The 139,936-nt window shown below is 45.6% G+C and overlaps 5 protein-coding genes, 3 long non-coding RNA genes and 1 pseudogene across 27 annotated transcripts; 5 read left to right on the forward strand and 4 right to left on the reverse strand.

The window, feature by feature from the left end:
* The first annotated feature begins 283 nt into the window (after nt 1-283).
* On the forward strand, nt 284-18,027 carry C17H17orf50 (chromosome 17 C17orf50 homolog). Of its 6 annotated transcripts, XM_009190139.4 has the most exons (5): nt 303-389; nt 3,399-3,720; nt 3,821-3,984; nt 14,746-14,802; nt 17,917-18,027. In XM_009190139.4, the coding sequence occupies exons 1-4, from the start codon at nt 377-379 to the stop codon at nt 14,781-14,783; spliced, it is 537 nt and encodes a 178-aa protein (XP_009188403.1). In that variant the 5' UTR covers nt 303-376; the 3' UTR covers nt 14,784-14,802; nt 17,917-18,027. The 6 variants fall into 6 exon arrangements, with proteins under 6 accessions (XP_003912682.1, XP_009188403.1, XP_009188401.1 ...); XM_009190137.4 differs by lacking the exons at nt 14,746-14,802; nt 17,917-18,027 and adding an exon at nt 4,349-4,473; XM_031657478.1 differs by lacking the exons at nt 14,746-14,802; nt 17,917-18,027 and adding an exon at nt 4,117-4,470.
* On the reverse strand, nt 5,257-47,857 carry MMP28 (matrix metallopeptidase 28). 4 transcript variants are annotated; one of them, XM_031657477.1, is made up of 9 exons: nt 47,624-47,857; nt 47,196-47,285; nt 18,225-18,304; nt 17,869-18,056; nt 12,138-12,362; nt 9,428-9,673; nt 7,606-7,755; nt 7,125-7,292; nt 5,261-6,288 (listed from the first exon to the last, which is right to left on the reverse strand). In XM_031657477.1, the coding sequence occupies exons 1-9, from the start codon at nt 47,624-47,626 to the stop codon at nt 5,894-5,896; spliced, it is 1,545 nt and encodes a 514-aa protein (XP_031513337.1). In that variant the 5' UTR covers nt 47,627-47,857; the 3' UTR covers nt 5,261-5,893. The 4 variants fall into 4 exon arrangements, with proteins under 4 accessions (XP_009188399.2, XP_003912678.2, XP_031513337.1 ...); XM_009190135.3 differs by lacking the exons at nt 47,196-47,285; nt 47,624-47,857 and adding an exon at nt 35,020-35,455 and having other exon boundaries at nt 5,257-6,154; XM_003912629.4 differs by lacking the exons at nt 47,196-47,285; nt 47,624-47,857 and adding an exon at nt 35,020-35,455 and having other exon boundaries at nt 5,258-6,288.
* On the forward strand, nt 31,615-32,500 carry LOC116271041. Its single transcript, XR_004179393.1, has 2 exons — nt 31,615-31,737; nt 32,258-32,500. It is a non-coding gene; the product is annotated as an uncharacterized LOC116271041 (long non-coding RNA).
* A 121-nt stretch (nt 47,858-47,978) lies between the features above and the next one.
* TAF15 (TATA-box binding protein associated factor 15) lies at nt 47,979-86,169 on the forward strand. Of its 3 annotated transcripts, none has more exons than XM_009190140.3 (16): nt 47,979-48,095; nt 56,103-56,142; nt 58,118-58,169; nt 58,258-58,342; nt 58,426-58,531; nt 61,016-61,209; nt 62,337-62,457; nt 72,464-72,498; nt 73,119-73,151; nt 74,701-74,810; nt 77,024-77,153; nt 80,939-81,031; nt 82,602-82,683; nt 82,804-82,892; nt 83,001-83,562; nt 85,833-86,161. In XM_009190140.3, the coding sequence occupies exons 1-16, from the start codon at nt 48,089-48,091 to the stop codon at nt 85,870-85,872; spliced, it is 1,779 nt and encodes a 592-aa protein (XP_009188404.1). In that variant the 5' UTR covers nt 47,979-48,088; the 3' UTR covers nt 85,873-86,161. The 3 variants fall into 3 exon arrangements, with proteins under 3 accessions (XP_009188404.1, XP_003912685.1, XP_009188405.1); XM_003912636.4 differs by having other exon boundaries at nt 47,989-48,095; nt 58,258-58,333; XM_009190141.4 differs by lacking the exon at nt 47,979-48,095 and adding an exon at nt 48,407-48,581 and having other exon boundaries at nt 85,833-86,169.
* Nucleotides 86,170-94,458: 8,289 nt separating this feature from the next.
* Nucleotides 94,459-110,318, reverse strand: HEATR9 (HEAT repeat containing 9). 8 transcript variants are annotated; one of them, XM_017950512.2, is made up of 15 exons: nt 110,091-110,318; nt 107,874-107,923; nt 106,364-106,545; nt 105,912-106,044; nt 105,651-105,707; nt 105,403-105,459; nt 104,658-104,715; nt 104,151-104,281; nt 97,957-98,139; nt 97,503-97,595; nt 97,270-97,389; nt 96,244-96,317; nt 95,692-95,743; nt 95,173-95,259; nt 94,459-94,835 (listed from the first exon to the last, which is right to left on the reverse strand). In XM_017950512.2, the coding sequence occupies exons 1-15, from the start codon at nt 110,176-110,178 to the stop codon at nt 94,572-94,574; spliced, it is 1,629 nt and encodes a 542-aa protein (XP_017806001.1). In that variant the 5' UTR covers nt 110,179-110,318; the 3' UTR covers nt 94,459-94,571. The 8 variants fall into 8 exon arrangements, with proteins under 8 accessions (XP_017806001.1, XP_003912683.1, XP_017806003.1 ...); XM_003912634.4 differs by having other exon boundaries at nt 94,459-94,919; XM_017950514.2 differs by having other exon boundaries at nt 94,459-94,919; nt 95,169-95,259.
* Nucleotides 95,131-96,753, forward strand: LOC108582630. The gene is made up of 2 exons (XR_001896326.2): nt 95,131-95,757; nt 96,212-96,753. It is a non-coding gene; the product is annotated as an uncharacterized LOC108582630 (long non-coding RNA).
* Nucleotides 102,135-103,931, reverse strand: LOC108582627 (annotated as a pseudogene).
* On the forward strand, nt 110,025-126,779 carry LOC116271042. Of its 2 annotated transcripts, none has more exons than XR_004179395.1 (3): nt 110,025-110,537; nt 126,410-126,488; nt 126,730-126,779. It is a non-coding gene; the product is annotated as an uncharacterized LOC116271042 (long non-coding RNA). The 2 variants fall into 2 exon arrangements; XR_004179394.1 differs by lacking the exon at nt 110,025-110,537 and adding an exon at nt 121,915-122,374.
* CCL5 (C-C motif chemokine ligand 5) lies at nt 113,578-122,789 on the reverse strand. 2 transcript variants are annotated; one of them, XM_031657480.1, is made up of 3 exons: nt 122,532-122,743; nt 120,830-120,941; nt 113,578-114,368 (listed from the first exon to the last, which is right to left on the reverse strand). In XM_031657480.1, the coding sequence occupies exons 1-3, from the start codon at nt 122,605-122,607 to the stop codon at nt 114,281-114,283; spliced, it is 276 nt and encodes a 91-aa protein (XP_031513340.1). In that variant the 5' UTR covers nt 122,608-122,743; the 3' UTR covers nt 113,578-114,280. The 2 variants fall into 2 exon arrangements, with proteins under 2 accessions (XP_031513340.1, XP_031513341.1); XM_031657481.1 differs by lacking the exon at nt 120,830-120,941 and having other exon boundaries at nt 114,262-114,368; nt 122,532-122,789.
* Nucleotides 126,780-139,936: the final 13,157 nt, after the last annotated feature.

Consider the following 139,936-nt stretch of genomic DNA (forward strand, 5'->3'; position numbering starts at 1 on the left):
TACTGTACTACTACTCTGACTTACAGATGAAGAGAGTGAAAGTCAGAGAGATACCATGCTGAACATCAGATAACTTTTGTATTTATGTGGTAGAGCTGGGATTTGAATCCAGTTTATTAGGGGCCAAAGCCGTCCTCTCTTCCCCTTTAATGCCTTCCTAAGAGGGAAGGTAGGAGACACCTGGGTTGTTAGTGCTTTGGGAGGCTCTGGAAAAGGATATTATTCCTGGGCAGAGCCTTATGGGCAGGTGAGGTTCTAGCCCCACCCCTTGTGATCCAATAGAGGCCCTAGACATGAGACAAAGTTCTCTGGGTTCTGGGCATCCTCTCACATCCCAGTCCCTGATCAGGGAAAGCAGGGCACAGCCTTGGGAAGAATGGATAAGCATGGTGAGTGGGGCTGGAGGCAGGGTGGGGCTGGTGGACAGGTCCTCTTGACCCTAGCTTGGACAGTCAAGACCATCACCATGAAGTCCAACCTCTTCTCAGTTACCCATCCATGTAGCTGCAAGCCCTCTCCTTTCCCCTTCCTGAATACTCTTTTTTTTTTTTTTTTGGAGACAGAGTCTTGCTCTGTCACCCAGACTGGAGTGCAGTGGCGAGATCTTGGCTCACTGCAGCCTCTGCCTTCCGGGTTCAAGCGATTCTCGTGCCTCGGGCTCCCGAGTAGCTGAGACCACAGGAACATGCCACAGCACCCAGCTAATTTTTGTATTTTGTATTTTTAGTAGTTGGCCAGGCTAGTAGCGAACTCCTGACCTCAAGTGATCCACCCACCTTGGCCTCCCAAAATCCTGGGATTACAGGCGTGAACCACCGTGCCTGGCCTGTTTTTGTTTGTTTGTTTGTTTGTTTTAGAAACAGTCCTGCTGTGTCACCCAGGCTGGAGTACAGTGGCGTTATCATCATAGCTCACCACAGTCTCAACCTCCCAGGCTCAAGTGATCCTCCCGCCTTGGCCTCCCAAAGTGCTGGGATTACAGGTGTGAGCCACTACATCTGGCTCCAGAATAGTCTTCACATCTGCTTCATCATCTCCACATGCTCTTGTTCAGGCCTTTGTCTTTTCTGGCCTGGACCACTGTAATGACTCCTAGGTGGGGTCTCCCTCTGTCTTGTCAGAGGGAACATCCTAAAAGACAGCTTGGAACATGTCCTTCTACAAGAATGTTCAGTGGCTCCTCACTGCTGAGAGGCAAAGTCCAAATTCCATAGCGCAGCACTCAATGTCCAACCCTTTCTTTTCAACCCCTTTTCCTCCTCCCCTTCCTCCTGAAACATCTCTGGAACCCTTTTCTAGCTGTGTGCTAGGCCTGGCCTTTTACAACCAGAAGGCTAAAACACCAATTATGAGCATTTCCTCTGCCCTTTAAATAGGATGGACTGGGATTGATAGAAACGTTTCTTTTTCTTTTCTTCTTTTTTTTTCTTTTTTGAGACGGAGTTTCAACAAGAGTTGCTCAGGCTGGAATGCAATGGCGTGATCTCGGCTCACCACAACCTCCACGCCCGCCCCAGGTTCAAGTGATTCTCCTGTCTCAGCCTCCTGAGTAGCTGGGATTACAGGCATGCACTGCCACGCCTGGCTAATTTTGTATTTTTAGTAGAGACAGGGTTTCTCCATGTTGGTCAGGCTGGTCTCAAACTCCCGACCTCAGGTGATCCACCTGCCTCAGCCTCCCAAAGTGCTGGAATTACAGGCATGAGCCACTGTGCCCAGCCTAGAAAAGTTTCTTCACTTTTCCATAGCAAACTCCACGAGTTGTGTCTTCCTTGCCCTCCTCCCCCCTTTCCTTTACATCCTGTGACAGACACAGGATGCAAGAAGCCTGGTGAATGTTTGCTGAATGGGCGGGGGACACCTTCTAGGGGAGGCCAGCTTAGCTTCCATGTCAGTCCAAGAACGTCCTGCTGGGGCTACTGCTTGTGGTATCTGTGCCCTGAACAAAGGCACCAGCAAGAGGGGACAATGGTGGCTGAAGTCTGAGGCACGTTTTCCTAATCGGCTCACCCTAAGGACAGCCTTTTCCCAATTGGTCTGCCCATAGAGGGTCCTTTTTCCATCTCCCTGACTATAAGGCGCCTTTTCTAATCATACAGAGGTGCTGTAAGCCCACCTGCCTGCCCGCCCCACCAGCGGAGATGCTGGGCTTCCTTAAGGCAAGACCCACTTGGAGGAAGGAAATCTCATTCAGAAAATAAAATATTCTACAAATAACCACCTGTTAAAATGGGATCAACGACCGGGCGCGGTGGCTCACGCCTGTAATCCCAACACTTTGGGAGGCCGAGGCGGGCAGATCTTGAGGTCAGGAGATCGAGACCATCCTGGCTAACACGGTGAGACCCCGTCTCTTCTAAAAATACAAAAAGTTAGCCAGGCATGGTGGTGGGCTCCTGTAGTCCCAGCTACTCAGGAGGCTGAGGCAGGAGAATGGCATGAACCCGGGAGGTGGAGCTTGTAGTGAACCCAGATGGCACCACCACACTCCAGCCTGGGCGATAGAGCGAGACTCCGTCTCAAAAAAAAAAAAACAAAAAACAAAAAAGGGATCAGTAAGCCAGGGGAGGTGGCTTGTGGCTGTGATCCCACACTTTAGGCGACCTAGGCAGGAGAGCTGCTTGAAGCCAGGAGTTCGAGACCAGACTGGGCAACATAGTGAGACCCTGTCTCAAAAAAAAAAATTTTTTTTTAATTGTAGAGAAGGGGTCTCACTCTTACCTAGGCTGGAGTGCAGTGGTGCGATCATGGCTCACCATAGTCTCAACTTCCCTAACTCAGCTTAGTCTCACCTCAGCCTCCCAAGTAGCTGGGACCACAGGTGTACACCACCATGCCGTTTTTTGTTTGTTTGTTTTGTTTTGTTTTTTGTAGCGAAATAAAAAGAGTCTCACCTTGTTGCCCACACTGGTCGCAAACTCTTGAGCTCAAGCCATCCGCCTGCCTCGATCTCCCAAAGTGCTGAGATTACAGGCGTGAGCCACCATGCCTGGACTTACAAAATTTTTTTGAAAAAGTATCCAGGGCCGGGCACGGTGGCTCACACCTGTAATCTCAGCACTTTGGGAGGCTGAGGAGGGCAAATCACCTGAGGTCAGGAGTTTGAGACCAGTCCGGCCAACATGGTGAAATGCCGTTTCTACTAAAAATACAAAAATTAGCCAGGCGCAGTGGGGCGTGCCTGTAGTCCCAGCTACTTGGGAGGCTGAGGCAGGATAATCGCTTGAGCCAGTGAGGCGGCGGTTGCAGTGAGCAGAGATCACGCCACTGCACTCCAGCCTGAGCAACAGAGAGAGACCCTGTCTCAAAAAAATAAAATTAAACATTAAATAAAATGAAAAATTATTCTGGACCCTTTCTCGGGGACAGCAGGACTGCCCTGACCTTATGGCTCGCAGGTGTGAAGACTCCCTTGTGGAAGAAGGAACCGGAAGAGCCCCGGGCCGAGGAGGCGGAAGAGGAAGGGAAGGAGGGGTCGGAGGACGAGGACGAGGACGAGGACAACCAGAGGCCGCCGGAGGAGAGCGCAGCGGAGGGCGAGGAGCCGCCGCGGGAGGCGGAGGAAGGCGAGGGCCGCGAGCGGCGCTCAGTGTCCTACTGCCCGCTGCGCCAGGAGTCCAGCACCCAGCAGGTGGCGCTGCTGCGGCGCGCGGACAGCGGCTTCTGGGGCTGGCTCGGCCCCTTGGCGCTGCTGGGCGGCCTGACGGCTCCCACCGACAGGTGAATGTGCGCTCCTCGGCGGGGGCACGAGGGACGCGGTGCCTGGGCCCCAGGGAGGAGGGGCGGCCCTAGGCACTGAGCGCCGGGTCCCCGCCGGCAGGAAGCGGAGCCTCCCGGAGGAGCCGTGCGTGTTGGAGATCCGGCGACGACCGCCGCGCCGCGGGGGCTGTGTGGGCTGCGAAATCCTTTTCTGCAAGAAATGCAGGAGTCTGCACAGCCACCCGGCCTATGTGGCGCACTGCGTTCTGGATCACCCGGATCTGGGTAAGGCGGGGGCCGCTGGGAGCTCCTGAGCGCCCCCACTCCCAGCCTTTGTGCCCTCCATCCTTTCCTAGTCCCAGACTCCATACCGACCTTCTCTCTTCGAACGCGGACTCCTCTCTGACACATTCCCAGAACCGCCCCTTCTCACCTGTTGTCCAGAGCGCCCCCATCCGGCAAGAAGGCCCACTGTTGGTGCTTGGTTCCCACCTGTCACCTAGCGCCCCCAGTGCAAAGCCCAGCATAACCTAGAGCCCACTGTCAACAGCGCCCACCGAGGGCTCCCCGCCCCACGCAGCACCAGCGCCACCGCACACCTGACTCTGTCGGCTCACACAGCCTCACCTTCACCTCTTGGGTATTTCAGATCTGCTCTGGCCCGGTGGGCAGGGGCATCGCCTAGAGAAAATAACCTCCGGGTTTCCTCATCCCTCTTGACAAACCTGCCTCTTTCCCTGAAACCATTCAGTAAAACCTCTGATCAAAGTGTCAGTGCTTTGAGGTGGGGCACGGTGGCTCCGGGTGGGGATGATCCTCCTGGGGTTCAAGCCAGAGGTAAAAGTGTGGGCAGGGAGCCGCTTCCCTCTCTACCCCAGAACAGTACAAACATTTGTATCCAAAGGTAAATGCCCTTCTGCTCGCCGCAGAGAAGAAAATGAACGGGCAGGGCCAACAATGGCCCTGGGGAGCTGAGGGCTGAACCCTTGCCAGACCATTCTCCCCTCCCCTAGACGCCCTGGCTTGCTGAGGTCAATGCTGTGCATATGAGGCACTAGCAGGTGTGGAAGGGTGGGGGAAGCCTGGAAAACCAGATGCTAAAATAAATGCTGGCATGGGTGGAGGCTGAAGACAGGGAGGCTGGGGAGCTGGTTCCTTCTCCAGGAATCCCAGCTATTCTTGGCCAGACAGCAGGAGCTTTGGGAATGCCGCGTGTGTGGCCTGGAGAATGTGGCCATTGTGAGAGCACAAGGCCACCCCCAGCCTGCAGGGCTGCCTGTTGTGGAGGCTGCATCCCCAGTGCCTGCAGCGTTGCAGACCCCCAGGAAGGCCCCTTGACCTCTCCCTGCTGCACAACATTCTCCATCTGGCCTGGGGGGCAAGGACATTTTGCTTTTTGAGGAGAGGCAGGCACCCTCTCTCCATCACAGCTCCACACACACACACACACACAGCTGGCTGGTCCTGGCTTGGATGGAAGAGCATGGCCTTGGCCTCCCCTGCACCCATGCCCACCTGCTCTCAAAGCAAAGGATGGAAGAACTGCTCCAAAGAAGGCTGCTTCCTGCCTCTCGGCCCACCAGCTGAAGGCTCCTCTTTATTCTAGCCCCGGACAAAAAGCCAGGGACTGGCAGGCCTGCATCAGTCTCCCTCCCACTCTGCGTCCTGACCCCACAAAGGGCCTCTGAGGTTGGAGACACCTATGCCCTCATCCCCATCCATGCTTCCTGGGGGTGCGGCCTCTGACTAAATATGACACCGTTTTCTAAGAACTGAGCCAGGAGGTCCTGAGGAGAAGGGCAGTCTTGCAAAATGGTCTCTAATCTCTCTGCTGAGTTTTTCATCCCGCTGTTTGGATCCCAGTGCTGTCACCTCTTGAAAGGAACTGTACCTTTAGCAGAAGAAACAAAGGCCTGGGGAGGACAGAAGTCCTTGAAGGAAAGGGCCAAGGGATCTGGGACCCTTTTTTGCTTTTCCTAAGATTGATCCAACCCCCACCTCCATGTGGTGGGAACAGACAAAGACAATGCTGCATTCTTCAAGGAACAAAGGCAGACAGACTTCCAGATGGGGGCTTTGCTGCCTGGTCTTCTGCAGAGGGACTCAGAGGCTTCTAAGACGGGTTCTGCCCCAGGGGTGGGGAACACGATTTTGCCCTGAGAGCACCACCAGTTTCTGAGATGAGGAGGTGCCTTCAGAACAGGGTACTCCCTGAGTTGGCGTGCCAGCAGCCCATCCAGGGCAGCTCGGTGCCCCAGCGGCCTGAGGTGGTCGCCCGCAGTTTGGCCTGGTCGAGGCGCCAGTAGCGGTCATCTCGGAAGAAGATGATGGAGCCGTCGGGCCTCGGCAGGGCGCCGCTGACCTCCTCAGGGATGCCGCCCCAGTCCCGCAGACTTCGGGGGTAGTAGGGCTCCACTTGCAGTCCCCCTTGGGCCAGCACGTAGTAGCGGGCACCCTTGAAGAGGATCAGGCGGCGTAGAGGAGGAAAGAAGAGGGCGGCGTCGGGGTGGTGGGGCAGGCCCCCTGCACGGCACAGCTGTGGGAGACCCCACACTGGCTTGGGGCCCCGGAACCTCCAGCATCGACCCCCTGTGGGAAATTGGGAGAGCCAGGGTGAGCTCTCTACCCTACCTCTATCCCCCATACCTCTGCTCTCCTTTAAGCTGGAGCCCACGATGGTTGGTATTCATACCAATCGAATGGATTGCACTACTAATTAGTTATAAATAGCAGGGCGGTAGTAGCGACCACTGTTATTGTCTAGACTTCCAGCAGGTGTCAGCAGAGGGCGGATAGCCTCGAAAGGAAAGCCCAGCGCTTTCTCCACTGCCTATGAGGGCAAGGATTTTTGTTTCGTTCACTCCTGTATCCCTAACATATCCAACCGTGTCTAGTGCATATAAGGCACTCAATATTGGTTGAATGAATGAAAAATGAATGAATTCTATTTACCTAAGTATTACCATGTATCTAGTAAGATATTGTACACTCTTCAAGCAATATTCTCTTTTCATACTCCTTCCTCAAAAAATCTGAGGTATTGTTTTCCCCATTCGAGAAATGCACACTCCAAAAGTTAAGCGACATGTCCAACCCCACATGGCTAAGATTCCAAGAAAGATCCACTCTTTCGGTGGAATTGCAGAATTCTAGAGCCGTCCTCTGCTTCCCTCTAGACTCCTCTCTGAAACTGTCCCTGGGACCTTGACACTTGCTGCTCCCTAATCCATCCCTGAAAGGTATCTTCTGATAGAGTCTCCCCTGGGGTCACAGGTTCAAATTGGAATAGAGACTCCACGATGGACTCGTGTGAGAGTCTTCCCCTCTTTTGTCCTTTTGACCTTGGGCAGGACACCTCCCCTCTCTAGGGCTCGACACCTCCCCTCTCTAGGGCTCAGTTTTCCCAGCTGCCCCAGAGCCAGTACCTTTGAAGAAGTAGAAATCTCCATCCTCCAATGACACTGCAGCAGCCTCAATGTTGGGGGGCAGCCCGACCCACCTTTCCTGTAGTGGACGGGGCTCTGAGACGTTGCCATCAGGTGCCACCTCCCAGAAGTGGCTCCCTTTAAAAATATATAGTCGCTGTTGCCTGTCTGCCCAGAGACAAGAGAGAGTTGAGGTGTGACCATCAGCTTCCTGCTGGCTTTCCAGGGAAGATGCTGTCCTGGAAGCCAGTTTCCCAAATGGACAAGGGTAGGGTATGGTGTGTACAGTTGACGCAGAGGGGAAAGTGGGCAGGAAGAAGCAGTGTTTTGCTTGGTGTGGGGTTGCTACTTGCAGCATGCTTGTGGCTTGGGATTTCTGGCTTTTACAATCCATCCCCCCACCTTGTACTCCAGCTCTGGAGACCCTAAGAGATGTGGAAGGAGAGAATAAAGAAGCAAAGCCCCAGTGGGACCTTCTTACCTACAGTGATGGCATCGAAGGAAGAGTGGCAGTATTTAGGGCCCTGGGTTTCAGGGCGCCTTCCTTGGGGGCTGTGGGAGTCCCAGGCCTCAAAGTCAGTGAACAGCTTTCCTGGGAGCTGGACAGCCACCGAGCCCCCTAGGGGCTTCCCTTTGTGAGTAAGGAAATGAGAGAGAGAGAACACACATAGAGTGGAGGGTATGCTGTGCACTCAAGACCTTCCCTTGGTTACTTTCATGATTATTTAATATGAGGGGCAAGGAAGGAGAATGGGAGTGGGGGTTAACAGTTGTTGCTGGGCCAGGAGTGGTGTTTCACACCTGTAATCCCAGTACTTTGGGAGGCCGAGGCAGGCAGTTCACTTGAGGTTAGGAGTTTGAGACCAGCCTGGCCAATGGTGAAACCCTGTCTCTACTAAAAATATAAAAATTAACCGGGCATGGTGGCCCACACCTGTAGTCCCAGCTACTTGGGAGGCCGAGGCAGGAGAATCGCTTGAATCCGGGAGGTGGAGGTTGCAGTGAGCCAAGATCATGCCACTGCACTCTAGCCTGGGTAACAGAGTGAGACTCCATCTCAAAAAGAAAAAAAAAAGAGTTGTTTCTGGTTGTCGGTGCTAACCATCAAACTAAACTCAGGAATCTTCTCCTACCCAACATCCTGGGACAGAGGAACCTCCTGAGATAAAATTGGAGTGGGGTATCAAGCAAGGGTTTGGAACTAAAAGGGGCAGGGAGTCCTCTTCCCTGATTCCTGGGCAACACAAGTGTCATGAGGGCAGAGTCCAGAGACCCAGGCTGTGATAATTACATCACTATCCTTCACTTATGAGAGGAGTGAAGCAGAGTCCAACCAGCTTCTTATTTGGTGCCATCACCTGAATCCCAGTCTGCAATTTCCTAGCTGCATGACCCTGAGCAAGTTACCTAACCTCTCTGAGCCCCATTATTTTGATCTGTGGACAAAAAGAAGCATACTTCATGAGTGTGTTGCATGTCAAGTGCCTTGCCCACAGTAGGTACTCATGAAATAGTAGCTGTTCGTATTACGGGGCATAAGTTTCTCACGCTACAAAGCATGCACATACCCAGTAGCATAACAGCCCTGTGAGGTAAGCAGGGCCTCAATTGTTATCCCTTTTCACAGAAGGTGAAACTGAGGGCTCACAGAGGGAAAATGCCCAAGAGCATCTGCTAATCAGGGATGGAAGGTGACTTGAACCCAGGCCTCCTGGCTTTGCCCATGGCACTCTGAGAGAGACAGCCCTGCGCTGAGATAGGTCCCAGGGCAGGAGCACTGGCCCACCCTGGGAAAGAAGACCTGGTCTGAGCCCATCACCAGGCAGAGGTGGGCAGGTTTTGGGGGTAGGGGGCATCAGCGTCATGGTGAGAGAAAGGCTCGGGGAGAGCTAGTGGCTGGGGCAGGAATGAAGGCTTTGGGGTCTGGGATGGGGGAAGAGGTGGGCCCGAGGATTGGGTATGGGTGAGGGGGCCGGGACATGATGTGAGCGGGAGCTCCGGAGGCTGGAGGTTGCGCAGAAATCCAGTAAGTGGAACGCAAGGGGCTGGGGCTGGGGGGACTGTGCACAGGAATTGGTTGGGACTGATGGAGAGATGAGGGCCATGGACTCGGGGGAGCAAGAGTCCGAGGTTTTTCAGATTTGAGGGGGGCACGGGGCTTTAGAATTGGGACGAGTCGGCGACAGGGAGGCCAGATCTATGCGCTTAGGATGGGAAATCATATTTGAGGAGCTGGTGTTCAAGGACAGAAGGCCCGGGGGACAAGGGTGGGACCAAGAGCGGGGCATGTCTGGAGGCCTTACCATACAGGCTCTGCACGGCTAGCACGTCGTCCCAGCTGAGCAGCGCGTCGCGGCCCAGCCTCTTGTAGTAGGGCGCCATGAGCGCGCGCGGTGCGGGCGAGTGGGTGAGGCCGAGCGTGTGACCGATCTCGTGCGCCAGCACCACGAACAGGTTGCGCCCACGGCGGCGGCTCAGGGACCACCGCTCGTCTTGGTCGAAGTGCGCTTCGCCGCGGCGGGGCAGGAAGGCATGTGCCAGGGCGCCCCCTGCAGGCGGGGCAGAACGTCAGGGGGTGCCACGGGCCCACGATGCCCCCAAGTACTCGCGGCCCAGCGCAAATGCCACTGGGGTGTGTGTGGCTGTTTTCTGCTGTATAGTTTCCCTCCTAAAGTCTGACAGAACCTGATGTGTGCAGAGGTGAACAGATGACTAGGCTGTGGAGGCCTAAGAGGCACTGTGGTGCAGATACGGCATGGGCCCACCAATTTGGGTGCCATACCTACTTTTACAATCTACTAGCTGTGTGACCTTCAGCATTTAGTTTAACCTCTCTCTGTCTTAACTTCCTGATCTGCAAATGGGAATGATGATGGTGAGCTTCTTCCTCACAGAGTTGTTCTGAATAATAAGTGTGTATGTGCGTGTGTGTGTGTACATGTGTATTACAAATCATGCAGCAGGGTGCGGTAGCTCACGCCTGTAATCCCAGCACTTTGGGAGGCTGATGTGGGAGTAACACTTGAATCCAGGAGTTCGAGACCAGCCTGGGGAACAAAGCAAGACCTCCTCTCTGCTAAAAACCAAGAGCATTAGCTAGGCGTGGTGGTGTGCACCTGTAGCCCCAGCTCCTTGGGAGGCTGAGGTGGGGAGGCTCTCTTGAGTCCCAGGAGGTCAAGGCTGCAGTGAGCTGTGATTGTGCCACTGCACTCCAGCCTGGGTGACAGAGTGAGACCCTGTCTCGAAACAAAAACAAAAACAAACAAAAAACAAAAAAACATGAAACAACAACAACAAAAAAGTGATCCTTGGAACAGTGCCTAGCACATAATAAGGGCTACATAAGAATTACTTTCAAAAATATCTAGAAGTAGGTAGAGTATAGTTACCCCTAAAAGGAGGCGTGATGGGACCTTCTGTTTCTTGATTTGGGTGCTGGGAGTGTTCAGTGTATGAAAGTTCATCAGGCTAAACTTGAGATAATTCACTTCTATATTATGTATATTTTCTTTAATAAAAGGTATATATTTTTATTATTTATATATATAATTATAATTAAATATAATATTTATAATTATAATTAATTATATATATATATATTCTTGCCCTCCTCTGCCGGGGCACCTCTGGGGGGCCTCTCTCTACTTATAATAGGAATGAGCAGAGGGAGTGGGGCCGGATCAGTGATTTTCAAGCTTTTAGTGTGCCCCAGATGGAGCTTATTACATGTGCAGGTGCCAGGGTACCACCCCTAACGATTCACCTTCCACAGGGGCAGGTGACCCTGACACAGGAGTCAGAAAACTGCGCTAGGATAGTTTGCATAGAAGCTTGTTGAGGGTTCCTCCAGCTTTGCCTTCTTGGACCCCAGGCCAACTGGGACTGACAAAAATAGGGGGGCTGGACTAAAAGGAGAGCCTCCTGGGGGCATGGAAGGTCAGCCGTGTGTAGGAGGAATACATGCTTATTTTGAATACGCCTCCAGCTGTTTCAAGCACTGTTCACTCTATTCAGCTCTCACTGGGAGACAGATGGGCAGCTTTGGGAGAGGAGAAGACCACTATTCAAAAAGACAAGGTATCTGTCCCAAATCAGAGAGTTGCTTGGGGATCCCAAAGTCCTCACTCCCAGTGCAGTGCTGTCTTAACTAGGTATGGATAGAACCATCTCAGGTAGATCACATGGATGAAGTCAGTTACAAATAAGTGCATGTGTGCACTACATGTGGATTCTTGCAAAGCCTAGATTTCTCTTGGTCCTAATCCAGGTCCCAGCAGCAGGGCCTGGATGTGGCCTTTGCTGTAGGTGGGCTTGACTGAAAGCAGGAGGGTGCGAGGGAGATGGGGGCTCAAGTTCCCAGGCCATACAAGGGCTTAAGTCCCCAGCCTGAAGGGGTCTGATCAGGTTTCCTTTCTTCGTTAGGAGAGGAAATATGCAAATAGCCTATATTCAGGTTCTGAAGGCCAGCGTTGGGCAGAAGGGGAAGAGAGTGGTTTAAATTGCAGCCAGAACCTTCAGGTTGGGGACAAACAGAACTATCTGTGGTGTAGGTATATAAAGCACTTCCCTGTCGGGGTTGTCAGGAGTAGAGTGCCTCTTGCCCTGTGGCAGCAGCTGTGGTAGTTGGGGGTGGGGGAGCAGTGGTGGGCAGTGGATGTGTTTTAGGGCTCTGGCGTGAACATCCACTCTGGAGAACAAGAGAAGCACAGGACTGTCTAGAGGCAGAGGATGGATGATGGGTTTGGAGATTCTCCCAGAATGCATAATACTCTTTAGAATTTGCAAAGCATTTTTCTTGCAGAGCTTTATCTGACTGTCCGTTCAGACATGTGACACATAGTAGAGCAGGGACCACTGTTCCCATTCTAGGATGAGGAGACTGAGGGTTTTTTGCAGGGAGATGTGGCTCTGCCAAGGCCACAGGGAGGGTGAATACTTCATTGCCACCCCCAAACTGCCTCTCCAAGTTGGGTTCCCCTCCTGCTGTGTGGGAGGGAGGCTTTGTGTCAGCACCTGGGCCATCAAAGGCGTTCCCCAGCCCATCGTTGTGGTCCCCTTGGAAGAAGGTGAGCCGGATGTCAGCGGGGCCTGTGGCTGGGGCCTCCCAGAACTCCAGCGCTGAGACGTTGCTCCACAACTGGAAGGCGGCACGCACGGCGCCCCGAACTGCCGGCTCCGGCAGGCGCTCAGGCCAGTTCACCAGGCGGTAGGAGAGGTGCTGCTTGTACCATTTGTTACCTGCCACCCAGAAAGCCCACGTCAGTCACACCTGCTGCAGAGCCTGAGTCTGGTCCCCACAGACCCAGTATGATGGCGAGGTGTAGGCCCTCTCCCAGCAGCCCCTGGTCTGATGGGGAAGACATAGTTTTTGCCCTGGGCAGCTCAGGCTTTGACTAGGGCAATACTACCTGGCCGAGGGCAGCCCTCAGACTGAGAGGACTCCCCTTACCCTGGACAGTCCCCAATACAGTGGCTTGGACTGTGGAGGTCCCAGTGTGTTGGAGGGGATGCAGCCTCTGCCCAGGAGAAGCCCCCAGTCTGAAGGAGTCTGTCTGAACCCTTGGTCTAGGGTCTTGTTCTTCCCCACAGCCTGGACTGAGTCTGAAAACAGTTCTGTGTCTGTTGCTACCAGCAAATCCCAGCCCCCGCCTTCAGTGTCAGAGCGGAGGAGAGTGGGGCCACAGAGGCCACAGCTGTGACTCCCCCAGCTCCCCACCATCTCTCTTCAGGCCTCACACCCTCCTGCCACCTCTAGACACTTCACTCTGCCCTTTCCAGGGCCTGGGGTCTATGGCCAGCCAACAACCACAAGACTCATTCATTTGAGGTTCTTTCCTGCCCCTCTCCTCTTCACTTCCTCAGGGACTCTGGAGAGCTCTGAGGTGAAAACAAATAAGAACAAAGGGTGTGTTTTGTCACTGACTGAGAGAAAGTTTTCCATCTCTGCTTAGTTAAGGGTTTTTCTCCCTTTGCTCCAAATTACAACTCCTCCCTGAGGGCTGAGACTCTGGCCCCTTGCCCCAGCCCCCGTCAACTGAGTCTGGGCCCATCTGCAGCTCAGCATGAACCCGGCAGCAGCATGGCTGGAAGGGCCAGATCCCGAGTTTCTTGTGGGCTATTTCTGAGCCCTGCAAATCCCAGGGGCTGGGATTGTAACCTCAAGTGGAAGACTCATGGCTTGGAGGCAGGACTCTTGGGCCAAGGGTGTGATAACTGAGACTGAGACCCCAGGACAAGGGGCCTGCCCAGGGTCCCAGAATGAGTGAGTAGCTGAGGCAGGCCCTGACACCTAATCCAGGGCTCTTCTATTATCCCACATAGACAGGCAGGCACATTTGCCAGGACTCCAGGCTTATAAATCTGCCCAAACATCATTCCTTCTGGTCAAAGCACGAGCTGAGATTCTCCAGATGTAAGGGAGGGTCTTGGAGAGCAGAGGAGCTGGATTCCCTTCTCCTCACCAACGCAAGTGGGGGAGGGGCACATCCCTTCTCCCACCCCTGAGTCAAGCTCCATTCAAGGCAATGCCGCCTCCCTGGGCCTGTTTGGCCTGGCAACCACCCAACCTCTGCCTCCCAGCCAGTGACCAACCCTTAACAAGGGGAGAGGGAATGGCTCTAAGGAAGCGAGGGAGACAAGGAAGGCAGAGGGAAGGCCTGGGGTCCAGAGGTGCAGCTGAGGGTTTGTGATGTGCCAGTCACACTTCTGCTGGGCACACTGTGAGTCTTCACTGGGCACCAGACTGTCTGGCGCTGGGCTCTTTCACACCCTGCTGTGGGGACAGACTCCCAGGCTCTTTCTTTCCCCTCACAAACCTTTAATCCACTAGCATAGTGTGAGATGGCTCCTTCCGCCTCTTTGCAGCTAGCGGGGCCCCTCACTTCCCAGGCAGAAGAGGGGGTGGTGGGCAGTTTTCTCATTCTAGGCCGCCAGTGAAGGTGACAGGTCTCAGAATAAAATCCTGTAGGAAACTCTGAGTGTGTGCATGTGTGTGTTTGGGGGAAGGATAGAGAGGATGAATAGGAATGGAACTTGAAAGAAAATGACTGTTTTCCTGAGAGAGGAGCAGGGTAGGGGGTGACACTAGTGTGTCTGCCAGGAAGAAAGGACCTGGCCAGGGGCCAGCAGCCTGAGCCCTTGCCCCTGTCTCCCTCCAGATTTGCTCCCATGGAGAAAGCTAACCGCTTCAGGCCCTGTCCCAAACTCCTGGCCAGGGAGGGCTGGTTTTCGTGGTGACCCCCAGGCCGTAGTAGCACCTGGCATTGTACCCCCTGACACCCTTGCTCCACAGTTCAAAAAGAAAGAGGGAAGGAAACAGTATGGGAAGGGGGAGGAGAGCTAAAAGCTTTGCCTGGACAGAACCCTGGAGTTCTGACTCCCAGCAGGGAATTGACACTGTAGAAAGAACATGGGTTAGAATCCCAGTATCTCTACTTGCAAACTTACATAACAAATTATGGAATCTCTCCAAGCCTCAGTTTCCTTATGTGCAAAATGGGGTTGATAAGACTTTCCCCATAGTAAGATGTGAGGCTTAAATGATATAGCAATGTGGAACTGCTGGGCATGTAGTGCATACTCAATAAATATACATTCCCCTCTTCTTTCCTTTTCTACCCAGATACACCCTGGTGCCCCCAGCCTCTGCCAGCTCAGTGAAGGAACAGAAGGCCTGCAGGTAGGTAGGAAGAGCAGGTACCTGCAATGAGGTTGTCAGATGAGTTTCTTTTTTCTTTGTTTTGAGACAGAGTCTCACTCTGTCACCTAGGCTAGAGTGCAGTGGCACAATTTTGGCTCACTGAAACATCTACCTCTCAGATTCAAGGAATTATCCTGCCTCAGCCTCAAGTATCTAGGATTACAGGTATGTGCCACCACACCAGGTTAATTACTTTTTGTATTTTTAGTAGAGACAGGGTTTTACCATGTTGGCCAGGCTGGTCTCAAACTCCTGACCTCAGGTGATCCACCCGCCTCGGCCTCCCAAAGCGCTGGGATCAAAGATGTGCACCACTGTGTCCAGCTGCCAGATAAATTTCTTTTTTTAACTTTAAAAAACTATTTGTTGTTCATCTGAAATTCAAATGTAACTGGGCATCTTATATTTTATTTGGCAACTGAGTAATACTATCCTCTATCAAAAAGAGATGCTCTGACTGGGCACGGTGGCTTGCGCCTGTAATCCCAGCACTTTGGGAGGCCGAGGTGGGCAATCACCTAAGGTCAGGAGCTTGAGACCAGCCTGGCCAACATGGTGAAACCCCGTCCTTACTAAAAATACACACACACACACAAAATTAGTCTGTCATGGTGGCGTGTGCCTGTAATCCTAGCTATTCAGGAGGCTGAGGCAGAAGAATTGCCTGAACCCCGTAGGTGGAGGTTGCAGTCACCCGAGACTGCGCCACTGCACTTCAGCCTGGGCAAAAGAGCGAGGCTCCATCTCAAAAAAAAAAGAGAGAGAGAGAGAGATATGCTCGAAATTGTATAGTGATGAACTCTATTAGATCTAATACCTTCCTTTGGGGCATGAGAAGGTGAGATACAGCCAGAAGGAAGCAGCCCCAGAGCTCAGGTCAAAGTATAGCTGTTGGACTGTTTCTGGGGCTGCCCCACTTTCCACTGCATTCTCACAACAAGCCCCTTCCACCTGGTAATCAGGGACCATCTCTCCTTTGCAACCTGTAAGGGCCTATGTCTCGGATGAAGGAACGGAACCTCAGTGAGCAAAGTGACCTGGCCCAGGCCACACAGCTGAGACTTGAACCCAGGGCCTCTGGCTCCAGGGATGCTGCTCTCTATTCTACCAGTGCCTCTTGAACTCACAGCTCTCTGCTCTTCTACTTCACTCTTCCTCTCTGTTGCCCAGAAACATGGTGGGACACAGAACATGTTGACACCAAGGGCATCTTGACTCTGGAGCCGGACCCCATTGCTGACTCCTTGCTTTACCAGGAAGGCAAGCAGTCAGTACTGAGGACCTAGAGTGGCTGGGCATATAGGTGAAGCAGAATTGGGTTGGCAAACACCTGGAAACAGCTGCCCTCCAACAGTGAAGGGGAACTGCCCACAATTTCCTTACAGGTTAGTTAAGAAATGAGAACAAACTATGTGCCTTCTGTCCTGTTCCTAATGAATACTATCAGTGAAAGTAGTCAATTAAACACATTAAAAGTGGCAATGGCCCAAAGTGTTCACAGTAAAATTGATGATAGATGAAAATCTGGTTAAAAACCCCCATCTTGTTAGAAATCTTGAAAGCTGCAAAAATTGAGCAGAGAAAATTAGACTTAGTAAAAACAATCAGGTTGTTAATATTAGGCATGGTAGGCCAGGCGCGGTGGCTAACGCCTGTAATCCCAGCCTTTTGGGAGGCCGAGGTGGGTTTGAGACCAGCCTGGCCAACATGGCAAAACCCTGTCTCTACTAAAAATCCAGAAATGAGCCAGGCATGGTGGCATGCGCCTGTAGTCCCAGATACTTGTGAGGCTGAGGCAGGAGAATCGCTTGAACCCAGGAGGCGGAGGTTGCAGTGAGCTGAGATTGCGCCACTGACTCCAGCCTGGGCGACAGAACAAGACTGTCTCAAAAAAAATTATGCATAGTAAAACTCGCTATTTGTGAAAAACTGACAAAAGAATCAAATCTTCATAAATCTTAGATCTGTACCATTTAACCCCTGGAATATTAAATTTGGCTAAAAGAAGGAGGAGGAGAAAAGGAAGAAACAAAATAAAGCTACAAAAGGAAAATCATGACAGCAGAAACTGTAATGTGCAAACTGTGCTATGATGAAATGTTCAAAAGAGGCAAATCCACTGAGACAGAAGTGGATTAACGGTTGCCAGAGGCTAGGGGAAGGGGAGAAGGGGGAATGACTGCTAATGGGCATGGAGGTTCTTTTCCGGGTGATGAAATGTTCTGGAATTAGATTGTGGTAATGGTTGCACAATTCCACAAATATCCTAACCACTGAATTGTACACTTTAAATGGGTAAATTGTATGGGATGTGAACTATAGCTCAACAAAGTGGTTAAAAATATGCTATGGACAAAGTAAATCTTATGAATCACAACTTTGTTTAGTAACTGTTTGAAAAAGAATGAATTCTAATCCCAGCACTGTGGGAGGCCGAGACGGGCGGATCACGAGGTCAGGAGATCGAGACCATCCTGGCTAACACGGTGAAACCCCGTCTCTACTAAAAAATACAAAAAACTAGCCGGGCGTGGTGGCGGGCGCCTGTAGTCCCAGCTACTCAGGAGGCTGAGGCAGGAGAATGGCGTAATCCCAGGAGGCAGAGCTTGCAGTGAGCTGAGATCATGCCACTGCACTCCAGCCTGGGCGACAGAGTGAGACTCCGTCTCAAAAAAAAAAAAAAAAAAAAAAGAAAAAGAATGAATTCTGATGAAAATAACTTCAGTAAATATAAATGAAAAATGTTAGCAACAATTTAACTGCCCTGCATTGAAAACTGATCAAGGAATTACGTGGGTTTTGTGGGGTTTGATCTGGAAAAATACTTGTACAATGAAAATTCATCAATGTAGGTGTCATTCCGACTTAAATGTCTGTATTCACAATCATGGTCCTCAAGCCAAGAGGTCCTATTTACCCACTCCTCCCGTGCCCTAGGGAAGAGAGGTTACCAATAAAGTCCAGTCCCAGGCTCAGCTGTTTTCCTAGCCATTGGCTTCAAGACTTTGGGAAATCTTAGCCTAGCCAGATTTTAACAGTGCTCACCTTGCTTTGCAAAGCGTTTCTTACGCCTCATTTTGGTCCGGTGTCTAGCAAACAGGTCACTGATCCTCTCAGTCCAGACCGCATAACTGTTGGTATCTGCAACCCCGCAGCGGGGACGAGTCATCTGGCGCAGGGTGGCGCGGTCCAGCACACCGCTGACAGGTAGCTGGGACACCCACTGAAACGCTCTGTCAGGAGGAAAGGACCACAAGGGGAAGGTGAGTGGTAAGGGTGAGGGCAGGGAGGTCTGCCTCCCTGGGGTGTGGCCAGCCAGGCTTCCAGAAGGAGGGAGGAAATGGCCAGAGCTTGGCATCCTAGCACCCCTACCCCAAGTCCTCCACATCCCTCCACCCTACCTGATGGCATCGCTGAATTGAGTGGAGGTGGGAGCTTTGGGGACCTGTTCATTGAGGTATCCATACTTCTCTAGGAATGCCTGCGGGAGAGAGGAATATCTGCTGTTTCCATAGCATACTTTTCCTTTCCTTGGTCCCCAAGGGCCCATGGCGTATACATCCTGCCCAGTCTCACCTCTTGTCTTTTGCCCAAGAGGGTCTATAAGCTATAGCAGAATCAGTCCTGGGATTAAAGTCAAAAGGACTTGGACTCAATTCCAGGCCACCACTAACTAGCTGATGATCTCAGGCAAGTCACTCAATATTTCTGAACCTTTGCTTCCTTATGCCTAAAACTGGGCCACTAGTACCTGCCCTGCAGTACCTACTGGGCCAGTGGTACCTACCCATATCTTATGGCATCGGTAGGAATCTAGCAGGACATGCTAGACAGTAGAGTAACAGGCTCTGGAATCAGGCCCACCTAGGTTTGAATTCCAACTAGTAAGATACTTCTCTAAACCACAGGTTTCTCAACTGTAAAGTGAGCGCAATACTAGTACTTACCTTACAGGGTTTTTTTGTGTGTGAGGACTAATCACAAGAGTGCTTATAAAGCACTTAGCACAGTGCCTGTCACATAGAAGGGACTCCATACAGAGTAGCTATTATAATATGTGTTATGTGCATATACACTATTCATATGCATCCTGAAACAACTACATTCTCTAGAATATCTTCTGGTATTGATTAGGAGCTAATCAGGTGCTAGCTCTGCCATGGCTGGGTTGTGAATTGTCTAATTCTGGCTTTAAAAAAAAACAGTTATCTTCCCCACCAATGTAGATATATTTATTTTGTTTTTGTTTTGTCTGAGATGGAGTTTTGCTCTTGTTGCCCAGGATGGAGTGCAGTGGTGCCATCTCGGCTCACTGCAACCTCCACCTCCCGGGTTTAAGCGATTCTTCTGCCTCAGCCTCCCAAGTAGCTGGGATTACAGGCATGCGCCACCATGCTTGGCTAATTTTTTGTATTTGGTAGAGATGGGGTTTCACCATGTTGGTCAGGCTGGTCTTGAACTCCTGACCTCAGATGGTCCACCCACCTCAGCCTCCCAAAGTGCTGAGATTCCAGGCATGCGCCACCGCACCCGGCCCAAATGTAGCTCTATTAAAGGTCCTAGAACAAGAAATGCACTTACCACTAACCTTATAATTGATATAAAAACTTGACTCTCTAAAAGATGTATTTTTTGAATTAGAAAGCTTCTTTTAGTCATTCATTTGTTAATTAATGCAGTGTACTAGGTACCCTGCTAGGTACAATAAAAAATAAGACATCCCTAAGCCAGGCGCAGTGGCTCATGCCTGTAATCCCAGCACTTTGGGAGGCCGAGGTGGGCACATCACCTGAAGTCAGGAGTTCAAGACCAGTCTGGCCAACATGGCGAAACCCCATCTCTACTAAAAATACAAAAATTAGCTGGGCGTGGTGGCGGGCACCTGTTGTCCCAGCTACTCTGGATGCTGAGGCATGAGAATCACTTGAACCTGGGAGGCAGAGGTTGTGGTGAATCAAGATCACACCACTGCACTCCAGCCTGGGCGACAGAGCGAGACTCTGTCTAAAAAAAAAAAAAAAAAAAAGGAAATAAATAAAGGACATAAATTGGTACTATGAAGAAAAGAAACCAAGTGATGTGACTGAGAATAATTTAGAGAAACTTCACATCGGAAGGTCAGGAAGGGGTCGAGTCTCTAAGGAGCTGATACATAATCTGAATCCTAAAGAATGAGAAGCTTGCCATGCAATGAGGTGGGAAAGGGTGTTCCAGACAGAGGAAAAGGCAAATTCAAAAGCCCGAGGCTAAGAATGACGGTGTCATGTTTAAGGAACAGAAGGAAGGCTGGAGCACAGTAAGTGTGAAGAAACAGAGTGTGAGATGAAGTCAGAGAGAGAGGCAGGGCTGTCAGCCAGGACAAGAAGTGTAGGTTTGTTTTAGTCCTGCTGATGGATTAATTGGTGGGGAATGAAAGAGAGAAATCCAGGATGCTCCTAAGTTTTTGGCTTGGAAGGTGATGCCATTTAATGTATGAGGAAGTCTGCAGGAGGTACAGATCGGGGTGCCTGGGGATAAGATTACCCTGGAGATTTCAAAGTGGCACTGGCTGTGTGATCCTAGAGCTCAAAGCAGCAGCCTGAATATTTCAGCATGTGGGTGACATAAAGCCATGGACCAGGACGAGCTCCTCTGGGGAAATTGGTATAATCAAGAACATCTCAGCGTCCAGGTGCCTTTGACTCTGCCTGCCCTAACATACCTGGAAGCTGTTGTCTCGGTAATCAAGTGATTTGAAGCCAGTGGAGGGAAAAGTGTGACTATTATTCTCACCTGTCACCAGTTCTACCCTTTGGGCAGACGATGCACTTGGCTCTCCGCTTGCCCTTCTCACTGATAAAGTTACATAAATGTCACCTTGGATGAAAAAAGAATGTTACCTCAGCTGCATAATTCCACACAGAGAATTCTTGTACCTACATAGTCTCAATTTTTACCCCTCCTTGTTGTGCTACCTATACAGAAACAATTTTCTGTCTTCTTCTCTTACCCCCACTTTTCTTTGCTGTATTTCTTTTTTCTTTTCTTTTTTATGTTTTGTGTTTTAGAGATGGGGGTCTCACTATATCACCCTGGCTGGAGTGCAGTGGCTGTTCCCCAGCATGATCATCGCACACCACAGCCTCAAAGTCCTGGACTCAAGTGATCCTCCTATAGCCTCTTGAATAGCTGGGACTACAGGTGCTGCATGCCACCATGCCTACCATGCCGTCTTTCTCTCTCTTTTTTTTTTTTCTTTTTTTTTTGAGACGGAGTCTCACTGTGTCGCCCAGGCTGGAGTACAGTAGCTGCGATCTCGGCTCACTGCAAGCTCCGCCTCCTGGGTTCACGCCGTTTTCCCGCCTCAGCCTCCCGAGTAGCTGGGATTACAGGCACCCACCACCACGCCCGGCTAATTTTGTTTTTGTATTTTTAGTAGAGATGGGGTTTCACCGTGTTAGCCAGGATGGTCTCGATCTCCTGACCTCGCAATCCGCCCGCCTCATCCTCCCAAAGTGCTGGGATTACAGGCGTGAGCCACTACGTCCGGCCACTATGCCGTGTTTCTTAACTTAAAATAATTCCAGTCATAGCTGCTGTCTTAAGGAAAATGCACAAGTTGGCAATGAAGCTAGATACTAAGACCAGCAAACCCTTAAATCTTTGCAAGTATCCAACCTCCCCTTGTGGATTTAACTCACATTCATTTTCAGCAACCTCCACATCCTCTTCTCAATAAAGTAACTTTTCATAGACTCCTCTTTCTAGATAACTTTCCCAGTCCATTTCATTGTTTTTCTACATTAATTCATTAGTATTTCAGAACTATTGTTTCCTTTTTTCCCTTTGCAAATGTACACTATTTTTGGATGCATAATGGATAAAAAGTGTTCTAGTGGCTTAATTTGGGAAGTTATTTCCTGCTCAAAATCGTGTGGCATCACGGTATAGCCACCAGGTTTGGGAATGAAAATCTGTTCCCAACCTTGACTCTGCCAGATAACTGGGGACAAATTATTATTATTTTTATTTATTTTTATTTTTTGAGACGGAGTCTTGCTCTGTTGCCCAGGCTGCAGTGCAGTGGCGTGATCTCGTCTCACTGCAAGCTCCGCCTCCCGGGTTCACGCCCTTCTCCTGCCTCAGCATCCCGAGTAGCTGGAACTACAGGCACCCACCACCACGCCCGGCTAATTTTTTGTATTTTTAGTCGAGACGGGGTTTCACCATGTTAGCCAGGATGGTCTGGATCTCCTCACCTCGCAATCCGCCTGCCTCGGCCTCCCAAAGTGCTGGGATTACAGGCATGAGCCACCATGTCTGGCCAGATGGGGACAAATTATTTAATCTCTTTGAGCTCCTCTTTCTTTATCCACAAAGTGAGAATAAGTTCAATTTATTCTTGATCTTATTCAGGGTTCTCAGAAGGACTAAATAAAAGAATGCACATTTAGCATAGTGCCTGGTACATAGTAAATGCTCAATAAACAATTGATCTGGTTGATTTACCTTAGAGGGAACATTAACTACAGACTTTTGGAATGCAATCCATCTGTAAAAAGGGAACTGCTTTGAACATGGCAGTTACACCTCTGTTCTCAATTCAGGTGCTTCTATCTCGGACTTGCCTGACCACATCTGGATGCCTGGTTCTCTTCCTTGTCTCCTCCCTTTCCCTCGGGGAGGATGGACAGAGGACTTTCTAAAGGTAGCCAGGGAATTAATGTCTCCTTAGAGGCAGTTGTGCTAGGTGAGTGACTTGGGAGAGACCAGGTCACAGGTCGGCATGGCTGGCACTCCCTTGTGCCTCTCTCCACAAACACACCCAGCCCTTATCAGGGAGTTGGCTCTGGTTCTGGAACTCTGAAGCCTTGGCCAGAGTGGGAGGGAGGGGAAATTAACTGGCGGCGTCTCCTGTTTCCTGGCTGGGCTGCTGTGCCTAGTACTCTGGCAGGCAAGGTGGGGTGGAGGGCAGGATGGGGGTTGGGAGTGAGGGCCTTTTTCAGGGGTCGCTCAGAGGGGAAGTCCTGGGCCTTTCTTCCTAACTCGCCTCTGGGACCCTGTAGGGTTGCAAGGCAGAGTTAAAAGTCTCAGTAAACAGAATGAGCATATGCCTGGGACACCAGCCAAGCAGAGCCACTGAAAGAATGAGAAAAAGAAATTTTAAGCATTTGACATTTTATATTTCTATAAAAGCACTGAAGTGGCTGTGCGCAGTGGCTCATGCCTATAATCCCAGCACTTTGGGAGGCCGAGGCAGGTGGATCACCTGAAGTCAGGAGTTCGAGGCCAGCCTGGCCAACATGGTGAAACCCCATCTCTACTAAAAATACAAAAAATTAGCTAGGAGTGGTGGCCAGTGCCTGTAATCCCAGCTACTTGAGAGGCTGAGGCAGGAGAATCGCTTGATCCCAGGAGGTGGAGGTTGCAGTGAGCTGAGATCACTCCATTGCACTCCAGCCTGGGGGGCGACAAGAACAAGACTCCATCTCCACAAAAAAAAAAAAAAAAAAAAAGGCACTGAAGTATTATAACAGGGATTATCAGGATTTATGGGCTCTCTTATATTTTTATGCTTAACATGCGTATATTCCAAAAAATTTCAAACACATGCAGGAAGGGGCTCCTGCTCCTTACTGATGTCAGGGCTGAGTGCTCTAACATTCTGTGGGGTGGAGGCAGATCCACATCCCCGGGTGAGGAGGTAGTGGGGCTGAAACTCCCTCTGCTCCTGGAAGTGTCCCTAACCCTTTTCTGTGAAGCTTTTTTCATGCCTCAGTTTTCCCCTGCAAAGGCGAGAGAAATGGTCTACTCTGCATGGGAGAAGGAGCAGGGCTGTGGGGTCAGGGTGGAAGAGTGGAAGCATGACAAAGGGATCCCAGGAGAAGACACAAAACTGGGAGGTGGAGCTCCAGTTCTCATCCCAGCTTGACCACAAACCCTCTTGGGGGTCATTTTCCTTCTAGGCTTCCATTGTCCTGGGGACTTGTTCAGTGGTTCTCTTAAGGACTCTCTGAGTTCCATCTGGGATCATCCCTGCCCCACTTCATGGAGGCAGGGTCTAGACTGCTCCTCCTGGCCTTGAAGTTCAAGGACCAGGTTTTCTCTCTTCTCTATTTTCCACCCGTCCCCTCTCTTAGGGAGCCCAAGCCTTGAGCTGAATGGAGAGGAAGCTGGAAGGCTGTGCCCCTTAGGTGACTCACCCTACTCTGGCCTAAAAGCTTGTGCCAACATGCCTTACCCCCTTGGTTAGGGCTGGGACCACTTTCCTGGGGAGTCACCTCTGAAAGTCCCTGGGAGTGGCTGTGGAGTCTGGGTAAAATGGAACTAGTTCTCCCGGGACCCAGCCAGCTTGGTGGAATCACACAGTGCTAGGGATTTTATGCCTGCATCAGTCCTGACTTGTTCTGGGAGGGTGCATACAGCCAAGCCTATTTAGTGCCTGAGGGAAGGGAAATTTTGGCCATTTCTGCGCAGGGCAGGACCAGTGATGAGGTGTAGCAAGATGAACCCAAGACCTGAGTCAGGAAGTCTGCATCATTGAACTGGCAGGGCAAGGGCTCTGGACTGAGAGTCTTGAGTTTTATTCCTGGTACTATGGCTAACTGTGTGTTCTTAGGCAAGTCCTGTGCCTCTCTGGGCTTCAGTTTCCTCCTCTAAAATTAGGAGTTTGGATTATTCTTATCATTTTTGAGATGGAGTCTCGCTCTGTCACCCAGGCTGGAGTGCAGTGGCGAGATCTCAGCTCACTGCAAGCTTCGCCTCCTGGGTTCATGCCATTCTCCTGCCTCAGCCTCCCAAGTAGCTGGGACTACAGGTACCTGCCACCACGCCCGGCTAATTTTTTGTATTTTTAGTAGAGACAGGGTTTCACCGTGTTAGCCAAGATGGTCTCGATCGCTTGACCTCGTGATCTGCCTGCCTCGGTCTTCCAAAGTGCTGGGATTACAGGCATGAGTCACCGCGCCCGGCCAGGAGGTTGGATTATTAGAGCTCTAATATATATTCCAGCTCTATTCATTATTCTAGCCCTGCTTCTGCAACTGACTAACTGTGTAAGCTAAGACAAAGTTACTTAATCTCTCTGTGCCCCAATGTATAAAATGGGAGAAAGAACACTGTTTACCTTTCTCACAGGAGCATCGTCAACATCTAAGAAGATGGTTTGGGAAAGCTTTATGACAGTTGCCCTATTAACAATGTTAATTTTACCTCTATGGTCATGGAGCTTTATTGCTGGAAGGGACATTTGGTAGGTGAGCGTGTAGTACTCACCTTCTTTTTTTTTTTTTTTTTTGAGATGGAGTTTTGCTCTTGTTGCCCAAGCTGGAGTGCAATGGCGCAATCTCAGCTCACTGCAACCTCTGCCTCCTGGGTTCAAGGGATTCTCCTGCCTCAGCCTCTCGAGTAGCTGGAATTACAGGCGTGGGATTACAGGCATGTGCCACCATGCCGGGGTAATTTTTTGTATTTTTGTTGTTGTTGTTGTTTGTTTGTTTGTTTGAGACGGAGTCTTGCTCTGTTGCCCAGGCTGGAGTGCAGTGGCCGGATCTCAGCTCACTGCAAGCTCCGCCTCCCGGCTTCACGCCATTCTCCTGCCTCAGCCTCCGGAGTAGCTGGGACTACAGGCGCCCGCCACCTCGCCCGGCTAGTTTTTTGTATTTTTCAGTAGAGACGGGGTTTCACCGTGTTAGCCAGGATGGTCTCGATCTCCTGACCTCGTGATCCGCCCGTCTCGGCCTCCCAAAGTGCTGGGATTACAGGCTTGAGCCACCGCGCCCGGCCTATTTTTTGTATTTTTAGTAGAAATGGGGTTTCACCGTGTTAGCCAGGCTGGTCTCGAACTCCTGACCTCAGGTGATCTGCCCACCTCGGCGTTCCAAAGTGCTGAGATTACAGGCGTGAGCCACCATGCCCAGCCAGGACTCACCTTCTTAGACATCCTCCATATCATAGAATTTCAGCAGCAGAAATGAAATTAAGAATTTAAAAATTGCCAAATGCATGCAGAAACTGTCACTTTACCTATGATATACTCCATCTCATGTTACATTTTATTATTATTTTAGTTCTCATAGTGACTATTTGAGATTGTGCTTATCATTTAAGTGTATCTTTGGCATTATTAGCCAAGTCAAGATGCAGAGAATGGCAAGGGGTAGTGGCTCACGTCTGTAATCCTAGCGCTTTAGAAGGCTGGGGCGGGAAGATTTCTTGAGGCCAGGATTTCGAGACCAGCCTGGCAACATGGTGAGATCCTGTCTCTACAAAAAAAAAAAAAAAAAAAAAAAAAAGAAAATATTTTCTGGTAGTCAGGAACACAATAAGCCCTAGACAACTGTAGAGCTTTTTGAAGATATCACACCTTCTTTGAACCTAACAATGACCTTGCAAGAATATAGACAGGACAGGTGTTGCTATTCCCATTTTAAAATGAGGAAATTAAGTCTCAGGGGAGTGTAGTGTCTTACCAAAGTGACCTAGTGTGTGACAGAACCAGTACTCTAATCTGAATCTTCTGATATCTACCCTAGGATGTTTTATTTTACATTTAAACAAGTGACTCAGAGGCTTTAAAACTAAAGGGGCAAGGGCCAAGCTGCTGTCTCTACTGGCGAACTGACTCTCAAGAAAAAGGTCAAACTGGGGTGTTTCTGGCTGGATTTCTCTTATCTGCTTTACAAGAAAGTCCAGGGTTAGAGCAGAGAAAAGAAGTTGCTCAGGCAGTGGGCGCTGGCTTTCAAATAGGGGCTGGGATCCTGTTTTCCATCACACCCAAAACAGGTTGTTTAACAGGCCACAGGCATTGGACTGGACTGAAGCATGTTTCTGCGTAAAGACAAACATCTGCTACCAGAATGATCTGCTTTCACTCTCTGGCTCCTGGGAGCTAGTGAAGACCTCAGGGCAGTGGGGTCAACTCAGCTCCTTTCCTTTATTTTGGGCAAAGGCTTCCCCTTCCCTTCCCTCTGCCTGACTCCCTTTCTTTTCTCCTTCTTTCCTTTGTCCTTCATTTTTCTTTTCCTTTCTTTTTTTTTTTGAGTCAGAGTCTTGTTCTGTTGCCCAGGCTGGAGTGCAGTGGCATGACCTCGGCTCACTGCAACCTCTGCCTCCTGGGCTCAAGCGATTCTCCTGCCTCAGTCTTCCGAGTAGCTGGGATTACAGGCGTGCACACTGTGCCCGGCTAATTCTGTATTTTTAGTAGAGATGGCCTTTGCCATGTTGGCCAGGCTGGTCTCAAACTCCTGACCTCAAGTGATCCACCTAACTTGGCCTCCCAAAATGCTGGGATGACAGGTGTGAGCCACTGCACCCAGCCCCTTTGTCCTTAGTCTTATAGTCACAAAGTTCTGTCTGGGTATAACCTAGATACCTCTTGCTATAATCCCTGCTCCTTCTTCTTTCTCTCTCTCTGTCTCTCTTTTTTTTCTTTCTTTCCTTTTTTTTTTTTTCTTTTGAGATAGGGTCTTGCTCTGTCGCCCTGGCTGGAATGCAGTGGTATAATCACAGCTCACTACAAACCTTGACTTCCCGGGCTCAAGTGATCCTTGTACCTCAGCCTCCTGAGTAGCTGGGACTACAGGCATGTGCCATTGTGCCTGGCTAATTTTTCAATTTTTATAGAGATGGAGTCTCTCTATGTTGCCCAGGCTGGTCTCGAACTCCTGGCCTCAAATGATTCTTCTACCTTGGCATCCCAAAGTGCTGGGTTTACAGCCATCATGAGCCTTTGTGACCAGCCCTCCTTTCATTTTCTGTCCTTAAGGAAGATGGAAAACAGTAGCCAGTTAGTCTTTATCCAGACCACATCTTGCACTCTTTCTCTAATGCCAAATAAATATACTGTGTGGACTCATGGTTCTCACTAGACTTGTGGGGCTAAGTTTAGGGCACAAAATAATGCCTTGATCAAGGGTGGGTTTAAGGAGATATTTTCCAACCATCTCTCACTGCTATTAGGGTCATGCTTCCACTCCCCAAATCCTGGTAATCGGCTAGACAAGTGCTTTTCCACCAACTGTGGTCCTCTAGAACCCTTCAGAGCCTCTTCTGCACTTCTCTTCACCCTGTACCCATGAGTCACTGAGCCGAGTTCTTGGGAACAGCTTCCACACCCAGGCTTCTGGGTTTCTGACTCACGAAAAGTCAAATGAATGGCTCTGGGGTATGAGAAACAGACACTGCATCTGGGGGTGGATACTCCACAGAAGCTCCAGTGTCTCCCTGGAGAAACAAACTATCCAGCTCCTTGTACTGGCACTCTGGGAGTAGCTGTACAGATATAGCTAGACCACCCAGTGGAAGGCAGGTCCTGAAACTACTGCCTGGCTGTTCTAAAGAAGGTCCAAGCAAAGCAAATATTAGATAGATCCCTTAGGAATCTGTGTCACCCAAGCACAGGACAGTGTCTGGCTTGGAATGGGAGTGGGGGACAGGGTGATGATGTCATCCGTTAATTCTCAATCTTGCAACTCAGCAGTGTATGCTCTTCCTACTTACTAGTGCTGTCAGCAGCTCTAGTTTTCCTAAGTGGGCAACAATGAACTTGTTTGTTCACAACACAGCTTTGTAAGCAGTTAGTCTCCTCCCTGGCAAAGCCCACTCTGGAAAGGCCTTGACTTTGTTACATTGTGTGCACACAGGGGACACATAGAGCCATGTACACAGGGTACAGGAATACACCCAGAGACTTGAGAACACAGGCACATCCAGACAGACAGACATGGACACAAAGGCAGATGATGTAAACACACACACAAGCACACACATACATAGAGGCACAAGCATACAAGCACACCAAAGCCAAACAGTGTTAGAGCTAGAGAGAATCTTAGAAGTCATTTAAGAAATTTAGCCCTCTTATGTTACAGGAGAGGAAACTGCAGCCAAGTGAAGGAACTACCTATGATCACATAGCTGCTTTTTATTATTTCTTTCTTTCCTGTGCCCTTTTGGTTTAATTTGTTCTTTCTTCAGATTCTTAAAGTGGAAGCTTAAATCATTGACCTAAAATTTTTCTTCTTTCTTACTATAGGAATTTAAAGCTGTAAATTTCATTTAAAGCTCTGCTTTAGCTGCATCTCACAAATATTGATATAAATGTTGTATTTTCATTATTATTTAGTTTCATTGCTCTGCTGATTTCGGAATCAACTCATGAGTAATTTAGGAGTGTGTTGTTTAATTTCCAAATATCTGGGGCTTTGCTAGATGGCTTATTGCTACTGATTTTAAAATTAGTTCTGTTTTTGGTAAGAAAACACAATTTGCAGCATTTAATTTTTTTTTTTTTTGAGACGGAAGTCCCGCTCTGTCGCCCAGGCTGGAGTGCAGTGGCCAGATCTCGGCTCACTGCAAGCTCCGCCTCCCGGGTTTATGCCATTCTCCTGCCTCAGCCTCCCGAGTAGCTGGGACTACAGGCGCCCGCCACCTCGCCCGGCTAGTTTTTTGTATTTTTTTTTTAGTAGAGACGGGGTTTCACTGTGTTAGCCAGGATGGTCTCGATCTCCTGACCTCGTGATCCGCCCGTCTCGGCCTCCCAAAGTTCTGGGATTACAGGCTTTAGCCACCGCGCCCGGCGTTTTTGGCTTTTTTTTGTTTTTTTTTTGAGACAGTCTCGCTCTGTTGCCCAAGCTGGAGTGAAGTGGCGATCTCGGCTCACTGCAACCTCCGCCTCCCGGTTTCAAGCAATTCTCCTGTCTCCGCCTCCCAAGTAGCTGGAATTACAGGCACACACCATCACGCCCAGCTAATTTTTGTATTTTTAGTACAGACGGGGTTTCACGATGTTGGCCAGGCTAGTCTCAAATTCCTGACCTCAGGTGATCCACCCGCCTCAGCCTCCCCAAGTGCTGGGATTACAGGCATGAGCCACCGCATCCGGCTTTTTTTTTTTTTTTTTTTGAGACAGAGCCTGGCGCTGTTTCCCAGGCTGAAGTGCAGCAGCGCAATCTCCGTTCACTACAACCTCTGCCTCCTGGGTTCAAGAAATTCTGCCTCAGCCTCCCTACTAGCTGAGATTACAGGCATTTGCCACTATGCCTGGCTAATTTTTACTATTTTTAGTAGAGATGAGGTTTCACCATGTTGGTCAGGCTGGTCTCCAACTCCTGACCTCAAATGATCCTCTTGCTTTGGCCTCCCAAAGTGCTGGGATTACAGGCATGAGCCACCATACCTGGCCTTTTGCAAAATTTAAATTTTTTAAATGAACTGAGACTTATTTTATGGCCCAGCCTAATGGTCTCAGTTGGTAAATTATTGATATGCACCTGAAAAGAATGTGTATCTGGAGTTCTCAAGTGTGGTTTTCTACCAACATCAATTAGGTCAAGAAGGTTTACAGTATTGTTCAAGTCTGCTACATCCTGACTGATTTTTTTTTGTCTATTTTTTCTATTCTTTATTGGGAGAGTAGTGTTAAAGTTTCCAACTATCCAGTTCCAAAAAGCCACATATAATATGATCCCATTTATATGAAATGTCCAGGATATCCAAATATATGTACACAGAAATTAATCTGTAGAGGCTGAGTATGCTGGTTCAAGTCTGTAATCCCAGCAATTTGGGAGCCCGAGGCAGGCAGAACATTTGAGGTCAGGAGTTCAAAACCAGCCTGGCCAACATGGTGAAACCTCCATCTCTCACTTCCCACTTGACACATCCCATTTCCCACTTCACACTGACATTCCAATTCACAAATGTATTAATTTTTTTTTTTTTAATGTGTAGAGACAGGGTCTCTCTATGTTGCTCAGGCTGGTCTCAAACTCCTTGGCTCAAGCAATCCTCCAGCCTTGGCCTCCCAAAGTGCTGGGATTAAAGGCATGAGTCACTGTGCCTGGCCACAAATGTACTAATCTTACAATAGCAGAATTCCATTTACCTGCCCCCGCTTGCCTTGTGCCATTGTCATAACTGTTACTTTTACATGTGTTTTAAAGTCCAACTTATGGCCATAAGGGGGCATAGTCATAAGTTGGACTTTAAAATACACATAAAAGAAGAAGTTACGACAGTGGCACAGCACCTGGCCAAGGGAAGCAGGGGTGGGTAAATAAAATTCTACTGTTGTAGAATAGTAGAATTCCAGCCTGTAATCCCAGCACTTTGGAAGGCTGAGGCAGGAAGATTGCTTAAGTCCAGGAGTTTGAGACCAGCCTGGGCAACATGGGGAGACCTCATCTCTACAAAAATATTTTAAAATTAGTTGGGCATGGTGGTGCGTGTCTGTAGTTCCAGGTACTCAGGAGGCTGAGGCATGAGAATCACTTGAGCCCAGGAGACTGAGGCCGCAGTGAGCCATGGCTGTCTCAAAAAATAAAAATAAAGTCCAATTTACAATGTTATTATTGTGCTTTAAGCAGCAAGTTGTCTTTTACAGAAATTATGACAAGGGAAAAAAGTGTTTTATGTTTACTCATTTCCAAGCTTTGTTGGAGTAGGTCTTACTCTAGTTCATGGTGCTTACACCTAAAGCATGGCATTGCTGGTGTTTCAGATAGATGCCCAGGGTGCTGAAGAGGTTTCTCCATTTTGGCTGGCCCAGACTGCCGATATCTTCCAGAACTGCTCAACTTCTCCAGTTTTTTTTTTTTTTTTGAGACGGAGTCTCGCGCTGTGTCACCCAGGCTGGAGTGCAGTGGCGCGATCTCGGCTCACTGCAAGCTCCGCCTCCCAGGTTCAGGCCATTCTCCTGCCTCAGCCTCCGAGTAGCTGGGACTACAGGCGCCCGCCACCATGCCCGGCTAGTTTTTTGTATTTTTAGTAGAGACGGGGTTTCACCATGTTAGCCAGGATGGTCTCGATCTCCTGACCTCGTGATCCGCCCGCCTCGGCCTCCCAAAGTGCTGGGATTACAGGCTTGAGCCACCGCGCCCGGCCAACTTCTCCAGTTTTATCTCCTGTTCTCAATCACATAGCAGCTGGTCTCTGGTAAGTGTCACACAGTCTCACCCTACACGTGCTAGCACAGTCCCCAGGCAAGGACTTGCAGTGAACCCCATACAGACTTATGGGAACCCCCTTCAGTATAGCTCCCTCCTCTGTAATGCACCGCTCCACGGATTCCAGCTACTTCAACAGCCCTGAACTCTGAGCTTTGTCCCTCAGCACGGCAGGACTGCTGTGCTCTGCTTGAGGTCTAGTTCCCCGCACTGCAGTCGGGAATTGTCTCCAAGCAAAGGACGGGGGCAATTGTGGGGCTCACTTTCTGGGTTTTCCTTCTGTGGATGGTTGTTCCCTAAATGACACAACAATATCTCCCATTCCTACATTCTTCTCACAACATGACTTTAACACTCCTCCCAGCAATTGTGGGGTCTACCTTCCCTACCCTTGAACCTGGGAGGAGGCTGTGACTGCTCTAGCCAATAGAGAGCAGTAGAAGCAATAGTAGGTCATAAAAAGGATATAGTTCCTCTCTCTTCTTCCCACTCCCAACACTCATCCCCAGGGGCCAGACACCATGTTATAAGGAAGCCCAAACTAGCCCACATGGACAGACCATGTGGATAGGTCCACGTGAAAAATAACTGAGGCCACCAGCCAACAGCCAGCATCGACTGCCAGATATCAACACACTTCAGATGATTCCAGTCCCAGACACTGTAGAATGGAGACAAGCTGCCTTGATGTGCCCTATTTGAAATTTCGACTCACAGTATCTGTGAACTCAATAAATGGTTGTTTTACTTCACTAAGTTTTGGGGGTAATTTGTAATGTAGTCATAGTAACTAAAATACTCTCTTAAGGAATTGCAGCTCTGTGCTGTCTGCTGTCCAATGCTGAAAATAGTCGCCTTACATATTTTGTCCTGTATTATTGTCGTGAGGGAGCTAGTCTTCAAGCCCAGACTTTAAGCCGAAGCTGTATTCTCTAAAGTCATGATAAAGGTAATAACAACATTGAGAGCAACTTCCTTTTATAGACTGCTTTCTATATCCTATGAACTGTGCTAGGCATTGTACATATGTTATTTCAGTGAAACCATACAACAATCCTGTGAAATAGGCATTATTAACCCCCATTGTATGGAGAAGAAAACTGAGGTTCATAGAGGTTAAATGAGTTATCCATGGTTTACATATGGGTTTGTCTGGCACTGAAGCTCATGCAATTACCCATATAAAAAACACATATAGACACATTCCCGGTTGTGTGTGTATATATGTAATATATGTATACATACACACACATGTGTACATGCATAGGCATATAGAGACACATACACACCCATTACACATTTCCAGAGTTTTTATGCTTTTAAAATATTTTCTTGTTCTCAGAGTTAAAAATCCCCTTCCCCCCAATTTATGTTAAATAGACTGAAAGAAAATCTGCTGGATATTAAGTTTCCCAAGCATACCCCAAGATGAAATTCTCTCCATCTGGGGCCACCACAGGCATGGGCAGCAGAGATATGCCTCTGTTCCCTTGCCAGGGATTGCCTGGGACCCGAACTTGCAGGGAGGTGGGGTGGGACTCTTAAACAAGACTTGGCTTGGCAGACAGAAGCCTTCTCCTGGGGCTGCAAGGACTCTGTACTTGATGTTGTAAGAGTCTCAATTCAGAGAAAAAAAGTGCTTCTCTGAATGTGCAGAGAAAGCAGAGAGCCCAGAGCAAGAGTCCAGTGCTAGGAAGGGAAGGAGTGGAAGGCCACGAGAGATAATCCCTTGTTGAAGCAGGGTCATTTCCAAATATTCCCCAGTAGTGATGGGAGCTGGCTGATGGAAGGATGAGGCATTCAGAGAGGGCCCTCTTCATTCTGCAGTTTTCCCAAATTCAGCTTGCCCTTCTAGGGAAGGGGAGTAGGGAGGATACTGAGAAGCTCTCAATGGGCAGTTTGAGGGCAGGAAAGAAGCTCTTAGAGGAGCAAGAGTCTCAGGGCAGAGCGTTGAGCTCAGTAATTCAGAACCTGTTCATATTCCAGCCGGGCGCGGTGGCTCGCGCCTGTAATCCCAGCATTTTGGGAGGCTGAGGCAGGCGGATCACTTGAGGTCATGAGTTTGAGACCAGCCTGGCCAATATGGTGAAACCCCGTCTCTACTAAAACAAAGCAAAACAAAACCTGTTCAAATCCCTTCTCCTTAAAATAGTGTAGACCCCGGTCGTATTCTTGAGAAGTAAGAACACAGGCAGACATGCTTCTCTAGGGGGAGAAAAGAAACGATACTGTTGTGTTATTACAATCATTTTGTTTTGTTTTGTTTTGCTTTGCTTGGCTTTTGAGACAGAGTCTCGCTCTGTCGCCCAGGCTGGAGTGCAATGGCAGAATCTTGGCTCACGGCAACCTCTGCCTCCCGGGTTCAAGTGATTCTCCTGCCTCAGCCTCCCGGGTAGCTAGGATTATAGGCGCCCGCCACTACGTCCGGCTAATTTTTGTATTTTTAGTAGAGACGGGCTGGTCTCGAACTCCTGACCTACGGTGATCCGCGCACCTCAGCCTCCCAAAGTGCTGGGATTACAGGCGTGAGCCACGGCGTCCGGCCTACAATCACTTTTATCTAGAAAATAGATGCCCCATATTGATCCCCACCCCTACCTCACAAAAAAATTCCCCTTGCGCAACCTGCAGCAAGCAAGTTGAGTCCAAAGCAAGAAAATGGAAAGGGAGCTCTCTAAGGTTCCTGCCCCCTTTTCTCAAGTTCAGTCCTGAAGCCCCGTTTAAAGCTCCTTAGAAGCAACTCTTGAGAGTATACTGCTCTTGGACATTTTACACACAAAGAAACTAGTTCTGAGCAGTTTCAATGGCTTGCCCAAGCCTGAGGTCAGCGGCGGTCCCGGGCCAGGAAGCCAGCGCTGTGTTCCGCGTCCTGGCCAGCAAGCCGTACCCTCTCCACAGCACCAAACTGAGGCTTCCACACCCTTCGGGGGCACCCGACGAATGAACGTCATTCTCCCCAGCCTAGGTTGTAAGGGAGAGTGGCCCCGTGCCAAACTAGGGTAGGAGGTCCCCTCTGGGCTCTTGTCTGTCTGTCCGGTCTCGTCTCTGCACCCACCCCAGCCCATCAGTGCGGATCCGCGTGCCTGTGTGGTTCCAGCCCGGCACGGGGAAAAAACTGCCCGGCTCTTTATGTTCAAGTGCGAAGGGGGCGGAGGACGGGGGAGGGTAACGCAGATTGTCTGCTCACAGGGGACTGCCAGGTGGCCTGACTGCCGAGTTCTGACAGGTCTCAAGCACGCACACCGCTCTGCGCCAGGTACACACCGCGTACCTCCGCCTCCTTGCGCAGCTCCTGGCCTCCGCGCTCCGCGGGCTGGGCGTCCAGGCGGTCCCACAGCAGCAGCGGCAGGGCGCGCAGCAGGAGGCCGACGCGCGCGACCATCTCGCTGCCTCTGGTGCAGCCCGACTCGAGGAGCTACTGCGCGCAGGGAGCCAGCCGGCAGTCAGCCGCGTCCGGGACCCCAGGGATGGCAATGCTCTGCGCCGACCCCGCGCGGAGTGGGACTGTCCCGGGGTTTCGCCAGTGCCTCAGCTCCGCCTGCTGGGCCGCTCCTCCGCCGCGCTTCGCCGGGAGCCGGCCAGAGGTCGTCCAGCCCGGGCAGTGCCTGCCCGCGGGTCCGCCGGCCCCGGGGACCGAGGGAGGGAGGAAGGAAAGGCAGGCGGAGGGGGCGGAGGCCCGGCACTCCCGCCCCACCCACCCCGCTCCGCCGCTGGAACGCGCAGCGGTCCCAGAGCCTCTTCCGTTCGCTGCACGGCCTCGCCCTGCGCCCGCCACCGCCCTACGGATCAGTCCTCTCGCCCGCCACCTCCAGTTGACCCGGATCTGTCCAGGGAGGGTGAGGGAAGAAAGGCCTTCTCCTGGCAAGCGTGGCTACCTAAAACTCTGATGAAGAGAGGTCTTGGTCTACCTGAGGGTGGTTGACTGTTTCAGCTGGGTAGGGAACGAGGCCCCCCACCCAGGGTCGGGGTGTAAGAGAAGGAGCACAGGGCTGGGGTCAGAACTGGGTTTGAGTTCCAGACTTGCTCCTTTGCTAGCCCTTTGAGTCCTGCCTCAGCCACCTGCTGGCTGTGTGGTGTTGGACCAGTCACTCACCCTCTCTGAACCCACTTTTCTCATCAGTAAATGGGATAATAAGAACATCGTTATCCTGTGACTGTTGGGGAGATTTAATGAGATAATAATGCCTGTAAATTACTGAGCAGGGTGCATGGCATCATGAAGTGTGCACTTAATAAGGGGTAGGCTGCAGCTGTGTGATCTTTGGTGAATGATTTAACTACTTCGAGCATCAGTTTCCTTATCAATAAAATGACAGCATACGATATTTAGTGCCCAGCGTTGCATGAGGATGAAAAGAGAAAATGAGTGTAAAGTGCCTGATTTTATATACCCCACAAGGATGGAGTGAAACAGTTTACGCGTAAGCCTTTGCTAAACTCACATTGAGCAAAAAGTAAACTGTTTTCATTATCTGTCTGTGTAACTGAGAGCTGGTTGCTGTCTCACTTCTACTCAATTCACTACTTTGTAAAATGCAAATGGAAAATGATACTGAGCTCTGGGGGTCATTGTGGATTTAGATGAGTTAATGTGTGTAAAAATAATCTGGAATCCCTAAAGTGCTGAACAAAAATAATGCTGTGTTCCAACCCTAAGGCTCAGGGCCTCGGTATCACACAATGTTTTCATACTATTTAGAAAAATACACCACTTGTGTGGAGGAATTGGAAAAAGTCCCCCCATCCCCACTTTTTTTTTTTATGAGATGGAGTCTTGCACTGTTGCCCAGGCTAGAGTGCAGTGGCTCCATCTTGGCTCACTGCAGACTCCGCCTCCCGGGTTCAAGCGATTCTCCTGCCTCAGTCTCCTGAGTAGCTGGGATTACAAGCGCCCACCACCGCGCCTGACTAATTTTTGTATTTTTTAGTAGAGACAGGGTTTCACTATCTTGGATAGACTGGTCTCGAACTCCTGACCTCATGATCCACCTGCCTCGGCCTCCAAAAGTGCTGGGATTACAGGCACGAGCCACCGCGCCCAGCTGGAAAAAGCCCATTTAATAGACATTTTATGTGTGTATATATGTACATATGTATTTTTAAGACAGGGTCTTGCTCTGTTGCCCAAGCTGGAGTGCAGTAGCACGATCACAGCTCACTGTAGCCTTGACTTTCAAGGCTCAAGCAATCCTCCCATCTCAGCCTCCTGAGTAGCTGGGATTGCAGGCACGTGTCACCGTACCCGACTAAATTTTTAATATTTTATAGAAGAAGGGATGGAAAGATTCTGCCTGGAGAAAAAATTGGCAAACCTAGGTCTGACTCCAGCTTGGTCCACAGTGTCCTTACCAATTGATGATCATCAGAGCTCCCTGCCCAAAGCAGGGCTATCTGGCCTGTCAAAATTCATCTATTGGTAAAAGCCACCATATGTCATGCCATACCTGTAATCACCCACCCACCCACACACACACACACACACATTCTCTCTCTCTCCCGCTTTCTCTCTAAGGTTGCCAGGTGAAACAGAGGATGCCCAATTAATCTTGAATTTCAGATTAATGATGAATAAGTTTTTGGTATTAACTGTCCCAAATATTGCATAGCACCCATTTACTTTTTAAAATATTCATTAATCTGAAATTCAAGTTTAACTGGAGTCCTGTATTTTTATTTGCTAAATCTAGTAATCCTATCTCACTCTCCTTCAGAAGCTCCCTCCCCAAGGTCCATTGCAGGGTTTTGCTTGAATCGGCAGCCATGTTACAGTCTGTTCTTTTTGGGGGGATATATGTTGAGTATAGGGTCTTGCTGTGTTGCCCATGCTGGCCTGAAACTCCTGGGCTCAGACGATCCTCCTGAGCAGCTGGGGCTACAGGCATGCATCACCACACCCACCTCACAGAAGGAAGGAGAACCTTCCTACTAGTTGCCTGACAAGGCTGGAAGCTCTCTAAGAGCAAGGGGCAGTTCAGCCTCATATCCACTATCTCTGGGGCACCAACCCAGGCAGGGATGCTTCTTACGAATGTGCACAGGGCATCCTCAGAGAGGGGGCATAGATGGCAAAGAGATCCATCCTCAACTCCAGACACCCTACGGCTCCCTGATGGGGATGCATCTGCACATCCTTTTTCTCATTGGTTTGCCCAGAGAAGTGCCTTTTAAAAATTGGTATGCCCAGGATGGATGCCCCTTTTTCATTGGTTGGTTGGAAAGTGAACAGGGCCTGTTTCCAGTTAGTCTCCCTCAAAGGAATGCCTGTTTCTTTTTATTTCATTCTTTAGAGACAGGGTCTTGCTCTTATTCTCAGGCTCGAGTACAGCAGCATAGTCAGGGTTCACTGCAGGCTTGACCTCTCAGGCTCAAGCCATCCTCCCACCTGAGCTTCCAGAGTAGCAGAGACTACAGGACACACCACCACACCCGGCCAGGAATGCCTGTTTCTAAAATGTTTATTCTGGCTGGGAATGCCTGCTCTAAAATGTCTATTCTGACCGGGCGCGGTGGCTCATACCTGTAATCCCAATGTTTCAGGAGGCTGAGATGGGAGGATCATTTGAGCCCAGGAATTCAAGACCAGCCTGGCCAACATAGTGAGACACACTATGTCTGTGTCACATCCCAGAGGTTCTCCATTTCAGCTTCACTGGGAAGAGAAGGTACGAGAAGTCATGGTTCTCTGGAGGGCTGAATGTCTGGGAGGAGACAGGCTTTTGGCCACTTGGAAAGCTGATCCTGCCTGTCTCTGCATCCCAGCGTAGCTCTGGTCCCTGAACCCCTCAAACTAGCATCACTTTGCATTTGAAAGTTGACTTTCTCTGTTTTCCTTTTGTGTTCTTATTTGGATTATTTCATCCCATCCTTTCCTCTCCCTATGCCATCTCTGCTTGTGGTCACCTTGAAGTGCCATCCAGACTTGAAACTGCCTGCAAGAATTTATGCAGAACAAAGCTTTCTCCACCCATACGCTTACCCCAGACTTCAACCCTGCCGTTGCGTAGGATGTCTCTTTCCCAGGAAGATAACATATTTCCATGGTTTGAATTTGGGTAGCAGGAGGTTCCGGTTCCCTTCTTCCTCTGAAGATTACTCATAAATCCCAGAGCACCGAATTCTGTGATCTTCAAAATCCAGGGGGCTGTGAAGCCCCACAAGTGACTTGCTGTATGTTTTCATGTCTAGTACATATCCTGAGCCAAATTCACTTTGGATGGGGTGGGGAGGGTGGGCAGCAGTTTGCTGTGTGGATGCTGGGAGGATGGGAGGGGGTCCAAGGAGAAAAGGAAGATGAAAGCAGGGCAGTTTATTGACAAGAGACTCAATTCACAGGAAGGGTACCTGGAGAGTGACTGGAGAATGGCTTTGGATCAGGGATTCTCAAACCATGACCCAAAGATTACCCACATCCAAAAGAATACTGTGGTGGCAAGTCCCTACGTTAATCCAATACCATTATTTCCTCCTCTGGTAGGAGTGGGTGTGGGCATGGGAATGAGGAGTTGGAACAAATGATAGTGATTAATACTTGTTGGGGGATTAACATGGGCCACATATGTGGTATGTACTTTACATAAATCATGTCATTGACTCATTGCAACTTCCTTATGAGAAAGCTACTGTTATAAGCATCCTAATTTTAAATATGAGGAAACTGAGGCACAGAGAGATTGTATCACTTGTCCAGAGTCACAAATCTTATAATGGTTTTTCGTGTTTTTTTTTTTTTGTTTTTTTTTTTTTTGAGACAGAGTCTCGCTCTGTTGCCCAGGCTGGAGTGCAATGGTGCGATCTCAGCTCACCACAACCTCCGCCTCCCGGGTTCCAACAATTCTCCTGCCTCAGCATCCCAAGAAACTGGGATTACAGGCACCTGCAACCACACCTGGCTATTTTTTTTTTTTTTTTTGTATTTTTGGTAGAGACGGGGTTTTGCCATGTTGGCCAGGCTGTTCTCAAACTCCGGGCTTCAGGTGATCCACCTGCCTCAGACTCCCAAAGTGCTGGGATTATAGGCGTGAGCCACTGCACCCGGCTGCAGATCTTATAATGGAACCTGTAATTCAACCTGGATGCTGTAACTCCAGATCTAGGGCCTATAAATACTACACTATCCTGCCTCAAGTCAAATTTATAAAATGTGATTCTTAGATCACCTGCATTGAATCACCTGAAAAATTCAGATTCCAGAGCCCTATTCCAGACCTACTGAATTACTGATTAGTAAATACCAACTTCCAGGAGGAAGATAGGTTTTCCCAGGGTCTGTTTCTCTCCTTCCTTCTCTCCCTGTTCTGGCTGAGCAGATTCCTGACCCAGCTTGGCTGGTAGTTCTCTTCACACCTCCTCTTCAAAGAGAGCTGCTTCTCCTGCTTCCCTCTCTCTGCATTGGGGCTTGGCTTAGATCCACAGTGCCTCCCAGCACTCCCAGAGTGGACAGGATCCTGTGGAACTCATGCCAGGGCCTGGGCACATTGCCTGCCCAGGGGAGTGTCTGGCAGCTGCTGCTTCCCAGTCCTTCCTCCTGCTGACAGAAGACAACAGCAGAACCCCTTGAATCAGGCAGGATGTGTGAACCTGGACAAGGTTCCTCTGGGCCTCAGTTTCTCACTTTGTAATATGGGGAACAATCAGCTTTGTCTCTGCCCCTTCCTCCTCCCCAGGAAGTGTGTGGAACACAATGTAGATTTTCTCAGGAAGAATTCTGAGCTCCGGAGACAGGCACTCAAGAGTGCCTGTCTCAAAAACACATAAGCAGAGGAATAATTAGCGGAATAATGAAGACATGAGGTTAGGTTGGGAGCACTGAAGAGGGGGCTTTCCTGAGTAGTGAGGACTTTTGCTGTCAAAATTTAAATTCATTTTTGACCATAGCCTCTGCATTTTTAGCTGTGATTCAATTCCAGAAGCCCTGACTAACAACCGTCTCTGCCTCTGGATGGGAAATGTCCTCTCTCTGGCACCGGGGGATATGGTCTCAGCAGTTTGGGTCACACTCACAGGCATACATCGCTGTCTGCTCCCCCTGTACATGTACACACATGCTCATACGGGACTGGAAAAAGTAAGAAATTTGGAGCAAGATAAACCTGGGGTTGAATCTCAACTTTTTCACATTCTGTGTGACTTTTGCAAGTCAACTAACCTCTCTGAGTTTCTGCCATTATAAAATGGGAGAGAAATAACTCCTGCCTTTTCTGCTATCCCGTGTGTAATGGGGAACAAGCTAGACAATCAGAAAGTATTAAATACAGCCGGGCGTGGTGGCTCAAGCCTGTAATCCCAGCACTTCGGGAAGCCAAGGAGGGCAGATTACTTGAGATCAGGAGTTCGAGACCAGCCTGACAAACATGGTGAAACCCCGTCTCTACTAAAAATACAAAAATTTGGCCAGGTGCGGTGGCTCATACCTGTAATCCCAGCACATTGGGAGGCCAAGGTGGGCAGATCACCTGAGGTCAGGAGTTCGAGACCAGCCTGACCAACATAGAGAAACTCCATCTTTACTAAAAAATACAAAATTAGCCGGGCGTGGTGGCGGCGCATGCCTGTAATCCCAGCTATTTGGGAGGCTGAGGCAGGAGAATCGCTTGAACCCGGGAGGTGGAGGTTTTGGTGAGCTGAGAGATCACGCCATTGCACTCCAACCTGGGCAACAAGAACGAAACTCTGTCGAAAGAAAAGAAAGTTAAATCCTACAAAGTGCTGGATATTGGGTGCACAGACCTGAGAGCACAGTCATGCATTCTGTGCACAGGTTCACACTGGAGCACGCTCACATCCAAATGACATACACAAACCTGCCCCAGGACAGTCACACGAGCATCTCCGCTCCTGGCAATGATCTCTGTCTCAGAGCAGCCCCGTCTTCCCTAACTCTCATCATGGTCTAGCAGGGCGTCAGCCTCTTCTTGTTTTTTACTCACACCAGGACCCAGGGGACTTGCAAGGAGCACAATAAAAGCCTGGCCAATCTGGCGCTGTGCCCCACTTCCCTTCCACATAAAGGCTGTCTAACCACCAGGCATCTGGCCTGAAAGGCTGGGCCAGGACCTACTCAGCATCTGCTGCTTTGCTTAAAAGACCTGCTAACAGGAAAGTGTCTGGTTCCTTTCTACCCCAAACAGGAAGCGCCTGCCACTGTCGGGAGGATGGGGTAGCCTGGTCATTTACAAGGAGCCTCCCTCTCCTGCACTGGAGCCTCAGAGTAATTATCCTGGCAGGGCCGCTCTCTAGGAAGGCCAGGGGAGAAGGGCTTCAGGGACGCCTCCACTGGGGTGGGGCTGGGGTGGTGACAACAGCTACACACTGCCTGTGGCAATTGGCACCAGGTGGTTGTCGTTCTTTCAACAAACACTCACTGAACACTTTGTGCCCCGTGGGAGACATAGGGAAGTCCTAGATAAGGCCTTTGAGCTTGAGGAGTTTAAAGACAAGACAGAAAGACAAGTCATGCTCCTTTTTTCCCCCCATTTATTTATTCATTTATTACATGCCATTGTTTTTTCCTTTTTAAAAATGCCTAGTGTTGGACTGGGTGTGGTGGCTCATGCCTGTAATCCCAGCACTTTGGGATGCCAAGGCAGACAGATTGCTTGAGGCCAGGAGTTCGAGACCAGCCTGGCCAACATGGTGAAACCCCATCTCTATTAAAAATACAAAATTGGCCAGGCGTGGTGGTTCACGCCTGTAATCCCAGCACTTTGGGAGGCCGAGGTGGATGGATCACGAGGTCAGGAGTTCAAGACCAGCTTGGCCAAGATGGTGAAACCCCGTCTCTACTAAAAATACAAAAATTAGCCGGGCACGGTGGCAGGAGCCTGTAATCCCAGCTACTTGGGAGGCTGAGGCAGGAGAACTGCTTGAACCCAGGTGGCAGAGGTTGCAGTGAGCCGAGATCGAGCCACTGCACTCCAGCCTGGGTGACAGAGTGAGACTCCGTCTCAAAAAAAGAAAAGAAAAGAAAAGAAAATTAGCCAGGTGTGGTGGCACATGCCTGTAATCTTAGCTACCTGGGAGGCTGAGGCAGGAGAATCTCTTGAGCCTGGGAGGCGGAGGCTGCAGTGAGCTGAGATCACCCCACTGCACTGTCTGGGTGACAGAGTGAGGCTCCGTCTAAAAAAAAAAAAAAAAAAAAATGCCTACTGTTTCAGGCATTGTGCTGGGACCTGGATGTTCAGAAAGGAATTATGCAACCCAACTAGAGAGCAAACAGGCAAGGCATGCAAGCCTTGAATTATGTGGTACAACTGTGAGTTCCAGAGGATTTCAAAAAAAGCAAAAAATCATCATGATCCGGTTTTTACTTTGGTCAGAGCAATAACCTTTCCCTGCCCTCTAGAGTCTATGTTCTAAACAGCAGGCAGAGTAATCCTGGTAAAACAGGTCAGCTCTTGCTGGGCCTCTCTGCTCAAATGGCTCCCTCTAATGGTTTCCCCTTTAAGTGAATCCTTACAATGCCCTTACAAGGTCCTATACCATTGGTAGAAGGGTTAGGGGAAGCCAAGCAGGGGATGGAGGCAACTCAGAAATGATCAATAGCAAGATGACTATAAGCTGTAGGTGGGGGGACAAAGGGAGGAGGCAAGTTACTAGGGCCAAGGAGCCAGGATCACCAATGGAAACTGGAGCTCTGAGACTTCCCTGAGGCAGAGTGGGAGGGGGAGAGATAACCCTCTTCTTTCCTTTCTTCCTCTCTTCTTCCACCTAATTTCCCACCAGGTCTCTCCTTGGCCAATTCAAGCTGAAAGATACCGCCAGAGGAACTTTCTGAAACTGAAACAAGGCAACCCTGTAGGGGTCTGCTCCCCTGTGAGGACAGGAAGAAGGGATCCAGGGCCAACAGGCCCAGTACCAAGACTCTATTTTTTTTTTTTTTTTTCTTTTGAGATGGAGTTTCACTCTTGTTGCCCAGGCTGGAGTGCAATGGCATCATCTCAGCTCACCTCGACCTCTGCCTCCCAGGTTCAAGCGATTCTCCTGCCTCAGCCTCCCGAGTAGCTGCGATTACAGGTATGTGCCACCATGCCTGGCTAATTTTGTATTTTTAGTACAGATGGGGTTTCTTCATGTTGGTCAAGATAGTCTCAAACTCCTGACCTCAGGTGATCTGCCCACCTCGGCCTCCCAAAGTGCTGGGATTACAGGCGTGAGCCACTGCGCCCGGCCTGAAGACTTTCTCAGATACATTCTGCTAAAACTGATGTGTAAAATGTACCTGCTGTCTTCCCTAAATATGCAGATTGAGGCCAGGAGAGAGGATGTAGAGGGAGCAGGATCCTGCAGCATGAAGAATGCCTGGATGATTGCCGGGCACAGTGGCTCACGCCTGTAATCCTAGCACTTTGGGAAGTCCAGATGGGTGGATCACCTGAGGTCGGGAATTTGAGACCAGCCTGGCCAACATGATGAAACCCTGTCTCTACTAAAAATACAAAAATTAGCTGAGTGTGGTGGCCCCACACCTGTAATCTCAGCTACTCGGGGGGCTGAGGCATGAGAATTGCTTGAACCTGGGAGGTGGAGAGCCAAGATCATGCCACTGCACTCCAACCTGGGCAACAGTGAGACTCCATCTCAAAAAAAAAAAAGCCTGGGTGATGGCAAAAGTTTGTTGCAGATAACCATTCCAGTAGAATCACTCCACTACAGGAGGGCACAGGAATCAATCTATGAGTCAGTCTGTGGTAGAGAAGGACCCTTGGAAAGAGGCCCCAGAGCAATGCAGACCTGGAAGGAGTTCTTTGCATCAAGTGTGGGAGAACAGGGACACTGCGAAAAGAACACTGAGCATTATCCAAAGGCCTGGCCATGAGTTCTCATCAGCTTTGTGAACTTGCTCAAGAATTTCACCTCCCTGAGCTGCAGTGTCCTAACTGACCAAATGTGGATAGCAGCACTACCTGTTTCACAGGCCCATTCTAGAAATAATGGATATAGAAAATGTCAGTCCTTTGATTATATTCCTCAGAAGTTCCCCATTGTTTTAAATTTAATGTTCAAACTCCTCTGTAAGGCACACATGGCTCTTTGGAACGTGGCTTCTGCCTACTTCTTTCATTCCATTTATTACAACTCCTCACTCCTGCAACTCCATAGACCAGCCAGACTGAACCACTTGCAATTCCCAGATCTTTGCTCTCTACCAATCTTTGCAAATACAGCCCTTTCTGCCTGGAGCATGATGTTCCTAGTATATCCTTGCTGCCTAATTCCTGTACTTTCTTCAAAGTTCAGTTTAGGGGGCATCTCCTGCAGGAAGCCTTCCTTGATACCCCCACCCTTCGTGTGGGCAAGGTGTTCTGCTTTTGTGTTTTCAGAGCACACTCTGCATCCTCCAATCCCAGCACATCCAGCAGTTGATTGAAATCACAGGTTTGGGCCGGGTGTGGTGGCTCAAGCCTGTAATCCCAGCACTTTGGGAGGCCGAGGCGGGCGGATCACGAGGTCAGGAGATCAAGACCATCCTGGCTAACACGGTGAAACCCCGTCTCTACTAAAAAATACAAAAAACTAGCCGGGCGAGGTGGCGGGCGCCTGTAGTTCCAGCTACTTGCGAAGCTGAGGCAGGAGAATGGCGTAAACCCGGGAGGCGGACCTTGCAGTAAGCTGAGATCTGGCCACTGCACTCCGGCCTGGGCGACAGAGCGAGACTCCGTCTCAAAAAACAAAAAACAAACAAACAAAAAAGAAATGACAGGTTTGGCAGGACAAGATGGAGTTAGTGCAGGTCCTGATGTGTGGGTGGCAGCAGGTCAGCAGACACGCAGCCTCTGAGATGATCTACAGACTTTTTTCAGGGCAAATGATGTGAGGGTTGGTACATTAGTAGGGGAAGGCAAATACGGAAACAAATACTATGAAGACAACAAGAAACTTTTTGGAACATGGATGGAACCGGAGGCTATTCTCCTTAGCAAACGAACAGGAACGGAAAACCAAATACTGCATATTCTCACTTATAGGTGGGAACCAAATGATGAAAATTTATGAACACAAAGAAGGAAACAACAGACACTCGGGTCTACTTGAGTGGGGAGGGCAAGAGGAGGTCGAGGAGCAGAAAAGATAACTATTGGGTACTGGGCTTAATACTTGGGTGATGAAGTAACATGTACAACAAATCCCTGTTACATGTGTTTATCTGTGTAACAAACCTTCCCAGGTACCCCCAAACCTAACATAAAAGTTAAAAAAAAAAAAAAAAAGAAATCACAGGTTCACACTGTTCCTGTTATGAGACTGTAGTTCCTGGAAGGCAGAGGCTCTCCTTCCTATTTTTGTCTCTCCAAGGCCTTCCAGAGCCTGTCACATAGTAAACCTCCAGAGATGGCAATTGAAGGAGGAATGAATGAATAAATGGTGGTACAAACTTAAGGATTCGATGAGTAACACTTTTGGTGTTTCCTTCTTTGAAAAAATTCTCAAAAAAAGAAAATAAATAAAAAAGAACAACCCTCTAGGTCCCTCTAGGGATCTTCTAGAATTACCTCTTCCCCTCCCCTCCATAACCCAATTCTCTTCTGTTGGACATGCCCATCTTCTCTGCTGGGCTGCCTTCCTCAATATATATGCTAAACAGTTTAATGGTTTTCAGTCATGAAATACTTTTTAATTCCTTTAGTCTTGCTTGTTTGAACTTATATAGAGCGTTCTGTGACCCTCTTTATCTAGAGTTGAGGGCACAATCACTGCTGGTATAATGGTGGAGAGATGACCTCATGTCTTTTTTCTGACCTGAAAGCATTAATTCTGAACTTCCCTTTTCACCTCCATTGCAACCTGCTCCTCTTTTTGTTCTCTATCACAGTCAATGACACTACCACCGGGACCCCATGTCTACGCCGGAAACCCAGAGTTCACCCCAGACTCTTCTCTCTCCACTACCCTCTCCAACCCAGCTCTTGTCTAGTCTACCCCGGGGTATCTCTGGGATCGCTTCACTTACCTCTGTCTCCGGAGCTACTACCTAAGTCCAGGGCACTATCATCTCTCACCAAAATTACTGCATTGGCCACCAAATTGGTCTCTGCTTTTAAGCGCCTCTCATCTCCGTGCATTTTTCATTTGGCAGCCAGAAAATACAAATCTGATATAACTCCTCTCCTACTAAATCTGGTGAGTGGTTCTCATTTCCTTCAAGATAAAGTGCAAACTCTAATGCATTTGACAAGGCCGCAGCTATTTAACCCCCTCCTTTTCGGGCATCATCTCCTTCTACTCTCCCTCTGAACAACTACTTGTTCCACAACTAGTCTGCAAAGTACTTTGCTCACTTCTTCACTCGGTCAACTTCTGCACATCACTTACGGTTTGGCTCAGATACCATGCCCTCCCGGAAAAAGTCTTTGTTGGCTCCCTGAGCTTTTCCAGCCCGTTTCCTGCTACAGAGCCCAAGCGGCCTTGGGCCCACCCCTCTGGGCCGTGCAGCATTTTGATTAAACTCACATGCAATGGCGTCGGGTTACCAGGCTTCACATTCCGCCTTGGCCGTTTACTAGCTGTACGACCTAGGTCAAGTGAATTCTGTCTTCTCATCTGCAACATGGGGAAAATATTTCATCAGTCTGCTGTGAGAATTAAATGAGATGATGTAAAGTGCCTGACAAGAGTCAGCTATTATTACAGTGCTGAAAATAAAAGCTCGATCCCTCCGCCCCGCCACATTCTCAGGGTCAGATTTGTGTACGATTTCGTCTTAAGGCACCCTTTTGTTCCAGCATCCTTGTTTGCTACTCGGCGAGACAGTTACAACAAACCGGGAGGCGATGAGGTACGCGAGCTGGTCACGACTCGCTGTCCCCTAGCTTGCCGACTCCGAACGCCCCCAGGTGGCCCAAGCACTCTGCAGCAAAAGCACGCCAGCTAGGACGTACCATTCGAAATTGTAGGGAAAGAAAAGCTTTGCATAACCAAATAGTCTGTGTTTATAAGGTCCCTCCTCTTTCGTTTCCTAACCGCAAATTCCATCAGACCCACTAAAGTGAGAAATGGGATTGTAAATAAGACGGAGCGAGAAGGTTCCGTTTCCTCCCCGATCGTGATCTTGGCATTGGTACTTTCTCTTCTCAATTCCCTCTCAATAATGGTACGGCTAGCGGAGGGGGGAATAGAGGGGCCTGAGAAGGCCTCAGGGCTCGGCGGCTAGTACCAACGCAGAAACACCCCTCCTGCCGCGGCTTTGTGGTACCACCCGCTGTCCGCTGATTGGCTGCCGGAGCGCCGCAGTCCGCCTCAGCCCGCCGCGCCGCCCTCAGTACAGCTCCGGCCGCCGCGCCGCCTGGCTTTCGTATTCCTTGTTCTCGGCGGGCTGTGGGGCCTTCGCGCCGCGGCCGTTAGTCATGTCGGGTAGGTGACTCCTTCAGCGAGCAGCGGCAGCGACGAGAAGGGCCTGGCGGGGTTGGGCTGTCTTCCCGCCCACCGGAGGGCCCTGAGGAGAAGCCTCCGGCCCTGAGGGAGGCTTGGGGTGGGGGGGCGGCCGCTGCCGCCGCCATGTTGGACTGGAGGCACGCACGCTCCCAACGCTCTCCGGCTGCAAATCACGGCGGGAGCGCCTCGGGCCTCTTGTCTTTTGACCCTGTCCTTGGAACCCGAGGAGACTTACCGTTCCCGGGGGAGGGTGTGTGTGAGTCGGGGGGCGGAGGCCGTCTACGCCATCGTAGGGGCGGGGGGAGCCGAGATTAGAGCATCAGCCTAAGAGAAGCGGTGCTTCTGGTTCTCCGCTCCGCCTCGGATCTTTCAGCGAGGCCTCGGGCCAGTCATCTCGCCGCCTCGTACCTCAGTTTTCCCATCCGTGAAGTGGAGCTGGGCCTGCCTGACTCACCCATTCATCAGGTGGGGGCCTTGACGCTCTGGGAGCCCTTTCAAAGGACGTTGCCTTACACCAAATCGTACTTATCGTTATTCACTCTGCAGTAACCACCCGGACTGGAGTTGGGGGTGTTTTCCTAGTAATTCAGCTTCCTCTTCACCTTCCTGCCATTCGTCTTCCCCTCCAGTTTGTCTCCTGAAAGAGTTTGAAAGTGAGCCTTGTCTGTCTATTATTGAGAAGTTCCTGTAGGTGTATGTGGCATTTACCTTAAAACATGCAGACCGAAGGAAAGGCAATCTTTTTCCTCCCACGAAGCAGTTAACTTGGCAGAGGCCACCCATTGTGTGGAAGAGAAAGAGAGGCATTAGTGTCTTCAGGGCAGCCAGTTTGGATCCTGCTAAACCAGAATAAAAAGTCTAGAACATGGATGTCCTCCTGCTTTAGCAGACCTAGCTGATCACACAAGGTCCTCTACTGTTAGGCTGCATCACGGGCCGCAAAGACCCAGGTATCTATCCACTTGCTAGAAACCCTCATGAGAGTTAGATACCTCTTTTCTGCTGGAAATACAGAACATTTCCTGAAACCATATGGTTGAGGTGAAACAGGCCTTTTGCAGTCTTGTGTTTTGAGTAAGGCCAAACCTGCCTAGTGTTATAAAACCAGGCAAAAAACCCAGGTACCCAGTCTTGCAGGATAGAAATGTGTGATCAAAATGAAGCATCGATCTGAGAAGACTACAGCTTAGCGGGAACGTTTGGACGGGAGCATGCCGTACATTACTTACATTAATGTTGATACTTAAGGAGCCAGGATATTGGTTTGTTTTTGAGGGGTGCCCATCTACTTTATGTAAGAGGCTATAAACTGCACTTCTTTCAGTTTCTGCTTAATCCTTGTTCAAACAAGTAATAATTTCTTATTCCAAGTAGACATTGGTATATCTTTTACTAGGTACATAATTTGGAATGAATTCTGATAAAGCTGCTTAGAAGTACTTACAGTACACCCTCACAGAGTGTGTCATAATCTACCCATGGTTTAAACAGAAATTAAAATTCTACCCTTGTGGAGAAATTTACCAAGTTTTAATGGTTTGTTTCACTGCTCATTAAAAACTTTTAGCTTGTATTGATCTTTAACATAATCATTGATATAAAACAATGGCTTCTGTGGAAAGTTAAAGTTTTAGTGGTTTGCTCTTTGTAAAATACAGGCTTTTTCATGTATCATATTAGCATATAAGCTGGCTTAATCGTTAGTACTGATCTTGAAGCTACTAAGACACCAGATATTTGTTATTTTGTAATTTGAGTTTTTTTTTTAATACGAAATTGGCTTTTCGATGTGTGAAAAGGACTACTTATTAGATGTGTGTTTTTAAATTAACATTCAGTTAATTAAAACTAGACTTTATATTCTTAGGCTTGGTATACTATTTATATGTTTTGTAATAAGTGTATAAAAATAATACCTTTGACTTTGTATAAAAATAATGCTTTTGACTTGCTCTTTGATGCATGTTTATTAAAATCCCCCAAAACAACTAATGCCATTAATAATTTTAGTTAAGTCCTTTAAACATTCCAGACTACATATGTTTGATATATCCAGTTTAATATATCCAATTGACTCAACCACTCCAAAAAACCTAATAAAATATAAGCACTTAAGTAATCAATAAATCAAAATTGTAGAAATTATAAGTCAGAGTCTTATATTCAGATACTGTTTACAAATGTGAATTATCTAACACCTTACAAATTCAGATTAGTTACACACATAAAATTACAAAGTCAAGATACCTTCTCATTCTGGCAGCATGGCAGACCACGATTAACTTGAAAATCTATCTACAAAGATTTTTAAAAATGCGAAAACTAAGGACAAACCCCCAGTACCAAAAATGAAGTAGGAGGCAGCATGGTAGGCAAAGAGCTAACTTGCCAGTTACACTGGAGAGGAAGGTGTACACCTCTTTTAGAGACCTGAGTTTTATTGCTCAAGTAACTGCATAAGGACCAGAGATAAAACGTATGGACCATTAATGACAGGTAATGGGAACTGAGACTCTTAACACAAATTGTAGACTTAATGTGTTATGGAGTCGAAGGACTGCACATTCTGTGAAGGAATGAACTGGAGAAAACCTTAGTACCAACATAAGAGATAACAAGGTAGCATGGACATTTAGGCTCCAGGAAACCTTAAGACAAATTAATGTAAAAATGGTTTCTGGGCTGGTAATACTCTTGGTGTTTCTGTTAAAAACATGAAAAACGGCCTGACGTGATGGCTCACGCCTGTAATCCCAGCACTTTGGGAAGCCGAACTGGGTGGCTCACCTAAGGTCGGGAGTTCAAGACCAGCCTGACTAACCCTGAAGAAACCCCGTCTCTACTAAAAATACAAAATTAGCCAGACAGGGTGGCGCATGCCTGTAATCCTAGCTACTCAGAAGGCTGAGGCAGGAGAATCGCTTGAACCTGGGAGGTGGAGGTTGCGGTGAGCTGAGATTGTGCCATTGCACCCCAGCCTGGGCAACAAGAGAAACCCATTTCAAAAAAAAAAAAAAAATCAAAAACATTTTCTGGAGGACATTTCACAGTTTAGGTGACAAGGAATTTCAGATAAAGCAAGCCTTGCAAAAGATGTGTTCATAGTAAATTGCAGAGCTTTAGGAAACATTTCACCGAAATGAGAGTCAATGACAGGATTAGAGCCTCTAACATTATCTGAGAGAATATTTTTATGTTTAAAATTGTTAAAAAAAAAAAAAAAAAAAAAAACCTAAAGGAAGGAATCAACCCTAAGATTAAGGTGTTGGCCGGGCGCGGTGGCTCACGCCTGTAATCCCAGCGCTTTGGAAGGCCGAGGCAGGTAGGTCACCTGAGGTCAGGAGTTCAAGACCAGCCAGGCCAACATGGCAAAACCCCGTCTCTACTAAAAATATAAAAATTAGCCAGGCGAGGTGGCAGGCACCTGTAATCCCAGATCCTTGGGAGGCTAAGGCACCAGAATCGCTTGAAGCTGGGAGGCAGAGGTTGCAGTGAGCCGAGATCGAGCCACTGCACTCCAGCCTGGGTGACAGAGCAAGACTGTGTCAAAAAAAAAAAAAAAAAAAGATTAAGGTGTTAATAAAACAAGCCACATAGGTTTGAAAAAGAATAAAGTAAAACGTTTAGAATTAGAAAAAGTGAGTAAGTTGGATAGCAGACCTAGTAGAAGAAAGAATTACAGATATAATGGATGTGATTTATCTTTCAGATGTGGAAGGTAGTTTTCAGAGGCTGAGGTGGGTAGATCGCTTGAGTTCAGGAGTTTGAAAACAGCCTGGGCAACATGATGAAACTCCCATCTCTACAAAAAGTACGAAACAGATCAGCTGAACGTGGCAGTATGCGTGTGTAATCCCAGCTACTCGGGAGGTTGAAGTGGGAGGATTACTTGAGCCCAGGAGTTCGAGGCTGCAGTGAGCTGTGATTGTGCTAAGCACTCCAGCCTTGGCAACAGAGCAAGACTCTGTCCTGCAAAAAAAAAAAAAAAGAACAACTATGGGAAATAGATTTAAGAACTCCTGTCATACATCTAATAAGAGGTTGAGAAGGATAAAATGGAGGAAGAATCAATAATTTCCAAAGTAAATGAACATTTTGAAGTGAACACTAGTTTAAAACATGAAACAAATTCATACCTAGATACATTGATGTGAAAATGCAGGTTATGAAATACCAATAATCTACTAGAGAAAATAGGAAGCAGTGGTATGATTGATAACAGACTAATTAAATATTTTTAGAAGCTGGAAAATAATGAAATGATCCTTAGAGTTTAGAGAGAAAGTACTTTGAATTTTCTTTTTTCTGGGTTTTTTTTTTTAATGGAGTAGCTGGGACTGACAACAGGTGCACACAGCCTTACCTGGCTAATTTTTAAAGTTTTTTGAAGAGATAGGGTCTTTCTGTATTGCCCAGGCTGGTCTTGAACTCCTCAGCTCAAGCAATTTGTAAACACCAACTAAAAGGTGAATTTTTTTTTTTTTTTTTTGAGACAGAGTCTTGCTCTGTTGCCCAGGCTGGAGTGCAGTGGTGTGATCCCTGCTCACTGCAAGCTCCGCCTTCCAGGTTCACGCCATTCTCCTGCCTCAGCCTCCTGAGTAGCTGGGACTACAGGTGCCCACCACCACACCCAGCTAATTGTTTTGCATTTTTAGTAGAGACGGAGTTTCACCATGTTAGCCAGGATGGTCTCATCTCCTGACCTCGTGATCTGCCCGCCTCGGCCTCCCAAAGTGCTGGGATTACAGATGTGGGCTACCGCACCCAGCTGATTTTCTTTCTTTTTTTTTAAGTTATGTTACTAGCCAAAATAAAGTTCAGATGTAATGTTAAAAGGAAATTCACCAGGAACATAGGCCTATACTTTTATGTGCCTAATAATATAGAAAACAGGCCAGGCTTGGTGGCTTAGCACCTATAATCCCAGCACTTTGGGAGGCTGAGGCGGGTGGTTCACGTGAGGTCAGGAGTTTGAGACCAGCCTGGTCAACGTGGTGAAACTCCATCTCTATTAAAAATACAAAAACTATCCGGGTGAGGTGGTGGGCACCTGTAATCCCAGCCATTCAGGCGGCTGAGGCAAGAGAGTTGTTTGAACCTGGGGAGCAGACGTTGCAGTGAGTCAAAATCCTGTCACTACACTCCATCCTGGGCGATAGAGCGAGACTCTGTCTCAAAAAAAAATATGTGTGTGTGTGTATATATATATATATGAATACATTATATGACAATAGATCAGGTAAACAGTAAGAATATGACCAAACATTATTAAGACTAGACCAAACATTAGTAAAATATGAGTGATACAGCTAATGAGCATAATGTTATAGTCTGATAGAATTCACTTGAAATTTAGAAAATACATAATTCTTTTCAGGCACACAGGGGACCTGCCAGGGGGGAAAAACAAAACCAGAAATCCGAACAAATACCAAGAATAATAAAATAACTTTTCTGGCTGCAGTGGAGTATTAGGAAAAAACACAAAGAGAATCAAAACTGTACACTTTTGGAAATTCGAAAGCACTTTAAATAATTCATAGGTCTAAAAAAAAAGCACAAGTGTCAAATAATCACAACAGTTGTTTGGAATGCCCTAATTTATAAACTGATTTTCTCTGGTGAATATAAAACGTCTACACTTTATCACTCAAGAATTTATACCAAGGATCAGATTTACTAGTCAGTATGCTTATTTCTAGATCATCTTGGAGTTTTTAAGCTAGCCAGCTAAAGAAGTTAGATTTATAATTTCAGAGGGCTGAAATGACTAGGTTAAGATTAAGGACCTTACTGTTAGATTTGAGATAGGGTTACAGGACCTATGAGCTGTACCCTACTAAAACTTTGCCTGAACCTAAAGAAAATATGCTACGATTATATACTTTGTCACTGGGAGAACCTACATCCATGCTTCAGGATATAGTTTAAAGCTTCATGCATCCGCAAATACCTTGTTTTACTCATTGTTTTCCCCCTATAGCCCTTTTGATCCTTTGATTTAGGAGAATCTGATTTCCTGTCATTTCATAGAGGCATCTAATCTCTTAATGTCCTAATTAGATTGTGTATTCTTCTCTGATTTTTCTTATTTGGTTGTTAGCTACAACTCTAGCTATCTTTTCACGGGACTGGCAATGATGTGTAATTTTTTCTTTTTCATTTTAGCTAGTTTTATGCCCTCCATATTCCTAGTAGTAGTTGTGTCAAGATTTCATTTAATAATCTTTTTTTTTTTTTTTCTTTTGAGACAGGGTCTCGTTCTGTCGCTAAAGCTGGAGTGCAGTGTTGCAATCATGACTCACTGCAGCCTCGACCTCCTGGGCTCAAGCAGTACTCCTGTCTTGGCCACCCAAAATGCTGGGATTACAGGGATGAGCCACTACATCTGGCCTTCATTTACTATTCTTAAAATTAAGCGTTAAAATCTTGTTTGGTCTAATTGGAGAGCTATACTGCAGAAAAGTGGCAAATTTGGTATCACCCACTTATATTCGGTGGCAATATTTTCATATTGTAGCTTTTTATAAATTGGATGAAAAAGTTTGTTACAGGGACATATTGTATAATTAAATTTTAAAAAGAGGAAGTTACTGAGACCCTGTCTCTAAAAATTAAAAATAGCCTGGTGTGGTGCTGCACACTTGTAGTCCCAGCTATGCAGGAGGCTGAGGCAGGAGAATGGCTCAAGTCCAGGAGTGAGCTGTGATGGCGCCACTGCACTCCAGCATAGGTGACAGGAAGACTTCATGTCTTAAAAAGAAGAAAGAAAAAGTTACCAATTTCATTAGGTTTTGGTGAGTTTTAGAACAATTTGACAGCAGTGATTTTTTCAAATTGAGTGAGGTTGGGCCTGATGGTCAACAGTTTGCAACTTAGAGCCATTTTCTGCGGTTGCAAAAGTGTTTCATATAAAATTGCTTTTATGCATCACATACTTAGGTCATTCATTTGAATCTGAGTAAAGCCTAAAGGATAGATAAATAGAACCTCTTCACTAATTTTTGATATGATCGACACTTTGAAGTATTGAGAACAGCTCAGAGTTCAAATTCTGTATTTACTTTTTATATGTTACCATCCCCACCCCACCCCACCTTTTTAAAATTTTTTTTGAGAGTCTCTTTCAGTCATCCAGGCTGGAGTGCAGTGGCACAATCACAGCTCACTGCAGCCTTGACCGCCCCTGGATCAGGTGATCCACCTCAGCCTCTCGAGTAGCTGGAACTACAGGCACATGCCACCATGCTCAGCTAATTTTTGTATTTTTTGTAGAGATGGGGTTTCGCCATGTTGGCCAGGCTGGTCTGAAGCCATCCACCTGCCTCAGCCTCCCATGGTGCTGGGATTGTGTGAGCCACCATGACCGGTCCCTTGGTAGTTTTTTTAATTGCTCAATTGAAGCTACAAGCAGATATTGCTGACTTGCTATGCCAATTGGCTGAATCCCTGAAAGCTTGGTAAAATCAGAATAGAGCAACTAACTTAGCTGCTTTTTTTTTTTTTAGCAAGTCTTTGGAAATATTTTTGTTGGTGCTGACAGCCAAAGCAGTCCAGTACAGAGGAATGGTGTATATCTTGGGGTGGTAAGGATATACAAGTAGATGTAATCCTGAGGATGTCATAGTGCATGTCTTTCCCTTTTTTGGACCTGATTAGTTTTAACAGATGTCTTTTTATATATAATAATATTGCTTAAGCTCTTGAGTCTGTTTAAAGAATGGATTTTCACTGATTTACATTTGTTCACTGGCTTCTTGTGACCCTCAGCACACATGTAGAATAGTAGTTTGCAAATATGTCGTTATCGTAAAAAGTAAATACTATTTGTACAAATTTCTCGTTTCATAGTATTTAACTTGGGTTAGTTTTTCTTTCTGCAATTCTTCACGTTTTCTTACCATATTTCTTCTATATGAGCTAAAGTCATCCTTTGAAGGAAGCATAATTTTAAATAAGATTTAAAATTCTTTTTATGTGTTCTAGATTCTGGAAGTTACGGTCAGTCTGGGGGTGAGCAGCAAAGGTAAAGTATACATACATTTTAATAATATGAAAGGGTATAACTGAGGTGAATTTTGTCAAGCTTCTCTTGAGACTTGATGTCTGGATGTCATAAGTTAATTAAATATTAACTTGTCACAGAGTGAAGAGGGTCAGTGTAAATAGGTGCTGTAAAACATTTATTCCTTTTCTGTTTTTCTTTATGTTTTGAGACAGTTTTGCTGTGTTGCTCAGGCTGGAGTGCAGTGGCTATTCATAGGCAAATCATAGTGTACTACAGCCTTAAATTCCTGGACTTAAGCAATCCTCCTGCCTCAGTCTCCCAAGTAACTGTAATCTCCACTACAGACGTGTGCCACTGCGGTAGGCTTCTTCGTTTTCTTAAATCTGTCTGCATCAATGAATATACCTCCTAGAGATTAAAACAAATTTCCTTGATATTGTAAAGTTTATGTTTTATTTAGGAAATCTCTTAGAAGAAACAATTATTAAAGAAATTTAATGCCAGACACTATGGCTCATGCCTCTAGTCCCAGCACTTTGGGAGGCCAACGTGGGAGGATTGCTTGAGGCCAGGAGTCAGAAACCAGCTTTGGTAATATAGCAAGACCTTGTCTCTAAAAAAATTTTTTAAATTATCCAGACATGGTGGTGTGTACCTGTAGTCCTAGCTACTTGGGAGGCTGAGGCGGGAGGATCACTTGAGCCCAGGAGTTCAAGGTTGTTACAGTGAGTTATGATCATGCCACTACACTCCAGCCTGGGTGACAGAGCGAGACCCTGTCTCAAATAAATAAATAAATAAAATTTAAGCAATTGGACTCAACAGTTTTTTAGAGAAAGCGTTTTATGATGGTGTGTAATATGTTAATGTGTTTATTCAGAGCATATGTTTTTTAAATACCGTAAAATAAATATTTAGCGTTTTTTTTTAGTGTGCTTGCCATGCTCACAATAAAAATAAAGTTCTATTTTTATGTGAATGTATATATGCAGTGGGCTTCTCTTATGAGAAATACAGACTTCAACTTACAGGATAAATGTTTTATAGCTCAGTGTGAGGTATTCAGAATAGCACCTCAGATATCAAATTTTAAGCTTCTTGAAAAACAAAACTGATTTGACTTTTTTGATCTCATGAGATAGTGCTAACTTCCTAGTAGGTATCTAGCAGAATGTTTATTTGATGAAATGTATTTTCAGAAGTTAAGGAATCTTGTTAGCACTTGATACCTTTAAAATGATAAAAAAAAAAGTTTTGCAAATGTTTTAGTTTTCTTTGGATATTAGGAAGTCATAGTATAGATTCAGAAAGTTTGTTTCTGACCTGTTAGAGCTTATATACTATAAAATTAAAATTCAAATCCCAGGAGGGTACATTTATTTAGTCAGTCAACAAATATTTATTGAGCTATGTGCCAGGCCCTGCTACAACACTGAGGATACGGCATAATTTCATTCTATAACTGTACTCTAGAGATAAACATGCCTCTAATTATTGAGGCTTTTAAACTGGACTTCTAGTGCCTCCCTGTGCATCTTTTAGGAAGTTAAAGACATTTAACTAAGGCAAATGGTAGGAAAAAGTTAATCTGTCAAGATGTAATTAAATTGAGTAAGGTATTCATTTTTTGTGTAGTCATCATTTTTGTGCTTCAGATATTTATTATAGGTCTTGCTATGTAGTTGTTATTACCCCACACCCAAGCATAATTCTCTTGGAATTTTCTAGCTCTGATCAAGTTTTGTTTCTGCGAGACTGTCAAAACAAAACTTTGGGGTATTTGACATTCAGGAGATCTGGGAGTGACTTCATATATTTCTTTAACAGTCTTTGGTCATCACCTTTCAATTTAGACTCTAGAGACAGGCAGATTGATGATTTCTCAGCAAAGAAGCTTGTATTTGAGTTGAAAATTGAAAATGCAGGCAAGGTCTTCATTTAAACTTTTAAATTTTAACACGTTTCTTTCAAGTACTACATTTTTCTTTTGCAGTTATTCTTCCTATGGAAATCAAGGCAACCAAGGCTATGGACAAGCATCACAAGTAGGTTGAAATATAAATTGTATTCTTCATAAGTAGTTATTTTTATCTTAAGTAGGTGATGAAACTTGAGTATTTACCTAAATTTCAGAGCTATTCTGGCTATGGGCAAACGACTGATTCCTCTTATGGACAGAACTACAGCGGTTACTCCGGTTATGGACAAAGTCAGTCAGGTTGGACTAGTTTGTTAAATTTGTTGTTTCAGAGATTGAAAAATCAGAGCCTTCACTAAATGATATACTCATCTAATCTCTAGGTTATTCACAGTCCTATAGTGGTTATGAGAATCAAAAGCAGAGCTCATATGGCCAGCAACCATATAATAACCAGGGACAGCAGCAGAACATGGAATCATCAGGAAGGTAAGGAAATAGTAAAGTACTGAGATTGTTTTGGGCAGTGGGAATAACACTGATATTAAACAGATTTAACCAACAAAATCCTAGCTTTAGACTTTTTTTTTTTTTTTTTTAAGGAAAGTTTTAATGAAGTGTGGATTTCAAAACTGTATATTATGGAGAATGTGGAAATAGCATTGTCATTTGATTCTTATTATGTATTTGTGAAATCATCGTTTAGCTATACATTGATGTCCTTAAAAATGTTAGAAAATTTTGGACCTCTGCTTTATACCTGAGATTAAATAAAAACCTGCCTTTAGAATGAGACTTCTCAATATCTGTTTTTAAATTTCCATTTTATTTTTGAACCATTTGAATATATTACCTTTTCTGGGACAAAAATATTTTTTAAAAGGGTCAAAACTTACACATATATCAGATATCCTAAAATGTGTTTTATTTGTTGATATATGTAGGTGAATATTTACTGATAAATTTCAGGTTTTATAAAGTTGTTACCTTTCAGATTTGAAGAGCTGGTACTTAATTTTATGCTATTTACTTAATAATAGCAAGTTACTTTTTAAAAATTGTGCTTTACATTCTGTGAAATGCTTTTGCATTATCTAATGTAATTGATCTTCAGATACCACTATAAAATAGTGTCAGTAATTATTCCCATTTTACAGAGGTAGAGAAATTATTTGGCCTATCAAGTGACGTGGCTAAAAACTGAGGTCTCTAGTGTTTTCTCTCTACGATGAAGACATTTATTCTAAGTGAAAATTAAATAATAATCCCAGCACTTTGGGAGGCTGAGATGGGTGGATCACGAGGTCAGGAGATCGAGACCATCCTGGCTAACACGGTGAAACCCTGTCTCTACTAAAAATACAAAAAACTAGCCAGGCGAGGTGGCGGGCGCCTGTAGTCCCAGCTACTTGGGAGGCTGAGGCAGGAGAATGGCGTGAACCCGGGAGGTGGAGCTTGCAGTGAGCTGAGATCTGGCCACTGCACTCCAGCCTGGGCGACAGAGTGAGACTCCATCTCAAAAAAAAAAAAAGAAAAGAAAATTAAATAAAAGCATTGAGGAAAGATTTGTGAGGTCAAATTACCACCTTTACAGATGTGAGAGTGTTTTGAAAAGTAGAAAGTAGAGTACAAATGTGGGGAATAATACTCAGAAGACATACTACATTAAGAGAATTAACTCCTCAAGCCTTATTGGTTAGTCTTAAATTTAAGGAGAATCCTTTTATAAATGATGTATTTTTGGAAGCATGACCTATAAATGTGGTCTGAAAAGAAATGTTAAGTTTGATTTGACAGCCATTTTAAAATGCTAGGGTTTGGACTGTGGTCGTGTTGTGCTTTCAATAGGGAGTTAGGGAACATACTGATATTTTATTAGATTGTTCTGATCCTCTGGTAAAGAATAAAATGTAACTATTATGAGATCTTTTTTGTCCTCCCTCCAGCCCATTTTTTAAATAAGTAAACCTATTGGAACTCAAATCCAATTAAATGTTGCCTTTTAATATTCCCACCCTGAGAGCATGTAATTAATACAGTAATATTGTTCTGAAGATACTTAGAATTTTCCTTTTGAATTGATGGAATAAGCAGTCTCATTACCTGATAGACTTCTTTTCAGATAAAAAAATTGCATTACAAAGCAAGTTCCTTTACTGTTTTCTAAAATGTACTATCACTGAAGATGTTGAGAAGACTATACTGTAGGTTCTAAAGATAATTCTAAGAGAAAAGATCTAAAAATATTTTAAGAGATGACGCTTGTTAAAATTAAGTGATATAGAGTATTTTATTGTAACTATTAAAAGGACTCAACTCTTGTGGCATGTTTATTAAAGAGTCAGACATATTCCTGTACTTTGTGGCATCTTTTACTTTTTTTTTAATTCTAGGAGACAGACTGGGCGCGGTGGCTCACGCCTGTAATCCTAGCACTTTGGGAGGCCAAGACGGGTAGATCACCTGAGGTCAGGAGTTCGAGACCAGCCTGACCAACATGGAGAAACCCTGTCTCTACTAAAAATACAAAATTAGCCAGGCGTGGTGGCGCATGCCTTGTAATCCCAGCAACTTGGGAGGCTGAGGCAGGAGAATTGCTTGAACCTGGAAGGCGGAGGTTGCAGTGAGCCGAGATCACGCCATTGCACTCCAGCAGCCTGGGCAACAAGAGTGAAACTCTGTCTCAAAAAAAAAAAAGTTCAGGGAGATAGTAAAAACTGTAGTAATTTTTTGCTTTACTACAGTTTTCAAAGATACATTTTTTTTTTCATAATATAGCACCTCTTCAATGTTAACAGAATTGTCTTTTGAAGGGAATTCCAGGAGACTGCAGATAACTATTTACCATGAGAAGGTAGTCATAAATATGGTTAATGTCTAACTGGTCAGGACCCTTAACATCAGTTTCAGTCAACTTGCTTCAGCAAATGTCATCTTCCTATGAAGTCTCTTAAGTTCTCCATTTCTATTTAGCCAAGGTGGAAGAGCACCTTCCTATGACCAGCCAGACTATGGTCAACAAGATTCCTATGACCAGCAGTCAGGCTATGATCAACATCAAGGCTCATATGATGAGCAGTCAAATTATGATCAGCAGCATGATTCCTATAATCAAAACCAGCAGTCCTATCATTCACAAAGGGAAAATTACAGCCACCACACACAAGGTAAGATTTACTGACCTCTATTAATTATTTTTCCCCCTCTCAGATTTATTTGTATGAATTTCTGATTAAAAGAACCACGGAGGATTTCACCTGTTTGTCAAAATTTAGGGTAACTTTAAAGATATGTTCCCTCTCATGGTAATCAAAATTAGTTTATCAGATTTCTACTTCTGAACTTGGAGACCTCCAAATGGTCATGACTTTTGATGACTGATTACATGAATTTCCTTTTTGTCTCAGTGAACTCTGATCCTTTGACAGTACTGCTGGTACCAGTTCTTTTGGTGTTGGTGGTGTACTTGATTTGGGGCACTTATTTTTATACCTTTAAGGCCTAGTACATGGTTTGGTTCATAACAAGTGCTCAGTAAACATTTGTTGAATAATTGAATGAATAAGTGAATGAATAAAAGTGGAAGCACATTCACTAATAATCTTCTCTCAGTTTGAAGATTCAGTTATTCCTTGTCCATGCTCAATTTACATTTAAACGTTTCCGAAGTGAAGAAAGAAGTAACTTTTAAGATTGGGGGGCCGGGTGCGGTGGCTCACGCCTGTAATCCCAGCACTTTGGGAGGCCAAGGTGGGTGGATCACAAGGTCAGGAGATCGAGACCATCCTGGCTAACATGGTGAAACCCCATCTCTGCTGAAAATACAAAACACAATTAGCTGGGCGTGGTGGCGGACGCCTGTAGTCCCAGCTACTTGGGAGACTGAGGCAGGAGGATGGTGTAAACCCAGGAGGCGGAACTTGCAGTGAGCCGAGATCGCACCAGTGCACTCCCGCCTGGGCTACAGAGCGAGACTCCATCTCAGAAAAAAAGAAAAGAAAAAGATTAGTGCTTTTCATCTAAGTTACTAAGGTTCTTGTAGCTAAGATTGTATTTTAATTCCTACTGTTCCACATTGCTGTTTTGCCATGTCACTTTAGCAGAATGGAATTTGACACAGATATAATTCTGAAAAACATGTAATTCCAGATGATCTTATGATGACTTGCATTTGAGTTGTGTGCACATATGCCATTTTCTATAAGGATATGTGTGGCCTAAAGAGCCATGTAAGATTATTTGAAGCCTTAGAAATGAGAGTGGTTATTTGTGTGTAATATTTTCTTTTTTGTAGATGACCGTCGTGATGTGAGTAGGTATGGAGAAGATAATAGAGGATATGGCGGGTCACAGGGAGGAGGTAGAGGGCGTGGGGGATATGACAAGGATGGAAGAGGTCCTATGACAGGATCAAGGTAAGTATATAGATAAAGATACCTACATTTTTTATTATTCCTCTTTTTTTTTTTGGTGTTACTTGGCTGGATCAATTCCAGCATCTAATTTAGTTAAGAGACTTAAAAAAGGGATTATGTATTGGAGAAAAAAGCAGAAATTAAAACTGTATTTTCAGTCTTAAGATCTCACATAAATGACCTTAGAATTGGCTATGTTAGCAGTTAGTTTATGTGGTACATGTTAAACACTAGTAGAGAAACAACTATGGTTGTGATTAACCACTTGACTTTCCTGCCAGAGCTAGAATCTAAACTCCTTTAAAAGACAACTCTGGGAAATCCAGTGTTTGTATGTAAAAATAAAAGGTAAGTTAATTCTAGATTGAAGGGCAATGGCTATTTCTTAATCTCAAATCTCCTTGGGAAGGGAAAGTATTAGGAGGCAGTAATGGAGTAGAAAGGTGGGGATGGCGAATAAGAGAAAGATTTAATGTAACGAAACTGTTTTGTCCCTCTTCTTAAGTAAATAATTATTGGAATAATTAGTGTAACATCACATAGTAATGTGTGTTTTGTCTTGACTAAGTTGTGTAAAGGAATGTCTTTCTAATTCAGCTTTTCTTTTCTCCATGCTAGTGTTACCAGGTTTTGGTATTTATTTACTTAACAGCATTATGTTATGAAGCTGGTTTTAAAATTGGTTTTAGATACATCTGTAAGTTTACTACTTTGACCATAAAAACAAAAATGAAAAAGTAGTTGACATCTGTCCTCAGAAGAAGTTTGCAGGTTGCATATTTGTGTGTAAATACACAGGCTAAAAGGTAATTTATGTTCCTTGGGAATTGAAATGGTCAGTGGCCTGTTGCTGAAACTTATCAGTCATATATCAGCACCGGTTCATTCTTTTGCACCTTAGGGACCATCTGTCCCCTGAGGTGACCTGAGAAACAACCAGTTGCCCACAGACTGTTACTTCTTCAAGCCAGGATTTGATTTCACTGCCTTGTATTTCTCTATTTTTAGTGTACAGTGGTTTGATTTTATGGAAAACCTAAATTTTAAACATATTTGAAAAATGTTATAAGACTTGGACATTAAGTCTGTTGATTGATAGCCAAAGTCAGTTTACCAAAGTAAAACAAGTAGATTCTATGCCTCTTCATTGTCGAAGAGCAGTCTGCCATCGTGTGGATATGAATGGACAATGTAAAGTGACATGGTGCTTACTCTCTACCTAATAATAGCCTCCGTCCTATCCCAAACAAGATAACCAACAGGTATATTTAATTTACCAGTTAATATGTTTTGGATAATTGGCTGCCTTGAAATGCTTTATGTTTTATAGTATATCATAGCTTTAGTTTTCTTCATAAGGAAATTACAGTTATATCCTCATCGATTATTAAAGTATCACTGTGTCTAAGAATGGAAGAAAAAGATAGGGAATAGGTAGGGAAGTCATTATAAATATATTTTCATTGGCCGGGCATGGTGACTCACGCCTGTAATCCCAGCACTTTGGGAGGCCAAGGCGGGCAGATCACGAGGTCAGGAGATCAAGACCATCCTGGCTAACACGGTGAAACCCCGTCTCTACTAAAAATACAAAAAATTAGCCAGATGTGGTGGCGGGCACCTGTAGTCATAGTCCCAGCTACTCAGGAGGCTGAGGCAGGAGAATGGCGTGAACCCAGGAGATGGAACCTGCAGTGAGCCGAGATTGCGCCACTGCACTCCAGCCTGAGTGACAGAGCGAGACTCCGTCTCAAAAAAAAATTTTTTTTTAATGTATTTTCATTTGTGACTCATCTTGTGACTAGAAGGTTGAAAGGACTTTGAATGATCCTCCTGACAAAGAAGGGAAGGAGTACCTTAACCAACTGTGGGGTCCAATTAAGTACTTTTATAAACTCCTGGCAACATACTTCATATAATTTGTGGCCTAGATACTGACTTATAAACTAAGTTTTTTATTTTCGTTTAATACCCCTTCATACAAAATCATATGCAGAAGTCCAGTATGTAGTTGGTCAAAATGATGCTGATCTGGTTTCAGTGGGGGGAAAGATTGGCTGAGGAAGGGATCTTCAGTCTTGCCTTATACTCTGTTATTTGTTGAGATGTTCATGAAAGGCCTTTTTTAGAAATCCATGTGGATGCCGATTACTCTTATATTGAGTTGGCAAACTGTGTGAAAGGCCAGATAGTAAATGTTTTGGGTTTTGTAAACCATATGGTTTCTGTTGTAACTATTCATTTCTGCCCTTGGAGCACCAGAGCGGCCGTAAATAATATGTAAATGAATAAACAGGGTTGTGGTCCAGTAAAGCTTCATTTATGGGTACTGAAATTTGAAGTTCATATAATTTTTTTTTTTTTTTTTTGAGATGGAGTCTCGCTCTGCTGCCCAGGCTGGAGTGCAGTGGCACCATCTCAGCTTACTGCAGCCTCCACCTCTGAGGTTCAAGCAATCCTCCTGTCTCACCCTCCTGAGTAGCTGGGACTACAGGCATATGCCACCACGCCTGGCTAATTTTTTTTTTTTTTTTGTAGAGATGGGGTTTCACCATGTTAGCCAGGATTGTCTCAATCTCCTGACCTCGTGATCTGCCCGCCTCGGCCCCCCAAAGTGGTGGGATTACAGATGTGAGCCACCGCACCTGGCTGAAGTTCATATAATTTTTATGTGTCATAACATATTTTTAAAGATGTGCTTTTTAGCTTATTTATTGGGATAAAGTGTTTTGAATTTGAATGTAAATGACCTGTTTTAAGATTTCTTTTTTCCACACAATTTTGCGCTTAAGTACCAAAATACCCAAACATTTTTCATTAGTCTTCATCAACACTCCCATTTGTGTTCTCAGTCATCTTAAAAATAGCAATTCTTGGCCAGGCGCAGCTCATGCCTGTAATCCCAGCACTTTGGGAGGCCAAGGCGGGCGGATCACAAGGGCAGGAGAATCGAGACCATCCTGGCTAACATGGTGAAACCCCGTTCCTACTAAAAATACAAAAAAAAAATTAGCTGGGTATGGTGGCGGGTGCCTGTAGTCCCAGCTACTCGGGAGGCTGAGACAGGAGAATGGCGTGAATCCAGGAGGTGGAGCTTGCAGTGAGCCGAGATCGCGCTACTGCATTCCAGCCTGGGCAACAGAGCAAGACTCCGTCTCAAAAAATAAATAAATAAAAAATAACAATTCTTTTGGGGGCTGTTTGAAGAATATCTGGCATTAGTTGGTTTATATTAGAAGAAGGGGCATAGACTGGGTGTGGTGGATCACCTGAGGTCAGGAGTTCGAGACCAGCCTGACCAATATGGTAAAACCCTGTCTCTACTAAAAGTACAAAAAATTAGCCGGACATGATTAGCTGGTGGGTGCCTATAATCCCAGCTACTCGGGAGGCTGAGGCAAGAGAATCACTTGAACCTGGGAGGTGGTGGTTGCAGTGAGCTGAGATCATACCATTGCATTCCATCCTGGGCAACAAGAGCGAAACTCCATTGCCAAAAAAAAAAAGGGGGGGGCATAATTTGTGGATGAAGATTGGCTGTAAGGTAAAGGATGGGACATTCTGAGACTTAAAGATGGTGTGATTGCCTGGCTAGAAGAAGAATTCCGGTCAAAAAGAAGCCATCAGCTTTCCAAGTATGAAAGAGAGATAAGTGAAGGTTATAGGGACTATAGGAAACTTAATCTTTTTCTTTGAAAAAGCAATTGTAGCAAAAAAAAAGACCATTTCTTACTGTCATCTATAATTAATATGGACATCTTAGTGGACTAGAAGCTAAGGGCATAAATTCTCCCAGTGATTTTTAGTTTTAGCATTGTGATTAACGCCTTGTAAAATTGCCAGAACTTAATAAATAATTGCTTTTCATTATTAGTATGCCATCAAATTTAGTAACTGTTTCAGGCTTTAATGTGTCAAGCCTAAAATTATCCAGATTTCTGAGGATCTTCTCCCCCTCGAAAGGGCATTCAATTAGCTCCCGTAAAAATATGCATGTATACAGGGGCACTGTATACATGGGTCTAAAAAATAAATAAAAATATGCATACGTTTTGGTGAGTCTAGCATTGCCCAATAGAAATACAATAGAGGTCACAAATGTGACCCATATAGTTAATGTAAACTTTCTAATAGCCACATTGGAAAGAAAACAACACAAATAAACAATGAGAAAATATATTTTATTTAACCCAATATATTCAAAATATTTCATCATGCAATCAATATAAAAAATTTCTTTTTGTTGGTCATGATGGCCTGCGCTTGTAATCCTAGCTACTTATGAGGCTGAGGCAAGAGGATTTCTTGAGGCCAGGAGTTTGAAACTAGATGGGCAACATGGTAAGACCTCATCTCTTAAAAATGAAAAAAGTTAGCTGGGCACTGTGGCATACACCTGTAGTCCCAACTACTTGGGAAACTGAGGCAGGAGGATTGCTTGAGCCCAGGAGTTCAAGGCTGCAGTGAGCTGTGATTGTGTCTATGAATAGCCACTGCACTCCAGTCTGGGTAATAGTGAAACTGTCAAATTCCATTTCCCCTCCGCCCCATACCTCTTCAAATGTAACAAAGGGGGAAAAAAGCATAGTGTACATTCCTTTTTTCATACTAAAATTTAGAAATCTGTTTTGTATTTTGCATTTAGAGCACATCTTAATTTTAGACTAGCTACATTTCCAGTGCTCAGCAGGCCACATGTAGGTAGTAGATACTGTGGACAGTGCACCTCTAGAATGATAGATTCTTGGCCTCCTGAGATGTTGATAGATGCTGATTCCAGAAAGCCTTTTTACCATGCATATAAGACATAGGAGGAAATAAAATGTAAATACAGCTGTTATTGAGAATAGTACTTAAATCCATTGAGTCACTTAAATGTGGAATTAGTGTTGTTCTTTTCCTCTTTTCCTCACACTCAGAAAATTGTATTCTGGATTTAGTAGTCTGAAAACTGAAGCACAGCATGGGTTTTTAAGCTAATCTTTCTTCATTTTTAGCTAAGCCCTTTCTCTCTAGTTAGTGAAATTTTCTAAGAATAGAGATTCCTGCATTGTCCTTTTACTTCTTGGCAATTTTAGTCCGTAAATAGATATAGTTAGATTTTTTTTTTTTTTTTTAATTAAAGATTTGGAGGCCGGGTGTGGTGGCTCACGCCTGTAATCCCAGCACTTTGGGCGGCCGAGGCGGGCGGATCATGAGGTTGGGAGATAGAGACCATCCTTGCTAACATGGTGAAACCCCATCTCTACTAAAAATACAAAAAATTAACCGGGCTTGGTGGTGGGTGCCTGTAGTCCCAGCTAGTCGGGAGGCTGAGGCAGGAGACTGGCGTGAACCCAGGAGGCAGAGAGGTTGCAGTGAGCTGAGATCATGCCACTGCACTCCAGCCTGGGCCACAGAGAGAGACTCCATCTCAAAAAAAAAAAAAGGTTTGGAGTGGAGGTTCTGTCAAAGAATTTTTTCTTTCTTGAGAAGCATCTGAAATGGAATCTGTTGTCTATTCTAAATATATACTGCTGTAACAGTGAAAGAACCTTCAGAGTATGCCTTCGTGTGGGCTGCTCTTTGTGGTTTTGAACTTGGGGGAACTGTCTCTGTGTTTGGGTCAAGAATATGCAACTGGCTGGGCGCACTGGCTAATGCCTGTAATCCCAGCACTTCGGGAGGCTGAGGCGGGTGGATCACCTGAGGTCAGGGCTTCAAGACCAGCCTAGCCAACATGGTGAAACCCCGTCTCTACCGAAAATACAAAAATTAGCTGGGCATGGTGGCGGGTGCCTATAATCCCAGCTACTCAGGAGGCTGAGGTGAGAGAATCGCTTGAACCCAGGAGTTGGAGGTTGCAGTGAGCCAAGATCGCACCATTGCACTCCAGCCTGGGCAACAAGAGCGAAAGTCTTGTCTCAAAAAAAAAAGGCCGGGCACGGTGGCTCACGTCTGTAATCCCAGCACTTTGGGAGGTCACCTAGGCAGGCAGATCACTTCAGGTCAGGAGAGATCGAGACCATCCTGGCTAACATGGTGAAACCCCGCCTCTACTAAAAATGCAAAAATTAGCCCGGTAAAAAGGGCACCTTGTAGTCCCAGCTACATGGGAGGCTGAGGCAGGAGAATGGTGTGAACCCGGGAGGCGGAGCTTGCAGTGAGCCAAGATTGCGCCACTGCACTCCAGCCTGGGTGACAGAGTGAGACTCCGTCTCAAAAAAAAAAAAAAAAAAGTATGCAACTATCTGGGGACTGTGGCGTGTACCTGTAGTCCCAGCTACTTAGGAGGCTGAGGTGGGAGGGTCACTGATGATCAGGAGTTCGTGACCAGACTGGGCAAAATAGCAAAACACCATCTGAAAAAATAACAAAAAAGCAGGTAGTTTTCTTATGCAGGTGGTACTCTGCCAATAAAGTTGAGTATACTTATGTCTCTGTTAAATATCTCTGCTACTTCAGGAATTATTTATGTGTACATGTTCTCTCCTTTTTCTGGGAATTAAAGCAAATTTATTGTGTCAACATCTTGACTCATAGATGTTCAAGTACCTTTGTGTCTTAATTTGCCTTAGCATGTAGAAAAGGGATTTGTAACATTAACGCAGATTTTAAAGAAAGATTGTTAACCTCAGGCACATTTTCTGTTAATATCTAATAGTACTACTTGAAGGTTATTATTTGTATTTAATAAATTCCTAAATAAGGATTATTTTCTATTAAGGAGAGAAAATGATTGAAATGTTTGAACTTGAAAGAAAGCTTTGCATAAAATTACAGATCATCTAGATCAGTGCCTAAACCAAATTTCTAGACATTGTAGACTTAAATGTGTATATGAATTACTTGGGGGATCTTATTAAATGCAGATTCTTATTCAGTAGGTCTAGAGTGGGGCCTGAGATCCTGCTTTTCTCAGAAGCTTCCAGGCTATGCTTACGCTTCTCTTCCATGACATTTTGAATAGTAAGGATACAGACCCTTATTTTGTTAAGGAGATTGAAGCTTATGGAGAACCACTGACATGCCCAAATTTTCAAGATTGATTAGTGATAATTAAGACTATACCCTGAGTCTCTTGGTTTGAAGACTAGTTCTTTCTCCAATGTACCATGGTATTTCCAAATTTATGGCCATGTGTTGTAATCTTCAGCTTCTTTATTTGCAAAGGAAATGCTCAGTAAAGATGACATTCAAGGTCAGGCTTGGTGGCTCACGCCTGTAATCCCAACACTTTGGGAGGCCAAGACGGGGGATCACGAGGTCAGGAGATCAAGACCATCCTGGCTAACACAGTGAAACCCATCTCTACTAAAAATACAAAAAAAAATAAATAAATAAATCGGGCGTGCTGGCAGGCACCCGTAGTCCCAGCTACTCGGGAGGCTGAGGGAGGAGAATGGCATGAACCTGGGAGGCGGAGGTTGCAGTGAGCCGAGATCTCGCCACTGCACTCCAGCCTGGGCGACATAGCGAGACTCTGTCTCAGAAATAAAAAAAATAAAATAAAGATGATAATGTTCAAATGTATTATATGGAGGAATAAGAAATCATAAACCTTTTTAAATGTCATTTGTTTTATATCCCTTTATTTTTGCCAGGGGTATGTCCTTTTTCTGTTGTTCAAAGTTATATTGCTGGCCAGAATGGAAATTATAGGAACTAGCTATGTATGAAATTGCATGTTTTCCGTCCATTGTGGCCAGATTAAGTATTCCCTTAAGATGACAACAAAGTAAGAGGCATTTCTTCTAGCACTTATTTGTGAACCCAGTGACCTCCAATTTCCCATTTTAAAAGTCATCTTTATCCTCGGAACTTTAACCTACTGGCATAAGAATGTGGGCTTAATATTTTCACTAGTTCTTTTGTCTCACTTTTTGGAGTTAAAAAACCTCTTGAGAGGCCAGGTGCGGCAGCTCACACCTTTAATCCCAGCACTTTGGGAGACCGAGGCGGGCAGATCATGAGGTCAGGAGATCGAGACCATCCTGGCCAACACAGTGAAACCCCATCTGTACTAAAAATACAAAAAATTATCCCGGTGTGGTGGTGCCTGTAGTCCCAGCTGAGGCAGGAGAATGATGTGAACCCAGGAGGCGGAGCTTGCAGTGAGCCGAGATCGCGCCACTGCTCTCCAGCCTGGGCAACAGAGCAAGACTCCCTCTTTTAAAAAACAAAACAAAACAAAACAAAAAAACCTCTGAGATACCTTGGTTTCTGATAATAATATTTTCAGCAGTTTAATCTTTTAATCTCAAATCTGTTGGCTTCCCTTTCTTAAAGAGTTAAGCAGCGATATACATGTCATTTAGAAGTATAGGGAGGGCTTCAGTACTATTTGTTCTGAAGTAGGGGGTTTAGAAAATTCAGTGGTAAACTGTATAGGAAGGGCCTGAGTTTCATATTGTCTATATTGCCTTGAAATAGCCTTAGACTCCTGCTTAAAAAGGCATCCTGGAAATCATATAAAAAGTAACAACAAGTTAAAATGCATGTGTCTTTACCCAAGGCAGTTGTAAGTGGAAATATTTTTACCTTACAGTGAAATAGAATAGATTTATTAAGAAGGGAGAATTTTTTCTCAGAGTGTTTTATCTCAATGTGGCTCAGAAAAGCCATCTATAGGGAGGGTAATGACTAGAGTTGAGGGTTCCTCCTCCCACCCCCTATAAGATAGGTATCCATAAAGCAGAGATTTGTAGGCAGTGAGAGACTTCAGTATATTAGATTAACTTCTTGGGTTATAGTGGAATAAGATCATTAGTAGTAGAAGATCTGATATCAGAAAACTTTTGAGTGTTTTTATTGCCATATTAGCATATAAATCTTAAAGGATTACAGAATTCAGTTAAGAGAAGCAAGCTTTTATTGGAAGAGTATCTTGATAAGAGAGACCTTAGATTTCTTACATAAAGCCATACTCACAAGGACTACTGTCCTTGTGATTGTAATTTGCCAGATAAAAGTCTGTGTCCTGGAGTGGTGGCTTGTGCCTGTAATCCCAGCACTTTGGAAGGCTGAAGTGGGCGAATTATTTGAGGCCAGGAGCTGGAGATCAATTTAGGCAACATGGTAAAACCTCATCTCTACTAAAAACACAGAAATTAGCTGGGTGCGGGGACACATACCCGTAATCCCAGCTACTAGGGAGGCTGAGGCAGGAGAATCAACTTGAACCTGGGAGGTGGAGGTTCAGTGCAGTGAGCCGAGATCCCACCACTGCACTTCAGCCTGGGTGACAGAGCAAGACTCTGTCTCAAAAAAAAAAAAAGTTGTCCTGTGGGGAGTTGCATTATTGGAATATGTTGCCTTCTGTCTGTAATATGCACTACTGATAGTGTACAGAGCATGTGGCAGCATGAACCTCTGTAGCTCTGATGTGAGGAGATGTAGTCTAGTGGGTATGGAGTAGGAGGGCGGTTTTTAAGTGATGCTCTTTTTAGTCTTTTATAAGGGTTTTGAATGATTTGAAATTTTAAGACTGCTTTTATTCAGTCTCACTTTTGTGTATATTTGTATTTCATTTTAAAATTCATCTCATAAAATCCACTATTTGGTATCGCAGCAGAACCTAATACTCAAGTTTTAATCCTCTCCTGTTCTAGCATCAAAATCTTAACCTTGCTTTATATTCTTCTAGTCTTTTTTCTTTTTCTCATATTTAGAAAATACCCTTTTGGAAAAAATACTTGCTCTAGTTTAGTATTCTTCATGCTGTGCCTCCAGTTTTATGTTATGGTTTAATAGTATCCCTTTGGCTTGGGGTTGGGGAAGATTTCAAAATAAGAGTGTATTAGATATGTAATAAGCTTGAAAAGACATCTTGTGGAAATAAATCCTTGGGAAAACACTTAGATGGAAACAACATTTAGAACTCTGTGAAATGGAATTTACTGAAAACTTAGAGGTGCTACTGTTTTCCTAAGCACTCTACTTGTGACAGTTAAGTGTAGATTGAGCCCAGGGCTCAGCACATTAGAGACTTAAGGAAGAAATCATTTCTTCAATTTTTCCTCTGCAGTGGTGGTGACCGCGGTGGCTTCAAAAATTTTGGTGGTAAGTGCTGAGTATCCCAAAATGTTTCAGTGGAAATGCTATATAAATCTAAAAGCCACCAATATCCCGCAGATGTAGTCAAAAGTCCTTTCTTACTCTGTTGAGGCTGGTGTGTGTTGTGTGCTTTAAAAAAAAATTTATATATATATATACACATATATATATCAAAGTAAACATTAAAAAGCCAGAGCTGATCTCAAACAGTACAATGGGTTTCTACACAGTGAATTTGCATGAAAGAGTCTGTGGTGACCAATGAATGACACCTTCACTGGATTTTGACAGTTTGTTTTTATAGAGGTAGCTGACATGGTGTTTTTAAATTACTAGGGTTGTCCAATCAGCCTTTACAACCAGAGCTTAACAAACGTGATACTAGCATAATGCTAAAGTGGCAGGTGCTGTCTAGGACAAGTTAAAGGGAATGTTGACATTCATCTCGATTTCCTAAACTTTAAATAAAACATAATTTATATATTTACTTTGTAAATCTCTGATGGTTGACTTTCAAGGATTTTGGAAGTATTGACTTTTCATGCCTTGGTTTATTACTATTTTTTTGGTTAATGATTTTAAATGAATTGCCTTAAATAGCTCTCTTTTCTTTTCTTTTCCCTTAGGTCACAGGGATTATGGACCCAGACCAGATGCTGGTAAGGTTTATGGTGGTTTGTCACTTTGCCATTAAGAAAATGTTAGTTTTCCATTTTTTGGTGGGAAAAGTGTGTGTTTGGAGGGCTTAGTATGGGAGGAAGATTTAATTTGATAGTGGTGCCAGAACTGGGGAGCTTTCTTTCTTTCTTTCTTTTCTTTCTTTTCTTTTTTCTTTTCTTTCTTTTCGATGGAGTTTCGCTCTTGTTGCCCAGGCTGGAGTGCAGTGGCGCAGTTTTGGCTCACTGCAATACCCACCTGCTGGGATCAAGCAGTTCTCCTGCGTCAGCCTCCCGAGTAGCTGGGACTGCAGGTGCACACCACCATGCCTGGCTCATTTTTTGTATTTTTAGTAGAGGCGGAGTTTCACCATGCTGGCCAGGCTGGTCTCGAACTCCTGACCTTGAGATCCGCCTCTCTCGGCATCCCACAGTGCTGGGATTACAGGCGTGAGCCACCACGCCAGCCGGGGAGCTTTATTTCTAAAGAAATGTCAGAAAAATTCAGGAGTATTGATGGGACAGTTTGCTAGGGAAAATTGCTGTTTGTGCTTTCCCATATTCTTCTGTGAAGAAATATTTGAATTTTTACTGCTAGTTAGCATTAATTATTGAAAATTATTGCAAATCAGATTTAATGAAAGAATTTATATCATTGTGGAATTAGAAGTAGAAAAACTGTTTAAGAAAGAAAACCCTACGTTGGATTGGTAGTCTGCTTAAGTGTGCTGACTTAGTGAATTCAAGAAACGTGAATTCATACGTGAGAGAACTGTCTTGTTTTGGGTAGAGGTCACTAATTTTATGTGGCTTTTTATTTAAATGAAATTCAAGGCTACAGATTTACCTGTGGAGCCTGTTGAAAGTTATAATTTAGAGGTTAAAAATCTATTTGAGCCAAAAATTTAAAATCAGAACTTTTGTTTTTATTAAGATGCCAAAGTATTCTATATGGATGGCAATTCTGAATTATCCCTTCATGGACTGAATTTTTATACATCTTTCTTACTTTGTTGTACTAATCCAAAAGTGTGCATGTAAGGTAAGGTGTGTGTACAAGGTGCCTCTGCCCTCTGGTATATACAAAGCTTATTGCAATGAATGGGAAACCAGCAGTTCTGCTTGGTGGCTTGCTTGGAAGTTCAAAGTATCAGATTTGGAGAATTTTCTACTAGAGAATCTTAAAAAATGTTTAATCGTAAAGAATTAGAGTTCTCCAGAGAAAGAAATGCTAAATTAACTCCATCTCTTCATGACCTTTAGCTCTATGTCTGATCTGAAGAGTGAGGTTTGTAAGATATCCTTAATTGGTATATAGGTATTTCACATAGTGTGGACTTGATCCACATTACCTGAAATTTAGTTGTAAGAATTGATCAAATAATTATTGTGAATACTTTGCATGTTTATATAAGATTGTTCTTATATTAGTCCTCTCCTTTTTGTCATAGAAACAATTGAATATTGGACAATAAATTATTGTCTTTGATTACTGAACAGAATGTGATAACCAAGGAATATGTAAGATTAACCATCACTTTTTTTCTCTTAGATTCAGAATCTGATAATTCAGATAACAACACAATCTTTGTGCAAGGACTTGGGGAGGGTGTGTCTACAGATCAAGTTGGGGAGTTCTTTAAACAAATAGGAATTATCAAGGTGAGTAAAAATATATGTTGAAAATCTCATAATGTTCTGATTACAATACATAGACTGTGTAGTAAGCCTATATACTTCAATAAGCCTTGTCTCTTAAAATTTTATGATGCACGTGCTCATTTATGTCTGTAGACTTTTGCTAAATTTGTTGAATATATGAAGATTTTATTTCTTGCTTGTGTTTACCTTTCCACAGTCTACCTGTGCTTTAGCTTCCATCCTAGGACTCTAAAATTAGTCTCTGCTTAGTTCTTATAACTGTGAGAAATAAAGGAGTTGCCGAAAACGTTTTATAGACTGAAGTACATGCAAACTCAAGTTGTTATAGCTCTTGGGAGGGGTTATTTCATGTTTATGCTGGAGATAATACGTTATCTTGTAATTACTCATTGTTCACTAAAGCGTCTTGTGCACTATTAACTTCATGCATGTGTTTTTCATCTCTTCAACTAGAAAGCAGCCTTAGTAGTATTTAGATAGTAGCAGTTTCTTGAAATCAGTTTACATCTGCCCTTGTTTTGGTGGTTTTGGTGTCTATGGAATTACCCACCTTTTTTTTTTTTTTTTTTTTTTTGAGACGGAATCTCACTCTTCCACCAGGCTGAAGTGCAATGGTGCGATCTTGGCTCACTGCAACCTCCACCTCCCAGATTCAAATGATTCTCCTGCCTCAGCCTCTCAAGTAGCTGGGACTACAGGCGTGTGCCACCATGCCCAGCTAATTTTTGTATTTTTAGTGGAAATGGGGTTTCACTATTGCCAGGATGGTCTTGATTTCTTGACCTCAAGTGATCTGCCCGCTTTGGCCTCCCAAAGTCCTGGGATTACAGGCATGAGCCACTGTACCTGGCCTACTCACTTTTTTCTTTCTGTGGGAGTTATAATTTGTTAAGGAATTAATTACACACATAATACGTAATTTTGTTGTTGCTGTCTTGAGACACAGGGTCTTGCTCTATTGCACCCAGGCTGGAGTACAGTGGCATGATCATGGATCACTGCAGCCTCAATCTCCTGGGCTCAAGTGATCCTCCCACCTCAGCCTCCTGAGTAGTTGGAACCACTAGTGCATGTCCTCATGCCCAGCTAATTAAAAAAGTTTTTTTTATAGAGATGGAGTCTCCCTGTTATTGCCCAGTCTGGTCTTGAGCTCCTGGACTCAAGTGATCCTCCCACCTCAGCCTCCCACCGAGTGCTAGGATTACAGGCGTGAGCCACCATGCCTGGCCTAAATTCACAGAGTTTTGAAAAAGTAAAAATTCTCCCTTGTCTTATCCCAGCCAAATCCCAGTGTAGTGTTTTAGAAGTTAACGTATTTACGGCTGGGCATGGTGGCTCACGCCTGTAATCCCAGCACTTTGGGAGGCCGAGGCGGGCGGATCACGAGGTCAGGAGATCGAGACCATCCTGGCTAACATGGTGAAACCCCGTCTCTACTAAAAATACAAAAAATTGGCCAGGTGTGGTGGCATGCACCTGTAGTCCCAGCTACTCGGGAGGCTGAGGCAGGAGAAGAACCCGGGAGGCGGAGGTTGCAGTGAGCTGAGATTGCACCACTGCACTCCAGCCTGGGCCACAGAGTGAGACTCTGTCTCAAAAAAAAAGTTACATATTTACATGAAGCATTATCTACATTTAATTTCTGTGGATTTAAAGAAATTATAAACTGGGTATGGTGGCTGATTCCTATAATCACAGCACTTAATCACAGCACTGTGGGAGGCTGAGGCAGGAAGGTCACTTGAGGCCAAGGGTTTGAGACCAGCCTGAGCAATATAGCAAGACCCCATCTCTACAACAACAAAAAAGCTGGACGTGGTGGCACTCGCTTGTAGTCCCAGCTACTCGGGAGGCTGAGGTGGGAGGATCTCTTGAGTCCAGGAATTTGAGGCTACAGTGAGTATGATGGTGCCACTGCATTCCAACCTGGGTGACAGTAAAATCCTGTCTCAATTTAAAAAAAAAAAAAAAAAAAAAGCAATTATACATAGATAAAACAGTATACTATATCATTTTTATAGCTTGGTTTTCACTTAGTGTAGCTTGGAGAGTTAATGCTTGTCCAAACCTACAGGTAACTTTATATTAGGTGCACCGTATTTTATAGTATGAATGTGTGAATGCCTTGCAAAAAATAAATCTTTGATTATCTAAATGATACATGATTACTTATTTTAAAAATGCTAACACCAAGTGTTTTTGTTTTTCCTCAGACAAATAAGAAGACTGGAAAACCAATGATAAATCTTTATACAGACAAGGACACAGGAAAGCCAAAGGGGGAGGCAACAGTGTCATTTGATGACCCTCCTTCAGCTAAGGCAGCCATTGACTGGTTTGATGGTATGCCTCATTCATACAGTTTTCAGCATGAAGTCTGGATAAATGTTTTCTAGTCTGGAAGTCAGAATATGCTCTGGGTGACAGTGGTTATATTCATGTTTACTTTTACTAAAAATACAGGCCAGAATTTTTATGTACCTTTAGAAATGAGATGAGCTCTATCCTTGCTGGTCTAGCATATTTCCTTATATCATGCCTTGTGCATGAAGCTACCCTGATACAGATGTAGAGAGTTGGCCTGGTTGACTGTATGTTATTTTTTCTTTTTAAAAAAAATAAATTTAAGAGGTACAGATGGCATTTTGTTACATGGATATATTGCATAGTGCTAAAGGCTGGGGTTTTCCTGTATCTATCACTTGAATAATTTACATTTTACCCATTAAGTGATTTATCATCCCCTGACTTTATAGTTTGAAATTTAGGCCAGGTGGCATTGCTTATGCCTATAATCCCAGCGCTTTGGGAGGCTGAGGCAGGAGGATCAGTTGAGCTCAGAAGTTGGAGACCAGCCTGGACAATGTAGTGAGAGCTTGCCTCTACAAAAACAGAAAAAAAAATTTTTTTTTTTTTTTAAATAACCTGGACATGGTGGTGTGTACCTGTGGTCCCAGTTACTTAGGAGGCTGAGGTGGAAGGATCACTTGAGCCCAGGAAGTCGAGGCTGCAGTGAGCCATGATTGAGCCATTGCGTTCCAGCCTGGGCAACAGAGCGAGAACCTGTCTCAAAAAAAACAAAAAAACAATAAATAAAGTAAATTTTAGGCTGATTTCCCTTCAAATATAAAGTTAATACATACTTAGAAGAAATAGACTTTTTTTAATGGAAAGTAGAAGAAATGGGTAAAACATCTATAGCCCTCTACTCAAAAGTAGCCACTGATAATATTTCTTAATAGTTTTCCTTCTAGTGTTTTAAAATGTATCTTACATCATAATACTCCAAATAGAGTTTTGTCTTATGGTATTTTTCATTTAACATTTAAACATAGTCATTTCCCCATGTTACAAATTCATCATTTTTGTTGCACCCTAATTTAATAGTAACTAACACTTACTGCATGTTTACTGAGGTTTATGAGCTAAGCACAACTTTAAGAGCCTTACTCGCATTAACTCAATTTAATCTTCATAATAATCTTATGAGACATACATCCTGTTACTCCCATTTTACAGACAATGAAACTGATGCATAGAAAAGCGAAGTAATTTCCAAGATCACAGAGTAAGTGGCAGAGTCAGGATTGAAACTCAGGCATGCTGGATCTACTCTCTCCAAAGTACTTAACTATGCTGGATTGACAGACACTTGCAGTTCCTTTCAGTTACAAGATTATTGTACCTCTGTCTTCCAAAACATAGTTGTGTTATTTTACTTTTTTTTTTTTGAGACGGAGTCTCGCTCTGTTGCCCAGGCTAGAGTGCAGTGGCGCTATCTCGGTTCACTGCAAGCTCCGCCTCCTGAGTTCACGCCATTCTCCTGCCTCAGCCTGCCAAGTAGCTAGGACTACAGGCGCCTGCCACCATGCCTGGCTAATTTTTTGTATTTTTAGTAGAGACAGGGTGTCACCGTGTTAGCCAGGATGGTCTCCATCTCCTGACCTCGTGATCTGCCTGCCTCGCCTCCCAAAGTGCTGGAATTACAGGCATGAGCCACTGTGCCTGGCCAGCTGTTTTACTTCTTCAAAGGTGAGATTGTAGGCCGGCACGGTCGCTCATGCCTGTAATCCCAGCACTTTGGGAGGCTGAGGCAGGTGGATCACAAGGTCAGGAGTTCGAAATCAGCCTGGCCAACATGGTGAAACCCCGTCCCTACGAAAAATACAAAAATTAGCCGGGCGCAGTGGCGAGCGCCTGTAATCTCAGCTACTCAGGAGGCTGATACAGGAGAATTGCTTGAACCCGGGAGGTAGAGGTTGCAGTGAGCCAAGATCACACCACTGTACTCCAACCTGGGTGACACACAGCAAGACTCCATGAAAGAAAAAAAAAAAAAAGGCCGGGCGCGGTGGCTCAAGCCTGTAATCCCAGCACTTTGGGAGGCCGAGACAGGCGGATCACGAGGTCAGGAGATCGAGACCATCCTGGCTAACATGGTGAAACACCGTCTCTACTAAAGAATACAAAAAACTAGCCGGGCGAGGTGGCGGGCGCCTGTAATCCCAGCTACTCGGGAGGCTGAGGCAGGAGAATGGCATAAACCCGGGAGGCGGAGCTTGCAGTGAGCTGAGATCCGGCCACTGCATTCCAGCTTGGGTGACAGAGCCAGACTCCGTCTCAAAAAAACAAACAAACAAAAAATGAAATTATAATACCCTATCTGTTCCCATCTCTCTATTCTTTACTTTTTTAGACTAATTGTCAGGCTTCATCACCTTGCTGTTGAAGTCTAAGTCCATTCTTTCCTACTTTTCTGTTTTCATAAGAATGAGAGAAATGAATCATGAAGCTATTTCTTTTGTGTATGGTATATTCAGAAATTATAGTGACTTGTGCCCATAGGACGTATGAGCCTTTTAAACCTAACTCTATAGTTCAAATCTTGCCAATTCTTATTTACTACTATTTTTTTTCAAGTTACTAATTATTATGCTACTTTGGAAATGATCAGAAAATTTCAGATGGTACCAAGGGCATATGGTAAAATAGGAGTTTCTTTTTCACCTTTGAACCCTAGTGATCTTGTTTCCCCTAGTAAGCACAGTAGGCAATGCATATAAGCATATGTGTAGATAAATACATACATGTTATTGCACTTGCACATGTATTCATTCCCTTAAACTGGCTTTTTTTTTCCCATGTAAAACTATTAGATACAGATTTTTTTTTTTTTTTTTTTTTTGAGCCCATTGCCAAGACTAGAGTGCAGTGGCGTGATCATGGCTCACTGCTGTAGCCTTGACTTCCCGGGCTTAGGTGATCTGCTTCAGCCTCCAAAGTAGCTAGGACTTACCGGTGCCACCACACCCAGTTAATTTTTTTGTATGTTTTGTAGAAACGGGGTTTCACAGTGTTGCCCAGCTGGTCCCAAACTCCTGAGCCCAAGCTTTCCTTGGCCTCCCAAAGTGCCGTGATTGCAAGCGTGAGTCATCATGCCCGATTTTTTTTTTTTTTGAGAGAGAGTATCACTCTGTCTTCCAGGTTAGTATACAATGGTACGATGATAGCTCACTGCAGCCTTGAATTCCCAGGCTCAAGTAATCCTCATGCCTCAGCCTTCTGAGTAGCTAGGACTATAGGCACATGCCACCATGCCTACTAGCTCATTAAAAAAAAAATTTTTCAGAGAAAGGGTCTCGCTGTGTTCCTCAGGCTTGTCTCAAACTCTTGGCCTCAAGCGAGGCTCCTATCTCAGCTTCCAAAAGTGCTGAGATTGCAGATACAAGCCACTGCACCTGGCCTTTTTCTCCACCCCTGACACTGTCTCCTTCCCCAGGCTGGTCTCGTGCTCCTGGACTCAGTTGATCTCCCACCTCAGCCTCCTGAGTAGCTGGAAGCTGGTACTGCAGACACACACCACTCCACCTTGCTTTTTTTTCTTTTTTTTCTTTTTTTTAAGCTTGGTAAGAAGTGACTATCTCCCAGTGACAGATGTGCTCTTTTCAGTAGATAATGACATTTTTACCACTGTTAGCGTGACTCTTTGGAATACCAGTGTATTTTAATTTCTGTGAGGACATGTCAGTTACTCCTCCGAAACCAAAAATTTCCAAGACTTTTATATTTTTGTTGATAGGTGAAGATATAGAGTAGCATTGCTTCAAAGCCGATTTCTTTTTTCTTAGGAAAAGAATTCCATGGCAACATCATTAAAGTGTCCTTTGCCACTAGAAGACCTGAATTCATGAGAGGAGGTGGAAGTGGAGGTGGGCGGCGAGGTAAGATCCTTGCTGCGCACAGTCCTGGATACTATCCAAGGGTTTAAATTTGAGTTCATATTCTGTTTCTATTTGTGTGAACTTGGTACTGCTTTTTCTCTCACTAGGTCTTTTTCCCTGTGTCTTAAAATGAGTTCGGGTACTGAATAGATTAGGTAAATGAGATATTGTAATAGCTAAGAAAGTAGTGGGAAATGGTTGTAGATATCCCTTTGGAAAGGTGTATCGTAGTTTGCTGTTCACTTGGAAATCAGGAGGCAATTTTTTTTTGTTTTTTGTGTTTTTTTGAGATGGTGTCTTGCTCTGCTCAGGCTGGAGTGCAGTGGCGTGATCTCGGCTCACCATAACCTCCGCCTCCTGGGTTCAAGCAATTCTCCTGCCTCAGCCTCTCAAGTAGCTGGGACTACAGGCGTGCACCACCATGTCAAGCTAATTTTTGTATTTTTAGTAGAGACGAGGTTTCACTGTGTTGGCCACGCTGGTCTCAAACTCCTGACCTCGTAATCCACCCACCTTGGCCTTCCAAAGTGCTGGGATTACAGGCGTGAGCCACCGTGCCTGGCCGACTTATCTGACCAGTTTTTAAGCTACCTGATACAGTTATTGCCAGCTTTTTTAAAAAATTTTTTTCTTTTAATTTTTTTTTTTGAGACGGAATTTCGCTCTTGTTGCCCAGGCTGGAGTACAATGGCGCGTTCTCGGCTCACCACAACCTCTCTCTCTGGGTTCAAGTGATTGTCCTGCCTCAGCCTCCTGAGTAGCTGGGATTACAGGCGTGTGCCACCACACCCGGCTAATTTTGTATTTTTAGTAGAGATGGGGTTTCTCCATGTTGGTCAGGCTGCTCTCGAACTCCTCACCTGAGATGATCCGCCCACCTTGGCCTCCCAAAGTGCTGGGATTACAGGTGTGAGCTACCGTGCTCGGCCCAGCTTCTTTATTTCTATTAGATTCATATACTTGTCTTTTTTCTTTTTTTGTTTTGTGGGTGAATGTTACTGTGACCTTTACATTCATACTCTCACATTTGGAGTTTGTCTTTTCACCTAATCTTCATCATGGAGATTCTCTAAGTAGTGTGTAGGTTAGGCATCCTAAGTTTGAAAATCTGAAATTGGAAATGCTCTGGAATCCGAAACTTTGAGCACCGACATAATGCTCAAAGGAAATGGTCATTGAAGCATTTCAGGTTTTGGGTTTTTGGATTTGGGCTGCTCAGCTTGCAAGTAGAAGGCAAATATTTCAAAATCTGAAAAACCCAAAATCAGGGACAGTTTTGGTCCCAAGTATTTGGGGGAAGGGATACTCAACCTGTATTATAGAAAATGGACTTTGAAGTTTTCTAGTGCATTATTTGCACTGTCTTGTGTGCCTAGGGTCTGTTTTCAAGGTCCTCTGTTTACTAAGTACAAGACCCAAATCAAAGAATTACGAAGTCCTGCTATAAGGGGTTAATTTGCAGAGTGCTGCCTAAGTATTGATGGGTACCTACTCTTACGTTATCTGATGCTTTTCTTCTGTTTTGTTAATGTCTGCTGCTGATTTTTCTCCCCTGGCCCCATCCCCGTAGGCCGTGGAGGATATAGAGGTCGTGGAGGCTTTCAAGGGAGAGGTGGAGACCCCAAAAGTGGGGATTGGGTTTGCCCTAATCCGTAAGTATCTTGTTTACTTTGGTGAGAGTAGGGGTTGGAATTGGGGCTGGAGGGTACAGAAAGGGGTTCTGAGTCCATTAGAAACTATCTAGGAGCATTATATTTTCCTCCTTTCTTTAGGTCATGCGGAAATATGAACTTTGCTCGAAGGAATTCCTGCAATCAGTGCAATGAGCCTAGACCAGAGGACTCTCGTCCCTCAGGAGGAGGTGGGTCAGCCTTTTAATGGCATCTGCATCGTGCTTATCTTCTGACTAGCATTTAGGGGGCTTTACGTTGTTTCTGCTGGCCTCATTGTTTGCATTTCTACCTTGCAGATTTCCGGGGGAGAGGCTACGGTGGAGAGAGGGGCTACAGAGGTCGTGGGGGCAGAGGTGGAGACCGAGGCGGCTATGGTGGAGACAGAAGTGGGGGTGGCTATGGTGGAGACAGAAGCAGCGGTGGTGGCTACAGCGGAGATAGAAGTGGGGGCGGCTATGGTGGAGACAGAAGTGGGGGTGGCTATGGTGGGGACAGAGGCGGCGGTTATGGTGGGGACAGAGGAGGCGGCTATGGAGGAGACCGAGGAGGTGGCTATGGAGGAGATCGAGGTGGCTATGGAGGAGACCGAGGAGGAGGCTATGGCGGAGACCGAGGCGGCTATGGAGGAGATCGAGGAGGTTACGGAGGAGATCGAGGAGGTTATGGAGGAGATCGAGGAGGCTATGGAGGAGACAGAAGCCGGGGGGGCTATGGAGGAGACCGTGGTGGTGGCAGTGGCTACGGTGGAGACCGAAGTGGAGGCTATGGAGGAGACAGAAGTGGTGGCGGCTATGGAGGAGACCGAGGTGGGGGCTACGGAGGAGACCGAGGTGGCTATGGAGGCAAAATGGGAGGAAGGTGAGTATTAGAATGCGTTTATTAACCTTTTTACCTCACTACACCTAGATTGGGGGGTTTGAACCATATTTTCTTTTTACCAATTTTTTGGAACTTGAATTTCCCATTGGCAGTTCTCTTAGGATGGAGAAGATGATTTAGTTTCCTGCTTAGCAATTTCTAAAATTTTGTTTTGGAACTTTTTATTTTTTAACTTTAATTTTTATTTTTTAGAGACAATAAAAATTAAATTTAGTGACAGAGACAGGGTCTTGCTCTGTCATCCAGGCTAGAGTGCAGTGGTATGATCATAGCTCATTGTAACCTCAAACTCTTAGACTCAGGCAATGCTCCTGCCTCTGTCTCCCAAGTAGCTGGGACTGTAGGTGTGTGCCACCACACCTGGCCAATTTTTTAAAATTTTCTGTAGAGACAGGGTCTCACTATGTTGCCCAGGCTGGTCTCAAACTCCTGGCCTCATTTCTCCTGTCTTGGCCTCTCAAAGTGTTTGGATTACAGGTATGAGCCACAGCACCTGCTGGAAATTCTTTATTATTATTATTATTATTTTTTGAGTCTCACTCTGTCGCCCAGGCTGGAGTGCAGTGGTGCGATCTTGGGTCACTGAAAGCCCCGCCTCCTGGGTTCATGCCATTCTCCTGCCTCAGCCTCCCGAGTAGCTGGGACTATAGGCGCCCACCACCACGCCCGGCTAATTTTTTGTATTTTTAGAATAGAGCCAGGGTTTCACTGTGTTAGCCAGGATGGTCTCTATCTCCTGACCTCGTGATCCGCCTGCCTCGGCCTCCCAAAGTGCTGGGATTACAGGCGTGAGCCACCGAGCCCTGCCACCTGCTGGAAATTCTTACTCATAAATCTTTATTTGTTTGGATGTATCTGTGTGTGTATTTTTTTTTTCTCATAAAGATAATTGAGATAGGAAGATAATAACTTGAAACTATATGTAAATCAGGAGTTCCTAAGTGAAGGAACATACCTTTCATAGGGTGGTTCTTTTTCAAATCATATATACTACCCTGCAGTTATTTTTCTGGAGATTCTGGTAATAACTTTTCCAGATGAAAACCACTGATGGGAATGCCTTATGCACATGAATGGTGTAGCGGCAGAAGAAGTTGAAGACCAATGATAGAAAGTAACTTCAATTATTATACTAAGGACCTCTATGCCAGCGGCAGTATAAGGCAGTGAGAATTTATATGGTTAAGAGTGTGAAGTTGGGAAACAGACTGTCTGAATTTAAATCCTAACTCTACCACTTATTAAGCTGTGTGATCTTAGGAAAGTTACTTAATCCTTTGGAGTGTTGGAGTGTCAGTACTCTTTTTTTTTTTGAAATGGAGTCTCGCTCTGTCGCCCAGGCTGGAGTGCAGTGGCACGAACTCGGCTCACTGCAAGCTTCGCCTCCCGGGTTCACACCATTCTCCTGCCTCAGCCTCCCAAGTAGCTGGGACTACAGGCGCCCGCCACCACGCCTGGCTAATATTTTGTATTTTTAGTAGAGACGAGGTTTCACTGTGTTAGCCAGGATGGTCTTGATCTCCTGACCTCGTGATCCGCCTGCCTTGGCCTCCCAAAGTGCTGGGATTACTGGGTGAGTGAGCCACCGCACCCAGCCTGGAGTGTCAGTACTCTTATCTGTAAAATGGGGCTAATAAAACATCCTTTTCAGATTTGTATTAGATTACGTTGTACTAGTTGCTGGCCCATAGTAAGCACTATATAATTTTTAGCTATTATGAGTAACCTAATTACCATCTATTGAACACTTCTTTGTGTGTGGCCAATACTGTAAAGTGTTCTTATAGTCTTTAGTTCTAGTCCTTCTGTCATCCCTATGAAGTACGTATACTTCCCATTTTACAGAGTCAGAGTCATTTAGTGTAACTTTTCCAAGGTCACATAGTAAGTGGCAGATCCAGAATTCATACATGTAAGTGCTTGCTTATTCCACTATGCCACTCTCCTATTTAGAGTGCTGGAACTAGGACAGTTTCTGATCTCCTGAAATATTGGTGGTTTGGAGTTTTTATTCTAGGTGGAAAATTTTTAGGAGTGAAGCAAAGCTTCTTCTAGGAATTTTGTGAATCTTAAAGCTGATAAATTAGACATTTAAGTATCTTCTAGGAGTATAGAAATAAATGAGGCATGGTGTCATTCTTTAGAAATTGTCTAGCTGATGCCAATCACTAGCACCCTGAAGTAGTGTCTGATGCTCCCCCTTGGTAGAAAATTAGAATTTAGTCCGGCTCTTTATTTTTCATTCCTAGAAACGACTACAGAAATGATCAGCGCAACCGACCATACTGATGACTGTTTTGAATGTTCCTTTGTCTCTGACATGATCCATAGTGAAATTGCCAGAGTTTTGCCTGCTGCTTTCCTCGTGGCCTCTTCTTGGGTAGTGAAATTAAGTGACATTTGGATTTTTATTTGGGTGGGAGGGCTGGGACAGTTTTTCTTTTAGAAATGTCTGTTGAGAGTTCCCCCTTTAGTTTCCAACCTTCTCCCCAACCCTTGGAGCTAAATGCGTTGTAAAATATTGCCAAAATGAAAAGTGTTTTGTAATACTGCAATAAAGGCTGCTTGTTTTTGTGGACTTTTGTACATATTAGTGCATTGTTCTGTCACACACAGGACTCAGTTACATTAGACTCTAATCCTAAAGAATTAGGAAATGAATTATGTACTTCAGTAAATTAAAATGTTACTTTCAACAATATTTATTGAGCTCCTACTGTGTTTAGTGGTTCCCAGGAATGACTACAAGTCAGAATCACCTGAAGAGTTTGTTAAAATTAGATTCCTAGATTGTTAAATTTAGATTCCTAGATTCCCAGCCCCCTAGGTCTGCTGGATCAGAACTCAGTGAGGTATGGGGAGTTAGGGCTGGAAATACTTATTTATATCAAGCTTACCAGGTGATTTTGATACAGTTGTTTAGTATCAGTTGACAATCATTTATTTAGAGGAGTGTACTAGATGCTGGGAATATGAAGTTCCAAGGAAGAGAAAGGATTTACAAGCCAGGGTTAAGATGGCAACATATGTTATGTTATTTGCTGTTTATTAGAGAACTATTTATTCTACTCTTTTTTTTTTCTTTTTGAGACAGAGTCTAGCTCTGTCGCCCAGGCTGGAGTGCAGTGGCGCGATCCCTGCTCACTGCAAGCTCCGCCGCCCAGTTTCCGGCCATTCTTCTGCCTCAGCCTCCCGAATAGCTGGGACTACAGGCGCTTGCCACCACACCTGGCTAATTTTTTGTATTAGTAGAGACGGGGTTTCACCCTGTTAGGATGGTCTCGATCTCCTGACCTCGTGATCCGCCCTCCTTGGCCTCCCAAAGTGCTGGGATTATAGGCATGAGCCACCGCGCCCGGCCTATTCTACTCTTAACTGTGGGTAAGGCACTGGATCAGATTCTAGATACGTTGCTGGCCAAGTAAACGGAAAACATAGTCGATAAGTGCACCAGTAAAAAGTACAAGGTGCTTAGAGGGCCAATTTGAAGGACACTAAATTTAGTCACATGGGAGTAGGGAAAGGCGAATGTGGAGGGAAGACGAGTTCACTAAGTACAGAGACTGAGAAAATAGTGTTCACTAAGTACAGAGGTGAGAAAATAGTGTTCCCAGAAGGAAATGACATGAATAAATCAGGAGTTAAGACAAAGAGTGGGGAGCAGGATCTGCACTTGAGAATTGTATTTCTTTGTGACTGAAGGGAAGAGTTCAAGGGTGGTCATGCAAAAGAAAAGACTGGAGAGGTAAACAAGCTCTATGACAAGGTCCTTGCATTTCACTTTTTATCTCCCTCCAAATAGGGAGTCATTAAAAGATGGCAAATCGGTGTGGCATGATCTGAGTGGCATCAGATGGATGATGATTATGACTGCCTTGTGGGAAGGCTGGACTGGAGACAGCCAGGTGAGGGATTATATTGGCCTGAGGCTCAGAAAGTGACTAGAAGAAAGGAGATAACTAGATTTGAAAAATCAAGAGGGAAATTTGACAGGATTTAGTTGAATGTCAGAAATAGTGGAGAAGGAAGAGTCTGGTTTCTGGCCTGCGTGATTGGGTAGATACGTTGTTCATTGGGAAAGGAACAGCTTTGCAGGCAAGATGGGAATTAATTCCATCTTGAATATGTTGAGTTCGGAGTACTCATGAAACTTCTAGATAGAGACATCCTCCAATTCTGCAACTCAGAAAGTAGCATTTAATATCATGCCTTACTGAATTACATGTCTACCTTCTCAACTCGACCTCTACATGTTGGAAGTTTCTCGGGGCTTTTTCTAAGCCCCTTTCTAATCACTTTTATCCTGGGCAAGCTTATCCAGGATATGGCTTTACCATCTAATATGGTGATAACTACCAAATTTACGTCTCCAGTCCTGACCTCTCCCCTCCCAGTTGCCTACTTGACCCTTGCACTTGGATGTAAAATAATTGTATTAAAAACATGTGGACTGAATAGAACTTTTCAGCTTCCCTTCCAAATGTTTCTTCCTAGTGTTCCTAACCCACTCCAAAACAAATCTGTGAATGAGGCCTGGGCATTTTTTATTGTTTTGAAACAGTCTTGCACTATCACCTGGGCTGGAGTGCAGTGGCACAACCTTGGCTCACTGCAACCTCCGCCTCCTGGGTTCAAGCGATTCGCCTGCCTCAGCCTCAGCCTCCCGAGTAACTGGGATTACAGGCATCTACCACCACGCCCAGCTAATTTTTTGTATTTTTAGAAGCGGGTTCACTACGTTGGCCAAGCTGGTCTCGAACTCCTGACCTCGTGTTCCGCCCGCCTCGGCCTCCCAAAGTGCTGGGATTACAAGTATGAGCCACCGTGCCTTGAGGCCTGGGCATATTTTAAAAGAGCCCCAGGTGATTCTAGTTTTCGGGGACAGTATATGGAAAGAGAAGAGCCTAGGAGGAAACTTGGAGAAATACTGACATTTAATAGATGAGCAGAAGAGGATCCTAAAACAGATTAGAATGGGAATGGCCAGTGAGGCGTGGTCAGTGGAACCCAAAGGAAGAATGAATTTTAGGAAAGGAGAAGCTAATAATACCAAGTACTTAAGCCAGGCTATGTCATGTAAAGGATAGAAGGCATTCATTACATTGATCAACATAGTTATACATTATTTTAGCCCAGGGTTTCTCAACCTTGATAATATTGATATTCTGGGTTGGAAAATGCCCTGTGGGATGCTGCCCTGTGCATTGTATGATGTTTAATAGCATTCCTGGCCTCTACCTACTGGATGCCTGTAGCAGCCCTTACCTCTCCATGCTGTGACAACCAAAAAATGGCTTCAGATGGCCACTAGGGGGCAGAATGGCCCCCTGTTGAGAACCACTGCCTTAGCAAAAGTAGTTTGGGTAGAGAATTGAATTCTGAACTCAAACTGCAGTGAGATAATAGAAATGTATAATAGAAAGTTAATAAAAATTGGAGAAATGGATACAGGACAAAGAATTTTGATTATGAAGGGTAGAGGCATGATGTGAGAGGAGGAGGTAGCTAGATGGGGATACTGGCTTGTGGAAGGTTATTTTTAAGATGGGTGAGAATTGAGCATATTTATACACTACATGGAAGGAAACTGAATAATTGATGTTCAAGTCCCTTGAAGGGATGGCGTCTAGAACGTCAGTGAAGGATTTGCCTTAGGAGAATGCCTCTTGCATTGCGGTTGGAGGTAAAAATAGGTGTGAATGCTGATAGTAGTAAAAACATGACTAACGTTAATTGGGAGCTTACTGTGTGCCAGGCACATAAGCAGTCTGTGTATTATCTCATTTAACTCAGCAATCCTTTGAAGCTAGGAGGTATCGGAAATAATTCACAGAAGAGGTAGATGGTGTAAATGATTTTGAATGCCGTTGGGAAGGGGCTTTTTTAGGGGGTACAGTAAGGAACAGAGGCACTGAGAGATTGAGCAACTTGCCCAGATCAAATCTTTAGTAAGTGGCAGAGCCAGGATTCTAACCTAGGCATCTGCCTTAGAGCCTGTGCTCTTATCTACTCTTGTGCTATAAACAAGGATAAACAAGCGTATAGCTGAGGTGTCAGGAGGAAGTTGAGGTAATTCCATCTGATGTCTTTTTGTTTTCCTGATGAGAAAGTATAATAGTCTGCAGAGTTTGGGGAAGTAATACAATAGAAAGTTTGTTTTTGTTTTTGTTTTTGTTTTGAGATGGAGTCTCTCTCTGTCGCCCAGACTGGAGTGCAGTGGCACCATCTCAGCTCACTGTAAGCTCCGCCTCCCGGGTTCACTCCATTCTCCTGCCTCAACCCCAGAGAAGCTGGGACTACAGGCGCCCGTCACCATGCCTGACTAATTTTTTGTATTTTTAATAGAGACAGGGTTTCACCGTGTTAGCCAGGATGGTCTCGATCTCCTGATCTCGTGATCCACCCACCTCGGCCCCCTAAAATTCTGGGATTAAAGGCGTGAGCCACCACACCCAGCCGAAAGTTTAAGAGATTGCAGGATATGTGAGGTTAGAAGGGAAGGCTTGACATATAACCACTGTGGGGATCAGGAAAGTGTGTGCCTAGGAACCCATACATCTGCCAGGTGACAATAAGGGCTCAGTTAAAGTAGGAGGCAAGTAGGCCAGGCGCGGTGGCTCATGCCTGTAATCCCAGCACTTTAGGAGGCCAAGGCGGGCGGATCACGAGGTCAGGAGATCAAGACCATCCTGGCTAACACGGTGAAACCCTGTCTCTACTAAAAATACAAAAAATTAGCCGGGCATGGTGGCAGGTGCCTGTGGTTCCAGCTACTCAGGAGGCTGAGGCAGGAGAATGGCTGGAACCCGGGAAGCGGAGCTTGCAGTGAGCAGAGATCATGCTACTGCACTCCAGCCTGGGTGACAGAGCCAGACTCAGTCTCAAAAAAAAAAAAAAAAAAAAAAAAAAGGCAAGTATTTAGGGGTACCAGTCTGTATGGATATGTGATTTTTTTCAACAGCTTTGATAGCAACGTGGTTATAGGAGCAGAGGCAGTTTGATTTAGAGTAGGGGTTTTTCTCATCAGAGATGATCAGAGATGAAAACAGTGAGGGTAGTGATTAATGAATGGGATCCAGGTTGAGTAAGAAAAAAAGAGGGAGTAATAGGGAGGATGGCTGGAAGTCAGGACTTTAGTGTTGATGATGAGATTCAAAGAACTTGTGTGGATAATAAGAACGGCACGGATTGAAGGTTGGGTCAGAAAGTGAGATGTGAACATTTTAGAGATAGAGCAATTCCTAGGATGACAAAGGTTAGGTGTGATGTTGGAGGTGGGTAGCTGAAGTGAATGGAAGGGAAATGTCTTTGTAATTGAGACGGACTGAGGGGCTGGAGTATTGAATGGTTGTCCAAAGGGATGCCATCAACGAGGTGACAAGATTAAGATTCAGGCAATGAATGAGAGGAAATGGAGAAATGGACCAGTGGTAATTGCTGGTTGGAGAGCAGGATCCTCAGAGAAACACTGATTTTCTTTTTCTTTTCTTTCTTTTTTTTTTTTAAGATGGAGTCTCGCTCTATTGTCCAGGCAGTGGCATGTTCTGGGCTCACTGCAACTTCTGCCTCCTGGGTTCAAGCAATTCTCCTGCTTCAGCCTCCCAAATAGCTGGGATTACAGGTGCCTGCCACTGCACCCAGCTAATTTTTGTATTTTTAGTAGAGATGGGGTTTGTTCTGTTGACCAGGCTGGTCTCAAACTCCTGACCTCAGGTGATCCACCTACCTCGGCCTTCCAAAGTGCTGGGATTACAGGCGTGTGCCACCACGCCCAGCAGATTTTTCTTTTTATTTTCTTTATTTTTTATTTATTTATTTATTTATTTTTTGAGACGGAGTCTCGCTCTGTCGCCCAGGCTGGAGTGCAGTGGTGCAATCTCGGCTCACTGCAAGCTCTGCCTCCTGGGTTCACACCATTCTCCTGCCTCAGCCTCCCGTGTAACTGGGACTACAGGTACCCGCCACCACACCTGGCTAATTTTTTGTATTTTTAGTCGAGACGGGGTTTCACCGTGTTAGCCAGGATGGTCTCGATCTCCTGACCTTGTGATCCGCCCATCTCGGCCTCCCAAAGTGCTGGGATTACAGGCGTGAGCCACTGCACCTGGCCTCTTTTTTATTTTTGAGACAGAGTCTTACTCTGTTGTCCAGGCTGAAGTGCAGTGGCACGATCTTGTCTCACTGCAACCTCCCCCTCCTGGGTTCAAATGATCCTCCTGCCTCAGCCTCCCAAGTAACTGGGATTACAAATGTGTTCCACCACATCTGGCTAATTTTTGTATTTTTAATAGAGACGGGGTTTCACCATGTTGGCCCGGCTGGTTTTGAACTCCTCACCTCAAGTGATCCGTCTGCCTCAGCCTCTCAGAGTGCTGGGATTACAGGCATGAGCCACTTCGCCTGGCTGAAACACTGATTTTTATATAAATGTGCAAAACAGTGGTGATATTGGGAGGGATTTAGGAGAATCAGCAACACCTGAGCGATTTCAGAAAGGGGCCCAGTCAATAGCCAGATTTCAGTTACAACCTGAAAGATAGATGAGAAGGTTTGAAGGAGAGTGGAGGGTGTGAATGCTTTTTGTTTGCCATCAGAAGAAGCATCCAGAGATCCATTAGAAAAGTTTGGGTTAGAAGAGAGAAAAGAGAGGGACTTATATTTTGAATAGTGTCTAAGGATCAGTCCCAGTATCTGAGACCAGTGGGTATCTTTGGACTATGAGAGAAGCCAGCTATTGCTTGGGTAAAGTAGACTTCTAAGAGTGATCTAGATAGCTTTGGTACCGGGAGGGCTCTAGTACATTGGTAGTGTACCAGATGGTGAGTGCTCTGTGAAAACCTTTATGCCCCTCACTGCCATCTTAAGTCTTCTTGTGGGAACTGGTGAAATTAGGATTGAGGTGCTACTAGGCAGATATTTGTATCTGGTTGAGTAATAAGACGTCCTCTGGAGATACCTAAAAATACGGAGGTGGAGTGGCTGGGGATCTGTGGGCAGGATTTTGCAGAAGTTGAATTTGAATTATGTAGTTAGTAAGGCCATGTCTTGTACTCACAGGCTTTTGAGGCACAGGGAAATTTGGGTTATGTTGCTCAGGGACCCAAAGCAGCAGAGTAGGCAAAAGAGGAACATCTTTCCTATTATTGGACTTTGATGTCACAATATTAGAGGGGTCCCCCAGGCAGTGCTGCATACACTCAAAATAGTGAAACCACTTTGGTTTTTACTTACAGCTTGCTCTCATGCAAAACATGAATCTAGAAGTGATGGGGTAGGTTAGGAGATAATTCTGAGTGACAAACTATACAGGTTTAGTATCCCTTATCCAAAATGCTTGGAAACAAAAATGTTTTGGATTTCAGATTTTTTTCCCCAGAGTTTGGAGTATTTACATTATACTTATAGGTTGAGTATCTCTAATCCCCAAATCCTAAATGCTGCAATGAGCATTTTCTTTGAGTGTCATGTTGGTACTCAAAAAGTTTCTAGTTGGAGCATTTTGGATTTTGGATTTTTGGATTAGGAATGCTCAGCCTGCACTGAATTCAGAATAACTGTTGGGACTACTGTAGAACCTGGGGTGTGGGGAAGTAGAAGGGAGCGTCTGTTTTACTTTGACTTTTCTATGCTTGAGGGGAAGAACTTGACCTCCCAGTAAATCAGTAGGATTCGGGGAAGAAGAGGAGGTGGCAGGAGACAGCCGTTTTTAACCTCTGATGGTCACAGGCTCACATGACAACATTAAAGAGGAAAGGAGAGAAAAGTTCATATTTGGTTGTTTACTATGTAATGACAGGCACTGTTAAGCTTTATGGTAATCCTCATGGGAGCTTTCTGAGGTAATAGGCATTATTCTTTTCATTTTATAGGTGAGGAAACAAAATCACAAAGGTTAAATATTAACCTTTAATAATAATAACTTGTTCAAAGTTAAAAGTGATGAACTGGCCAGGCGCAGTGGCTCACGCCTATAATTCCAGCACTTTGGGAGGTTGAGGTGGGCGGATCACGAGGTCAGAAGATCGAGACCATCCTGGCTAACACGGTGAAACCCCGTCTGTACTAAAAATACAAAAAATTAGCCAGGTGTGGTGGTGGGCACCTGTAGTCCCAGCTACTCTGGAGGCTGAGGCAGGAGAATGGCATGAACTCGGGAGGCGGAGCTTACAGTAAGCCGAGATTGCGCCACTGCACTCCAGCCTGGGCAACAGAGCGAGACTCCGTCTCAAAAAAAAAAAAAAAAAAAAAAAAGTGATTAACCTTAGGATTAGATATCAGATTTGTCTGACTCCAAAGTCTGGGCCCTTCCTTCTTGATAGGGGTTGTAGCTTGTTGGGATTGGTGTGGTAGGTCCTGTTAGCGAAGGGAAACTAAAGCTTCTTCCACAGAAATAGGGGAGAAATTAAGGCAGTGTTAGAGAATAAAAAGGGTCTTTCAAAGGGAATGACCTAGAGAGTAAATAGGGTCTTTCAAAGGAAAGGGTAGAAAGCAGGTACCTAGGTAGAAGAGGCAGCAGAGAGGATGGTTGGTTCTGATTAACGCTTAATTATCTCCTGACCACTGGTAGGGAGGTAAGGGGTGAGGGCAAGTTAGTAAGAGGACGTGATCCAAGCTTTCCAGCATTTTCTCCTAGTTTTCTCTATCTAGGCAGAGACTCCTCTCTAGCTTTGCCGTCAAATTCTGGACACAGATAAGCACTTGATTTAGGGAGGCAGGCTGGCCGTCCAGAGAAGCTTTGACTCTGTCCTTCCCTCTTTCCTCTGGTAGAAGGGCATGTGGCTGAGTGGAAAGTATACACAGGCAGGAGTGAGGAGACCTGTATTCCAGTGGAGCTTCTGATGAACAGAAGTGGCAGTAGTGATTCTGAGAAATGTGGTAGGTAGAGTGACACTTGTTTATTCATGGAAGGTAAGTATAGATTGTTTTCTCAGGGGAGCCTGAGAAGCATCTTTAGGGAGGGAGTCAGGGAGTAGACCCAAAGAACTGACTTATTTGGCAATTTCAGCAAGGACCCGGAGCTGTTTCTTGATCCTTGGCTGCCAGGGCCCTATGGCCTGTGGCCTATGTTTTCGTGGTTTCGAGCAGTACGGTGGGAAAGCAGGTGTTTTCTTTTGGCCTACTTTGGTGATGGACTTTGCAGTAAACAAGGGGTTCAGCTTTGCAAGTCGAAAGTCTTGAATAGTTAACTCTTCTGGGTTCTCAGGCTCTTTCCGGAACCTTGTGGGCTCTGCCTTCACATTGGTCTTAGGTGCCTCGTATACAAAGAGAACCTTGTTTTTCAGCTTGTTTTGGATCCAGGGATCAATTGAGGCACAAAGGATTAATGTTTCTTGTAGCTGCGTTGAAACAAAGATCCTAGTGCTGGCTCACTTTGGGTTCAGGCTAGGAGACTCCAGAGAGGGGACACCCAAAGGAAGGGGGAATTCTAGCCACAGGGCACTGTGGCCCCAAGGAACAAGGTCAAGGGACAGTGTCTAAGGGCTCATGACCCTCTCCTCCTGACAAGGAGCAAATGGTGGTGAGATAGGCGGAAGAAGCTTGGAGGAGGGATAGAGAAGAGGAAAAGGTGGGCAGGAATGCCTTACTTACACTCTTCTTCACAGCCTGGTGGTTTTCTGCATCTAGTAAATCCAGGAGCAAGTGGAACACTTGTGGGCTGCGGATCCCCAGGACACCCTGGTAGAAGCAGAGTGAGAGTGCCTACGTAGCCAGCCCCAGGAAGATGCCTTACACTCTTTCCCATTCTAGCCCCTTTGTGAGACTCTGCAGCATAGAGAGCGGGGAGATAGGGTTTCCCAGCTGAGATACTCCTTTCCTTGCCATTTGGGACCACTACATGGGACTTTAATGCCCATATTTGCTAGGAGGAGTCAAGACAATTTCAGCAGCATCTAAGCAACACCCCTCATATCAATCTTCTGTCCCTTAGCCCACCCACCCCCAACCCTGAAGAAAAGGTTATCTTAACTCTCGGTAGGGCTGGAATTCTAAAATAAACAACTTCCCCAAAATTTACAGGCCTTTATTCCCCTCAGTGACTCTGCTCAATCGCCTACTCCGCCTGCCATCAACACAGGAATTGGGTCAGAGAAGCAGAGCCCACCTTACCAAAGAGATGACTGCTTCCTGGCGTGCAGTGGCATCTGGGTTCATCAGTTGTCTGTGTAGAAGGGAGTGAGTATGTTATAGTTGAATTAAGGAGTAGGGGAAGTGGAAGGGAGGCTGGTTGCTTTTTAGGTCCAGAGTCAATTAGGCAAAGTGATGCTAATTTCATTCATTTCCTTCTCTTGTTTCTTGGATCAGAAAAGGGGCTGGGAGAGGAAAAAGAGGCACCACAGTTTGCCAGAAGGCACTGAATGGTGATCAGGACTGTCCAGAACTTTTCTTTTAGAAGTTCTTTTCGTGTCATATTTTCAGCTTTATAGCAACCTATACCTAACCTTAGTAGGTATTATTACTCTCTCTTTACAGATGAACAAAAGCTCAGGGGTCAAAGAGTTACTTGGTTAGGGGCACAGGAAAGGGAGAGCTCAGGACCTGCTGCACTGCAGGTTCTCAGCTCTCACTGACCCTCTGCCCGCTTCCCACTGACCCTCTCACTGACCCTCTGCCCCCTTCCCACACCTAGGATTTGGCCCTGGCAGCTCCCAGACCACTCACGCCTCCACCAAGTTCATCATCATAGGCTTCAACTTGAGTTCTTCCACAGTTTGAGCCACAGCCTGCCTCACAGCCTGCAGAGGGATCAAAATGAGTCAACAGACAGAGGGAATGCATAGGGTACACATAGGAGGGTCTCCTAACTCAGTCTGGGGTACCAGGAAGACTTCCTGGAAGAGGTGATACCTGAGCTGAATGAAACTTGGAAGGTGAGTAGGAATTAACCAGGCAGATGGTTGGGGTTGGTCAGATTTTAGGAGCAGAGGGGAGAGCATATTCAAAAATCTGGAGGCAGGAGAAGGTGCAGAGAGGATGGGGAGCTGAAAATAGTTCAGCTCAGAGAGGTGACCAAATGGACTCTTCCAAGCACTCTGAGTGCTCTAATTACCCTGGGACAACAGGTATAAATCAGGACATGGTTGTTGTAAGCATAGTTGGTGCGTCGTTCTGGTGGGGAGAATGATGAGAGGTGAAGCTAGAGAGGCAAGCAGGCTTGAGCTGTGGAAGCAACATAAGCCACCCACAGGGCATTGGGAGCCAATAGAAAGTCTTATGCAGAGAAGGCACAATCTGATTTATATTTTTAAAAAATGTCTTTAGAAATATAACACCTAGTTTTATAACAAGCTATAGTAAATACAAAAGCAAGGGAACATAGAGGAAGGTAGGATTAATGCTGGTTGGTGATTTGGGAAAGCTTCCCATAGGAGGTATTGTTGGGATTGGTCTTGAAGGAGCCATACAGTATTTTTAGTAGGCAGAAGGGGAGAGGGGTTACTTACTGGTGCGAGTGAATAGTATGAGACAGTTTTTTACCTTATAGAAGGAAGGATGACTCAGATCATTTTAACCTGAGAGAACTGCCTGAGCAAAGGCAAGGTGATATGAAAACATGAACTGCATTAGTTGAACAGGAGTAGGTCAGGATGAATGTGATACTTTGGGGGAAGCCAGGGGAGGTCTCCAGAAAAGGGAAAAGAGAAAGGTTTGGGTGTCTCTGGGCTTGGGAGCTTTGGTCTCACTTACGAGGAAGGGTTCATTATGTGTCTTCCTCCTGAGCAGGTTAAATGTGAGTTCCTCTAGCCCCTGTGCCTGGATCTGTTCCAGCCCAATGGTCTTGAGCATTTGGGTGGCTTCAAAGCGGTCCTGAGGTCGGGGGTGAGGGTTAGCGGGGAGGTGTGAAAGATGGATTCCCTTCTTCATCCCCTAACCCTATCCTAGTGCCAGGAAAGGAAGGGTACAGGCAGTCCAGAGCTTACCTCAAGGACACTGGAAGAACACAGCTGGTCTAGGACGGCCCTGATGACTGGGGCTGAGTGCACATGCATCACCTTGACCAGCATCCTAAGTGCCTATGAAGGGCAGGGTAGGGCAGGGTGTACAGGGCCTATAGGCATCTGTGTGGCCAGGTGGACTTGAGGTCTGAGCCTAGAACTGGTGAGGAACAGCTAAGGTCCTTTTTCCTGCCTCTTGGCCTCTTGAGAACAGAAGTTCATGTGTACATATACATAAATGAACACCCATACCTATCAAATATACACAGACACATGTACACTTATATGTCCATATGAACCCATACTTATACATGGACATAGTTGTAAGCATGCAGAGGATACTGCAGTGCTCCACCACTAGGATGGCAGGATCCAGACCACACACAATTCAGCAGCAGCTTCTGTTTCCCCAGGTATCCCAGCCTCCCGCCCCTCACACCTTCATCCGCTGGGTCTTGAGTCCTTGGCACAGGCACTGCAACAAGAACTCTTGGACCATGTTGCTACGAGGCCTCAGGAAACCCAGGCACAGGGCTGCCTCCAGAGATGCTTCACTGGACGACTTCTTGATCAGTGTCTGTAGTACAGGCACCAGCTTGCCCTCATCCCCGACTTGAGTCCTCTGTGAGGGAGACAGGACACAAAATGGGTAGGGGGAGGGGCTATGTATTTAGCCAGGCTTTGTACTTTATGCTTCCAGACTATATTCACCTTCCTCCCTAAAATGAATCTTGTGCATCAGATTATTTCACCCAATTAACTTATTCTTGCTGTCACCTACTTGCTCCTAGGTCAGATCTCATTTCTCTATAACTATCTCATGGATGGATCACTGTTACTCTCTTCAACACATCTTCTGTGTTAATTCCTGTCATTTAAAAAAATGTACATGTGAGTGATCCCATACCTCTCCTCCAATATCCTTGTTCTCTTCTCTGCCTCAGCCATCCCACTGAGAGACCTGATCATTACCCACAAATGCAGCTTCTCCATAATCTCCATTTCATGGATCCCACTCTGACCATCACCTCTTTTTCCAGTTCCTGCGGCCAACAATTGTTTGATTCCACAAGGGACTAATAATCCATTGAGCCTGCCACCTTTGCATTCCTCCACACCTCCACCCCTCTTGACCCAGCTTAAATTCCATGATCCTGCTGTAATCACTCCCCTTCCTCACCCTCAACTTCTTTGCCCACTCTTGCTTCATTCTACTCCCTGGACAGAACTACAATCCTGGCTAAATCCAACTCTCCACTTTGTGCCACTACTTCCTGGAGAAAAACACTGTGGCAGTGAATGATCTTATTAAAATGTGTGAACTACAGACCTCATATAGACCCTTAATGCTGCCTGGTAATCATACTGTTTTTCCCTGGGCAGTTCTCTTTCTCACTCTTCTAATTCACATCGTTTCTGGAACACTTCTTCCTCTATTCTTATTCTTGGCTAATGACCTTGCTTTCTACTTCACTGAGAAAATAAAAGCAATAGAAAGGAAGTTCCATAGACTCCTATGACCACTTCTGTCCAACTTCCAATACTTGCACCCATATGCCCATCCTTTCTACTTGTTAACTATGGACTATAACCATCTATCTAAGCCCAGTCTCCACTTGTGTCAGACTTTATCTCTTCTCAGCTGTTTAAGGACATTGTTTAAGAACATTGTTATTTTTCACACTCTCTTCAAAGTCCTTATTTATTTTTATTTTTATTTTTTGAGATGGAGTCTTGCTCTGTTGCCCAGGCTGGAGTGCAGTGGCACGATCTTGGCTCACTGCAAGCTCCACCTCCCAGGTTCATGCCATTTTCCTGCCTCAGCCTCCCAAGTAGCTGGGACGTCAGGCACCCACCACCACGCTGAGCTAATTTTTTTGTTTTTGTATTTTTAGTAGAGACGGAGTTTCACCGAGTTAGCCAGGATGGTCTCGATCTCCTGACCTCGTGATCTGACCCTCTCTGCCTCCCAAAGTGCTGGGATTACAGGGGCGAGCCACCGCGCCCAGCCCAAAGTCCTTATTTTTCTAACAACGGGATCATTACTCCTCAGTGTGGAAACATGCTGTTTTCTTTTTTCTTGACTCTACTTCTGTGCCAACTACTACCTTTCTAGCAAAACTTGGAAAGTTGTCCATATTTTCTGTCCCTAACTTCTTTCTTCCCAATCTCTCTTAAACCCACTCAAATCAGGCTTTCACCTCCACTACTCCACCAAAATGGCTCTATTAAGATAATCAATGATTCAGCCGGGCGCAGTTGAGCCTGGGTGACAGAGTGACCCGTCTCAAAAAGAAAGATAATCAATGATTCCCACATTGTTAAATCCACATATGAGTTCTCAGTCCTTACATGACTTGATATGTTTGATTTCTCTTCTCTCCTGGATGTATGTTCTTCACTTGATTTTCAGAACACCACACTCTTGGTTGTCTTCCTACCCTATTGGCCACTCCTCAGTATTTACTTGTTCCTTCCCTTCTCCCTGACCTCCTAATATTGGGGTGCCCCAAAGCTCAGTGATCTCATCTAGTGTAGTGACATCATATGCTGACAACTCCCAGATTTCCTTCCCTAGTTCAGACTTCTCTCCTAAACTCCAGATTGTATATCTAACCATTTACTTACCACTTCCCTTGGAGTTCTGGTAGATGTTTCAGACATAACTTATCTAAAACTAGATTTCTGATGCAAACTCCAAACCTCTTCTACAGCTTTCTCAACCTTAGTTGATAATAACTTCATCTTTTCAGTTGCTAGGCCAAAAATCTTGGTTTCATCCTTGTTTCCTCATTGTCTTTTACAACTCATTCAACCTGTCAAGAGTTTTGCTTTCAAAATATATCCAGCATTTGAGGCCAGGTGCAATGGCTCAAGCCTGTAATCCCAGCACTTTGGGAGGCTGAGGCGGGCAGATCACCTGAGGTCGAGAGTTCAAGACCAGCCTGACCAACATGGAGAAACCCCATCTCTACTAAAAATACAAAATTAGCCAGGTGTGGTGGTGCATGCCTGTAATCCCAGCTACTCGGGAGGCTGAGGCAGGAGAATCGCTTGAACCCAGGAGGCAGAGGTTGCAGTGAGCTGAGATGGAGAGCACTCCAGCCTGGGCAACAAGAGCGAAACCTCATCTCAAAAACTCCCAAAATTATATATATCCAGAATTAAATCACTTCTTACCAACTCCACTGGGATCCCCATGGTCCAAGCCATTATCACATCTCGTCAGGATTATTTCAGTAGCTCCTAATTGATCTCCCTGCTTACACTTTTGGCTCCTAACCCCCAGTCTTTTTGCAGCATATAAGTCAGAGTGAACCTTTTGAAATGTAAGTTACATCATGTTATTCCTCTGCTCAAAATTTCTAATGGCTCCCTATTTCTTTTTTTTTTTTTTTTTTTTGAGACAGAGTCTTGCTCTGTCGCCAGGCTGGAGTACAGTGGCATGATCTTGGTTCACTGCAACCTCCACCTCCTGGATTCAAACGATTCCCCTGCCTCAGCCTCCCAAGTAGCTGGGATTACAGACATGCGCCACTATGCTCGGCTAGTTTTTCTTTTGTTTTTTTGTATTTTAGTAGAGATGGGGTTTCACCATGTTGACCAGGATGGTCTTGATCTCCTGACCTTGTGATCCACCCACCTCGGCCTCCCAGAGTGCTGGGATTATAGGGGTGAGCCACTGCACCCAGCTGGCTCCCTATTTCACTCAGAGTAAAAGCCCAAGTACTTAAAACAGCCCAGAAGGCCACATATGACTTAGTCTCCTATTAACTTCTTTAACTTGACCTCATTTCTTATTGCTGTATTCTTACTTCACGTTAACCACACTGGCCCTCTTGCCTTTTTTTTTTTTTTTTTTTACTTTTTAAATGGTTTTATGTGCAAATAATGAGCAGATGTTGTACCCATAAATTCTACTTTCCAAAAACGAGCTTTTTAAAAGAAAACCACATAACAACTTTTAAAAGGCACTGGGATTCCTCTGCTTCTAGATCATTGGTAGGCTAGAAAAATAAAGTTTGTTCTACCGGGAATCACAAGTTAGAACTGAATATTCTCCAAAGTGGAAACTCTAGAGTGTAGTGTCACTCCAGGCAAAGATTATTCAGTTCTCATCCCCAACATCCACAACTACCTATCAGAAGGGTTAAACCAGGTCAAAGCAGTCCAGCATAATTAGGCTTCATCAAACAATGTCATTATGCTCTTCTAAGATGCAAATAAACCAAAATAGGAAATATTAAAATCAAAATAATATTTGACAGTGTCATACAGATTGTTAGTTCCTTGATGTGTTCCTCCTTCTGTAACATTAATAAAGAGAATATTTTACTGCAAAGAATATTTTGTTTTATATATCACTAGCCATGGATTTTAGCCATTAGTTATTATATGCTGCCTAATGTCATTATCCAAATGGCATAACCGTTTTACGTCCACAATTCACTTCTGTAGTTATAAGTAGAATTTTCATGATTTACATAAATCTATTAGTGAAGATTTAACACTGACATGAAATCTAACATTCATAATACCTGATGTTTTGTAGATGGCAATGTAGGAAAGATATATTTTAATCACTTTTCATTTAAGTGACCTTATGTAAAAAATAAACTAATAATTTAGCAGTTCGAAGTCTTCAAAGGGCATTTTCAAATGTACATAAAAGAAATGGTTACAGAGATTTTTAAGAAGCATCCTCTTGTCCACATCCTCTTGTAACTGCTGTACCGTTTTCTCTTCCAACTGCTTCGCTTTGCCTGCAAGAGGGGCTCGGATAAGATGGATGTTTTGCTTGACTTCTTTGATATCCTGAACTTTCTGTAGCTCTTTATTTTTCTTCAATCTGTTCATTATAAATTTAACGTGGCATTTCTGTTTGATCTCTTCAACTCTCTTCATTGCATCAATAGTTTTATTCCATCGCTCTTGCTAGCATTTGATAGGTTCATTTCTATGTTTTTAAAATTCAAATGAATTATCCACTGTAAGCTCTTTCCGGAATGCTTTGGTCCACCTAACTTTGTGAGGATTGCGCTTCTTTTTATAGTTTTTATGACATTTAGATTTACAAAATCTGAACACTTTGCAATCATTGCGGACAAACATCATGTCGTGGCTTGAGGTAGGTGGGCCCCGAAGAGAAGTAACACTTCTTGATACCCTTGTTGAACCTGTGTAGGTCCTCACCAACCAAACGCCATGCTTGAAAGCCCTCTTGCTTTCTTAACCATGCCAAATATACTCCTCCCTTTGCATTGGTCCTTCTGCCTGGAATGTCTTCTCTCAGATATCTGTAAGGCTAACCCACTCACTTTCTTTATGTCCTTGCTCAAATGCACCTTCTAAATGAGGCCTTCCCTGTCTACTATATTTAACATTGCAACCCATCCCTACTCCCACTTGTCACTCCTTGATCACTCTTACTTACCCTGCTATGTAATTGTTTCCATTGTACCTGTCACCTCTAACATACTACATAATTTTCTTTTTCTTTTTTTTTTTGAAATGGAGTTTTGCTCTAATTGCCCAGGCTGGAGTGCAATGGTGCAATCTTGGCTCACTACAAACTCTGCCTCCTGTGTTCAAGCAATTCTGCCTCAGCCTTCCAAGTAGCTGGGATTACAGGTGTGTGTCACCATGCCTGGCTAAGTTTTTCTTTTTTTTTTTTTTTTTTTTTTTTTTGATTTTTAGTGGAGACAGGGTCTCACCATGTTGGTCAGGCTGGTCTTAAACTCCTGACCTGAAGTGATCCACCCGCCTCAGCCTTCCAACGTGCTGGGATTACAGGCGTCAGCCACCATTCCCAGCCTAATTTTCTAAAAATAAATTTATTGGTTATGATGGGTCTCCCCCATTAGAGGGTAACCTCCTCCATAAGGACAGATATCTTTGCCTGTCTGGTTCACTGCTATATCCCAAGGGCCTAGGACAGTGCCCGGCACATGATAGCTGTTTATTTTATATTTGCTGAATAAATGGATGAATGATGGATTCTCTTTTACATAGAGCAATGATGGGGTCAAAGTAAGAGAACACTAAAGGAGAAAAAACCAGTAGGGTCTGAGGACTCTCTTGGGCCCCGTGTCTTCTTGACAGGTTTTACCTTAATAAGTTATTTTAGAGATGATAATGATAATGATGGTTACCACTGAAAGAGCATAGGCATTGTACTAGGTGTTTTACATACATTATCTCATTTAGTCCTCTCAACAGTACTATCAGGCAATTACAGATGCTCCTCTATTTCCAATGACATCCCATGGATGAGTTTATCAGGTTGTAATGTCATGCTCATGGTAAGTTAAGGAGTGTACTGAATATGTGTTGTTTTTGCACTGTTGTAAAGTCAAAAAATCGTAAGTTAAACCATCTAAATCTGGAACCATCTGTACTGTCTCCATTCTCCATTTTAAATACAAACTGCAGCTCTGAAATTTGGCTTTTCAGAAATGGACTAGTAAATGGCCAAGCCATATGCTTCTATTCAACTTCCGAGGGAACTCCTCAAGGACAGTGTCTTCCTCTATCAAAGCTGTGCTAGGTTAACTTCTTCCTCACCCAACCCCCAGCTAAACCTATCAGTTACCTTGTCCAGCTTTGCCCCTAGTTGACTGTCCTCCCAATCACCTTGTCTTTAGAGACAGCAGCCCAGGAGTTAAGAGCCATTCGTAGCCCCGTCAAAGTCTCCATCCTTTGACCCTCATTTTTCTCCTTCAGCTGTTTGATGAGAGCCCGGATCACATGCTTATTTAGGCAACCTGGACAGGGAGGGGCCTCAAGTCAGGGCAGAGCCTCTGGTACTGCCCTTCTCTGCAAGGACCTATTGAACTCCACTTTGCTATTGAGACCTAAGTTCCAAGTCCTAGGTACCACGGTGTTGCCCATCCTCCCAGGATACCAGGGCAGCTGACTGAACATGAACACAATTCCAAGCGCCCTCCCTCTCCCTCTCTCTAATCTCTTTTCCCTTTTCACCCCACCTTCCTCTCTTGGTTCGACATAACTGGGATAGTTCTCAGGCCTTGCCAAATGCTAGGTTGGAGTAGGTGTATGCTCCTCACCCATTTGTCCTTACCCAAAGGAGAAAGTGGTTACACTTTCTCAACTCCCCACCAAGGAAGATGACATACTTACCCAGGATGGCCAGGGTTCGGTAGGCCTCGTACTGTACTTTCTCTGGACCAGTTTGGGCCTAATTTAAGAGGCAGGTGGTAGGAACATATAATAAGGTGATGGAATGTCAGAGCTTTAGGGATTGTCTCAGCTTAACTTCTCATTTTACAAAAGAGGAAACTGAAGCCTAGAAAGTGACCTATCTATTCTCAAATACAGAATACAGGCAAAATGGTTCAATGGAAGGAACAATGCAGTTGGGAGTTAGATGTTTGTTCAAATCTCTATCTGGTATCTAGTAGCCACTTGGCCTTGGGCAAGACCCTTGGTCTTTCAGAGCTTTCATTTTCTTTAAAAAAAATACAGATACTAATTCCTGGTGTTGTTGTAAGAGTTAAATGAGATTATGGATATTAAGAATGCATGTTCCCAGTGGTAAGCTGATGTGTACATATGCGGTGTTTCCAGTTAAGGCAGAGAATGTACTCTGTTCTGGTTTTCAGACTTTCCTGGCTTTTCAGTCCAATAATGTCTTTTTGGTTAGACCGGGGGATCTTCAGATTCTTCCTTCCCCATCTTTTAGATCCAGCTGCTCTTCTAAGAGGCCAAGGACATGAGATGGGGGCATGCTGCACAGTGGTGGCTATGTCCTTACTGGATCTGACCTGCCATCCTAGCACCCTGAGGAGCCTTGTCTATGCCCATGTACCACACATCTCAGACCCTGTTTCCTTCTTTCCTGAACTCCAGCAGTTCTCAGACTCACCACCTGCTGTAGTGCCTTCATGACAAACTTGTCACTGATGCGTAAGCATCCCAGAGCCTGCAGGAAGAGGGATGGAGGAAAGAGAAGGAACCCTGGACACCATCCCCAGGAGTTACCATTCTCTGGACACAGCTGGAGTTTGTGCTTGGAATACCATCCCCACAACCACCATCACATCAAGCAGCTTTTTACTTTCCAGCTCGACCAATTCCTGGCTGTAACCACCCTGTATCCTTGCCTTTTCTCACCTGTGCTGCATAGAATTGCTCATCCTCTCTGGGAGATTCCAGGCTTTTTGTGAGTTCCTGCCCATCCAAGGCAGCCAGTGGAAAGGAAGACAGAGAAAAATACAGAATTTCAAACTAAAGGGAGCTCATCCAATCCAATCCCTTTTCCTACCCTCCCTCGGTTTTTCAGGCAAGGACTGAGGGCTGAAGGATGGTGTGAGCCCAAGGGAAGGGCACCCAGAGGGAGGGAGTCCCCCACGTCCTCTCCCACATGGTCCTGACCCTTAATCTTTGCCACTTCAGGGGGTCCCAGGTAGGCTCTAAGGGCCTAGATCGCATCTCAGATTTTATAGTCAGCTTGCTCATGGGGAGATGGAACATTTGGATGTGGGTTTGATGTACTTCTCTGATGTACCTGTGTGAGAAATTGCATAGGCAGCTTTGGTCCCCTTGTACCTTCCCTCCTCAGGTTGCACCCTCACCTCTGCCACAGGGCTGCGGCCCACCTCAGAAATGGGACCAGAGGAAGACAGATGAGGACTCAGTGATATCCACCAGAGCCGAGCCGAGCTGGCCAAGCCAGGTGGAGCTGAGCCGAGCCGAGCCGCCCTAAGCTCCTCTCTGGGACCTGTAGGCTGACTTGCCTTACTCCCTGGGCCACCCCTTCCTTGCCCTTCCTTACTTTCCTAGAAGATGTGGAGAGTGAGGAGAATATGGAGGCCAGCAAAACACACCTATGGTCATCTCTCGTTTTCCTCAACATCTTCTCAGCCTCCCGTTCCTCTCGCTGATCATACAGGTCGTGCCAGTGCGTGTAGATCTCAGGTTTATTGAAGTAGCAGTACGGGACTGAGTTTGGCTTGCTCGGATGCTGCCTCCAGCACTCTGGACTTGGGGGAAACTCTTCCTTTGGCATCTGGGTTTGCAAGTGGCAGAACAGTCAGAGGGGTCCCCTAGGCCCTTACTTGGGGTATGGGGAGGAGGGGGTAAAGAGAGGGAAGGGCAGGGTGAGACAGATGCCCTCTAGCCTCTCATCTGAGCTGGAGTCACAGCTACAACTTAACCCATTGCATAACTTGGGCAAGTTACTTCATCCTAGCAAGGTCTCAGTCTTCTTATCTGTAAAACAAAGCTAATAATCCTTGCTCTGTGTCCCTACCAAGATTATTGTAAAGATCAAAAGAGATCCAGATTGTGAAGCCACTGGTGATCTGTAAATTGATCTGAACACATAGTTTGGTTAGTTGAGGGTCTCAAAGCACTTTGAAAATGGCATTTGGGTAGGGAAATGAAAAGGCAAGGTGTGGGAAGGATGTGGAATAAAGGTGGGGAAAAGACAGACTGTTGCTCATTCAGATACTTATTTGAGTACCAACTATGTGCCAGGTACTGTGCTGGGTGCTAGGACTGCAGTTATCCTTGCCCTCATGGAACTTAACAGTTTAGCAGGAAAACAGACTTTCTTAAAATAATCTATCACTTAAACAATTGTGAAACTACAGCTCTCACTGTAATGGAGGATTTTGAGTGGGTCAGGGGCTTTCTCTGAAGATTTGGCTAGGATTCATCCCTGTCTCTTCTTAAGCCTTTCTTTCACTCTTTGCAACAGATCTGGGCAACAGGGGAGAGGGGCTTCAGCTGTGGTTCCCAACTTTGTGCTGAGAAGATCATAGTAAAGGTTCTCAAGTGATTGGCATAAGTTCAAAAAATGGAGCATTGACTCACAGTGAGTAGGGTTGCAGATTTAGGAAGAAAAAAAAAAAAGCTCCCTCCTCCCCAACAACAAAAAAATACTAGGATGTCAAGTTAAATTTGGATTTTAGGTAATGAATGAAATATTCGGGGCACATTTGTACTAAAACACCATTTGTTGTGTATCCAAAATTCAAATTTAATTGGTCATTCTATATTTCATCTGGCAACCCAAACTGTGAGGGTTGCTAACTGTCCCTGTGTTAACTAATAAAAATGACTTCCATTAGTAAGCACCTTCTGCACAGCCAAGGCCTCATAGACTTTGTCTCATAACAACTCCACAAAGGGAGGTGGTCAGGTGTTAACCTGTGACACAGGAAGCTCCTGAGGCTCTGAGGGGGAAAGTGGCTTGTTCAAGATCACAGAGTTAATGGGAGCGCCAGAGATGAATGTCAGGGTTCTATGAGCTGGCTTTAACGGGAAGGGATAGTTTGCTGCCCCTCCTAACTTTGATACAGCTCCCAGGATAGCAAAAGTAAGGGGTCTTACCTGGTAGCAGGACAAAGGCAGATGAACAGGAGCCATGGCTTTTCTGAGTTCTGGCAAGAGGAATAAGAGTATGTGTGTGGTTCAAATGAGATAGCAGTTGCAGGCTGGGCGCGGTGGCTCCTGCCTATAATCCCAGCACTTTGGGAAGCCAGGAAGGGCAGATCACCTGAGGTCAGAGGTTTGAGACCAGCCTAGTCAACATGGTGAAACCCCATCTGTACTAAAAATACAAAAAAAATTAGTCAGCCGGGCAAGGTGACTCACACCTGTAATCCCAGCACTTTGGGAGGCTGAGACGGGCAGATCACGAGGTCAGGAGATCGAGACCATCCTGGCTAACATGGTGAAACCCTATCTCCACTAAAAATACAAAAAAGAAATTAGCTGGGCTTGGTGGCAGGCGCCTGTAGTCCCAGCTACTTGTGAGACTGAGGCAGGAGAATGGCGTGAACCCGGGAGGCGGAGCTTGCAGTGAGCCTAGATCGTGCCACTGCACTCCAGCCTGGGTGACAGGGCGAGACTCTGTCTCAAAAAAAACAAAAAAAGAAAAAGAAAAACATTAGCCAGGGGTGGTGGTGCACGCCTATAGTCCCAGCTACTTGAGAGGCTGAGGCAGGAGAATCTCTTGAATCTGGGAGGTGGAGGTTGCAGGGAGCCGAAATCGTGCCATGCCTGGGCAACAGCAAGACTCAAAAAAAAAAAAAAAAAGAGAGCAGTTGCAAAGATGGGTTACAGAATAAATACATTCGAGCATTTATTTATTCAGCATTTAGTGACTACTACTACCAGATATTTCACCAGGCACCGGAGAGATAAGGTATAATTCCTACCTTTAAGTGGCACATAGCCTACTACCTTCCTAACTCAATATGTGGTTTGCGGAGCAGCAGCATTGCTGTGCATATTAGAATATTTGTGGGAATTTTGAACATGGCTAGGTCCTTCATCAAATTAATCAAATCAAATTATGTGGGGATGGGGCCTAGGCATTTTGGAAAGCTCCCCAGAAGATTCTAATGTGCAGCTGAGGGTGAAAACCACTGGGGTCATTCAGTGTCTCAAACTAGATTGTGCATTAGAATTACCTGGAGAGGCTGGGCATGGTGCGTCACATCTGTAATCCCAGCCCTTTGGGAGGCCAAAGCTGGCAGATTGCTTGAGCCCAGGAGTTCGAGACCAATCTGGGCAACAAAGTGAGACTGCCCCCTAACCTTCAATTAGAAAAAAAAAAAAAAAATCACATGGAGAGTTTGTTAAAACACAGATTTCTGGGACTCATACCCACAGTATCTGATTCACTAGATTAGGGGTGGGGTCTGAGAATTTGGATTTCGTGTTTTTTGTTTTGTTTTTATTGAGACAGAGTCTTGCTCTCTTGCCCGGGCCGCTGGAGTGTAGTGGCACAATCTTGGCTCAGGTCAATCTCTGCCTCCCAGGTTCAAATGGTTCTCATACCTCAGCCTCCCAAGTAGCTGGAATTATAGGCACCTGCCACCACGCCCAGCTGATTTTTGTATTTTTAGTTGAGATGGCGTTTCACCATGTTGGCCAGGCTGGTCTCAAATTCCTGGTCTCAAGTGATCCGCCTGCCTTGGCCTCCCAAAGTGCTGGAATTACAGACGTGAGCCACCGTGCCCAGCTGAGGATTTGCATTCCTAACAAGATGCTGATACTGCTGGTCATGGGATCACGTTTTGAGGACCACTGTTCTAGCTGGAGAGACAGAAGTGTTTCTTAGTGATTAACAGAGGGAAACAGATGTGAAGATAGATGTAGACACAGGTGGTACTCTTGAGGGGTACCTAACCTGGCTGGGAGGATAAGGGAAGGTTTCCTAGAGTGAACTGCACAAGCTGAGTCTTCAATACAAACAGGAGCTAGCCAGGTGGATAAGGGGGAAGAGCATTAGACATGGAACACCCTATGCAAAGATTTGGAGGTGCAAGAATTGAGGGTAAAGAGCAGGGTGCAGGTGTGGGAGCAGAAACTGGGGAGACACACAGGTGTCCCATCTTAGAGGGCCCTGTAGGCCCTGCTGAGGAGCCTGAGACTTACCTTGAGGACTGTGCAGAGCCATCAAAGTGTCCAAGGGCCTGCCCTGATGTTTCCCATGGGTTTGCTGAACTCACCTAGACCCTTGCCTGGGAGTGAGAGGCAGGTAGCATTTCTTTTTCAGTCCCCTTCTCTGGGCTCCATTTCTGTCCATCCCAGCCTCACCTTTGGTCCTGTCTGGATATTCCAGCCATGGATACAGGAACATTGACCTGGAGATATCAAAGATATCAGTTGATTTTTCATAGGCCATCTTCTCCTGGTGGAGCCAGAGGGAACCTGCAGCAGGGAATACAAGGCTTTTAGGGGAGTGGGGACACAGCTGGAGGAGACCTCTCCTCTGTGGTGCAAGAGGTACAGGTGAGGTGTCTGGACTTCTGGAGGTAGAAGCTTCCAAGTGCTAAGCAACCAGGTTACTTTGGTAAATAGAACACTCAGGTTTCACTTCTGAGCCCCAGCTGTGGCATTTGAGCTAGTCACTTTATTTTCTGAGTTTCAGTTTCCTCACTGGACAAGTAGGAAAGTCATGTCTGTCTGGCTTAACAAAAGGGCCTGTGGTGAGGCATAAACTGGAGAAGAAAGTCAAACCATTTGGTGAACTGTCAAGCTCAAGTAAGCCCATGTTAGGATCAGGAATTGTTCTTAGGATTAGTCATTGTGAAAATGGCAGGGATGGGAAAGTCCCTTTATTTATTTGTTTGTTTGTTTGTTTGTTTGTTTGTTTGGAGAGGGAGTCTCATTCTGTCACCCAGGCTGGAGTGCAGTGGCATGATCTTGGCTCACTGCAGTCTCTACCTCCCAGGTTCAAGCAATTCTCCTGCTTCAGCCTCCCAAATAGCTGGGACAACAGGTGCATGCCACCACACTGGGCTAATTTTTGTATTTTTAGAAGAGACGGGGTTTCACCATGTTGGCCAGGCTGGTCTCAAACTTCTGACCTCAGGTGATCTGCCTGCCTTGGCCTCCTAAAATTCTGGGATTACAGGCGTGAGCCACTGCGCCTGGCCCTGGAAAGTCCCTTTTATACACACCCTCTCCCTGTCTTTGGCAGCAAAAGACTGAACTCATCTGTGTGGTAAGGAGCTGCCTTTTTCTTTTCTTTTCTTTCAACTTTTTTTATTTTATTTTATTTTACTTTATGTTCCAGGATACATGTGCAGAAAGTGCAGGTTTGTTACATAGATACATGGTAAATGTGTGTCATGATGGTTTGCTGCACCTCTCAACCCTTCACCTAGGTATTAAGCCCAGCATGCATTTGCTATTTGACCTGATGAAGGAGCTGCTTTTTATACCTCTTACTTTTGCATATTCTGTTCCCTCTACCTGTCAGTCTTTTCCTTTTAAACCTGTTAAACGGTCTCTCAGATCTTTCAAAAAGTCCACTCAAATGTTTTCTCATCTTTGAAGTCTTTATTCTCCCTCAGGGTTCCTGCTCCCCACCCCCTGCCGTGACTCTGTGATAGAATTCCCTCTCTCCACAATGTGACCACAGCTTTTTTACACTTTGCTTTACTTTAAGTCTTTTTCATATGTATAATCTGCTCACAGGTCTGTCTTCCTTACTGGACTATGAGGAATTCGATTATAGACTGTATATTGTGTCATTATTAAGTTTCCTGAGTATGGTACGCATGTTGTGGTTTTATATAATGTCCTTGTTATTAGTAGATACATCCTGACACTTTTTTTTTTTTTCTTTTTTTGAGTTGGAGTCTTGCTCTATTGCCCAGGCTGGAGTGCAGTGGCGGCAATCTCAGCTCACTGCAAGCTCCACCTCCTGGGTTCATGCCATTCTCCTGCCTCAGCCTCCCGAGTAGTTGGGACTACAGGCGCCCACCATCACACCGGGCTAATTTTTTGTATTTTTAGTAGAGACGGGGTTTCACTGTGTTAGCCAGGATGGTCTCGATCTCCTGACCTCATGATCCACTCACCTCGGCCTCCCAAAGTGCTGGGATTACAGGCGTGAGCCACCGCGCCCGACCTTTTTTCTTTCTTTTTTTTTTTTTTTTGAGACGGAGTCTCTCTCTGTCGCCCAGGCTGGAGTGCAGTGGCGAGATCTCAACTCACTGCAAGCTCTGCCTTCCAGGTTCATGCCATTCTCCTGCCTCAGCCTCCCGAGTAGCTGGGACTATGGGCGCCTGCCACCACGCCTGGCTAATTGTTTGTATTTTTAGTAGAGACGGGGTTTCACCGCATCCTGACACTTTTTAAAAATTTTTAAATTTATTTTTATTTTTATTTTTATTTTTTAATTATACTTTAAGTTCTAGGGTACATGTGCACAATGTGCAGGTTTATTACAGATGTATGCATGTGCCTGACACTTTTAAGAGTGACATGATATCACATTTGCAACTTACTCTCAAGTGGTTCAGAAAAAAATGTATATACTGACCACACCCTACCCCCACACACAGATAAAGCAAATGTGGTAAAATGTCAATATTTGACTCTAGATGAAGGGTATGTGGTATATTCTTGCAAATTTCCATACGTTTGGAATTTTGCAAATTAAGGGTGGGAAAAAAAAGCATGGATTTTGGCATTAGACCTGATGGGTTTAAACTTAATTGTAAAGTTTTATCAACTGCTTTATTTTTCTTCTTCTTCTTCTTCTTCTTCTTTTTTTTTTTTTTGGAGACAGAGTCTGGCTCTGTTGCCCAGGCTGGAGTGCAGTGGCCGAATCTCAGCTCACTGTAAGCTCTGCCTCCCGGGTTCACGACATTCTCCTGCCTCAGTCTCCTGAGTAGCTGGGACTACAGGCACCTGCCACTATGCCCAGCTACTTTTTTTGTATTTTTAGTAGAGACGGGGTTTCACCATGTTGGCCAGGATGGTCTCGATCTCCTGACCTTTTGATACGCCCGCCTCGGCCTCCCGAAGTGCTGGGATTACAGGCGTGAGCCACCGCGCCTGGCCCAGCTGCTTTATTCTTCTTTGAGCTGTGGGGCTTTGGGCAAATCATTTCCCTCTCTTGCTAAGGGTTTTCCTGACTATAAACAGGGCTAATAACTGTACCTAACCCTATAGGGTTTTAAGGATGAAAAAGAATGATGAATGTAAGGGGCTGAGCCAATCCCTGTCACATAGTGAGTGCTCAGTTAATGTTAACTATTATTATGACCACATATATTGTCAATACATGTTTACATAAAGGGACAAGCTTGGGAAAGTTGGAATACCCCACCTTATAGGAGCTGGTGTACTAGTGGAAAAACCACAAAATACCTCATTGTCCTTATTTCAAAGACCTGAGGCATTTGGAATTGCCATTGAATCCCATTCCAGGGGCAAGGGTGGTGTTAAAGAAATCCACTGGGGATAAGGTGGAGGGTAGGCCAGGGAGGAAGGGCCAACCAAGGTCTGAGGAAACAGGGTGACGCTGTGGCAGGCAGTAAGATAAACTCGGGGACTCAGGGGTGGGGACGTAGTGACTATTGTCTCCCCTCCCCCTCCAGAGTGGATAAGTCACTGATTAGTTTAATTGCTCTGCCTACCCATGCCCCCTTCTCAGAAAGCTTTTGTTTTCAGCCCTGTCATCCAAATCTAGGATGGATATCGGGTGTTTGCAAGCCCTGGAGCCCTCTGTGCTCAATGCTCATGGGGAAGGAGAGTTCCCCAGGAGGAAATCAAACCAAGAGTCAGCTTTATAGTTGCACTGAGAACTTTAATGGAAAGCCGATTTTTCATGTTTGCCGATAAGCTCCTGTGAGGGGTTAAGATGGAAGCTTAGGAGCTCAGTGTTCCTCCCCTCCTTGCCTCTAGAGGCACGTTGACTTCCTTCCTGGTCACAGAGCCCTGGCAAAGCCAAGGGGCTTCAGAGCTCAGAAGCTAGAGACTTCCTTTTGACAAAGCAGTGCCTCAGAAGCTCTTCTAGGCTTTAGATGGGGAGGCTTCTTTTTTTGTTGTTGTTGTGACGGAGTCTCACTCTGTCACCCAGGCTGGAGTGAAGTGGCACAATCTCAGCTCACTGCAGCCTCCACCTCCTGGGTTCAAACGATTTTCCTGCCTTAGCCTCCCGAGTAGCTGGGATTACAGGCATGTACCACCATGCCAGGCTAATTTTTGTATTTTTAGTAGAGATGGGGTTTCATCATGTTGGCCAGGCTGGTCTCAAACTCCTGACCTCAAGTGATCCACCCACCTTGGTCTCCCAAAGTGTTGGGATTACAGGCGTGCGCCACCACATCCAGCCTGGGGAAGGTTTTTATAACTGCTGCTGTGTGGTAGAATCTGGGCCCTTCAAGGAGGGGGTGGGGTAGGATAGTGAGGGGAAGCCTCCCAAGCTAGGACAAGAGCAAGCAGAAACAGGCGAATTTGTGTAAGTTCAGGTTCAAGGGCTCTCCATCCTAGCTCATCTCCAAAGAGTTGATGTACTCCCGAACCCATTTCTTCTCTGGGTTGGCACACACTTGGCGATTCTTTCGGGTGACAAAGCTGTGGGAGAGGAGAAGAGGGAGGATGAGACCTTCCCAGTACTGGGACAGCCAGTTTGGGGGATGAAGTGGATTAAGGTATAAAGGGAAATGATAATGGTATTGGGGTAGGGCATATTTGGAGCTCCATAAGATTTTATTTGTGGCTTTTAAGGAGAGGACATTTCCTCTTCTGTTGGATCAAAGGGCTCCAAGCCAGAAACAAATTTGTGTGCATTTTAACCACCTTCACACAAATATATGTAGCCTGAAAAGCTAAGAGGATATGGAGCCTTAAAACCCAGGGCTGAGCCTGCCAATCACTAGCCTTTTCTCAGCACTTCCTCTGTTCCAGGCCCTGTGCTGGGTGCTTAAGATGGAAAGAGAATAAGGTGTCCCTCAAAACTGAGTCATGGCTGAATAAGTGGGAGATGAGAAGTTCTTTTTTTTTTTTGAGATGGAGTCTTGCTCTCTTGCCCAGGCTGGAGTGCAGTGGCACAATCTCGGCTCACTTCAACCTTCGCCTCCCGGGTTCAAGCAATTCTCCTGCCTCAGCCTCCCAAGTAACTGGGACTACTGGTGCCCACCACCATGCCCAGCTAATTTTTGTATTTTTAGTAGAGATGGGGTTTTACCATGTTGACCAGGATGGTCTCAAACTCCTAACCTCAGGTGATCCACCCACCTTGGCCTCCCAAAGTTTTGGGATTACAGGTGTGAGCCACCGTGCTCGGCCTTTTTTTTTTTTTTGAGACGGAGTCTCTGTCATCCAGGCTGGAGTGCAGTGGCGCAATCTCGGCTCACTGCAGTCTCCACCTCCCGGGTTCACGCCATTCTCCTGCCTCAGCCTCCTGAGCAGTTGGGACTACAGGCGCCCGCCACTACGCCTGGGCTAATTTTTTGTATTTTTAGTAGAGACAGGGTTTCACCATGTTAGCCAGGATGGTCTTGATCTCCTGACCTCGTGATCCACCTGCCTCGGCCTCCCAAAATGCTGGGATTACAGGCATGAGCCACCGCGCCTGGCCAAGAAGTTCTTGAAAGAACATCTGATTTGGCTTTAGACAATGCAGTGCCTGGCACACTCAACAAATGAATACATCTGTGCATGGGTGGGTGAATGAAAGAAGGGCATGACCTTGAGTCTTCATTTCACCATTTATTAGTTTGATCATTTTGGGCAAATCACTTAAAGCCTCTGAGTCTATTTGCTTAGCTCTGAAATGTAGATAGAAATAATTATTTGCACAATTACTGTGAAGCTCAAAGGATAATATGCATGAGTAAGTTTGGAAAAATACCATTCATGTGTTGTTACTAGAATGCTCTGAAACTTCTGCTTTAGGGTGGATGAGAGCAACATGAGACTAAAAGTCCTGGTACTAAACATTGTGGCTCAGGGGAGTTGAGGGCCATGAGATAATGGCAATGTCAAAGCACTTCCACCAAGTAACCAGCCAGAATGTGGAGGCCTATGAGAATCAGAGGCCTTATCTCCATGGGCATTGATGATAAAGCTGGAAAAGTTGGGGGTCATGAGGGTCAGTCCAGCTGCCTGCCTCACCTGTCTGCTGGGAGACTGATTCTACCTGTGGGAGACCTTGGGCCTTGCTAGCAGTGCTGCCAATTAACACGTTACTTTAGGGTCAGTCCTGCCTAGTTACCCTTTCCCATTTTGGCTTTTCCTTTAGGAATTTTTCCTGCACATTATTATTATTATTATTTGAAATTTGAACATTGATTTTACTTAAGTTCAAATACTGGATATGTTATTTTAGAGGTTCTCATAGGAAGAAATTCAACTATTTACTGTGCAGCCATCCAGAAGTTTGTTTGTTCGTTTGTTTGTTTAGTTATTTATATTTTTGAGACAGGGTCTCACTGTCACCCAGGCTGGAGTGTAGTGACAAACACAACTCACTGCAGCCTCAACCTCCTGGGCTCAAGTGATTCTCCCACTTTAGCCTCCTGAGTAGCTGGGACCACAGGTGTACACCATCACATTTGGTTAATTTTTTAAAAATTATTTTTGTCCTGTAATCCCAGCACTTTGGGAGGCCGAGACGGGCGGATCACGAGGTCAGGAGATCGAGACCATCCTGGCGAGCACGGTGAAACCCCGTCTCTACTAAAAAATACAAAAAACTAGCCGGGCGAGGTGGTGGCGCCTGTGGTCCCAGCTACTCGGGAGGCTGAGGCAGGAGAATGGCGTAAACCCGGGAGGCAGAGCTTGCAGTGAGCTGAGATCCGGCCACTGCACTCCAGCCTGGGCAACAGAGCCAGACTCCGTCTCAAAAAAAAAAAAAAAAAATTATTTTTGTAGAGACAAGGTCTCACCATGTTGCCCAGGCTGGTCTCAAATTCCTGGGCTCAAGCCATCCTCCTACCTCAATCTCCCAAAACGTTGGTATTACAGGGGTAAGCCACCATGCCTGGCCAGAAGTTTATTTTATTTTTTATTTTTGAGATGGAGTTTTGCTCTTATTGCCCAGGCTGGAGTGCAGTGGCACAATCTCAGCTCGCTGCAACCTTCGCCTCCCGGGTTCAAGCGATTCTCCTGCCTCAGCCTCCTGAGTAGCTGGGATTACAGGTGCGCACCACCATGCCCAGCTGATGTTTTTGTATTTTTAGTAGAGACAGGGTTTCATCCTGTTGACCAGGCTGGTCTTGAACTCCTGACTTCAGGTGACGACCCACGTCAGCCTCCCAAAGTATAGGGATCACAGGCGTGAGCCACTGTGCCCAGCTAGAAGTTTATTTTTTAACTCTTATTGACCCACATGATTACATGGCATAACAAAGGAATTATATGTCTCAAACAACACAGAAATTCCACCTTTGCTTTTGTGATTACTATCACATTTAAAAGAATAGAAATGTATTCCCTAGATGGAAATATTATTCCCAAATATGTTCTGATGTGCTAGGTACCCACCTTATTTAAATATTTCATCACTTATTCATTTTTTTGGTTTAATATTTTCATTCTTTCTATATGCATGTATCGGTGTATCTGTCAAAGTCACTAAGCTCTTGTGGTTCTCCTGATTCTGTGCCTAAGAGCATGAATTTTTTTTTTAAATCGTGGTAAAATATTCATAACATAAAATTTACCATCTTAACCATTTTTGGATGTGTCCTGCACATTCTTGAGCCTAAATGTTTTCAGACAAAGTGAAGCCTTAGATTGTCTGGTGAGAATGAGGATTTCTTGGTTTCTCTTTGGGTTTCCCTTTTCCCAGTCTCATTCAGAGCCACCTGACCATCTCTTTTTCTCCCACCCCAGTGTGCAGGGATAAGAAAGGGAGCGGAAGCAGTATTCTGGCCTCTCATACTTCCTAGAGTTTGTGTTCTTTTTTAGGGTGGTGTGAGAGTTTCACACCCAGACCATGCCCTTGTTCAGCCAGGAGTCATACAGGAAATCCTGCCAGACTTGCTATCACTCTCTCTTTGGCATCCTTGACCTGTGACTAGGAAATCAAAAAGCCAGGAAATCAATACCTGAGGTAAGGGTAGCTCAGGCCTCCATTTCCTGCCCCCAAACTCCCCGCAGATTGTGATACCGAAGAACAGCCCCTCCTTGCCAAGTCTTCCCTCCTTACCTCCATTTTTAGCACCCTCTGCTTGCCTGACTTCCTCCTTCTGCCTGCCCCTTAAGAGCGGATGTTCTCAAAGCTGCTGCCCTTTTCTCTTCTTTGTGTTTTTTCCTAAGTCTCTGGCCCTGGGCCTGGCACACAGTTGATGCTTAATGGATTTTTATTGAATGAGTAAGTGAATGAATGAATTGCATTCATTCCTTAAGTTTCACCTGTTACTTTTGTGCATGCAATAATGCATTTAGATGATGATGATAATAATAAGCTAATATTTATGCACCTACTGTGTGCCAGAGCATATTGTAAGCATTTTCATCTTACTGTGACCCACCCAGTGGGGGAAGTACTTCTATTACCCTATTTTGTAGAGGAGGAAATTGGGGTCCCAAGAGGTTAATTGAAAGGCCTACACTCGGCAAGTGTCATAGCTGGAGTTCTAACACAGCAAACTAGCTCTAGAGCCAGTACTCACCAAGGCAGGCTGCATTGCCTTTTTAAAGTTGGGATACCCCTTTTTCCTACAAAAGAATGTCATGTTTTCAGCCCTAACACCATTTCCTCAGCTACCAACCCTTAATTTCACCGTCACCACTGGATATATCCACAGGGTTATCTTGCTGGCACCTTAGCTCTTTCCTCTTTAAACAGCTCTTCCACAAGGCTTAAGATGGTTCTACATTTCTCCAGCCAGAGGTGGAAACCTCAGTGTCATCCTCAACCCCCATGTTTCTCCCTTGCTCTTGACCTCAAATCACCTGCTAGGGCTTGCAAATTCCACCTTTGAAGGTTTCAAAGGTGTCTGTCTTTGAAACCTCCTGTTTCTCCTTTCCTTCAGGCACTGTTCAGGTTCCAATGCTACTCACATGGAAAACAGTAGCCGCTAAACTGGACTCCTGTTTTCTCAGCTTTCCCTGTTCTAGCTCATTTTACACTAGACAGCTCTAGCACTTTTGCTGCATTTTCCTGACACTCTGTGCTTTCCTACATGGAGACTCTACATTAACCAAAGTAGAATCCTGGGGGACAGTCCCTCTTCCTGATATATCCCATTCCCTAGGCTTTTCTCTGCCGGGCCAAATCTCTCCTCAGACAGCACCATTTGCAGCAAACCTGTAAATCCCTGAAGCTGAATATGTTTCTTCTCTCTTTCCCTTGTCATGTTTTTTTGCTGGGTACTCTAGTCATTGCTGTGTCTGTCTTGCCCCTCTTATTAGACTATGAGCCCCATAAGGTTGGGCTGGGACAGTGGCTTTAGTAATCTGTGTCTGCCCATAGTATGTGCTCAGGGAAGGATTTTCTTCTTTTGAAAAATATTTGTTTTCAGAAATAAAATTAGTAGTTGTTAAATATTACCACTATACTTCAAAAAATTCATCAGACCCAAAGTCTGTCTTTGAATACCTCTAACTTTGACAGTGTCATAAAAATTTTTGCATTAAAAAACTTCACCCTGGCCAGGCGCGGTGGTTCACGCCTGTAATCCCAGCACTTTGGGAGGCCGGGCTGAACAGATCACTTGAGCTCAGAAGTTCAAGACCAGCCTGGCCAACATGGTGAAACTCCATCTCCACAAAAATTACAAAAGTTAGCTGGGCGTGATGGTGTGTGCCTGTAATCTCAGCTACCTGGGAGGCTGAGGCAGGAGAATTGCTTGAACCCAGGAGGCAGAGGATGCAGTGAGCTGAGATCACACCATTGCACAACAGTGAGCTGAGATCACACCCTGGGCAACAGAGTGAGTGAGACTCTGTCTCAAAACAAAAACAAAAACAAAAACTTCACTGTTATATAGGAAACTCCAGGATTGCACCATTTTCATTTTTGAAGTCTCTGCCATAAATTTCTTAAGCAATTGTCACTAATGACTTTGCTATAGCAGAAAGAGGAGGCTCTAGAGATGGGCTTCATCCTTCATTTACTGTGCAGCCTTGGCTAAGTCAATAAACCTCTCTGAATCTTAGTTTTAATACCTGAAACATGGAGAGAATTATGCATACTTGTCAGAGCTAAGTGTAATTTAAAGATCATGCACATAAGACATTTGACACATAGTAGGCATTTCCTATATAGTAGGGTTTATTATATTTTTCCAAATATACTAGCTTGCATATTTAAAGGTGAATCTTATTTCCTTATTTCTTCTTTGATGGATGGCTTTTTTTTTTATTATTTGACTGCAATTATAGATCCCTGACCTCTGACCTCTCCTCCCTAGTTCCTCTGAGGTTTAGGTGGATTTGATTGGGTGTGAAATATGGGGGACTGTAGGATTCTTCACTGAAGGGGATGACTGACTTGATCTTCCCCACACAGTAGCATTCCAGACCATGTTGAAGTAAAGGCCACACCAGTAAAGATTGGAGTCCTAGGCTGGGCGCGGTGGCTCACACCTGTAATCCCAGCACTTTGGGAGGCCAAGGTGGGTGGATCACGAGGGCAGGAAATCGAGACCATCCTGGCTAACACGGTGAAACCCCGTTTCTACTAAAAAATGCAAAAAATTAGCCGGGCACGGTGGCGGGCACCTGTAGTCCCAGCTACTTGGGAGGCTGAGGCAGGAGAATGGTGTGAACCCAGGAGGTGGAGTTTGCAGTGAGCTGAGATGGAGCCACTGCACTCCAGCCTGGGCGACAGAGTGAGACTCCATCTCAAAAAAAAAAAAAAAAAAAAAGACTGGAGTCCTAGGAACATAGTCCATCAGAGTGGGCAGGATTCTCTAAGGACAGCTTGTCTAGTCTTTTTTCATGATAGCAGGGGACTCTGAGGCTAGAAATGGAGGAGCTGTGGCTGCTCGTAGCTGGAGGATGGGTGGGAGTGGGTAGGGCATCCTCTCAGCGGACTCCTGAGGGAACAGGCTCTGGGAGGGCTCCATGGGGCTGAGACTCACACGACTGCTGGGTTGGAGCACTTGCCACTCGTGTAGAAATACTCCTTGATGTGGGCACGGGGCAGTGGGCGGGCAATGTAGGCAAAGCAGCAGGGTGTGGTGTCTGAGGCATCTGGAAGAGGAAAGGAAGGAGGGAGACCCTTTTATTCATTGCTACTGCACACTAGACATTGTGCTGAACACTTTGTATGATCTATTTAGAAAGAACTGTTATCTTCCTTGACAGAAACTGAGGCTCAGAGAGGTAAAGTCACTTGGCCATGGATAAACAGTGGCAGAGTGGGGATTCCAACCCCTCATCTAATCTTTGAGCCAAGCTTGTATCCACTCCTTTACACCATAACCCTCTGCCCTTGGCTCTCAGGGCCTCCTCCTGGCTTGTCCTGGGTCCTCTGGCCTCATTCTTGCCCTTCCAGAATCCTCAATGGATTCAGAACTTGGTTTCTTTGAGACCTAGGGCAGGTTGTGGGGAGGCTTCCAAAGCTCAGGCTCCATAACTCAGCCAGGATCCTAAGAGCAGCCTGGAGATGCATATTGCATCTTGAGAGCTCCTGTTGAGCTTCAGTGAGAAGGGCTCTCAACAGAGAACTTCTTGTTGGTCAGTTAATTCAAGATCACACTGGGAAGCATCAGTTGCCACTTCCCAGCAGACGAGTAGTTTTTATCTTCCCAGCGAGATGGAACCAGGTTTGAATATCAGTCTCCCCATTTCCTAGCTCTGTGCCTGCCCATGGACAAGTTACTTAACCTCTCTGTTTTCCCATCTGTAAGTCAAGGACAGCTACTCAAAGAAGAGTTGTAGGTATTAAATAAGATGTACAAAAATCGGCCAGGCGCGGTGGCTCACTCCTGTAATCCCAGCACTTTGGGAGGCCGAGGAGGGTGGATCACGAGGTCAGGAGATCAAGACCATCCTGGCTAACACGGTGAAGCCCCGTGTCCACTAAAAGATACAAAACATTAGCCAGGCATGGTTGTGGGCACCTGTAGTCCCAGCTACTCTGGAGGCTGAGGCAGGAGAATGGCGTGAACCCGGGAGGCGGAGCTTGCAGTGAGCCGAGATCGTGCCACTGCACTCCAGCCTGGGTGACAGAGCAAAGACTCCATCTCAAAAAAAAAAAAAAAGAAAAAAGATATACAAAAATCAGCACAATGCCTGATCCACAGTAGCCATTTAATTAGCTTTTATTATCCTCTCTTTGTTTTTATTTGTTTTTAAAATGTATTCACTCTAATAAAGCCACATACCCTCTCATAAGCCAATTTTTTACATTTATGAAAAGAGAGAGAATATGGCTATCTCAGGGTCTCAGGAAGTTTTAGTTTAGTTAAATTTCTTAGAAACCCTGCTGCTGACAGGCATGAGTCAGTCGTGTTTCAAAGTCAGTGTGAGCTACTCATGACTACTAATCTCCCCAACATGAGTCCACACTCAGTGAACTCCTGTAGGCCTTGGGGGTGTAGACCTTGAAGACAGGAAAACTGATGAGGAGATCCCTGCCATGAAGCAGCAAAGAGATCCCTCAAGGACAACAGGACATCTGGGTAAGACAATCCACAAGAATGTAAATAATGGGGTTCGGACAATATTCATGCTACAGTTGAAAAGAGGGCAAGGTCTGGGACAGTCATTGGGATGGGGTGGGCATTCTAGGCAGAGGGTCCGACTCCACAGGCGGTGGTGGTCAAGACCAGGACTTACGTGGGGAGGCAGATGCAGGAGCGCAGAGGGCTGTAGCAATGAGGATGACAGCGAGGGCAGCCACGGAGACCTTCATGGTACCTGTGGGAGAGGCTGTGGGAGGTCCACGTGCTGTCACAGGATCCTCTGCAGGAATCCTCTGCAGCTCAGGCTGGCTCTTTATAGGGCCAGTTAAGGGGTACCCCCTAAGGGGAGTTTCCAAAATAGCAACAAAGCATTGGCCGGTATCATAAGTGAAATTGCACATAACGGAAAAGAAAACTGAAATAGCCTCCGGAAATTCGAGTCTCTGTCTCCCCCTCACTGCCCTCTCATCTAGAGTGAGCTCATCAGTTTCCCCTTTGACCAAGCACCAATGGTGGAAACCCTTCTCTGCTGACATCCTTAGTTTTACCTTCCAGGGAAGGGGTCCTCCTCAGAGAGCAGTAAGCTGCTTCCTTGGGGACAACAAGGACAGGCAGTTAGAACAGGATCATAAGTCACTAAGTCTTTATTACTCACTGAGTCACTGAGTCTTCAAAGTTCCTGCTTATTCATTACAGATCTTATCTCCTTTCCCTCATCCATGGAAGGATGTTATTTATAAGGTGTTTTATTGAGGAGGGTGCTCTGGATATACAGTCCCCAAAGGAGGTGAGCACACTCTCACTGTACATTGAGGCAGTTGATCTGAGCTGGGCATTGGGGACCTTTTCACCAGATATGAGTTGGAATGAGTCCTCTTGTGGGAATTTCTTTCTTTCATCCTGGCCATAGGGTCTCTCCCATTTACTTGCTAAGTGACCTTTGGGAAAAGTGCTTAATGTCTTTGAGTTCTATTTCCTTGTTTATAAAGTAGAATAATTGATTAGAGGCTTGTTGAGAAGCAGAGAGAGAGAGAGAGAAAGATCTCTTACAGCATACTCTACCATTATTGGCTACCATTTACTGAGGGCTTATCTGTGCCAGCCACTACTCTACCGGCTTAGCGTGTGTCAACTCATTTACTATTATTATCCCCACTTTATGAATGAGGAAACTCAATATAATACTGGGATCCCATCTCACTGAAGGCCTTCTTGGGCACAAAAGTTACAGAATATGAAAGCTTCAAAGGACTTTAGGGATCCATTTTTTTTCCATGTTCTTCAGTTGCACAAGAGGAAATCAAGGCCCGGTGAGCAGGAGTGACTTGCTAAGAACACACAGCAAATGAATGACAGAGATCATTCATCAGAATGATCAGAACGCAGTTGCCCTCGCTCCCACTTGGGTGCTCCGTCCATTAAGTACTGCCCAACATTAAAGGGTTCGTGGTTAGGAGTATCCTCAAAACTGAACCCATGTGGAACTTCTGGATTAGAGCCGGGGTCCTTATTCCATTCCAAAGAACTGGATATAGTAAGTCTTTATCAATTCCTATTTTAGTAGTTAACAATTAGCAACAATTTGATCTGGGCTAGGCTGAAATTGGCATCTGAATTATTATTATAATTATAATTATTATTATTTTTGAGATGGAGTCTTGCTCTGTCGCCCAGGCTGGAGTGCAGTGGCACGATCTCGGCTCACTGCAAGCTCCGCCTCCTGGGTTCATGCCATTGTTCTGCCTCAGCCTCCTGAGTAGCTGGGACTACAGGTACCCGCCACCACACCTGGCTAATTTTTTTGTATTTTTAGTAGAGACAGAGTTTCACCGTGTTAGCCAGGATAGTCTCTACCTCCTGCCCTCATGATCCACCTGCCTTGGCCTCCCAAAGTGCTGGGATTACAGCCGTGAGCCACCGCGCCTGGCTGGCATCTGAATTATTTAAAAGAAAAGTGTTTATTGAGAATGACAAAAGCAAAATAAACAAAATGTAACCCTCTACTGAGATCATTTTCTGTTTGCTACTCTCACACTTGTAACATAGTGGTTGAGGGTGACTAAATCACCCAGAATGGGAAGACTTTGTCACATTTCTTCCTCACGATGACTTTGAGGCAGAGTGGTTATTATTCTCATTTGACTAAAAAGGAAACTAAGCCTCAGAACAGACAGCATCTTCAAGCTCAGGCAGCTGATAAGTGGGATTTGAAGGCAGGTGTTTCTGATGACCATGCCCCAGCTCTGACCAGTGAATCACATCAGTAAGGCAGTTAACAGTTATCAAGGCCTTTCTAGGTTTCAGCTGCTATTCCAAGCTTTTTTTTTTTTTTTTTTTTTTGAGACAGAGTCTCACTCTGTTGATCAGGCTGAAGTGCGGAGGTGCGATCTCGGCTCACTGCACCCTCAGCCTCCCAAGTTCAAGCAATTCTTCTGCCTCCTGAGTAGCTGGGATTACAGGCATCGCCACCATGCCTGGCTAATTTTTGTATATTTAGTAGAGACAGGGTTTCACCATGTTGGCCAGGCTGGTCTCGAACTCCTGACCTCAGGCGATCCGCCCACCTTGGCTTTCCAAAGTGCTGGGATTACAGACGCGAGCCACCGCGCCAGGCCTTGTTCCAAGCTCTTTACAACAATCCTCTCATACCCTCCTTACAGCTCAATCAATTAACAATGGAAACACAATTTTGGAAAGTATGGCCATCTCATTTAAAGAAACAAATTGCAAGCACTTTAGAAACATTCATCCAGCCACATAAAAATGTTCTAGCAATTGTTTCCTTCACAAAGCCATGTTAGGTCTAAGGTAAGTTGCCAAACATGTGAGAGGTTCTGGAAAAGGCAGTGGGTTAAGAGCAGGGACTTGGCAGTTTCTCCTGTTCATTGGCCAGGTGGCCTCAGGTAAGTTATTAATAATCTCTCTGGTCTCAGTTTCCTTACCTATAAATCAGTGATAATAATAATAGTCCCTCACACAACTATCAAGACAATTAAGTCCCTATAAATGTTCTCATGCTTGCAAAGCTCTTAGTGCAACGTCTGACACATGTTGTTAAGTACTTAATAACACTGGCTATTATTATCATGCTATCATTAAGAGTAAGATGTCAGTGCCTTTAAGGATATTCTGTAATTTATGCTTTTCAGCAGTCTAAACTAAACCCCCAGTCAATATTACAAAAAATCTTTATTTATTTATTACAAAAATCTTTTTTTTTTTTTTTTTTCCCGAGACGGAGTCTCGCTCTGTCGCCCAGGCTGGAGTGCAGTGGCACGGTCTCGGCTCACTGCAAGCTCCACCTCCCGGGTTCACACCATTCTCCTGCCTCAGCCTCCCAAGTAGCTGGGACTACAGGCCCCCACCACCACAACTGGCTAATTTTTTGTATTTTTAGTAGAGACAGGGTTTCACTGTGTTAGCCAGGATGGTCTTGATCTCCTGACCTTGTGATCTGCCCGCCTCGGCCTCCCAAAGTGCTGGGATTACAGGCGTGAACCACCGCGCCCGGCCTTTTTTTTTTTTTTTAAAGATGGATTCTCTCACTTTCGCCCAGACTGGAGTGCAGTGGCGCGATCTTGGCTCACTGCAAGCTCCGCCTCCCGGGTTCACGCCATTCTCCTGCCTCAGCCTCCCGAGTAGCTGGGACTACAGGCGCCTGCCACCATGCCTGGCTAATTTTTTGTATTTTTAGTAGAGACGGGGTTTCACCATGTCAGCCAGGATGATCTCGATCTCCTGACCTGGTGATCCACCTGCCTTGGCCTCCCAAAGTGCTGGGATTACAGGCATGAGCCACCACGCTTGGCCACAAAAAGTCTTTTTTAAAACAGATGGGTCGTTGAGGCGTAGAGAGGTTAAGTGACTAGCTTATAGTCACAGCCTACAGTAGTAGAGTTCAACATTGAACCCATGTCTGGGTTCATGGACTTTCTACCACACTTCATTGTTTCTAGAGAAAATCATAAAACGATTGCCAAGGCTCAGTTTTCTCCTGTGAGCTCAATTTCTGTTTTCTTTCCTTGATTGCAGTTTCCCTCTTTAAGGAAGAAAAGAAAGTGTTTTCCTGGATACCAGATATGCTGAGTTGGGACACGAGCTAAGGACAGAGGTGAGAAAACCCGCAGACAACACCGACATGCTCCTCATCTTTGAATCCCAGCAAACCTTTCCACTGTGTGTGTGTATGTGTATGTATATCTGTGTGTAAGTGGTGGTGGGACAGGGGGTGGTGGGTAGGATGGTGGGATGTTGGGATTGCTGAGTGAGAATAGGCAGTGGGAATGTCAAGAGTACTTTTGTTGTTGTTGTTGTTGTTGTTGTTTGAGACAGCATCTCACTCTGTTCCCCAGGCTGGAATGCAGTTGCTGATCACCTGCAGGCTTGAACTCCAGGGTTCAAGAGATCCTCCTACTTCAGCCTCCTGAGCAGCTGGGACTACAGGTGTGCACCACCATGCTGGGCTAATTTGAGACGGAGTCTGGCTTTGTTGCCCAGGCTGGAGTGCAGTGGCACGATCTTGGCTCACTGCAAGCTCCGCCTCCCAGGTTCACACCATTCTCCTGCCTCAGCCTCCCGAGTAGCTGGGACTACAGGCACCTACCACCACGCCTGGCTACTTTTTTGTATTTTTAGTAGAGATAGGGCTTTACTATGTTAGCCTGGATGGTCTCAATCTCCTGCCCTCATGATCCACCCGCTTCAGCCCCCTAAAGTGCTGGGATTACAGGTGTGAGCCACCGTACCTGGCCTTTTTTTTTTTTTTTTTTTTGAGACAGAGTATTGCTCTGTCACCCAGGCTGGAGTGCAGTGACACGATCTCGGCTCACTGCAAGCTCCGCCTCCCTGGTTCACACCATTCTCCTGTCTCAGCTTCCCAAGTAGCTGGGACTACAGGCACCCACCACAATGCGTGGCTAATTTTTTGTATTTGTGGTAGAGATGGGGTTTGACCATGTTAGCCAGGTTGGTCTTGATATCCTGACCTTGTGATCCGCCTGTCTCGACCTCTCAAAGTGCTGGGATTATAGGCATGAGCCACTGCACCATACTGGGCTAATTTTTAAATTTTTTTATAGATGGGATCTTGCCATGTTGCCCAGGCTGGTCTTGAAGTCCTGGCTTCAAGCAATCCTCCCACCTTGGCCTCCCAAAGTGCTGGGGTTGTAGGCATGAACCACCACACCCAGCCGTGGGAGTATTTTTCTTCCCTTTCATTGATTCCAATAGATTGTGAGGAGCACAGGAGGGAGGAGAATCTAATTTTTATTTCATTTCTACCATTCATTTTCTCCTATGCAAAATCAAGGTTTGGGCTTGATGGGCTATCTTCAATTTTTTCTCTGGTGCTAATGTACTGATTCCATGTATAAGCAAATTAGAGAGCCCACGTAAACAGTATGGTGCCTGGTACAGGGTGGGTGTTCAATGAATGGCAACTGTCATTATTATTCACCCAGCACATTATATTCCTGAAAACCAGGAACTCCTTCCTGTCTGACCCACAGTAGTGGTGGAGAGGATCAAGGGCAATAATGATCATGGATGTGCTTAGGAGACGTAAGGTGAGGTATACCAGTACACCATCATGGAGCAGTCGCTGCTCTCCCTGTGCCTTCAGTGTGCGTGGTCTGTACCCCTCAGTCATTCCTTACCCACTCTACAGATTTTACTGAGAATTGCTGTGAGCTGGGCACCGTTCTAGGCACTACAGGCACCATGGCTAGTAAGACAGGCAAAGACCTGCCATCTGGAGCTTGTTTGGGTGTAGGGTAGGGGGACGGGGAGAAGGGAGATAAACAAAATACAAGTAAATTTACACTCTTTTATTGTGAATCATCTTTTCACTGGTCTTGTCTTAACTCCATGAAAACAGTGACAGTGTCCTGTGTGTTTTCTATTTATTTGTATTCTCCACCTGCTTTCCAATAAATGTCTTAGACATGCTGTTAAATCAATGCTGATTAAGTCATACTAACTTCTTGTAGCATCTTGATTAAATGGGCTCTCTAGAGTCAGACTTCTAGGTTCAAAATCCAGCTTTATGACTTATTATTTATTTGTGTATTTTTAATAATAACTGTATTTTTAATACACATATTTACAACATGATGTTTTGATATACATATACATAGTAAAATGATTATTGCAGTTAAACAAATTAATGTATCCATCTCTTCATACAGTTACCTCTATTTTTGTGTGTGTGGTGAGAGCACCTGAAATCTCTTCTCTTAGAAAATTTCCAGTATTCGGCCAGGTGCGGTGGCTCATGCCTGTAATTCCAGCACTTTGGGAGGCCGAGGTGGGTGGATTACCTGAGGTCAGGAGTTTGAGACCAGCCTGGTCAATATGGTGAAACCCGGTGTCTACAAAAAATACAAAAATCATCCAGCCATGGTGGCACACGCCTGTAATCCCAGCTACTCAGGAGGCTGAGGCAGGAGAATTGCTTGAGCCAGGGAGACGCAGGTTGCAGTGAGCCGAGATTGTGCCACTGCACTCCAGCCTGGCTGACAGGGAAAGATTCTGTCTCCAAAAAAAAAAAAAAGAAAATTTCCAGTATTCAATACAATATTATTAACTATACAGTAGTCCTCCCTTATCTATATTTTGGTTATTCTGGTTTTGCTTACTGCGGTTTCAGTTACTCTTGGTCAACCATGGTCAGAAAATATTAAATGGAAAATTCCAGATATAAACATTTACATAACTTTTATTACAGTATATTGTTATAATTGTTCTATTTTGTTATTATTGTTGTTAATCTCTTACTGTGCCTAATTTATAAAGTTTATCATAGGTAGTATAGGAAAAAACACACAATGTAATAGTATATAACAGGTACTATCCATGGTTTCAGGCATCCACTGGGGGTCTTGGAACATCCACCACAGATAAAGGGGCACTGCTGCAGTCCTCATACTGCACATTCGATTCTGCATAACCACAACTTTGTGCCCTTTGAGCAGAATCTCCCAATTCCTCTTACAGCCCCACCACTGGTAGCCAAAGTTCTACTCTTTGCTTCCATGTATTTGACTTTTTTTGATTCCACATGTAAGTGAGATCATGTAGTATTTTCCTTTCTGTGTCTGCCTTGCTATTATTAATGATGACTTTGAACAAGTTGCTTACTTTCTCTGGGCCTAAATTTCTTCATCTGTAAAGTAAGATATTGAACCTAACCTGTTTGGGGCAATGGAGCCATTTAAGAATCTGATGAGGGCTGGGCACAGTGGCTTATGCCTGTAATCCCAGCACTTCAGGAAGGGGAGGCGGGTGGATTGCTTGAGCTCAGGAGTTCAAGACCAGCCTGGGCAACATGGCGAACCCCATCTCTACTAAAAATACAAAAATTAGCTGGGCATGGTGGCACGCCTGTAATCCCAGCTACTCCATGGGGAGGCAGGAGGATCGCTTGAGCCCAGGAGGCAAAGGTTGCAGTGAGCCAAGATCGAGCCATTGCACTCCAACCTGGGTGACAGAGTGAGACCCTGCCTCAAAAAAAAAAGAAAAGAAAAAAAAGAAAAGAAAGGGCCAGGCGCGGTGGCTCACGCCTGCAATCCCAGCACTTTGGGAGGCCGAGGCGGGCAGATCACCTGAGGACAGGAGTTGGAGACCAGTCTGGCCAATGTGGTGAAACCACATCTTTACTAAAAATGCAAAAATTGGCTGGGGATGGTGGCAGGTGCCTGTAATCCCAGCTACTTGGGAGGCTGAGGTAGGATAATTGCTTGAACCCGGGAGACGGAGGTTGCAGTGAGCCGAGATTGTGCCACTGCAGTCTAGCCTGGATGACAAAGCAAGACTGTCTCAAAAAAAAAAAAAAAAAAAAAAAAGCCCAGTGCCATGGCTCACACCTGTAATCCCAGCACTTTGGGAGGCCAAGGCAGGAGGATCACTTGAGGTCAGGAGTTTTAGACCAGCCTGGCCAACATGGTGAAACCCCGTCTCTACTGAAAGTACAAAAAAGTTAAACAGGCGTGGTGGCACATGCCTGTAGTCCCAGCTACTTGGGAGGCTGAGGCAGGAGAATGGCTTTAACCTGGGAGGCAGAGGTTGCAGTGAGCAGAGGTTGCACCATTGCACTCTAGCCTGGGCCACAGAGCAACACTCTGTCTTAAAAAAAAAAAAAAAAAAAAGGAACCTGATGAGGATGTGAGGGTGATCTGGTTGCAACATCTGTCACCCTATTGATCACCAGGGTTGGTTCTGTTACCGACCATAGTTTCTTGGGTTCTCAATGCAATAGAAATTGACATGAGGCCGAAAGAGTTTTCCCAGACAAGACTTCATTGGAGCTTTTGCCTGGACATAAGGGAGGCAGCACAAGAGAGAATTCCCTGACTGACTCTGTGCAAATAGCTGGTAAGGCATTTTAATTAGGCAAAGCGTGAGAATTGACATCAGGGGTAGGGTACGCAGGCTGGGCTGGGCAAAACATGTGAGTGGTAGGGTATGCAGGTTAGCATTATCTGGTTGTAATGGTTATCTTGAGGAATGGGCTAACTGGTGGTCTGGCTGGGGCAACAAGTCTGTAAATCAGTTGTTCAGCATTCCTTCCTGAGGTGGAATACTCCACAACCTTGGTTTGATACTTGGATTTCCTAAGGCCAGTTCCTGGAATTTATGAAGTAAAAGACATGGTTAAACATGGTGTCAGTGAGATAGTGGTGTGCAGTTTGTGGCCAGTGGGAATGCATGAAAGAAAGCTCTAGTGCTGGTGAGCTGCAGCCAAGTCCCACTCCTAGTCGGTCTCAATTTGGCTGATCTAGCTGGCTAGGCCCGTGTCCCCTTCTCTCTCTACCGTTCCATGTGTGTCCCTCCTGAAGCTGCGCACTTGGTTTAATCACCCAATGGGTTCTTCTTGCCCGCTGCCCAGATAGAGCAAGTTTATCAAGACACGGGAATTGCAATAGAGAAAGAGTTTGATACAAATAGAGCCAGCTAAACAGGAGACAGGAGTTTTATTATGACTCAGATCAGCCTCCCTGAAAATTTGGAGGCTTGGGTTTTTTAAAGGTAGTTTGGCGGGTAGGGGGCGAGGGAAGCGGGAATGCTGATTGGTTGGGTCAGGGATGAAATTATAAGGAGCTGAAGCTGTCTTCTTGCACTGAGTCGGTTCCTGGATGGGGGTCAGAAGACCAGATGAACCAGTTTACTGGTCTGGGTGGTACCAGCTGATCCATCAGAAGGCAGGGTCTGAAAAATACCTCAAACACCAATCTTAGGCTTTACAATAATAATATTCGCTACAGGAGCAACTGGGGAGGTTAGTGATCTCAAGGCCTCTGGCTGCATGACTTCCGAGCTGTAATTTCTCATCTTGTGGCCAATGCGTTAGTTTTACAAAGGCTTTCTGGTCCCCAAGCAAGGAGTGGGTTTGTCTCAGGGAGGGGATGTTATCGACTTTGTTTCAAAGTTAAACTATACACTAAATTCCTCGCAAAGTTAGTGCTCCCTATGCCCAGGAATGCACAAGGGCAGCTGGGAGGTTAGAAGCAAGATGGAGTCAATTAGGTCAGATTTCTTTCACTGTCATAATTTTCTCACTGCTATGATTTCTGCAAAGGCCGTTTCAGAAGAGGACAACCTTCCCAAATAGGGGAGCATTGTTCTTTGGTCAAGGGTATACGAGTAGCTGCGCTCCCCTGCTAGAACCTCCAAACAAGCTCTCAAGGTCCATTTGTAGGAGAATGTTGGATAGTCAAACTTCCAAGACTCCAGACACATCCAAATGAGGTGTTGCATGTGGCAGTGTGCCTTTCTTAAAAAAAAAACAAAACTCATGAAAGCTGTGAACACTTCCACCAATCTGTAGAGACCTACACAGACAGACACATGCAGTTTTGCATGTAAGTAGTTCATAGACCCTGCAGGCTCACTGATGGGCCTCTTGATCCACAGGGCTTGTTCCTATCAGCTTTCATGCCTCTGGCACCCCTTTTCCTAGCATAATCCTCTAAAGCCATGCCCATATCCCCTCCAGCCTAGTGTAACCCCTCTCCTCCCCTCCCTTCCCTTCCTGGCACAGTCTTTATTTTTATTTTTTTCTCTCCCATCACTCACTCTTTTCCAAAGCTAAGCTGGCTGCTAGCCAAGTCTCACATTGTGCTGTTAGGAAACCAAATGCAGGCAGAGAAAATGAAACCTTACTCCATCTGGATTCCAAAGCTTTTATCCGACATGGAGTTCCCCTCCTGACCTCGGACTGTTGGCAGCAGCTCTGGCTGTTCTGCTGCTCTTAAAAACATGCCTAAAGCAGGGAAATTCCCCTCTTCCTCTAGAAATCTGGGACCCCAAGAGAAGCCTGAGGCAAAGTCATTTCCTCCTAATGGACCTTAATTTTCCCCATCTGCAAATTGGAGAGTTACTTCCTGGTTGTTTCTCTCCTTCTTTGCCCCTGTTTACAAGTCTAAATATTCCCCACCTGAGACTGGAAGCGATCTCATTTTTTGTTTCTGAAGGACCTTGCGTGGGATAGGTGCTCCATTGGCGCTGGGTGGAGGATCTGCCAGAGGCAATAGGGTGCAAGCCAAGACCCTGTAGCAGGCTCAGGGGACTTCCCAGGAGGAGGCAGAATTTGAACCCAAGACTCTACAACATCCTGGCCTTGATTTTTGGTCCAGCTCTGGTTTGTTCTTTCTGTGTTATTCTGTTCTGCTCCTCTCCTCCCCTCCCCCTCTCCCTCCCTTCTGTCCCCTTACACTGTGCACTTTAATGTGCATTGCAGTATGTCAGGGTACTAACTTTGACAGCTGCTCTCATAATTCCAACCACATTCAGGCTGAGGGTTGCAGCTTGGCTCCCCTCACTCTCCTCACCTTCACCACACAGGACATTGGCTGTGCACAGCCACTTGTTTATTGCAGCTGGAGACCACATACAGCGTGTTTGTTGATCAGAGCAGGGCTCACCTGCCTCTGGTTACTGGAGGAGCCTGTCACAAGGTATCTTGGGGGTGGGGTGGCCGTAGGAACAAGGCCCATGGAGAAGCATCAGTTCTTCCAAAATGGCTGGGTGCCAGATGACTTCAGACTGTTCTCCTGCTGATACCTTGGGGTCTGTTTTTGTTGTTGTTTTCCTCTGCATGTTGGTGGCTAGTGGCTTCTCCTCTCTTGGTATACACCCCCTCATGAAGTACTCTTCAAGAACTCTTATTGCTGGACCACTGCTGTCCCCCCTGCAAACCCCATCACCCCTGCCCTCGGCCCCACTGCCTCCAGCCCCCAGGAGAGAGCCTGGTAAAGCAGGACAAACTTGGGGTTGAAATCAGACAGCGCATACTTTCTGTATGTCGTTTTTTGTTTGATTTTTCTTTAGAGGTGTTGCCCAGGCTGGAATGCAGTAGCTGATCTTTGCTTACTGTAACCTCAAACTCTTGTGCTCAAGCAATCATCCTGCCTCGACCTCCTGAGTAGCTGGGACTACAGGTGCATGCCACCATGCCTAGCTATTTTTTTAAGAAAATGTTTTCTATTGAATGTGGCTTTTGTGGCAGATTTTTTTTTTTTCCCTAAAGAGGGGATCTCACTGTGTTGCCTAGGTGGGTCTCAAACTCCTAGCCTCCAGTGATCCAGTTGCCTTGGCCTCCCAAAGTGCTGGGATTACAGGTGTGAGCACCACATCCAACCCTTTCTGTATGTCTTTTTTTTTTTTTTTTTTTTTTTTTTGGAGATGGCATCTCACTCTGTTGCCCAGGCTGGAGTACAGTGGCACGATCTTGGCTCACTACAACCTCCGCCTCCCAGGTTCAAGTGATTTCTGGCTAATTTTTGTATTTTTAGTAGACACAGCATTTCACCTTGTTGGCCAGGCTGGTCTCAAACTCCTGAACTCAAGTGATCCACCCGCCTTGGCCTCCCAAAGTGCTAGGATTATAGGAGTGAGCCACCATTCCTGGCACTTTTTCATATGTTTTTGAACAAATTATCAACTATTTTTCACCTTGGTTTCCTTTCTGCAAATGGGGCTGAGAATACCTAACTCCTAGGATATTTCAAAGGATTAAATGAGGCAATCAATAAATTGCCCAACACCATTTCTGGCACAAAGTAGATACTTGGAAGACCGTTCCTTCCCTTTCTTTCCCCAATTGTCGAGGTGCCAGCATTTCTTCCCTCAGTGGCTTCCCCTCCCAGTAGAGATGTTCATCTCACCTGAGAGTGAGGAGACATGGCGGTGGGGGAGGGGAAGTTGGGGATTTTCTGTGAGCTGTCAGGCACCATGCTAAACACTACACATTATTTCACTTATTAGGAAGAAACACACAGAAACTGGTGATGACTCAGACCCGCCCTGAGCTCTCCTGCCCTCAGTGCAGTGGGCTACAGACACTCAGCCCCATGCTCTGTCCTTCACTGGATTTCTGTCTCTCAGAGCCTGGCCACGGAAGGGGACGTGATCCTTCCTTCTCCCTTCCTGGCTGTCTTTGCAGGCTAGTACACATACCCGTTTCAAAGAGTTTCACAGACAGGCTTAGGAAGGAAGCCTTAGAAAGGAAGTAACAAAGTTTCAGAATCTTACAGGACTCCAGTTGTAGTCTGGATGCTGCCCTTTTTTAGCTGGTCCTGGGAAGCCCCTTGGCTTCTTGCCTATTACTTCCATTTTCAGGGACGGGGGTCCCAGTCCCCTGCTTCCCCACTATGCTGCTTCTCCTGCTTTCTAGTGTTAGGTTAGAGTATTAGGGCCCTTAGAACCTTCCTAGGCATTCAGTACATTTTTGAAGCTCTCCAGCTTGCATGAAAAGGTCCCCTTGGGGAATTTCCTCAAATTAGGGTTTGGAAATTTTGCACCATAGTCATTCCAGTGTCAGCTTTGGGTGGTGAAAAAAGCAAGGAATGGGAATTAAGAGACCTAAGCTCTAGTCCCATTGCAGCTCCAAACCCACTTGTTACATTTTGGCAAAGCACTTGCCCTTTGTAGGCCTAAGTTTCCTTATCTGTGAAATGAGGGTCTGACAGTGTTATTTATTTCCTTCTTAGTTAAAAGATACAGAAGTGAAGGATTTCTAGTACACTAGAGTGAGATTTGGGGGTAAGATTCCTGTTTGCCCCTAAAATCAGTTCACATTACTCCTCCTATGGGTAAGGCTAAGGGAGTAACATCCCCTCTTTCCCTCTTATCCATCAAAGGCCTGGGACTCACTTTACCACTTAGCTCATGAACTTCTGTGAGCAGCACTGCCCTCCTCCACTTAGCCACTCATTCCTACCTATCCACTCATCCCTTCACTCCTTCCTGTCCAGCATGCGTCTATTCATTCATCTGTTCCTTCACATCTACATCTTGTGTCTGTTAAAATTCTTTGTGTTCACGGCGGGGCACAGTGACTCATGCCTGTTATCCCAGCACTTTGGGAGGCTGAGGTGAGAGGATCGCTTCAGCCCAGAAGTTCAAAACTGGCCTGGGCAACATAGGGAGACCCTTTCTCTACAAAACATTTAAAAATTAGCGGGGCATGATGGCACACACCTGTGGTCCCACTTACTCGGGAGGCTGAGGTAGAAGGATCACTTGGACCCGGGAGGTTGCAGCTGCAGTGAACCATGATCACACCACTGCACCCCAGCCTTGATGACAGAGCGAGACCCTGTCTCAGGGAAAAAAAAATTATTTGTTCATAAGTGGAGAAAACTTTTGTGGACTGGGAGTGTGGAAAAAAACACTCAACATGCATTTTTCCTGTTCTCTTACACCATAACAACACAGAAGACTTCTGTGACTAAATATGTAGGGGCTTCTTTCCGCACACTAAGTAATCAATCAGTTCTGCAGTGGACACAGCCAGGTGTCCACCAGTTAATTCAGTTGTGACACCATCTACCTGGAAATTGCCTCAGAAACCACAGGCTGAGGAATCAGTTCCACAGAACTGCTCCCTCCTTCCCACCAGTCATGAGTCTGGGCTTCCAGAATGTCTGACCAGCTGGTTGCAAGCTGGGGCTACCATGACCCACCCTCTTCGGGTTTGATTAATTTGCTGGAGGAGCTCACGGAACTCATGGAAGTACTTACTTACATTTAAAAAGGATGCAAATAAATAGCCAGATGGAAAGATACACAAGGCAAGATCTAGAGGAGCTTGGGCACCACTCGCCCAGTGCCTGGATGAGTTCTCCTCCGTCCTGTCAGCCTTCATGCGATCAGCTATCCAGAAGCTCTCTGAATCTTGTTTTCTTGGGCCTTTTATACACTTCATTGGATAAGCATGACTAAAGCGTGGACAACCATGTTGAAATGTGACTGGGCAAAAAGGGTATGATTTAATACCAATAGACTGAGGGGGGAATCCAGCAGGGCCTGTCTGCTCAGATTCTTTTCGGCCTCTCTATGAGGCATTCCTTCCTCCGGGGTATGGGGCAGAGCCCTCTCTGGAATGAGGGTCTTATGACCCACAATTAGATTACAGACCTGCCTTGGGCAGACGAAACAGGGGCAGGAGAGGTCAGAGAGAGAGAAATTCTGCTTCCTGAGGCCTGCTTCTAAGGCCTAAAGTGTCCCAACATTCTAACAGAAGACTGTAAAAGGGCTATGGGAGTTATAAGCCAGGAACTGTGGATGAAAACTTATGTACATGTAACTATATACACACATAATTATATCACACTAACTTAATCAGGAAGGGAATGTATTGGGAGTAATGTTGAGTAGCTCATAGAATGGGTAGGATATTGGAGAACTTGGCTTGGAAGAATGACAAGTGAGAAACCAGAAACACTCTGGATGTGTGGACAGCGGGAACTACTTGGCAGTGCCATCAGGGTGCCACTGTTGAAATAAATGTATTCCGGCTAATTTTCCTATCCTCATCTCACTCTACTCAGGATTCACAGTTCTAGGAGAGGGAGTATGACCAGCTAAGCTTGTGTCATTTGCTTGCTTCTTGGCTAGGAGAAGTTAGCATCCTTGATATGTCGTACCACTGAGACTGTATACCCTGGAAGGAAGAAGTAATTGCATAAAAAGATGTCAAGGTGATTTTGAAGGGGGGATGGATGCTAGTAGAAAAACAAAAACAAGTAAACAAGTGAACCAATACTCAACGCACCAGTCACCCACCCACCCACTCATCCATCCATTCATCTGTTTGCCTATTTGTTCATCCTCTCATCCATATATCATCCATTCTCTCAGCCAATCAAGCAACACACCTTTATTGAGTACCCATCGTGTTCCATAGGCCATGCCAGGCACTTAGATACAGTAAAAAGACACTGCTCAGAAACATCCCAAGAGTATCCTCACAAAGGATGCGGCTATGAAGCTGAAAGATACAGAGAAAGGAATGCATATACATCCATATACTGGGGGGTTCAAAACAACATTGCTAAGGACATGGTGACTAATTCTGGATGTGGACAGATCAGAGCTGGTTTTTACAAACATCTCATACTGCCAGGAGATTGCTCAACATGGGGCAGAACACAGGACCAGGATTAAGCACCAGAAAACCTGTGTTGGCCTCCGGTCTCTGCTTCTCTGGAAAAGGCATACTTCATTTTCCTTATCTGCTCAACAAGAAGAATGAATATAAGATCCCTTTTTTGTCTAATTCAGAGAACTGTGGAGGTAAAAGGAGTTAATGGACGTGAAGGCATTTTCCAATACAAAGAAAGATAATTATTTCACCACGGTTACTTCTGTTTCCTGAGTGGCTGATAGCACTGTGGCTAAGATGCCCTTTTGACTTCTTTCACGCGCTCACTGCCCACTATCCGGTGGTAGCTGTGCAGGGGACTGTTGCATTTCAGTTCCTTAGGCTGGTTGTTGAATGTCCAGTGTCATCACTGCTACCCGCCTCAGAGAAGTGGACGCTTAAGATCCTGTGGGCCCCAAGGAGGCTGGAAATAGTAGCTGTGTGAGTGTGTATGTGTGGGACTGGGGCTGTTTTCTCGTATGTGGGAATGAAATAACCAGGGGAAGTTCTGAACCATGTGGCAGGCCCAACTACTTTCAGCTCATGATAGGAAGGAGCTGGGTTCTCCAACTTGTAGCCAAGCCAACACAGGAGACCACAGCCTGAGGTCAGACGGTGAAGCATATACTGTTTAGAGGAATTATCCCTGAACCTACAGCGTTCCAGGCCACAACCCTGAGTGAGGCAAGTCGGCTCCCTGAGCCCCAGTTTTCTCATCTGTGAAATGGGTGGCTTGCCTGTAGGGAACAGGCTGTTGGTGGTGCCGGCTCATCTTCTTCATTTGTCCTAGGATGAGTTTCTGGGCCAGGCATGGGCCTACCTGTCTACTTCTCAGTTAGTCTCTTCCAGCTTTTTCCTCATCTAAAAAGCACTCCCAGTGGGGCGCGGTGGCTAACACGTGTAATCCCAGCACTTTGAGAGGCCGAGGCGGGCAGATCATTTGAGGCCAGGAGTTCCAGACCAGCCTTGGCCAACATGGCGAAACCCGTCTCTACTAAAAATACAAAAAATTTGCCGGGCATGGTGGTGCATGCCTATAATCCCAACTACTCAGGAGGCTGAGGCAGGAGAATCACTTGAACCCAGGAGGCGGAGGTTGCAATGAGCCAAGATGGCGCCATTGCACTCCAGCCTGGGCAACAGAGCAAGACTCCATCTCAAAAAAAAAAAAAAAAAAAAAGACTCCCTTGACTGCCTTTTATTATTATTATCAATATTATTTTATATTATTATTATTATTATTATTTTGAGACAGAGTTTCACTCTTATTGCCCAGTCTGGAGTGCAATGGCTCGATCTCAGCTCACTGCAACCTCCACCTACTGAGTTCAAGCGATTCTCCTACCTCAGCCTCCCAACTAGCTGGGATTACAGGCGTGTGCCACTACACCGGCTAATTTTTTGTATTTTCAGTAGAGATGGGGTTTCGCCATGTTGGCCAGGCTGGTCTTGAACTCTTGACCTCAGGTGATTTGCCTACCTTGGCCTCCTAAAGTGCTAGGATTACAGGCATGAGCCACTGTGCCCGGCCGTGCCTTTTATTATTAATGGGCTATATATTGCTACATCCTCTATAAAGTGTGAAAAAATTTAAAAGTACATACTGTATTTAATAAGCACTAGTATTCCTACTTCTAGGAATTTATCTGACAGATGTAGTCACATATGTACAATTTGATCTATACAAAATATTCATGGTTTGTAACTGTGAAGATTGAAGTTCATCAATAAAGGACTAATAAAATAATTCTGGCACTTCCATATAACAGAATGCCAGGCTGCTACTAAGATTAAAGAATCCAGGCACAGTGGCTCACGCCTGTAATCCCAGCACTTTGGGAGGCCGAGGCGGGCAGATCACAAGGTCAGGAGATTGAGACCATCCTGGCCAACATGGTGAAACCCTGTCTCTACTAACAATACAAAAATTAGTTGGGTGTGGTGGCGTGTGCCTGTAATCCCAGCTATTCAGGAGGCTGAGGCAGGAGAATCGCATGAACCCAGGAGGTGGAGGTTGCAGTGAGCCGATATTGGCACCGTTGCACTTCAGCCTGGGTGACAGAGTGAGACTCAGTCTCAAAAAAAAAAAGGGGGCAGTCTTCATACTTACAGAAATGAATAACCCCTAAGACACACTA

This window comes from Papio anubis, chromosome 17, assembly GCF_008728515.1.
Source record: "Papio anubis isolate 15944 chromosome 17, Panubis1.0, whole genome shotgun sequence".
In the NCBI taxonomy this organism is placed as follows: Eukaryota; Metazoa; Chordata; class Mammalia; order Primates; family Cercopithecidae; genus Papio; species Papio anubis.

Coding starts and splice junctions, on each gene's coding strand:
- TAF15 (XM_009190140.3), top strand. Junction 77,154..80,938: donor AGCCATTGACTGGTTTGATG/GTATGCCTCATT, acceptor CTTTTTTCTTAG/GAAAAGAATTCCATGGCAAC. Junction 83,563..85,832: donor GGAGGCAAAATGGGAGGAAG/GTGAGTATTAGA, acceptor TTTCATTCCTAG/AAACGACTACAGAAATGATC.
- HEATR9 (XM_003912634.4), bottom strand. CDS start 110,178: ATGGCCTATGAAAAATCAACTGATATCTTTGATATCTCCAGGTCAATG. Junction 105,460..105,650: donor AGCAATTCTATGCAGCACAG/GTGAGAAAAGGC, acceptor CTCTTCCTGCAG/GCTCTGGGATGCTTACGCAT. Junction 96,318..97,269: donor CACATAATGAACCCTTCCTC/GTAAGTGAGACC, acceptor ATCCCTCTGCAG/GCTGTGAGGCAGGCTGTGGC.
- C17H17orf50 (XM_031657478.1), top strand. Junction 3,721..3,820: donor CTGACGGCTCCCACCGACAG/GTGAATGTGCGC, acceptor CCCCGCCGGCAG/GAAGCGGAGCCTCCCGGAGG. Junction 3,985..4,116: donor TCTGGATCACCCGGATCTGG/GTAAGGCGGGGG, acceptor ACACATTCCCAG/AACCGCCCCTTCTCACCTGT.
- CCL5 (XM_031657481.1), bottom strand. CDS start 122,778: ATGTGCAATTTCACTTATGATACCGGCCAATGCTTTGTTGCTATTTTG. Junction 114,369..122,531: donor TCCTGCATCTGCCTCCCCAC/GTAAGTCCTGGT, acceptor CCTCTCCCACAG/CTTTGTCACCCGAAAGAATC.
- MMP28 (XM_003912629.4), bottom strand. CDS start 35,130: ATGGTCGCGCGCGTCGGCCTCCTGCTGCGCGCCCTGCCGCTGCTGCTG. Junction 9,674..12,137: donor GAACGCCTTTGATGGCCCAG/GTGCTGACACAA, acceptor CCCCGCCTGCAG/GGGGCGCCCTGGCACATGCC. Junction 6,289..7,124: donor AGATTTCTACTTCTTCAAAG/GTACTGGCTCTG, acceptor AATTTCCCACAG/GGGGTCGATGCTGGAGGTTC.